The 126,041-nt window shown below is 44.9% G+C and overlaps 1 protein-coding gene across 4 annotated transcripts; it reads right to left on the reverse strand.

The window, feature by feature from the left end:
* Positions 1 to 205: 205 nt before the first annotated feature.
* rerea (arginine-glutamic acid dipeptide (RE) repeats a) lies at positions 206 to 90,985 on the reverse strand. 4 transcript variants are annotated; one of them, XM_083975545.1, is made up of 22 exons: positions 90,645 to 90,985; positions 73,165 to 73,675; positions 64,967 to 65,037; positions 39,892 to 39,997; positions 37,937 to 38,033; positions 35,774 to 35,878; positions 30,565 to 30,613; positions 29,696 to 29,820; positions 28,065 to 28,164; positions 27,177 to 27,275; positions 19,082 to 19,162; positions 8,829 to 8,991; positions 8,618 to 8,710; positions 7,866 to 8,065; positions 7,455 to 7,616; positions 7,246 to 7,359; positions 5,758 to 7,142; positions 4,879 to 5,101; positions 4,075 to 4,789; positions 2,813 to 2,983; positions 2,523 to 2,703; positions 206 to 2,427 (listed from the first exon to the last, which is right to left on the reverse strand). In XM_083975545.1, the coding sequence occupies exons 2-22, from the start codon at positions 73,529 to 73,531 to the stop codon at positions 2,394 to 2,396; spliced, it is 4,641 nt and encodes a 1,546-aa protein (XP_083831671.1). In that variant the 5' UTR covers positions 73,532 to 73,675; positions 90,645 to 90,985; the 3' UTR covers positions 206 to 2,393. The 4 variants fall into 4 exon arrangements, with proteins under 4 accessions (XP_083831671.1, XP_083831672.1, XP_083831673.1 ...); XM_083975546.1 differs by lacking the exons at positions 35,774 to 35,878; positions 37,937 to 38,033; positions 39,892 to 39,997; ... (1 more) ...; positions 73,165 to 73,675; positions 90,645 to 90,985 and adding an exon at positions 33,516 to 33,654; XM_083975547.1 differs by lacking the exons at positions 35,774 to 35,878; positions 37,937 to 38,033; positions 39,892 to 39,997; ... (1 more) ...; positions 73,165 to 73,675; positions 90,645 to 90,985 and adding an exon at positions 33,313 to 33,356.
* Between the last annotated feature and the right edge of the window lie 35,056 nt (positions 90,986 to 126,041).

A 126,041-nucleotide genomic window follows, 5' to 3' on the forward strand; every position in this document is an offset into this window, starting at 1 on the left:
TCGGTCTCTTTTCTTCAGCCAATGAGCAGTGAGTAATCAGAACCGTTTATCTTTAAAAAACTGGTTTATTGTGTCTCTTGGCTGCTGGGATGTAACAGTCTGCTCTACCAGGCACACAAACAACTGTGTTTACAAAGACATCAAATGACTCTGATGTATCGCAAGACACTAGAAAAGAAGAGGGGTCAGTGGATGTTGTGGTGTAACTTAGTCGTTTATTTTAATTCCACAAATTTTTCAAAAAAATTACAAAATACTCAAATGGAGAGAACACAGGACTCACAATTTTTCTTATTATTTCTACTTTTTGTTTACATTGTGTCATCCCATGGCGACTACTCATATATACAATAAGCTTCAAGATACCAGTATATATATAAATCTTAGCAGTCAGAATTTACATTCTGCTATTGCCGCTTTGAAACAAGAAGCTAAACCATTGACAACACTTAACATCAAAGGTTTTGGAGACACAAAAAGAGGGAGTAAAAGGCGAAGGGAATCATCAGGAAAACGAGGCAAAGGAGGAGGAGGATGATGATGGTGATGAGTACGTCGTCAGAAGAGAGACAGGAGTCAGTGGGAGATGGTCAGACAGAGTGACAGGTGGTTGGCAGGGTTTAAAAGACGTTTTTTGGAGTTTTTAATAATGTTTGAAACCATTGAGATGGAAACTATAGTGCTCAAAGAGAAGATATGATCACTTTTATATGCAAGTACAGTTTCTTCATTTGGTTAAAAAAAAGCCACAGTTTTCTAAATTCCATGACAATTAAACAGTCTTAGTGCATGGAACAAATGCACAACTTATGTCATAGATTAAAAACAAACAGACAAACAATCAAACAAACAAAAAACTTGGGCTCATGTGCACTGGTAAGACAAGTCAACACTACTCGTAACAGTCAGTGGCACACAAACACACCACTCCTGTGGCCCAGGAGGCCATGTGCATCCCTAAGGAACCAAGGCATATGAAACTTGTGAAGACAACATACACACACACATACGCGCGCACACACACACACACACCCACCCACATACACCCATCAACCCTCTACCTACAGGTGGTCACGTGTCGACAGGCCCCTTCTAGTGTCACAGTGAACATTATTTCAGCCTAGCTGGAGCTGGAGGACGATGAGCCCTGCAAAAGATGGATGATGGGACCGAGTGAAGAAAGGCGACACCACAACACAAACTAGCACCGACTCACACCCATTCACACATTGGAAACAATCCTAAAAGTCCTGTTCGGCTTCTGTTAAAGTGAACAATGGTAAAATTCAAGTCCCGATCATTTTAAAACCAAGAAATTTTGAATCTCTCAAGTTCAGCCAAATACGTTTCTGGTGTCCAAGCTTTTAAATTCATAATTAAAATCACTCTCTGTAAAAACCAAAAGTGATGAAGTGTTGACTTGACATTTTGTTGACTTGAATATCGATTTTTAAAAACAAAAAGGATAAAACCAAATCGAGTGGAACTCAAGGATCCTCTTTCAGTGCAAACTTTTGTTTTTTCTTTTGAAACTATGGCTTCAGTGTGCACTCTACAGAAGCCTCGGCGACGACCGCGTCACCTCTTCAAGTGTATCAAATCATTAACTCAACGCGTTGAGTTTTACACATTCTGACAACCTGCTGTGTGTCGAAGGTGTGTGGTGAATGGATGTAGTGGGCGTGACAGGTTTATGGTTTTACATAGTGTGTGTGTGGGACTATATCTAACACAGTGATGTCAGAGGAACGTCACAACTGAACCGCAACTCTCTCAGAAACTGCTCATATAATGCCATGGTGCTCCCCTCTGAAACAAGGGATAATGCTTCAAAACAAGTATATTGGAGGTTGAAACGACTTGGTTTGGAGTCCACACCTAGTAATAATAATAATTATAATAATAATTATATGTTTATATATACTATTTACAGACTCAAAAACGCCATGCTGTAGCTTTTCTTAAAATTATGAAAAACCTCCAACAATGTATTAAAATAAATGTTGAATTTAAGATAGCACTTGTTATTTTTCAATAAACGGCCTGACCGGTCTTGTCTTTTTTTTTTTTCCTTTTTTTTTGATAAGCACAGTGTCTTGTTCTAGCACCTACAAAAAAACGTCAGGGAAGCTTGTCATGCAGGAGTCTTGAGGACGTTGTCACTACTGGCTATATACCAAAGAAAGTCAATGTCTTGAAAAATAATAATTAAAAAAAAGTCCTTGACAAGAGCAAAAACCAAAATATCAGAAGACTTCTCAGACGATCCACTTGGTCTTTTCCGTTCTTCTAAAAACTGAATGTGTCCAGACGACCCCAAAGAGCCTCTGCAAGACCGCTCTGTAACAACTTCCTGTGTCCTGCACCTGCAAGCCGCTGCCTCCCTCAGCTGGTTACAGCTGCTTGTCACTCTCTTTCTTCAGCCGGCTGAAATACAAACAACATCAAGTATTAATATTTTTTGGGGAAAAAAAGGCAGATGCAGTTTCTGACTGGAGATGGTTAGCAGTGTGGTCTCTAACCTGTAGTAGTCCTCCTGGCCGGGCAGGGGTCCTCCGTGCATGTGATGGTGTCCGTGGAGCCACTGCTGCTCCATGGCCAGCCTCTGGAGCTCAGCTGACTGGGCATGCATGGCCTGCAGCTGGTGGGCCGCGGACATGGGCGGGGGCAGACCTCCTTGTAGTTCCCGTGGGTATGGAGTACCTGCAAGGAGACGCAAACAAAACATTTGATCAGGGACTCTGGTGCGGCTTGGACCGACGCTGAATTGGAAATTATTTTCAATCAGAGCCACTATTGGCCGAGAGCTCACCGAAGACTGGATGGCGCAGCATCTCGTGTTCGTGTGGCGGCTGTCCGAGGAGTGCGTTGGGGATGGCGCCAGGCGGGTAAGGGAAGCGGGCCAGGTGAGGTCCACCTGCAAGGGGGTCCACTAGGGGGTGGCCCCCCGAACCTGACGGACACACAAGACATTCACCACCACCTTCTGGGCGTTAGAGTCTGAGGTTCAAGGTACACTCATTTACAGACAGTGAATCACACAGTGCATGCTACAGACATCAGAGATACACAGCTCAATGTTGTTACTCCTCAAGAGTGCAGGGACCACTCCTCACTTTGTCATATCCACTATCCACTGTCAATATTAACATGATAATATGGAAGCTGGATTTCCATTAATTTAAAGCCCCTTGTGTTCACTCTTTACTGAGATGAGGAAGTATTATAACTGGATTTGTTTACACACATCTCTGCTCAAATTACAGTTCACTGATGAATGCCCTCTACTGTGTATTAGAAAGGACACTTCTCTAATAGAATTTTCATCAGCTCGAAGTCGTTATTATACATTTTTAACCAGCTCATAAATAATCAGCTGCTTGCTTTTCATTATCATCTTCCTTATTTTACTGTCCCATTTCTTTTAATTAAATTGAGCTGAAAAGACCTGACGCATTACAACTGAACTCTAACAAGGCTCTGTCCTCAACCATTTGCTGAAAATATATGAATTCACCACTGGTTAACAAACATTGGTTTGGGCATTTTTGTAATGATAATAAAAAAACTTTTGTTTCAACATGTAGAATTACATTATTCACAGTAACATCATTATGACAAGAAAATATCAAGATAGAAGCTAAAACATCCATACATCCATTTACATAATTCACTTGAAAAACTATATGTACAGAGAGGATCAATGTACAAACAAATGCTGAATATGTTTTTGAAAGTGTTAAGATAAAGTTTGGAGTTTGTTTATCTTAGCAATCAAATTACAGCAAGGCAAGTATTGTAAAATGTCCATTAAATGAGCATCCTCTAGTTATATATTTCCAGTATAACAAGCAGTTTGTTATACTGCAGATATAACTACTTTGGTCTCATAAAAATATATACAGTATGTATGTTTATAGAGGTTGCTTTGATGCCTCCATAGGTTGAGCAATAAAAACATGTAGTTTCTCCAAAAATATGGATAAACTGTTTTGAATGTGACCATATACATGTATTTAACTGTGGTTTGAACAGTGTAGTGGAGGTGTTTATTCAGGCAGGGCTTTCGCTCACCTTGGTGTAGGGGATCTTGCTGGTGGAGGTGTAGGTGCGAGTGGATATGCGAGTGCTGGTGGTGGTGCGGCGTAACGTTGAACATCTGTAGGCGGGCAATGGGGTCGTTGGCCACTGTGGCCATCCTCTCAGCATGGAGTCTCTCTGCAGCCAACCTCTCTGGGTAGCTCATTTCTGGCCGCAGCTGGGGCCCAGCGAGGGCCAGCCGCTCACGCTCTAATGGGTTTAGGCCGGGGTGGAAGGAGGCGAAAGGGTGAGGGCCGGCCATGGGGGGCAACGTGATGGCCCCATGCCGGGCAAAGTGCTCCATGGGGTTTGTGGAAGGGTGGAGTGTGTCCATCTCTGGAGGCTTAACCTCGAAACCTGGTTTCATCCTTTCTCTCAGCTCCCTCTCGCGAATCTCCCTCTCGCGCATCTCCCGCTCTCGCAGCTCGCGCTCCCGCATCGCCGGGTCTGCGTTGTATAAGCTGGGCATGTGGTAGGCCAGCAGCGGGTCCGCGGGGTTGAGGGACACGAAGAAGGGGTGGTTTCGGTTGGTGGGGGACATGACGTGAGGTCGGGCGTACTCGCTGAGGGTGCGCAGGGCGGGGGTGTCGGGGCCGATGTACGGAGGCACAGCTGCGATAGTGGTGGGGGGGCCGTCGTAGGGTCGCATGTGGGCGGGGCCAGCCATCTGAGGTTCACCCATCCTGCCTTCATGAGAACTGGAGGCTTTCTGTGAGGGGGAGAGGTCATGTTTAGTAACTGTTTCTTTCTTTCGTTTTTTAAAAATATAAAATATAACCCCGAAACCAAAACACTCACCGCAGCTCGCTCTGCTTCTTTCTCTCGTTCCCGCTCTCTTTCTCGTTCTTTTTCCCTCTCTCTTTCTCTCTCCTTCTCCTCCCTTGCTTTCTGTTCTGCTTCCCTCTTGGCCTTCTCCAGAGCTTCCTCTCGCTTCTTGGCCAGCTTAGAAGCCGCCAGCGGAGTGAAGTAGAAATCTGTCCTAGCGCACGAGTTGTAACCTCGGTCCAGGTGCTTGTAGAACCTGTGGTCGTGTCGGAGAGAGAGAGAGAGAAAAACTTTAACATATTTACCATTTACTCATATAATCTGAATAATGTTCCACTTTCATAAACAGTTGTTACAAACAGGCTAATGCCATTATCGTCATCTTTAATTCTGCGTGCTGAATGGCAGGATAATGTCCCATTAGATGAAAAGACAGCTTGTATTAGCTTACACTGGTCCATTATTCAAGAGGAAACAAACTCCCTTGGCATTCACTTTTGCTGCTACACTGAGTATGTATTAAAATCCTCATTGCTATTCATTGGCAGTCTGAGAGCCACTTAAGCACAAGGCAACTACAGATAGTCATATTCAGATGCTTCTGTTCACTCGCATCTCACTGTAATTAATCTCCCTGCTCTCCATCCTTGATAATTCCTCACCATCAGCCACTCAGAGCTCAGGGCTAATTGTGGCCTTGAACGCCTGTTTTGCTGAGGACATTTGATTTGTTGCTTACATCAAAGCCTTAAAACCTGAAGGCAGAGACTCTTTTGTTGTGGAGTGTGTTTGAGAGCTAATCAGCATCCCCAGACAAGACAGTAAGCAGCTCAACAGATTACAGATAAATAACAGCTTGCGCAGGTTTATGTTTTCTTTTATAAGGCGGTGTTCGGGTCCAAACAGACGTACCGTGCTGACTGGCTGGCGTGGCTGGGCGTGTTGACGACAGTGGGCTCCGGGGAGGGGCTTCTCTGTGGGGGCGGGGGGCTCTCTGGCTCTTCCATCTCGTCCAAAGGCTCCTCTTTGATGTGCACCGGCGGCAGCACCGGACCTGGGCCGGCACACGTGACTGAGGCAGGGAGAGGCATGGAGATGGAGGAGGATGGAGCGGAGGAAGATGGAGGCGGAAGGCCAGACAAAGAGTTTGATGACGATGAGGGAGGGCCGGTCGGAGGTAGAACTGTATTGAAAGGATGGGACGAGAACGGCGGCTGCGGTGGCACGTTGGGGTGCGAGGCTGCTGCGGAGGGCGGCAGCGGAGGGGCGGGGGGAGGCTGGTGGCTGGCTGAGGGCGGGAGGCTCTGGGACTGGGTGAGAACTGGAGGCTGGGCCGGGGGCGGCTGGAGCTGCTGCCCCTGAGGCATGAGCTGTAGAGGAGGTGGGTGCGCTGACGGAGGATGGTGGGTGGATAAAGAGCTGAGGGGCTTGAGGGCGGGAGGCGGAGGCAGGTTCGAAGGCATCTGAGGAAACGGAGGCGCCGACACGTGGGGTGGGTGTTTGTGGCTCTGTGGGTTGGGCATCTGCGGGATGGGTGTGGTTGGCGGTGGCTTGATGTGAGGCATGGACAATGGGGCGGGGGGCAGGGGCTGCTCTCTGGGAGGCTGGCCTCCACTCTGAGCGGATGACTGGGACTGAGAAGGAGGCGTGTGCGGCCGCGGCTGTGATTGGCCAGAAATTGGCGGGGGTGGAACCTGAGACTGACCTAGAGGGAAGCCCTGCGGGGGCATGGAGTGAGGGTGAGGCATGTGCGACGGGCCGGGCTGCAGTGGATGCGGCATGGGAGGCATGGGAGGCATGGGGCCGTGGTGGGAGCTGGGTAACGACTGAGGTGGGACTGGGGGGCCGGGGGGCGGAGCCTGAGTCAGAGGTGAATGCGGAGAAGGAAGCCTTTGAGGGTGGAGGGACGCTCCCGACTGGATGAGAGACATGGGGCTAGCCTGGGGCAGAGGCTGGGGAGGTAGAGAGGCGGTGGCCGCGGTCGGGGAGACCTGCGGGGGCAGCGAGGGGGCTGAGGTCGTAGGCGGAGGCGGTGCCGCGGAGGCTGCTGAGGTGCCCGGCTGACACTGGATGACTGGCGGGTGCTGGCTCTGTAGGAGCTGCTGCTGGGCAGAGGAGTCCGAGTCGCTCTCATTGTCCCGGGGGCTGGGGATGCTCGGGGACGAGCTCCGGTTGTCCTGGTCAATGTCCTTAGGATCGCTACTGAGCTCCTCGTTGATGCTGCGTCCATCGGAGCTCTCGCCCTCGCCCTCCCCTTCACCCTCGCACTCTGAGGGCGAGTCTGGCCGACTCAACTCCTGAAGGATAGAAGAGAGAGAAAGATGAGCGTCTTGACACCGTGCCTGTGCGTCTCACTTGAACCACGCGAGGGTAACTAAAACAAAAAGACGACAGACTCACTTGTGTCTTGGACTTTTTGGCACTGGCCCTCTCCGGCTCCTCTGTGTCTGAAGCTCCCTTCTCCCGTTGCCGTTTGGCACTCTTCATAGGTGAAGGAGCCTCCTCTTTAATCTTCTGTGGAGCCAGAGCAGCAGAGTCATTAGGTTACATTTCGCAGAGACAGGTGTAGAGAGAAACACAAAGGCTCAGTGAGTCTGTGCTGTGTTTACCTTGCTTGGCTTCTTCATGGAGTCTGTCTTGCTGTCAGTGCTGTCAGTACTTGCTGCACTAGGCGAGGTCCGTCCGCTGGAGCGCAAATCCTCGTTGGTAGGCGAGGCTCGGCCATCGGGACTGGCTGTCTGCTTCTTACGACCACTACGTAGCGTTGACATCTATTGACAATAAACAAGAGTCAACAGAAATCATGTGGGGCTCAGTAAGGAGGTCAACATACATCCAACATACTCGCACATATGAAACAATCCTCGCTGTTGCTATACTACTTATCCAGAGATGTAAGAGTTATTGCTTTGTAGTCTGGCTCTGCATTACACCTGGGGAGACTCTGCGGCTACGGTTCCTGCAGGTGAAAATGGAGAGATAGATGGCAAACAGGTGTGTGTGTGTGTGTGTGTACGCACCGAGCCTCGGTTCCGTCGGGTCCTCATGCTATGCTTCCCGCTGAGTCCATCCTCTTCCTCTTTGACAGGTTTGAACATAAATGGTGGCGGGTCCACAGGCTTCTCGATGGGGGGCAGCTCACCGTACTTCTTGAAGTGAATGCGGCAGTCTGTGCACAGCAAGATGTTCTCCCGGCCCCCGTGGTGCCAGTCCTTGGAGGCTGAGGAAAGCCATTTACAGTTGTGAAATAACACACTCCCGCAAGGTAGTGAGAAGAAACAACACACAGAAATGATCTCTCAAGTTCACCGATGATGCCCGGTATGGAGAATATCTTGAAGTAACTTTTTAGAACAACACCCGTTGAGATAACTTGCTCAAGCAGCAGCTGGATCGAGGGTAATCTACCTCTCCTGTATGTTAATTTTCTGTGATGTCCTAATAAGGTCTGTTTGGGTTAACATTGTAAAGCCAGAGTTATTAGCCACCCTTGTTGTGATGGCAGTAACCTAAGTGTGATCAGATGGGAGCCTGGCACTGGGAGCCAGCTGTGTGGGGAGAGGGGAGGGATAATGAGGTGGAGAGAGTGAACGAGCTGTGGGCTCATGTCTGATTTGATCAAATTAGTCTTGACATCTTCTGATGCCCATCTGTCACACGGCGCTACGTTATGCAGGCTCACACTGATCCCAATCAGGACAGGAATAACCAAGCAAGTCCGTACAACGACGGGCGAGGGGCGTCTACGAAAAAAAGGAACATGGTTGCTTACTGGTGGTGAAACAGTGGCGGCAGGCGTAGCCCTTCAGCTCCTGTTCGCTGTCTTCACTGTCAAAGTCATCTTCGCTGGCTGAGCTGAGGTCCACTGGAAAGGAGGCAAAGAAAAAAAACACGTCACATACGTCACTCTTACAAGCGGAGGATATCAGGTGTTGTCTCCCTCTTTCCCCTCTGCTGCCATTCAAGGGGTCAAATATACGTACAAAACTCGCTGGAGGGGGGACGTGAGGGAGTGTTGACAGGAGTTGAAGCGGTTCGTGTCTTGATGCGGCGGAAGACGGGCTGGCGGCGGTGTCTGCGGTGCGCTCGACAACTGGCCGCCTCGGGGGTCTTCTTCCAATAGTAGTAGAAGGTAATTAGCTCTCCCTGAAAGGAAACACGAAACGAATGCCGTTAGAAGGGGCAAAATACATCACAAGCGCACTCATTAGTAAGGAGGTGAAGGCATCGCTTGACTTTGAAGAGGTTACTGAACTCAAAGGATTTAAGGTCCGTTTGTCAGAGTTGTTGAAAAATTTGGAAAATTGTCAGTGCACAATACATCTGCAGTTAGGCTGAGGAAATATGTGGACTCTACACATTAGCAGTCGGCATGGTATTTCACAGTGAAAGGCCATGGAGTGGGGTCAGTCCATGTCAGGATTTGTAGCTGGCCGGGCATGTTTGTGCGGCCCTGTCTGTCCCAGGATTAGGCGAGGAGGCTCACTGAATGCAGGGATATTAGGATCAGTACATTGGTGGCTGCCTGGGTGGCAGGAGCTTGAATGGGAACAAAAGAACATGTCAGGCAGAGCTTTGGCACTACAAATAGGGAGTGAAATGGCTCCTCGCCCCTTCACTGGAAGAGTCAATTGAACTTTAATCAAACATTCGGAGGGGCGCGCTTGCCAGTGAGCGAGGCGGATAAATCCAGTGTACAAAAGGCCGCCAGGAAATCAATACCCAACTGAAACATTAACACATGCAATCATGGATCAGAGAGCACTTTGCTGAGGCAGCCCGTGCATATTAACTGCTGCTTTCCGGCCACACTCATAATACACAAGTCTTAAAAATTGGCGACAGGAGTCAGGGACAATTATGCAGTTTCCTGTGGGGGCTTTGCCTTTATTTTTTTTTTTCTTCTTCTTTTTTTTTTAACCCCCTCGCCATGAACTCTCACTTGTTAGCGGTTTCTCCAGCAGCTCTGCAGCAAAATTCATAAAGGTGTGTGGTGTGACTGTGGAGTGAGCAGTAAGTCACCTGTAATCTTTAAAACCCTGAGGGAACCCATCTACTGTCTGAGGTCTGTTAAACTGCTGTTCGACAAAGCTCCCAGGGTTTAATGGCTATTGATTGTTTTCCCTACTGCGCTTCAGCTGAGAAATTTGACACAAATTAGTCAGTGCATCTAAAAGGCATTAACAGCAGCAGCGGCTTAAAATCTTCTATCAAAAACGATGGCAGGAAGGGATTTGATTAAATGCTGGCTAGTTTTAAATGGCTATAAAAAGCTTCTCACTCAACTCCATTTCAACACTAGCAGAAAATAACACGGCACCATAGCCGACAATTTCAAAGTTTAATAGGCTGGTCTTTGTACAAACAAAGAGGTAGCTGCAGATTTAATTTCTCGTTTCTCATCTCATGAAACATAAACCTACTTGAGGCTCGCTGGCTCTTGCTGTTTGTTGTGAGAAAACAGGTCAGGGACTGTTTTTTTTTAATTTTATTATTATTATCGTGATGTTTTGTGAGTATCTGACATTAAGGAACAAGTTCAGTCCTTCTCAATCACTGCTTTGATTGGCAGAAAAGGCTTGACTCAGTGGGACCGGGCCACTTTAATAAGATCTCCCTTCATGTGGCTCTTAAGGGAAATTCATATCTACCATTGCCTGTAGGACTCCATCTTATCGGGCTAAGCAGTACTGGGAACATTTACTGAGGATGGCTGAGCTCAATGAAACCTTCTCAAATTTCAGGGTAAATTAAGGTGCTGTAATGGCAAAAGCCGCTGCTCCGGTGTTAAACCCTCCCAAGCCCCACAGCTCTGTAGACCTTCTGCAGATGAGCACATGTTGAGTGGAGGCAGAGAATCGACACACAGCTCACAGAGGCAAATCAGAAGGACGCTTTAAAATAAAGATGGACGCATTTACTTTTCTTTTTTTTTTTACTCATACAGCATTTACAGACCTTCAACTAACCCCCGAAAACATGTTCACAGCAAGAACAGAGCAACTAATGATTATTATATCAGCCCAAAAGCTCTCCATTATGTTGCCATGTGTTGGTGCATCTATTTTAGGCAGCAACACAACTTTCTAGTCATTTCCCATGTGCCTCCCTCTTCAGCCTGGCCGGCCAGTCGAGGAGGCAGGGCGCAGGTGCTAACTGAGGGAAGGCAGGCGTCCTGATGTGAAATCTAATTGAAATGTGCAGATCAAAAGTGTTGAGTGGTGCCGAGCGCTGGCTTTGCTCTGTGCCTAATGACTGTTCTCAGCAGTGCCTCTCTGCCTCCTCGCTGCAGGCTGACAACTACACGGCCTCAACAACAGCTTGGCAGACACGGGGAAAGGTCACCCTGCCTCTCCATCACTTACACTGTGTCAAGTACCATTACGTTATGCGGGGGCCAATGAAAACATTAACTTGGGCTTTTGAATGCGTATTAACAGGTGCACTGATGAGCTACAGCAGGATGCAAATGAAAAGAGGGAAACAAAGGCAGCAGCTCAACAAATTGTGAGTGAATTTGTGGACTTGGGAAGTTATTTCAAGTGAGAACACACACAAAAAAAATCCTTTAAAGCTCACACATCCAATTCTGAATGGGGTCACACTGACAAAGGAAAGAGTGATGTGAGACATCACAGGAAATGTGGAGAGGAGTTATTTATATATGATGTCTGAGAGTGAAGTGTGGTCGAAGATGAACATGGCATTCCTGTGGTTGAGAGAGGCTTTGAGCTGTAAATTAGTGTCACAGGGAGACTGACAGATTACCTCTCTGAACGTGCCCACGTGTCAAATTTGGTTCCTGTGAAGCCACATACGTCCAATCCCTCACACTGACTGTGTATTCTTCCCCATATGCCTACAGCAACACTTTTAACTCCCATTACCTCCTGTTTCTGCTCCTTCATTGCATGCTTAGCGGGTGGGTTTGTGTGCACACTGCACCTACTGAGGCTTCTGAGTAAAGATGCTATTTCCTCATAAAAATGAAGACCACAGTAAACCAGAAACAGTTTAATGAAGCTGCAGCCAACAAAACAGCTCACCTGTATCCGGTGAAAACTCACAGAAATGCTGGAGACAGAAGTCTAGATTGGCCCTGGCCTCTGCACCATAATTTTCCCCAGTCCACTAAATCACTGCAGAGCGGTACAGAGTGTGCTGCTGCTCCGCAGAACATGAGATAGTGACAACATAAGCTCAGTATTATAAGGCGTTTTAGACTGCTTCCATCTGCAGGAGCTTTCTGGCTGGTGGATTATCCGACAAGGAAAGGGCTTACCCTCCTATCACGACACTCAGGGCTTCCACTCCAGTTATTGCCACTTAAAATGGTCGTCTACATACAAATGTCTACATGTGAAATGGATGTAAAGCTGAAAGATTATATATACAGCAATGTTTTCCTTACGTCTGCAAGAGTTTCATCATGTAGCTTTTTTTTTAATATAGTTATTATAGCTTTTATAACAGCTGAAACACTGTTCAATATTCACTACTTTTTTATTAAGGGCCAATAACATAAAAGTGTTGTGGTTTACATACATATACATACAGTATATCTAGACTGATACATACATATTTTTTACATTCTCTATTATTTTACTCTTTATAAATACAGTATATATATATATACACTGATACTTCTGTGAGGGTAAGTGTGCTTAAAAACAGACGTCAACAGGTGACGGGGGAAAATGTTTCCTCACTCTGAATACAAGGATTACTACAAGTGTTATGATTCATTAAGATTATTTCTGATATGATCATATTCAGCTTGATACTCAGTCGCTGTGTTTTAAGCTCATCTCCCTGCCTGTAAAATAGATTGAGACTTAATAAGGTTAACCATGAAACCCCTGTAGACCACAGTATAATTGCGGGTGGGAGTGCAGAATCCTCTACTGGGCTCGGTGGTCCTGTGTGCGCAGGCAGGGCTGAGGGCGAGGGCTAAACTCATGTATTTACACCCTCATCCCCTCTCAGGCCCAGGCCTGAACAGATGGTTTCTGTTTTTCCTGGCAGATTTGTGACAGAGCCACAAAAGGCCCCTGCTTTGACATGAAGCCAAACGGTTAAGGCCGTTACTGGCAAGAGCAGGGGAAGGAGGAGAGAACAGGGGAGAGCTGAGGAGGGGGAGGGAGGGCTGAGTGTGGAGGAGAGCCGAGAGGGAGGAATAAAGAGCTAGTAGAGGATAACAATGGACAATCAACCTCGAATCCAACCACAACCCTTCCTTTAAAAAAAAAAAAAAAAAAAAAAAAACTCCCAACAAATAAAAATCTCAGCTAAAAATGTAAGGCAGTTCAGCTGCGGCCGGGGGAGCAGAGAGCGCAGGAAGCATGTGATTTCTGGGCTCTGGTGGCTGATAGTGAGTTGTGTAAACATCCATTAGTGCAGCATGAACCTGTGCTCCTCCTGCTTCCTCCACAGTCTGCAGCCGGAGGAGGGAGGATTGCTTCCTGATTCATTTCAGTGAGGTGAAGGGGAATGTATTTCTCTGAGCTAAATCAAACCAGGGTTTAATTATGTATGTGCTCGACCCCTGGACTTGGTATTCTTCATCGCCCATGACAGGCTGTACGGTGTATCGTTTCAGTGAGTGGTGCTTGACTTTTCTATCATCCTCATGCTGGCTGTAACTGTAGGAGGCAACACTGTAAAAGCTGATGTGGTTAAGCGGGCCAGAAGCGCACTTCTGATGCCTACAGGGACATGTTGTGGAGGGAGATGGTGCGTGTGCATTTACTTTATGTCTTTAAACATTATTCCAACTGAAGTATTTATAATCTTTAAAGAACACAGATGATATGAAAATACTATGTACTCATGATACTATGAAGCAAGTTAGCTTGATGCTAGGAGCTGGTTTTGGGTTTATGAACAATAAATGAACTAAAACTAAAATTTCACATTTAGAAAATGTTCCATTAAATAGATATTAAAACACATGCAACCTGGCAAGATACCAGGTGACAAAATAACATTTTGTAAAATTCGAGTAATTATTATTGAGACTAAAATAACAGTGGTATCCTCAGGATCTAAAAGTTTTTTTCCCTGTACAAATTTCTGAATTGGTTTAAAAAAAAAAAAAAACATCCTATTGCAGCAGCTCCGAGCTGCATGATTCATGTAGGGGATTCTGTGAAATTAAATAAATATATCATAGAAAAGAGGTCACATATCCGAGCTATCAGCCACATGTATGTAGTAGTTTCAAAAATAGACCTACAGCACAGTGATGCCTTTAAGCGCAGTGGCAGACGATGGAAAGTGAATAGTGAAAAGGACCTTGGCTGGTGGAGCAGAGTGAATGTGAAAAGCGGTTAAATAGACAGCCATTCCCTGCTGCGTGGAGCCTTTCTGCTGGAGAATGACTGAATAAGCTCTGCTTTCACAGGTCAGGGATGCACATGCTGAAGAATCAGCACTTGTGTTTTTCCTGCTGTAAGCGCTTTTGCCAATGAAAGCAGATTGGATGGCAACAGTGCCTTTCTGCTGGAGGGTCGATCCTGCCTGTTCTGCTGATAAACCAGTCCCCCCCCCCCCAAAAAAAAAAAACCCACAACATGAAGCCTACCAAAGAACTCAATTACACAGGGAGCTCTGGCTCTCTGGGTTCGGACTATTAGGCTGAAGGAAGACTTTGCCTACACTCTGCCTGAGCTAAATTGCCTGTGGTCTGCTAAAAGAACATCAATACGCGTTGGTTGAGTTTCCATCAGCCGACAGTGATTTCACTGACTAAACAAGTTATATCATTTACCAAACACGGAAGCTGCTCTGTCACACCACTGACATCTGTTGCCAACTGGACCAGGCCCCTGTAGCTGGTTTAATTAGTGTTTGAACCAAAGTATTTATAATTACACTCATCCCCAAGGTTCTGGCTGCTTAGCTAAGGACATGGCAATGAATTCAACTTGACGTTTGTACAGATTGTACCGGGGCAAACATCTGCTGTGAGGTTGTGTTGAGAACACTGTTCTCCTGTTGGCCATCCTGTAAATGACAGGGCCTGGGGGGCTGAGTGCTCTCTTTTCTCTCACAGAACAAGATGCTGCAAGAAGCGCTCAGCACATCACCTTCTGGTTGATCTGAGCGCCGACACAAACAAGGCATCGCTTGAAGAAAAAAAGGAAGAAAAAAAAAGAAGAAGAAGACAAATCAGGCATCCAGCTCAGGTCAGCCATACGTCCTGTAAATTATAACATGCTCTTCAGTTACTGACTTTACTGCCCTGCAACGTCACCCAACATGATCACTGGCTCACAGTAATATATTACAATGAATAAGAGGCTGTTAAATCGAGGCAAGAATGACTAAAAATTATAGCTATGTTTTCAAATCTTTGCTGCTGCTTGGCCTGTTGGAATCTGACTGTTTGCCATCTGACGACACTTGTTTGACTTGTGACGAACACAAAAACAAATACATCCTGTGGTTCACCTGTATTAGATTTTTCTAACACCTGCCTGTCTTTGCCATTTCTGTGCCAAAACAGACTAAGAACCAGCTGCACAGAAAAAAGAAAGAAAGAAAAGGTCCCAGATTTATTCTTGTTTCCTTGTCCTGCACGTTTACAAAGCTTAGAGCTGATGTTTTGCTGCACAAATATTAGTGAGTGCAATACTAAAATATAAATAGGCTTTTTTTTACTCACTTTTCTTTGCAATTTTTTCCCCATGATTTTCACAAGATATCACCAAAATAGAATTTCATGACTGTGTCACTGCTATTTTTCTGCTAAGACATGTATGATTTAATATTTAAAAGTGAGGTAAAGCATTGTGGCCACAAGAGAATAAAAACAGGATGCAGAAATGGAGCCTCATGAGAAAACTGAAATGATGAACACACACACAGACTCCAAGCTTTTGTACTGTGCTTGTATTGCTTTATAATGCTTTGGGTTATTAGATTATAGTTGCCCAGACTTGTATTGTGGAACATTTATGATCTATAAATACATAACACACTGATATGGGAGTATAAAGTAAATAAATTACTTGTATTTTCAAGCAATTTATAATTTCCCACATGAACTGTGCTGAATACAATTTTAGGCATCAGTTGATTTTGCAGTAATGTTTTTTATGCAGTGATGCATATTTTACTTTGTGCCTTCAGCACAGTGAGAATGAAACTGCTACCTAAACACTGTCCTCAGAAAAGATTAAATCCAGGTAAGTTTATATTCTTCTTATTTGCACATTACCAATAACATTTAATTTGGAAGAATACTACTGCCCCTTTCCCATAAATGTAATAGTTTGTGATCTGTCCCGTGTGAAAATAAGCCAAATGTTAAACATTTTAACGTGATCTAATTTTTAATTGTCAGTTTCTCTAATCAGCTGCATAGCAAACAGAGCTGAAGCTGATATACATCAGTTCAGCAAATACAGTCTGTTGATATCCCCTGAAACCACATTTTTAGGGAAGAAAAAAAAAGCTCTTTCCAAAAAAACATGAGGGGCAGTTATCTGTGATCTGCTATTTCAGCATATTTAGCAATTTAAACACTAGGAGCAGTGAGCTCAGGTCCTATGACGTCCTATCTGGGGCTAAAGGAAATGGTGGCAGCTGAAGCCAGTTGCAGACGGTCAGACGACACACCCACTTCCCCCTCTGGGCCTTTATGTGACTTTATATAAAGCATTCCTGAGTGCTAGTCAGGCCTGGTGTGTTTACACAGCGCTGGGTGCTTACCCTTGGCACTGGCTGTTCGAGCCGTGCTGGCGCTTCAGGGGCAGTTCAGCTAATAGGGGCTAGTAGGAGGAACGGAGAGGGGCAGACACACTGTGTACTGCACCTCTGGATATAAGCCCAAAGGCTTTATGCTCTGCACTCCGGCTCAACAACAGTGGTCGGGCCAGGACTTGGGGCAGGAACAGTGGCATTTCTGCAACATGCTTCCTTTTTTGATGGCTTGGCATGCAAGTGGAGACACGGAAATATGCGCCTGTGACTGGAAATAATGGGAAAATTTCAGTCGTTTTACCAGAGCTAAAACATCCTCGGATATTGTTGTGCTCGTGTTTCAGAAATAGAATTTGAGAATGAGCAGGTAGAAAATAAATTGAGCTTTCTTGGGGTATTGACAAGCTCTCACACAGTGTTTCAGCAAAAAAAACAAAAAAAAAAACAAGTTCCATCATAAGCAGAGTTTTTCCCCCTGGTGCGACAAACCAGGCTTTTCAGTGTCTATCCTGAGCTAAAGCCCCACCTTACCCCTTCTTCTCCGGTCGCTGCTACGCTCCCCTTGCTCTTCCAGTCATTTTCTCCTCTTTTCATATGTTTAAAGGGCAGTTTATTTTCCATTTGCAGGAGGAAAATTAATCTTTCTCTGCTCTGTGGTGGTGGCAGGCCGAGATCCTAGAGGAGGTCTATTACCTCTCCTGCCAAGTAGACTCCCCCTCCAGGTTGAATTGCATTAATACCTCCTTTATAGCCAATCAGCTGGACTAGTCATATATTTCAAAAACCAGTAAAAATAATTGGAGAAACCTCTGTGAAGAAACTGTATTCACACACTTTAATCTCTTATTCAAGAGGCTGAGATTGGTTTTGAGGAATAAAAATGTAGCACAAAGGAGGTGACACTAAAGAGTTCTGGGGTAAAAATATTACATGATATGTAGGGCTGTTTGAGAAACAGGGCTGACATATCCTCAGCTCACAGCAGACAAGGAAATGAAGCGGGGTGAGAAGTATGACAAACACCTTTGATTTTCCTTTGATGTCTGTGTCAGCACTGTATCGGCACACTTCCAGCAGGAGCAGCCTCACAGAAACAGCAAGCTCTGCACTGTTTTATGAATCAAAATGCATATCTAAGAATAAATTAATAGCTAAGTCAAAGGTGTGGGGGGACTTGAAAGCAACATGTACATGCACAACATGTTCCCTTTTATAGTCAAGGATGTCTCTTAACTGTCTTTCCTGTGCAGTTATATGAGACGAAGAAAACAATGCAAAATGCACGTGTTGGCAATATTTTGTTTTTGACATGGTGATCAAATGTAACCGGGTTGACTGACGTTAATCATTGCTAGACCTGGATCTGACCCATTTGTACCATGAAACGGGTCACACAGTTGTTGAATGATGATTAACGCATTGACGCATGCGCACAATCACGCTTGCACACACAGGAGGGAAACTCACACAAGAGGAACAGCACCCTCAGCTTCACTTTCTAAATAACATAATTACAGGAGTTCCTTAAAGCGTGACCGATATTAAATCACTTTGTGTTCTTCAATCATAAGCTTTGTCGGTCACCGACTAACCTCAAAACTACCAAATAACACGTAAAAGTGTGGGAAAACCAACAAAAATTACCAGAGACAATATAAAGACAAACTGAATTAACCACAGGTTAAAAATTCAAAGCTAAGGTTTGCAACTTGCTTCCACTTAAGAATTAAAAAACAACAAATTTTAAGTTATTATCATTATTATTATTGTCTAAATCTGCAATGCTGGCAAATTTTCTCAAACTCAAACTCTATATATGTGAACTAATTATGCTGTGATCTGTGGTCTCTGTGTATAATTCAACTGACATTTGACACCATCACATACTAAACATTATTCTGTTTTCAGTTCAAGCTTCAGTGTTTATTGTTAAAAGGCTCTCACTGTAACCTGCTCTCTAATCCATTTCAAGCCTTTAAGCTGCACTTTACAATTAAATACTCAAAGTTGTTGAAAATGTAAAAAAGAATAAATAAAAATAAAAATAAAAATAAAAATCAGTTCCTGCTATAACACAATAACTGGAGACAAAACAGGCTGCTCCTCAGACCTGAGACGTGCTATAAACACAGTGGCTCACATCACATCTACACAACTTGTTTACTACTGGTGAACAGAGGGTGCTAATTAATGTTCACTGTGCCACTTGTTAAGTTTCAGTGCCTGACTGCAAAGCACATTTAGCCTTTTCTCTACTCAGGTATAACACATGTTTTTTTTCCTCTGACAGCCTGAAGAGAGATCTGATAAAGCTGCAGCACAGTTGTTGGCAGGCTGCACTTACTCTTTATCAATAAGGCCTCTGGTTAAAAACCAACCAGTCTCAAAATATCGCACAAAAAAATATTGTGAAAATCTACTCGAATGCTCCATTATTTACAAGCAAACTGCATTCACCTCCTTTGACATGTTTCGCTACTACAAAACAAAAGACAAAAGTTCAACAGTACAGAGAAAAAATAAATCTTACTGTTTCTTTGTTGGGCAGCAGCTCCTTCCGGATCCTGAAGAAGTTTTTACCAAACTGTCTCAACCCTTTAATGAAGCGCTTCTGCAATTTTTCACAGAGGAAGAGAAAGAGGGAGAGAGAGAGGAAAAAAAGATCAGTTAGTATCTGTGAAGTCAGCTAAATTGCTACCGTTCAAAGTTACTGGCTAACACCACGACAAAAAACATTGTTTTCATTTCGCTAGTCTGTGGTTGGAGAGGTTTGGTGTGTGTCTAGAAACCGCTGTAGCTGTTTAAACTCCGGAGCAAACACAGCCATGTCAGGGCAAAACGAGAGAGGAAATGACAAGTAAGGTAGGGGAGACGCTGAGATTAAGTTTATCTTTTCATGTGGGGACAAAATACAGTTAGATGAATAAAATCTAAATAAAACAGATAAACAGCAAAACTGGGGATGAACACGCTTGTTATTCTCACATGTGAAAAGTTCAAAGTCAAAAGCTAAAGTCGAGAGTTAAAAGGCAGGAAAATGCCCTAACGTGCACCGTGGACAGTTTCTATTTCTGTCTGTATATTCTGGCAATTTTAAAAGCACGGACAACGTGTCAAAATGTAAAGCTGACACATAAACTCGTACAAAAAGGAAAGGAGAAGAGCAGCACGGTGAAACAAATTGCAACTTCATAACATCAGGTCAAATCTGAAATGAAAACTGAATCTGAACACACGACCTCAACAAGCACGAAAACAACAACGTAAAAGAATTAATAAATAACAAAAAGCTGTACAACCTAAATGTATTTCTTCTCCTTTAAGAGCCACAGGCTGAGAGGCATAAAAAAGCAGAGGCTGAAAACATTCATAACCAGCGAAGCAGACAACCAACAGATTTACTTTCTTGTTCCAGAGGCGAGCCCCGTTCCTCAGTGATCTCAGCCAACCGTTTCCACCAAGTAACTCCAGCAAAAAGCGGGGAAAAGTCCTCAGGGAGCAACAGCACAAATCTCTACGCCCAGCCACAGGTAAAGGAAAAATTAGAGGCAAATCCACAATGTCTCCGACGGTATATCGCTTTTTTTTTTATCCCGTTTCTTTTTTTTTTTACAAGCAAGAAATAGCTTGTCACTCTCTGCTCTTCCACTACAAAGGGGAAGGCTTTACATGTGATCTTTCTGCAAGAGAGCCTCTGGTTCGCAGCAGGCTGGAAAACCCGGAGTGGAGTCCTGTGCTTCATGTTAGTGTCGGGCACACGGCTCATTGCAGCCTGCACTCAATCCTCTCGCACACTGCTCAGGCAGGCTTCACTTCTCTACCCCCACACAGGAAAGACCCAAGCCGCTGCACATTATTAAAACCAAACCAAAGCTGCCTGTTCTCCTAAGAGGAAACAACAGTAGTCCTTTAAATTTCATTCAGAGCTTGGGCTGAGCACGCACACAGAGGCACAAACTCAACTAGCTGCCAGCCTGAGAGGGGAGGTAGCCTGATACAGATTGTGTGGAGAAAGGTCTTGGACATGGTGGACGGAGACAAGTGAGAATGAAAACCAGACATGGAGCCTTTTGCTGTGTGTCTCAGGACTTCATTTTCCACGCCATGTACAGTACATTATGTAACCACCGATTGTTTACATACCCAGCTTTGTTGGGGAACAAAGGCCAAATTTACAGGAGCAACACGGCCAGCTGCAAAACACAACTGTCTTTCAAGAGGAAAAAAATACAGACCAAAGAAGACAGGTCTCTGTCAGCAAGAGCAATGAATGACTATACTTATCTCAATTATGCAAACAAACTCAATTGTCCCAAGTTTCAGAATTCTCCGGCGTAATTGTAAGGAACAAAGTAGACAAGTATAAGTCAAGTTAAACCAGACTAAATAATCAAACACAAGAGACTTGATCAAAAGCTGCTTGTAAAAGAGCCGACAGCTGAAAAAAGACCCGTCCTCTCAGTGTCATGAGACAGCAGTTCATTTGCATTAATCAGGCTGAAGGTGTAGCGGTTGATTAACCAGTAGATGGAGCCGTCTCCAACACGGGCGCTCTCACGTATATGCGACACCCGTCTCCAGCCACCCAAGGGGTTAAGAGCAGATTACCATTTGGACTGTCAAACTTCCACGGAGCTGCGTATAACAGGTGGAACGTCACTGCAGAGGATTCAGAGGATCAGCGTTACAGAGCTCGTTTGACAGACGAGGACAAAACCCAGCAAACGTTCAAGTGAAATGTTAGCTTCAAAAATGCCTGTGTGGATGCACAAATATCTGATTTGAGCCAAGTCTGGAGAAAAAGCTGGAATACATTTCCAAGATGTGTTTAATGTCTCTTTAACAGCTGCTAAGTCAAAGTGCTGTATTTTTATTATTATTTTTTTATTACCTGTGCTGGTAGGCCTGCTGTAACATGAAATCAATTAGACCTGCCCACGCAGCCGGTGTGTCTGTCCTAATTATGTCACCTTCATTATGTTCTCCAACTGTACTATTTACTCAGTCTGTCCATCCGTCTCTACAGAGGAGCCGTGTGCATGCTCCCTCTCTTCTCCCCCCCCCTTCCTCCCCCCTTCTGTTTTCTTTCTCTCGCTGGCTCCCTCCTCCCTTCTCTACATGTCGGCTCCAGTTTAAGGCTCCATTTCAGCTGCCTAGGCTCACTGCTCTCCAGCCCAGCTAATAAATCATCCGCCAATCTGCTCCCTGAATCGCTATGCCCCTGCTCCGATTGCTCCAGCCCTCCGTTGCTAGGCAACACAGTGACGGAGGAGGGGCCGGGAGAGCCAGAAGCTCTACCAAATGGCCATCCACTGTGCAGAAACAACAGGCTTCTCTCTCCCGAGTTGAGAGCTGGCGCTTTTCACCCGCCCCAAGTTTCCCCTCGCAGCCCAACAGTGCACTATTGTGAGGCCGGAGAGGAGACGTATAAAAGGAGGAGGAGAATGAGAAAAAAAATGATTCAATAGGCCATTGTTGTGTGTGCGCACTTCCTGCTTGAGAGTTGATTGTTGGGAGTTGTAAAACTGGTTAAGATAATGAGGACATATGCACAAAGATGGTATCATGATGACAAACAGAGCGGAGGCTCATGCATGGAACATAATTCCTGCTAAATGTCATTCCATGACAACACTGACACAAGGCCGTCCAACAGCAAACAAAGCCACTTTCACTCAATATGGAGTCATTATACTTGACTCGTTGTTTAAAAGCTGACCTTTCTGAGCCTGCTGTGTATAAACCCAGAGGGCCCGGGACAACTGGCCCACTAGCCAAAACCAATGGGAGAAAACACTGCTGTCTGTTATAACAGCAGCTTGTAATGAGTCTAGCCACAGTGTGCAAAGAGAAAATCACAACATGCTCAAAAAAGAAAAGACGAGGAGACCACACTGACAGATGCTAGACTTGCCACATCCTCTCTGCACTGACACCTTAATATTAAAATAAATCTATGTTTAGATATACTGGAAATTAAGCAGGTGTTTATGCAAAGTTTCCCTCCATTACAAACCCTTTCAAAAAGTCAGAAAAGCTTTCTGTAGTTGTAACTTTACTGTGACGGAAAGGCCTGTTTTTATATTTGCCCAATAACAAACATGAAGATATAAATAATCAACCTGAAGACATGTTACTTTGGCAGGCAAAGTGACATCCTCTGCTTCCTTTGGCTTGTGTGGACACAAAAGGTGACAGGAAATTCCAGCACACACCCATCCTGCCTGCTATTTAGTTACACAACAACCCTAAAAAGCATCGCTGGCAAAGTCTAACGGTGATGAAATGCACTGTTGACAAGAAAACCTGAATGTAGCATACAAAGCTCCCTCTGCAGACGAGTCTCATCTAACTTTAAGTTCATCGACGACCTGCAGCAGAGGATGCATGGTGACTTTTTTTTCACCCCTCTTACGCCTGTGGTGTTTTTGCTTGGGCAGTGTGGCTCAGGATGGTAAAGCTTGTGTTCTACCACTGGGGGGCCACTACTCCCCCCAACCTACCGACTCGCTCCCCCCCTCCCATCACAGTGCTGTCGGCAGCCTGCTCCAGTCATCCATCAGCTGAAGACACAGCCGGAGATAAGCCGCAACCCAGTGCAGCTGGCTGAGGAATAGACCTCCCGCTCCACAGCAGCCATAGATCAGCCTCTCTGTCTCTTGACATGGCGACACACAGCACGACTGCTGCTGCTGCTGCCGCCTCTGATTGTTTATATGGCACCTCCTGTTGGCCACTGCATTATTAGCACCTCTTATTTACAGCACAGACAATTTCATTATATCAAGTTTGCAAGAGGAGGGATTTGTTGGATGACCTTCACCGACGCTGCAGGTGCAAAGGAATCAATCTCACAATGCAACACTTGCCTCACTTTGGGAAAAATAATGACACATCATGCATCTAAATCAACAACTTTTTGAATAAAAATAAATCCATCATCATCAATCTAACAACTACGTCAACATGTAACGTTACAACATGATATTCTGGTGATACCTGTTCACAATAACAGAGCACATCTCTCGTTTTCTTCTCATGCTGCTGTAAAAAGTCTTTTCAGTCTTTGCTATGCTGCATGATCCCATCATGAACATTACCAAACTGGATTTATCGCTTTAAGGATTCACAATCCCTGAGCCACAGCTTTATTTTATGGCGCTGAAACACCTGCAAACATTTTGATCAAAAACATCCATCTGTGGTTGCCCAGAAAGTGTCAGCAGTGGCCGGCTCCACCCTGAGGTTCAGTTACCAAACACGCTCATTCAGTTTCTGACCTGAAAAGCAGAAGTTCTTCCAACTGCCGATAATCACATCCTGTCAGCTAATTGTGGTTTCTACTTGATAATAAGTAGCCATTTTAATAGGAGAACTAGTCAGTGTTGCAACATTTATTGCCCTTTCGCAATGCAGCCTCGGTGGAAAAGCATTTAACAGCAACAACAAGAAACAAGCCGAGTGTTTTTCACTAAATGTTTTTGGTTCCTTGTTTTGAAAGAGTTTATTTTTGCCATCAAGACTATTGCACATTCAAAAGGCTGGGAGGAGAGCTCTGCGTGGGCAGTAAGCATTGATTTGGCCTTTGATAAAACACACACATAAAGGAGTGGTGTAGTGCGACTGCCTCGCTCAGTTAAAACTTAGAGAAAACAGAGGTCTGTTCCATGTTTCACTGTCTGAAACCGTTTCACACACCCATAATAATAGATCACTTTTTTTTTTCTTTTTTTCTTGGTGGTTACATCAACCACTCCTTAACTCTCAACAGCCCGCTGACTACACAACAGCTACATGTCGGTTTCACTGCACTGCAGAGGTTTCAGGAGAAATATTTACATTTTGAACATTTCATTTGTTTTTCTTTGGTTTTATCTATAGTCACTGCCTCACGAATGAATCAAACAGTTTGAGTGTCGCTTACATCAAGGTGAAGGATTTCGAATTTCTGAATGTTGTACTAATAATCTCACAGTGAAAGATTGTTTGGAGGTTGACTGTCACAAATCTGTCTGGAGTTCTCTGTGCCTGACAGGGGGCAATAAACATAAAACAACCCCCCCCCCCACTCCGTGGCGCTGTCAGTTCCTCCACAGCTATAATGAAACACAAATGATCATGGCAGTGGTCTTATCTTTCTGTGTGTGTGTGGAAGGTATTATAAATATTTCTCCAAAGTCTGGGAGTTGAGACGAGGTCTAGGATAATGTGCTATGTGGCTGCAGCTGCAGGCAGCGACAGGAGAGGTGTGGTGGGGTGGGGTGGGGGCAAGAGAAGTCAAAGGGGGGAGGGGAGGGTGACAAGTGACCCTGCAGACAGGCTGATTCTGTCATTTCAGTAGCCCCCGCTGTCACTTTTATTCACATCTCTAAAAGAATGGAGCGGTGGGTTGGAAGGAAAAAAAAGAGAAAAAAAAAGAGCAGGCAGGAATAATGAAGTGAGTCTGGAGGGGACGAGATGGAAGAGGCAGAGGCAGAGGGAGAGGGGTGATAAATAAATGAAGAGCAGCAGGGCTGGTTTCTGCGAGTGTGTCAAGGTTGGTGCTACATTTACACCTGTCCCTCAAGGCTGCAGGGCTGAAAAGGCACAACTGGTGATCAGATCACTTGGAGCCGTGTCCTTGGCTGGCCAGAGTGGAGACGCTGCTTCTCCAGGCTGCAGACACTGAGGGGCAGGTGGAGCACAGACGGCGGCTGGCTGGCTGTCTCACCCGCAGACACAGACACAGAACACACCCGGCGCTGAACATGTCTAACGCCGTGTACTGCTACTCCCCGACACCTCCTCCGGTTACATAACGCCGTTTGAACATGATGAAATAACTAAGTCATCATGATCTGGACACGGGTTACAAAACGAGATAAATTAGCTACAGAGCAGCAGCTGTTTCATTATAATCATTAATAAATGGTCACTTCCATATTAAAAATATTCTGCTGTCTAAAACTGAAGTGCACATCATATCACAACTTTTACGAAAGTGGTTACTGTGTTTTTGTTTCACACATATTAAATGTTTTGTTAAATGTACCAAATAAGTAATTTCACCTGATGAAACAGCCAGGCCAGTATATAATCCTCCTGTATTAGCTTAATACAAATGTATCAGTATTGGTGTTTGTGTCTGTAAAGAACAGTGTCTCCACTTTATTTCTGCTCTGTGCAGCAGCAAACACTGATAAGATGAGTTTTACACTGAAAAATGTCCTGATGTCATGATGTTACTTGATCACAATTCTTAAGAAAACAACTGTGACAACTGTTTACGTTATGTGCTTCTGTTAATAGACTCAGCTGATAACTTGCTGTGGATTTTTTTTTTTTTATCACTTCAACATATCAGTATTGCTATCGGACAGAAAAATCCACCATTGTTCTGGCTATATTTCATTTGAAGCCAATTTCAGCCCTACAGTAAGAAATGACAGCCTCTCTATTTTTCCTAAGCTCTGCTACTGAGCTCAATAATGCTTCAAGATCCCCTGAATATATTAGGATCTGTCACAGCTCAGATTCAAAAGTGATCGATTTATTATCTGAATCTTGCTACTTGCGAATTCTACTGTTGAGCCCCGTTTTCTTTGAGAAGTGGTCTGTGGTAGACCTGCTGTGGTGCATTGTGGTAATTAAACTTCCTATCAGTGTGCCTGTCCCCCCGCTCTGATCATCTTCGCCCAGCAGTTAAGTGTGGCGCCAGCAAGCACGCATAAATAAAGGCGAATGCATAACTAGTCCACAAAAGGATGGCTGACTTAATTTGTTGTGATTTGCTGTGGTCCTGCCGTGGGCTCTGGCTTTATTCAAATGTGCCCATCATGTTCAATTACAAGACAAATGTGCCAATTCACTTCCACTGGATTCAAAGCTCAAGGAGAAAAAAAGAAAAGAAAAAGAAAAACCTGCCCAGCTTCAGCATTAGAAAACAATATCAAAGTGGAAAAAAGGGATGATTCACCCAGGAGGAGGGAAAATAACCAAAGCGTCTGCAGTAGTGGAGCCTTGTGTTGTTCTAAGATCTATCGTCAGATGAGTCAGTAGTGTTATCTTTATAAGGGTGTGGGTACACAAACATGTAGTGCAGTGTGTCATAAAGCATCAAGGCCAAAGCCGGAGCTCTCAGTCGTTTTGACACGGTGTTATCCAGCACTTTCATTCCCCCTGCTACCCTCCCTGTTTGATCAGGGAGACAGGCTGCCATTTTCTGATTCTAGCCCTTCAACAGCTGTGGTGAAATTCACATCTAAATTCAAATGGAGGCTAACATTACCAGCCCTCAATCTTTTTCCCCTTTCCAGACCTCCACGCTAAAGATTTATTCTGTGAGTGATAAACAGGATGCAGCTGCTCCTGAGCCTTGGAGGAGCTGGAAACTGACGAGTTTTTTTACTTTGGTCTTGTGAGCCTGGGCCAAGAGCCCTGTTCTGTTTTAACTCTCTCTCAACAGCTCCCTCTAAAGACACAAAGCCAAATCTGACAGACAGCAGGTATCCACACAAAAAAATACCAAGAAAAGCCAACTACAGATTCCCCTGAAATTATTCATTATATATGGCTTTTAAATTATTATTTTCATGCACTACACATTTAATCACACATTTTCCAAATTAAAAGAATGTCTCTCTTACCACTTCATCATCAGACCAGCACTTCTCTATCAGTTTGGGTACTGGCTTCTTCACCAGGCGCTGGAGAGCCTTGCCTGCATCATAGCTGCTCTCATGAAGCTGTGGACCATCACAGAAAAGAACAAAAAAACATTAGCAAGCTATTAAGACTATCAAATGATGCATTTAGATATTTAAAGATGTATTTATCGACACACATCTTTTTAACAGAAACACACATGGGCTTTTGTGCCGACACGTTTTATTGATCTGATCTTTCATGTGTATGCAAATGGATCAGGTTTTTTTTTTTTTTTTTTTTACCAGGAATCTCAGACCAAGTCAGAACATGAGAGAAATGCCACAAAAAGATCCAAGAATCAGGTTGGAAATAAACAACACGGTGACAGAGGTGATGGCTGTGCAGCTTTAAGCCCTGTGTCACATTCAATTGGGTGAAACAGGCAGCGCTGGAGCTCTTCCTCTGAGAATAAACAAGCATTACTCATTGGAATTGCAAATAGCGAGGAAGGTCGAGAGACAATGACCTGCCCGCTATGTTAATTTTCCAGTTTATAGAGTCGGAATATAAATGCCCTGTTTATGATGATTCTAATCTCTTTCTTGTGCTTGATTCCTCTGCATTCATTGTCAGTTTGACGGACAAATCTCTCATTACGCCTGATGTATTGTGAGCTTCTGAGGATGGGCTTGCTACCGGGGGCTACTCGACCGGCTCAGTGGCCTTATCGTGGCCCCTCGCTGCACAACTGCATCTTAGCTAAGCTTAGAATAAAATACCTGAAATTCAAATAAGATCAAACTGAAAAATGTGCTGTTTTTTGTTTTGTTGTTTTGCTCTTGTCAACACCTGATTCATAATGATATACTTGACGCATGGCTACTCACAGTGTTAAGTGCGTTTAATGTAGTGTCATCTCGGGAGGCTGCTAGACAACCGTCTTCTGTCGAGCCTCCGTCACACATCCCTGCAAAGGCAGCCATGCTCCTGTGAACACAACACAGATGAGAACAACATTTAAAAGGCCACTGACAACTGGCAACAGAGCTGTTATTTCACTTTACTGACTTTAATGTCCTTTGTTAAATCATGTCTCACTGGCACAGCAGAGATAACAAAAAGCAGGCATTACCTGTGAAGTGGCTACTCACATAATGTCAAAACATTAAAAATGTTTTTAATTAAAATTCAATTCAACTGACTGGAACAAAATAGCACACCATTTAAACAATACTGAAGAGCACAGGTTTTGGTAAAATAGCTAGCTTGGTCATGAATGGAATAGAGATTAAACTGTAGTTCATTAACTGGTCATTAAAAAGAAAAACAAGCGGCAAGTAGATAATCAATTCATTATCTAAATAAAACTAGCATATTGTGGTACCAGGTCTGATTTATCTACTTCATCAGGTCTTATGCTGTAGTAAGATTAAACATTTGGGGGTACAGTGCAATGGTTGATGTTTTGGTTGATAATCAAACAATGAATCGCTTAAACTGAGAAAACTAAAAATAAAATATAAATAAAAACTAAATACTGAAGATAAGTGTGAGTATGGGACTGAGAACAGTGAACCAAAACACAGCATCACAACAAGAAAGATTTCAGGCAGAGGGTGATGTAGCTGCTGCTGAACCACATTAGTAGCCTTCTTCTCTTTGTTCTACGTCACCTCTCCTATTACGTATGGCACTAAATCTTATTTCTCATCACACTATCTACAGGAGACATATATTATTAGCCACTCTTATTACACTTCAAAGTTTGTTGTCATCAAAAAAACATGTTTGATGTTGCCCCTGTGCACTTGTTCCAACAAGAAGAACATTTTTTCCCAGAGCGGGGCTTTAACATTAAGCTTTCTGTATGTGTTATAATCCGTGTGTAAACAAATGTAGTACAGTGTAAATCTATGTAATACGGAAAAGCTAAATGAACTATGTTTAACAAATACGCCGGATAAAAACAGACCTCAGTAGAGTTTCTCTAACACTGTCTCTCATGGTGACAGATGGTGATTAATTACACTGCAGCCCCTAACTACAACATAGCACTGAAACCTGTTAACACATATCACTTTCACTGCAACAACATCTCAGCTAGCGCTGATGAATGATTTCATCTCCTGAAAGCACACCTGTTGAAGTGTTAGAGGAATAAGTGGCATTAAAATACTAAGCTACGGGAAATTAGAGAAGTTTAATTCGACTATTCTTGACGCTAAAAGGCTAATGGTGGCAAACTGAAGCTACTGCCATTGTGTAGATAATTTATCACAAATGTAAAAAACAAAATAGAAGTTTTACTCTCTGTGATGATGACGTGATGTGTTCCTCATTTATAAGTATTTAATTCACACAGCTACTCAGGGATTCGTCTACTGCTTCAGGGAAAAGTTAGCTACATATTTATTTATCAATGATCCTCCTTTAACCTAATCGTTAATAGATTTCTCCCACAGTTCAGCAGGCTTCACCCTGTGGGAACAAGTCTGCGTTTCTGCTTCTCGGCGCTCACCTTGCGGCTCTGAGGTACATGAGAAGGTCACAGTCATTGACCCCTGGCATCCAGACCAGCTCCTCATTCTCGGTCACTGCGTGGCCACCAGGAGAGGGGAAAGGCTGCAGCTCTGGGAGCTTGGCCTAATTAAGTCCAGGAAGAAAGAGAGGGACAGATGGTGTCACACTACAAATAGCACGCAAGCTTGAAGAAAATATCAACTTTCAGCCTCCTGTCATCAACCCCTCACTGCATGGCTGAGTGGTGGCAGCGGGGAATGAGGACAAGTTACAGTCACAATGATTCAATATCTTAACACAACACAGGACTACCCCACCCGGATGACTTTCTGTCCTTGCTGCAGGACTGACTGACAAGAGACGTTGCTGCAAACATAAGTTGCATCAGGTTTTACAGCAGGTTTGAGCCTGATATGTTGAGATAAAGGACATTTGATTCTATCAGTGGTTGCAAAATAAAGTGTCATAATCCATACTGTTGCTCAAGAAATTAAACGATATTTTTTCTTTAATTAAACAGAATTTTTTTCCTTTTTAAATATTGATACATTTTTACAGAGCACAGGAAATCAGCACTGCAATGAGAACCTAACAATCATGTGTTTAATGACTGTGGCATAGTAAAGCTGAACTGTAGGACATTAATATGCTACCACACCTCCTGTTCGGATTTGATCGTCGTAAATGACAAGTGACACCAGGAGTGAGACTAAATCTATCAAATTTCAGCTAATTGTGTGATAATGGGATCCACACAGAGGCTGTGTCTTGTTGCCAACATGGAAAGAAACTTGCATCAACACCCAACTCATCAACTCGTGTGTGTGTGTGTGTGTGTGTGTATGTGTGTGTGTCTCAGTGACTTACTTGATGACTGGGTCCCACTCGGATTTCCCCTTGTGTGCTGTTTAGTCGCCTGAGAGGAGACAAAGAGAGCAGATTGAAACCAAATATTTATCTGGCAGCATTTCAAAGCTGGCTGAAAGAAATCTGCCTGCATTGTGTCTATTGAATCAGCTAAACAGCTGCACAAACTAAAGAGTCACAACTGGGTATCATAACTGACTGAAGCGTCAAAGCAGAGGGGGAAAGAAAATGTCATAAACTAACAATTCACGACCAGGAGAAGATAATATATCCTCAGAGGGGGGTGAGTGTAGCACTTTCTATTATGGAAACTGTTAAGGTAAAGTAAAATGTTAGCAAAGTACATGGTGCTTTATTCGGAAAAGCAAATAAGGATTTCAGGAGAATATTCCTGAGACTGCTCTGGCACAGGGAGCTGAGCAGAGCACATTTGCAGGCCTGATATTGCGGATGCAGCAATAAAACAGAATCCCCTAAAAGGAAGGAGGGGGAGCGGGGGCGAGGGGGGCGGGAGGGGGTGTTGGTGGCTCTGGATATGCAGGGCTCGAGCCTCGGAAACGGCTGCTGGTACAAACGTTGGTAGCCATAGCAACTGCAATTTAATAATAGTGTTCCAAATCTCCAGCTGCAATGGATTAAAGAAAATGACAAGATGTTCCTTTTGAAAAGCCTTTCCCTCTGTTGCCTAGGTAACAGCGCCGATTTTCATACAGCCGAGCGCGGGGCGGCCCAGAATCTGTCAGCGTGATTTGCACCCAGAGAAGCTCGCACTCCATCATGCAGACCTGGTGGAAACCTAAGAGGCCGCAGCCCTGTGGTCTCTTTACAGACCTCCAACCACAAAAACCCTATGACGGATGCATTTTTGACCCCCACTCCCCTCTTTTCCTCTTTCTCAACAGACCTCCTCCACCTCTTGTCAGACAGGAGAGAGTGATTACTGGGGTGATCCATACTGTTATGAACTATGGCTGACAGGAGCACTGGCACTGACGGTATCAACACAGGCCAAAAAAACTGAATTTCAGCAGCGGTGAATGACCCCCGGCGCCTGCCAGGAGTCAGGACCGCCTGCTGCTCGAGAACATGTCGAAATACTTCATTTCGTTTTATTACAAACATTCGCAGCAGATAAGACAAACTAAACGTAAAGCAATCAGAACTTGGCAGAGTAGGAAAAAAAAAAAAAAAACTCAAAGCAATGACCGGAGTTGATAAAAATAAAATATGGAAGTTTCCTACATCATCAGCACTTTTTTTTTTCTTTAAGGCTTCGGAACAATTTCATAACACGCCAGTCCTTATTTAAGCCAGGGCTTGTGTGCTGTTGTATGAATAAGTTATTTCTAGTGAGTAGCATGAACACAAATATACCACTTCCTTGGATTTATTAGAGACGAATGGAGCTTGGAAGAAGGACATATTATCCTGCTTTTTATTAATCCACATATTGTCTCATAATCTTAGCTTATAAACTTTTTTATCTACAATAATGAATGGTTTGAACACATTCATGTGGATCTCAGAACCGAGAAAACCTGTGTATATTATGTACGAGTCTGGTCTGTGAGCAAGCTCTGAAATGCGTTCCTTATAATGTACAGTTGGCCAGGTCGACAGTGTGTTTGGCAGGAGGCTGTAAGGATGACAAATGAGGACCTGTGCACCAGAATAAGAACAATATGTTTGAAGCTAGCTGTGTTTATGCTGAGAGCAGACAGTCCACATCCAGACAAAAATCTGAGACAGGAGGAAAAATACAGAATTATTGTGGGATGGCAGGTATACTTGCACAGAGAGAGCTCACAGGAAAAATACTTTGCAGCATATTCTAAAATTACACTGTCAACAATACTGTCACACCCTGACATACACCTTGTAATTATCAATAAATTATTTTTTATTTCTTGTAGGTATCTGGAGAAATAGATGACTGACTAAAATAGCTTAGACATGCATACATCTTTAAAGAATTATTATCACTGTAACACTCAAAGTATTAGTCATAATGCTGTGTCTAGTATTATTGTTTCATTTTTTCCTCCAATAATCTGCTCAAAGCTGCAGCTTCACACAATAAACAATGTGAAACAAGCCCATTTGATACACACAACAAGTTCAAATCTAACAAAGCATTAGCAGCAATCTTGTCAAGTAATTACAGGCTTTACTTATTAAACCCAAAACAACAACGTGACAGGCTGGTCAACTTTGTGCTTGTGTCTGGTGTGTGTGCAATCAAGGATAACCCCGCCCCCTCCATCAATTTCAGCCAATCGGAGAGCGCGTCTGTGGCACACTGACATAATTGCAGCACAGCAAAAACAGACCCCAACTTCATGGTCTTTAAGAAACCATAACAAGCGGCGTGCGACTACAAGCTTTGTGTGCAAACACCCCCTGCGAGCGGCTCCATGCGCCATGTCACCCCGACTGTAAACAGGAGCTGCAAAATGGAGCCAGGGGGGGGGAAGCCTCTGCTGCTCCACACCGCCGACATGTAAGCATGCTGTGGCGGCGCATCTCAGCAGCATCACACGAGCAAACACCGCTGCTTTCACGGGGACTCTGATGGCAACATGTGAATAATAACGGAGTGATGCGACGGGGTTTTTTTTGCCTTTATGATAGCGCAAAACGCGTGACGGTATGCGATCTGCAGTGACAGTCTGTGTGTTCAACAGCGTCCGTCTACCGACACAATGTGCAGCCTCCTCGCCTTAGCGCTCGCTCCCCCTCCCACCTCACCGACACAAACAAACACAGAGGGAGCACATAATGCCAGTGATGCGGACAGCTTCTTTCTTTTCTTCTTCTTTTTTTTTTTTTTGCAGTTCTGGCCGGGCAGCGGAGGGGAAATGCGCGACTCATGGAAATAAGACGAGCCGACACACTCGCGCACAAACTAATAACGAGCACGAGAAAGCACGAGAATATGATAGCAGACCTACCTCCGGGGACTGAACAAATCGTCCATTTCTGACATCGAGCCCTAAGGTTGGGTGGTGACACTGTGTGTGTAATGCTCGTTGGAAATTAAACTCCCCCTCTCTCCCACCTATTTCTAGGTGCTCAAAATGGAGAACCACGCATTCGCTCCGGAGAGGTATTCACTGAGCTTGTGCTGTGACCTCAGCCTGCACGTACGGCGTCGCAAGCTCGGCTCGCTTCTCCGTAGACACTACTGAGCATGTGCTGCGACCTCACACAAGCGCACACACACACACAGACACACGGAGGCAGGCGGCGGACAGACATGTATGCATGCAGGATACGGAATTCATCTCTCCTCGTATGTCAGCGCCATAATAAACAAGAGTGAAATTGCAGACACCCCGCTCAGAATACCAAGCGATCAGAAGAGGGAGGGAGGGAGGGAGGGAGACTGAGACTGAACAGGGGCCCTGAAGGAGGGGGCTCCCAACTGGCAACCCTCAGCACCAATAACAAGTCCAGCTGTCACTGCTGCACGTGAGGCTCCCCAAACACCACAAGAGGGGTTTTAAACAATGCGGGTTCACCAGTTTTCATTAATGTTTCACTACATTAATTCAACAAGTCACCATGTGCAGCAGCAGCCATCCAACAAGCCCCACAAGTGCTTTAGAGATTCGGATATTTCTGTATATGTTCAGGCTATATCTGGGTAAATCAACTTATAGAAATACCAAATGACACATGGGTAAATTATAAGATATCAGTGACATGATTTTTCAAAATGTATGCCGCTATCTACCTTTGTATTTTTAACACAAAAACACAACAACAATTTTGTGTACTGTAATAATGCATTTACACAAAGAATGAGAGTTGCTCAGATCCATCACACTTATCTATTCAACCATTTTCCAATGCCGTCAGCTGACGAAGCTCAAACATAAAAAACGTCCATTTAAACCAACAAGTTTGTGCAAACCAGCAATTAAAGTGAGGGGAGAAGGGTTACGACTTGTGAACGAGGGTCACTTTATGTCTTTGAAAAATACACAGAAGAGTATCAAACTAAAATGCAAAATGCTTGGTGACACAGTTATGCTAAATTGAACTATTAATCCCAAATTACTGTTATTATTATTATCATCATCATTCACATAAGTACTACTACAAAAGCAATATTAATACTAGACAAAAAGAACCAGTAATCCGTGATGCCACTTGGCGTGATGAAACGCATCCAGTAATTATCATTATTAGGATGAGATATTACACAGCAGACGTTTGACTTGTCATTGCAGGAAAAGCATAGGTGTTACTAATGACATTAACGGTGGCACTGTTCCCAGTGAGCCTTGACAGTGAGCCAGCATCCGCAACACCAGGATCCTCAAACTGAAGCAGCTAAATTCACTAATCATTCATTTTATTCTTCACAGTTGTACTTTTCCCCACTGTGATGTGTCAAAATGTCTTCTGTGAAAAAGGGTCTTTCATGCTGATCAAGCAAACGACTTCAAATGCAACTGATGATCTCCTTGAAGATTTTTCCATTTCCATCTTCAATTTTAACGTAAAAGATCGGTAATTAAAAGTTGACATGCAATTTGACAAATATCAACAAAAGCACAAAACAATTAGAAAGCCATGGGGGTTTCCCTGGCTCATTCCCATAATTACACCACATTAGGACCATTCTTTGTGCACTGATAACATTGTCAGAAATAATGAGCAGACAGCGTCATTAGACGTCTCACTTTGTACCCAAAGCCAAAAAAGCAGAGTGCTCCTCGTGAGTAATGAAAAATTACTTCTGTAATAATCTACTGTGTTAAAAGAATATGTCCCATTCATTTTAATAACATTTTGTCACTGGGTTTGACATTGTGAAAAGCAAATATCACAACATTTTGTTGTTATTCTGAGTGTGTTTAGTGGTGCCATCAAACAAGATTTGGTCCAATTACGAGTGTATAATTTGGTCATTTCTGTGATACAACAGCAACATGTTGAATCATCATTATGATCCTCTCATCGTGTCAGTTGTTTTATGTCACTACACTGCCCTGGCTCTAAGTTTATAAGAGTCAGAGGAATAAAAAAGCACTTTCTCTTGTAAGCATCTTATTGATTTTTTTCCACAATTTCTGGACCAAAGTAGTGATAAATTGAGAACACACTGAAAATGATCATTAGACAGAATAATGTCAGAGTAGCTCAGAGGATTAAGAAATGTACTGTGTCAGTGAAAGTGACTGGAGAGACTGGTCCTCACCTGGTCTCTGGGTTATATCCGAGGATATAGAAGAAGGAGTCAATGCGGGCTTTGAACTCCCTGGCAGCAAAAATGTCAGAGAAATGGGAAATGTTGCATTTCCCCCTGTGAGAGAAAAGACAGGCTTTATTGGACAGAAGCAACTACATGATACAATAGCTTGATTTGGAGACTTTTTTTGTGTTGTTCATCTACCGGAGGTGACAAACACAGCAGCCGGTATCTAGTGCCTGTCAGTACCTGCTGACTTTGCTGTGAGATATCAGATTCTGGCTACTGAACTTGTGAACACCAGCTGAACATGTCAGCTCTGCCTCATCTGCTGCAGCTGAGGTATGAGAGACAGACGCAGCAGTGATCCGGACAGGAATTCAACCCGTTTGTGCCCCCCCCCAACCCCCTAGCGAGCAGAGAGGACTGAGGCTTCGACCACATCTTAATACCATTTCCTGTTTCCAGCACCCTGGTGTCTGGCTTTATCAAAATAACAGACATCACAGGCAGTATGGAGCTGGGCTGCCTCGCAGAGAAACAGCTCCTCCCTCTGAAAAGATTAACGGGTGCTAAGGAGGGCCGTCTTCAGAGAGCTGCGGCATTACAGCATCCCACTGGAATTCCCTCCCGTTTATCTAAAGCCTAGAGAGTAAGTCAAATCAAAGGGGGCTCTGTGTAGGAGAAGTTGCAGCTAATTTGCCCTGAAATCAGTGGTTTCTGTAAGAAATGGCTCTGACTGCCCGCCGCCGTGCTGCTCACACATGGTTTTGGTTAAAGAGAAAGGGAAGTGGGAGAAGAGGGAACGGTGGTCAGCCAAGGAATGGATGAGGAGACGGATGCAGAGTGTATGATTTCACAGCGAGAAAATAATCAACCCTGTGTGCTTTCTCCTGACATTATGCATAGAGAGTGTGTATGTGCCGCCAGCTTTCTTCTATTGGGGCTCATGTTCTAACAGGTGAGTGTATGGGGGAGTGGATACAGAGCCATTTCAGTGATTTAATGTGAGGCAGCGTGAGGCATGTGACTCATTCTTTGCTTTACATCTTTACACGTCTGGTCTATACTGACAGCCCCTGCTCAGAGCACTAAAGCAGAGTGCATTGCTTTTTGTCATATCATATTCATACAAATGTGACAATGTTGTACATATTAATAACTAATACAACTACTGTATTAGAGTCTACAGCCTTGAGAAGATTCAAGGTGTAATACACTGTGAGAGTCACTGTAATACCCGCCATAGTGGTTTTCTTTATCTGTAATTTACTTATAATATAAAGAAATTTACTGTCAGAACAATTTGAATATTGCTGTGATGCATTTTAAATTGGATCATGAAGGGCGTAGGCGCAGTGGTTAAAGCGGCCGCCCCATGTAGAGGCTACAGTCCTCAACGCAGGCGTCCCCGGTTCGAGTCCCGCATCGGGCAAACCTTTCCTGCAAGTCGTTCCCCCTCTCTCTGCCTCCCCCTTTCCTGTCTATCTGACTGTGCTATCGAATAAAGGCAAAAAAAAGCCAAAAAAATATACTTAAAAAAAAAAAAAAAAATTGGATCATGAAGAGCTGATGTAAACACAGGAATTATTACTACTCCTAATACTATTTTGACCCTGTTCAGAAATATACATCTGCACATGGTATTCTTCTTTCTCTTTTGTCTGGTTCACAGAAGCTGAATATTTCATAACAGTGGTATAACCAAGACAACACAAATGGTGTTAACCACTAGTTTGAGGATTTGTTATGATGCCATGTAAAGCCCTTTGAGACAAATAAATAAAATTGCCTTGCCTTGCCTTGCCTTTGAGTATAGCAATTGAGTAGGCTATATAACAACATAATTTGTTTAAAATCTAAATAATTGTCTTAAACAGTGTTTCTGTTAGTCTCATTTTCATCTAATCCTCATCTCAGAGAAAATTCTACTGTATTCATAAATTATTAAAACATATACAAATAATACATGTGGTTTACTGTGACTCACGTACAACTGGATAGCAAACACTTAAAATCAGAGTAATAAAACATGGTAATAGAAAATATACCTCACTGTTTTTATAGTGTTTCCACAATATGCAGCCCCTATCTTCTATCATAGCTAAGAATATGAAGCTGCCAGTGTGTGTATGTGTGTATTTAGACGTGTGTGTACTTGTGTTTGTTTACCTGAGAGCAGCAGCATGATAAGTGTCCACATAGTCAGAGATAAAGAGTTCTCGACTCCTGACCACTGGGTCTGTGATAACCAGCTCCCGGCCGGAGTCTGGAGGAAGGAAAACACAGGTTCAGTGAATATATATCTACATTATACTGTATATAAAATGTTAAAGACCACCACCTGACTCATTTATCTATGACAAGGAGGGAACGGAGATAAAGTAGCTTGGGCATTTGAACTCACTAATAAAATCATGAGCACAGTTGTGTGTACATCCAAAGTAACAAGTACCTCTGTGGAGGTCAATATTATGCCAAATGATTCAATAAAGCCAATAAAGTGTGGTTCCCTGAGGAGAGGACATAATGTTCAGCTCTCTAGTGAAATGACCCTTGCGGGGGTTAAGACGCATCAGCCGTACCAAGAATGAGCCGGGGCTCGTCGTTGACAAATGACCTGAGTCGTAGCGTGCTGTGGCCACTGTACTGCGGCCTTGTGACATCAATTCTAATAATCCTGAGTCCCAGCTGCGAGCACCGACTGCAGATAGCAGAGTGTCGAGTTGCACTGAAACAGCTCCTGGAGGGAACAGTGTACGTGGTGTTTGTCTGATAACCTCAATGACAAACCTGAATTAAAACCTTGCCTCTGACACAAGAGATACTGGTATTATTAAAAAAAAGGTACAACAAAAAAGTAAAACAGCACAACACCATGCTAAGTTGTAACCATGATTGCATTTTCATTTGTTCCCTGGTTACAAGGTTGTTTTTAGTTGGTATATATTTAGAGTTGACTGATTCTGTGTGGCAAACTGAGAAAAGCTCAACCAGTGGGGGCACGTCGGCTAACGAGAACTGCCAACTGCTAACAGGATGTGTCAACAGGTGAGTGTGTGTTGTTAGAATGTGTATACACACACACACTGCTGCTTTTACTCAAAACAGAGCTTGAATAGAAGCATTCTTAAGAGAAATACACCTGAAAGTCTGCAGCTTTAAAAATAGATAGAAAAATTAAAATGAAACTCAGAGTGTCTGCACATTTACAAACTGTTCATAGCAAGAACACTCAGTGCTTTTTCACCACGTCAGCCAAATGCAACAAAGACGTTCGAGTCAACACGTCTGGGACAATATTTCCTGTAAGACTCAAAGACGGTCTGTGAAAATATTAATGAAGGATAAGGACTGATGGGTCCAACGATTGCAAGTCAATCTTATTTTCCTCTGTCACATGTCCCTTTCTCGCCAACAGGAGATAACACTCAGTTGCTAAAACAGTGACGGTGCTTATGTTCCTGTAGATGTGTATGAGTGTGATGAGACCACTCGCACCGCTGGTGTTGAGTGTGTGGTCAAGGGCCACATGACACTGTAGGTTATTAACACTCGACAGTGCTGCCGTCGGGCCTGAAGGAGAACAGACAGGGCAATGGGATTGGCTCGGCTGCCTGGGACACTGTCTTCGGGTTCCTGGGTGAAATGCACTTTACAGCTAGTTCTCATATCCCTTAAAGGGATAGTTCACCCAAAATTCAAATTTCACTCATTATCTACTCACCCTCATGTCGACTAAGGGCTGGGAGAAGTTTCAGAGTCCTCCGTGCCCTCTCTGAGTTACAGGGGGGCTCGGCGCAGCACTGCATGTCCATATGGACATGCAGTGCTGCGCCGAGCCCCCCATAACTCAGAGTAAGTAAATAATGAGTGAAATTTGAATTTTGGGTGAACTATCCCTTTAAGAATGTGGAGAACAGATACATACAGGGGTGTGTGTGTGTGTGTGTGTGTGTGTGTGTGTGTGTGTGTGTGTGTGTGTGTGTGTGTATAAAGGAGATAAACTGAATGTGGTGTTTCAGAGTGAGTAAGTGTAAATTCACATTTGTGTGCTGACTGAGTGTGTGCACTGTATGTATGCACAAGTGTGGCTGTGTGCCTCAGTGCATACGAGGCCGTCTCACCGTTCTCATTGTTGCGATCCTGTACCAGGTGCTGGTAGACGGAGTCGGGCACCTCTGACTGGCGGTAGTACCATTTCACATTCATCAACAGATGGTCCCGTTTACTCTGCAACACAGAGACATACAGCAAATAAGCAGGAGATAAAAAAAAAGAAGAAGAAAAAAGATCCCACGCTAAGACGAGCAGACATCATTTTGTTTGATGATGACGTCACAAACTGGTCTCTTGGCAAACAGCGTCGTTTGTGCCTCACGCTGGTTGATGCCAAGAAAGCATGCAGAGACCAAGTCAATTAAAAAGGGATTGCAGAGCATTTAGAGCCTTAATAAAGTAAACAATGGGATGGTCATTGGTGAGGGGAGTAGGGAGAGAGGGGAACCATGTGGGGGATGGATAAGTGTTCAGTTTGTGCCATCTATGAATCAATCCTCTGCCGTGGTTTGTCTAATACTCAAGGATGAGCCCTCACTATTGCACAGGCACAGTATCTTTAACATACTTGTACTTTGTACTCCTGAAGTGCTGCCACCTACTGGCCTTGCAATTAAGTGCAAGTCAGCAAAGGGCTGAAACTCCAAAAATAACCAGCAAGTGGCAGCACTGAGGTGAGGAGCGAGCTTCTCTGGGACCAGTCAATGAAAAAACATAGTGAAGGGAAAAAAGAGGAGGGGGGGTGGGAAGAAAATGGTAGAAACTGAGGCCAGTGCTGAGGTGAGGGATGAAAAGGGCAAAATACAGTTTTCATTTCATGTTATAAAATATTTATTGTGCCTTCACATAAGCCCAACTGACCGTCACAGTGGTTTGAAAAGAACATTAGAGAGACTGCTGGGGCTGGGTGCTGGACTGCGACACAATCCTATTGGCCCCAGCCATCTTTATTAGGGACTTGGCTGCACTGCACTGCACTGAACTAACCGAGTGAGACACCTGCACCACCACTGACACCACCCACGGAGAACAGGAGAGATGAGCATATGGAAAAATAGAAGACAGGGGAAAGTCTCCGGTAATCTAAGACAGACAGTTTTAACATTTGCTCTTTCCAGGCTCTTAACTGTATCTGTGTGTGTGTGTGTGTGTGTGTGTGTGTGTGCGTGCAGGAACATGAGGTCAGGGTAAAGATATTTAAAGCCTTTACAGTACATTGTTCTGTTATGTCACTGGGGAGGAGACTGAGCACACGCAGCCAAGCAAATCATCACCTCCCCTAAACCCTCAAGCCCACCTCTGGTTTTCCAATTCTCTCCATTCCTTCCTTCCTTCCTCCCTCCCTCTTCTCCTCCACCTCCACTCATTCCAACCCCTCCACTCCACTACCTCTCTCTCTCTACCATTTTCTCTCCCTCGTTCCTCCCTCTCTCTCCAACCTTGAGCAGGGAGGAGGAATGGGTGAGCGAGTGAGCCTGGACGTGTTAAACAGCAGCTGGCACGCAGTCAGTCAGCTTCATTTACTGCTCTGAATGATTGTGCCAGTGCGCATGCAACATCACACAACCGCACACACTTTGCTTGTGATTCAATGGAGAGCCATACTCAAGGATTGAGACACAGAACCCCCCTACACACACACACACACACACATATCCTCACCCTTTCCCCCCCACCAAAGCACATACATACAACGTGTATGAAGAAATGTGTGCAATGACGTCATGTCCCTCCCCCTTTCCAGCAGTTAGCCCACCCATCCCAACCTCTTGTCTATCCAGTGTACAGACACTGTCGCCTTCCTAGATTAACAGGCTGCCTGCCACAGCGGTGTGAGTCGTTATCCGGTGTTATTCATAATTAATACTTTAAGGAGACTGTAAATGCTGCTCGTGTGCTACCTGCACATTTCACTTTCTGCCTGTAAAACCACAGAATCAAAGGGATTTCAGAGAGCTGCAACGTAGAGCCTGATGCAAAGAGAAAAGCACAGGCAGGCAAAAAGATGCGCACACACACATACACACACACAGGTTTAACACCATATTCATGAGCCTGCATTATTTTAAACCAACCAAACGAACCAAAGCAGAGAGCGAATGTTACTTCAGCTATCATCAGTATCCTTGTCACTACAGAGTAGCTGCCGCTCTCCAGAGCAGATTGCTGTTTAGAAGCTCACAGCGGCGTTAAGCCCTCTCAGGCAAAAGAGGGAGGGAGATGGAGAGAAAGACTGAGAGTGTAACATATGGAGCACGTAGTGGGAGTGAAGCATAGCTTTCAATTATCACAATTCTATAAACATGCAGGGTTGGAAAAATGAGTAGATAACGCAAGGAGAAAATGAAGGGGGATGATCGACAGCTCAGGCTCGCCACACGAACTACTAGTGGCATTGTCTGGGCTTTTGCTAAGCCTGCTATAGAAAATGACAGAGAGAGAACATATGAGAGGGAACCACAATGCTGAATTGATTAGAGACATTCCACGCTGCCTGTAGAGAGCTGAGCCCCGCACAATGTCAGCCATCTTTGTCTGTCCTGCCAGAGGCTAAACATGGCCCTGCCCTCCCTCCTCCTGGGCCCTAAACCCTGGGAATGCTGCTCACTGCGGAGAGGCCAAAAGACTTACTAACCCACTACTGAGAGAAAGAAATGAAACAAGGGGGGGAAAAATAAAAAAGAGAAAGTGCAAGGAAGCAGAGCAAAGGAGATACGAAGAGGTGGGGTGGGGTGGGGTGGGGGTGAGGAGAGAGAAGGCGGTTGGATTAAGGTAGGAGGAGCAAGACCTTCTCATTTCCTCTGACTTAAAATTACAACTATCCTCCTCCTGCTTTACTGAAACCCCCAGGGTACAAGGCTGCCCCCTTTATCCACTGAGGAGATATAAATCTGAGAGTCATGCTTTGGGGCTGAACACAATGGTAACTCCCCTCCCTCCAGTGGCTCAGCCTGGCCTGTGGCATTCTTGGGCACACGCATCACAAAGGGGTCTGATTATATGAGGGCCAGCACTTAACACGCCGTAAGTTGGAAAATATTACAAGCTTTTTACACTGTATTTCCCTTTACAATGACTCCAAAATGTATCCGTGTTAATAAAAAAGTAAATGAACGCTTTTCTAAAAAAGCAGCCAAGACAAACTGAGCATTGTGTGAGTCGGTTAATTCTCCCCTTTGACTGGCTAAATGTGGCTGGCCCCTTGGATCCATAATGGCTGTGCAGTTTTCTTTGTGTGGCTGCATGTGTGCAGTCAACTCTGGAGCCGGGGCCTCTGTGTATGACCACACCACGACAAAGACCAGGGGGGAAGAGGGAAATACAGAGGGCAGACTATCCTTTTTTATGAGGAAAGGCTTTAAATGTGAAAAGAAACCAGCTCTTATTTAACGGAGGAAATCTGTAGAGGTATACACTTGAAAAGATTAAAAAGACTGAGTGTGGGGATTAAATCTGTGTTTCCAAGTAAGAGAGTGTGAAATCAACAAAGTGCCTTCCAATGCAAAACCAGTGCTAACACGCTCAACTATTCCTGTAAGTCTTTGGATATTTTGCAAACAGCGCACAGTGGCGGCGGTGGCGGCGAGCCCCTGCTTTCTCTTCACAATATGGTCACTTTGCCTCGCAGCCAAACCGAGCTGCGACAAAAACTAAGAGAACGTTGTTACAACCTGTAACCCTCAAAGCTAATGCCCTCTTCCTCCTCCTCCTCCTGCTCGCACTGTAACACTAGAGCTCTGCTTTAAACAAAACCAGACCCTCCCGCTCCCACACGACAGGCCCCCAGTGCACCTCGTTAACAGGAAACCTCTGTTTATTTTCTCTGCTTTTCAAACACTCTCTTCTTCCTCTGCTAACCCTGTTAGTGACGCCCCCCCCCCCCTCCTCCTCTCCTCTCCTCCCCTCGCTGGTGACATCAGCAACCAGGATCTATGACTTCCTTCAGAAGGTGGCAGCCAGAAGGAGGGAAGGAAAGACAGATTCCCCCAAACACACAGACAAAGGGAGATGACGGGAGGGAGGGAGGAAAGAGGGGGAGGTCAAACAGAGCAGCAGCGAGCAGCTCAGTGTTATAGCCAGGAATGTCAAGCAGTTCAGCTAGCCTAGCCGGCTGCTGAGCTAACAGCTTAGTTAGCCGACGCCCCGGGGGCAAGGGGAGGCTCAGGTACGGTAGATCAGGTCTGGTGGCTGTGTGACATTGACAAGCGGAGGCTCAAAACGCTACGGCGGGTGGATTGTGGGAGTGTTCACCTTGCCTGCCGCCAGGGGAGAGTAAGCACAACCCAAAGAACAAAAGGCTGATTGTGGCATTTGGAGGCAGAGATGAGATCTGGGAGGACTAATCTGCTGCTCCGACATGATAAGATTAGAGAGGGGAGGCAGGCAGGAAGAGCTGGCTGGGAAGATCACTCATACACTCGCATAAACACACACAAACACACACACGCACAAAGATGATGGATCTGATTGGAAGGGTTTTCCACTCGGCTTTCTCTCTTCCTCATTTTCCTCCTTTCTCTCACTTTATTTTCTCCTGCTCTCTCTCTGAGACAGAGAGATCTGCCAGCACACCAGCACTCAATAAGCACTTCCATCTGGACGACAGAACACACATACACACACACACACAAACTGTATGTGTGTGAACATACACTGGTGAGGTACAAGAGATCTGCTGTGCTCACGCAATCTTCGACATCTCAGTGACTGACAAAGGAGGTTGTTAAAAAGAAATGCCAGCATGCTGTGTGAGCAAACACACATACAAGAGAATGCTCCCTCTCTCGCTCACATACTCACACACAGACACACACACACACACGCACACACACACACAAATAACAGGCTTTCAGGATAAGCACCACTATTCTTCTCCCAACCCTGCAGTAGAGCAGGGCAGGCTGGGACTCTGTGTCAGAGGTAAGAGAAAGCACCTCTAAATCAGGCTGTCAGAGCCAGCAGCAGCAGCAGGATCCCTCTCTGCAATCCTCCTCTCCTTATGGGCTTCACAGTTAGCACTTGGCTACTTGGTGGAAGAAAAGGACACCCCCCCCCCCCCCCCCCAATCAAGCCTCCTTCTCTTTGGGCACATACACTAATAACGCTAAGCAAATTCCGATTAACAATGTGTGTGTGTGAGGAGGATTCGTGCACAGTCTGCTTCCCCGCCTGGCAACAAGAACAAATGGGGAGAGTGTGGGAGGCAGAGGGGAGGAGGAGGAGGAGGAGGAGGGGGGAAGGAGGGAGGTGAGGTGAGTCCCAGCTGTGGTGGCGGTGCTGGCAGGACCTTTGCACCGTGCCTACACAGGGGTGTCTCTCTCTTTGGCTTGACCTGTTTGGATATTAAATCGGCGCCCTCTGCTTTGAACACACTGGGCCCATCTGTCAGCCCAGCTCCATATTGGATTGGATGAGCATTAGCTGTTTGAAAGTGGGCAGATTTGCTCTTGTTGCTCTTTGTGTGTGTGCATATGTGTGTGTGTGTGTGTGTGTGTGCGCCTTTGAACATGAGCGCCCATGCCTGCCTTAAATTTAAAAACCCTCCCTTTCAAGAAATCAAACAGACACACATAAATCACTTCATGACAGATGTGTGTCACTGTACAATTTTGCCGGCGTACACCAACCAACACATCTAACCAACTCCTGTCATCCAGGCAAAAAGAGTGATGGCAGCTGAGATGTAGAGAAGAAAGAGAAAGAGAGCGCTTGTTGAGTCACATGGAGCTCACAGATGATATTAATTAAGACTTGAGAGCTGAGGGCCACGACTGGTGGATCATACTGCCAACCACAGGCATACTTTATATACACTAAAGAGTCACAAGCATCACACATGACCACCACATCTGAGGTCTGGTGCATCCGACACTTTGCTTCACTCCATTGCTGATAACAAAAGGCGGCTAATTGCACCAGTCTTTGTTTCTTCTCTCTTTTTCCTATTTCAGCTGAGGCCCAGTGTGGAGAGAAGGTTAAATTAATGGTGGAAATTATAAAGAGAAACGCATGATGTTGACCACATTGCCCTCCTCCTTCTAGACGGAGAGAATGGAGAACACCAGCCTCGGCTGCGCGCCCCATAAAATAGCCAGGCTGTGTCCAACTTAAATATTTGTCTTTGCCTCTAACACACTTCTGCTGCGCGGCGGTTTAAGCAAAGAAATTTAAGACACGTTAAGTGACAGTGCAGAGAGCAGCGGCGAGAAGGTGAAAGAAACAGGATACAAGGAATGAGGAATAATGACAATAATTTGCTGCAAAACAAAGACATGGGAGCACCGGGGACTTGACAACTTGTGTTCGGTGATTTAGGCTACACACAAACACACAGTCACTTCATTCTTCTTCTTTTTTTTTTTTGTATTGAGAACACAGTGAGAAATCCTCGCAGCACTAGCAGGGTATAGACTCGAATGCAGATCCAAGTGAGACTTCAAACGCAGGCTGTGTGAGGACAGATGGAGGCGGTTAGGAGAGCTCATATCTGGGTGTTCAGATCATAATACTGACTTTATTTTCCAAGATCTCCCTCTCAGCCAGACATACAGTTATAGCCTGCCAGAAAACATTGTCATTTCTGCCTTCAGCCTTTCATTTAGCCACTTCAAAGCCGCCTCGCTTTGATACCTGGCTTCCTGTGTGTGTGTGTGTGCGTGTGTGTCAGTGTGTTTGCCAGGGTGTGTGTGTGTGTGTGTTTGCGTATAGCCCTGGATGTTCTCTTGAGAGCAGAGACTTTGCCTGGTCTCAAGGTAATACCCATGAGTCGGGATTCAGAGTTAGACACAGAGAAAAGAGACACTGAAACACACACACACACACACACACAGGAATGCTGACGTTTTTGGACGACACAGGATTCCTTTGTTTTGTGCGAAGTGTTTAAACGGTCTGATGTTTTGTTTGGAAGCCTGTTTGCCTGTGATCCATTATGTTAGCCTTGCCTTGTTAGCATAGCCTGGTGAGCTAATAAGACATCTTACTAAAACTGACTGGACGACTGCTGAGGAGGAAGAGAGGGGGACTGCTCACAGAGAGGGGCGTACGGAAAGGATATGAATATCAAGCTCTGTGTGTGTATGTGTGTGTGTGTGTGTGGACTTGTCATATTGGATGTCTGCCAAGCCAGCTAATCCGGACTCTGTGTGTGTGTGTGTGTGTGTGTGTGTGTGTGTGTGTGTGTGCGTGTGTGTGTGCGTGTGCGTGTGTGTGCGTGTGTGTGCGTGTGTGTGCGTGTGTGTGTACAACTGCCAGTGGCAGCCTCCTGAGCAGGGTATGGCAAAGAAGGAGCTGTGGGCTGATTGAGCGCTGTAATGGAAGACAGGAAATGAGAAGGCCTGCTTAAGCCAATGCTAATCGATCTCCCGCCTGGTTATGATTCACACACATACACATGGACGTTTAGCTTTCGGGCGATAGTGTAGGTTAATACGGTAGTAATAAAAATGAAAAGCAAATAAGATTTGGCCAAGGGTAGGATATATACTATATGTGTGAAGGGTGGTGTGGTGGAGTAGAACTCCTCGACAGCTCTCAGGGGAGTCAGAGAGGTGTGTGTTCGGATGTGTGCCACTTCAAAGACTGATGGGGTGTGTGTGCCTTGAGAGGGATGATGGAGAGCTGGTAAAAAAAAAAAGGAATAGTGTGTGAATTCTTTGGAGGTCTTCTCTATGTAAGAGGCGCTGTCAGGCCATCAGAGGACTGTCAATGGGGAGTGTGTGTGTGAAAGAGAAAGCAAGAGGCTTCTTGTGTGTGTGTGTGTGTGTGTGTGTGTGTGTGTGTGTGCGCTGGCCTATATGGTCAGCGCACATTGATGCACAGATAATAGAAATATGTAAAATCCCCTGCAATACACACGTCACACGCCACACGCCCAAGCTCATTTCTGCACACACATACAAATTTGCAACGGTTTCTGTGAAGGAACACAAACACACACTGAGGAGGAAAAGGAGTGCCAACGCACAGCCGGAGAGGGAGGCAAATAAGCAGAGAATAAGAGCACCAGCATGCAAAAACAGATCTTAATGCTGCTCATAAAACTGGACAGGCAGCCTTGAAGTGCCCACATCACACCAAGCTCAAACCAGTTTTGATTGTATTGTTTTATCTGGCTACTACTTCTGAAGATATCCATCTCCCTGTCTCTCTCTCTCTCTCTCTCTCTCTCTCTCGCTCTCTCACCCCTTTATCTCTGCGTCTGAAGGTGACCTTGCCTGTCTTTCAGTCTCTGGTGATGACACTGGCCCTATCAGTAATACATCATGTAAGCTGTGTATCAGCCAGATGCCACACTAGCTGAGCAGTGGGTGGTCTGTCAGGCATGCTTGCTTTGTACAATATGCAAATAATCACATGCAAATTACCTACCCATGTGAGGTACAATATATCAGTGTGGATGCAAATGCAGTAAGATATCAGATGAGTTATGGGTGTTAACAAAAGATTTAGAGATGTTACAGCCAGGCCTTTCACCAAATACAGTTACAGCTCACAAAATCAAAAGGCTATTCTGCAGCAACTGTAGTCTGAATGTTGTGAAAGAATGTGATTATAACACATGTGCACGCACACACACACACACACACACACACACACAGGCCAGAAGCTCTGGGCCGCCTCCTGCTGAGCTGCAACAAGAGATGTATTGTAGACAACACAGCTGCAATAACAAGGCTGGCCCAGTGCTAGAAGGAGCTGTACTGTATGACTCTCAGTCTAGACCGGCAATGACTGCCGCCATATTGTAACACTATTACTGATAGACTTCTTGGTGACTGTCAACAAACCACATTACAGTCTATTTTGCGACATGTTTATTTCTGCTAGAAAATTAAATCACAGCTGAAAAACATGTCTGCTTTGCTTAATGCAATAATTACAAAGAAGGAAATAAATTTCAAAGTCCAAAGGCAATTTTGAAAACATGGGAAAGGTTGAATTGAACTGTGTGATAGTATGATTGACAGACATGTTATACATTCCACCTACGCTCTTTTATCACCACTTAAGATTTCCCATCGTACAGCAAGAAAAAGTAAATGGATGTTTTGCCTTTTGTTTTATCTTGAACTACAGCACATATGAATGTTCAATAAGTTAATAAGACAAAAATGGAAATTAAGATAACAAACAAGAATAATAGCAAAACCACTGGTTTAATTAGATATGACTGATTAGTGTTTTAAAACGAATAAATAGCTTGTGAAAGTGTGAGATTAAAGAGGTGGGAAAGTATAAATTATTGAAGGTGGGAAGAATGAAAGTCCTTGCACACACTGTGCTGCACTGACAAAGGAGACACGCTGTGAATACAACTGCTGCTGTCAAGAGAAAAAATACACCTCGAGACACTTTTGCATAGACTTAACGCATTTTGTGAGACTTAAAGCACCTGCAAGGTCTATAATCTGACATGATGTATTTTATTTAGCATGTGACTAAGTCAGTGCACAGGAGAAAGAAAAATGGAAATGTAAAACTGATTCAATTCGTTTCTTTTTCAGATTTTTTTCCCCCACAACATAATGATAGCAATGTACAAAGAGAACATTCATCTGACGCCGTATAGGATCAATAGGTGATAATTTTGAAATATATAATGTCCTGATTAAAAAAAACAAATCTTAATCCGTACTAATTAAAAGTACATCTCCTTCCAATGCCTCCACTTCCCACACTGTCTGTGGCTAAAAAAATACACTAATACACTCACTAATGCAGAGCATGAAAAAAACACATTTGAGTGTTGATGAGAAAGGTGTCAAACATATTGGTTATCATTCTTACACGCACACACGTGCACACACACAAACAGGGCGCCCACCGAGAGAGAGCGCGAGACAAAGAGGTTGAACAACACACCAACATCTCTACTCTCTGCAACCCAGGCACATCAAAGCCTTCTCCGCCCATTTATCCGTGTGTGTGGCTGTAAATCAAAAGGCATACTTTGAACACGCACAGACACACACATACACAGACACACACAGGCTCAGACTGCATTTGCTTTGTGCAGCAGCGTCCAGGGCTGGGTAAGGGAGGCAAAGGATTTTGCTGTAGACGGGGGAATTACTCGCCTCGGCTCACTGTCAGGGAGGAGAGGGGGATGACTGTTTACCCGCAATGAGTGAGAGAAGGAGAGGAAGAAAAAAAAGAGAGAAGGAACAAAAAGACAGAGGTCAGCGCTGTCTGAGGCTTCTTTCTTTTCTCTAAATCACCTATCGCCTCACTTTCACCCCTCACTTGCTCCTGCCACAATCATTGAAAGGTGACTCGCACATACACACATCTACCTGTGTGTCTTTAAAAACGGCTTCAAGGTGTGTTAGATAAGAGGCCGGGTCAATGTAATTAGTTGTAACAACATGTTCAGGGCAAAAGATACTATACACAGGAACAGAAGAGAGAAATGAACGCAGCAACACTCGACGAGAGGAAAACCAAAGAATGCGCCCTCACACACACATACATAGAAGATCTGTGCATCCCAGTGTGACCATATGGTTTGGCGGGGACTTCCTACCCACCACAGAGGAAGTGTCCGTTTACAGTGTACAGTTCAGTTGTCCGCCATCACATCCTGTCTCTCCGGCTCTAAACAGCCATGTGAAGCCTACTCGGGCTCAGAGCAGTCACGGCTTTGAAGTTAAATCAAGCAGAAAGGAGACACAGTTCACCATACCATGCAATCAGCATCAGCATGAGATCTGGTAGGGTGCACGCAACCTCAAACGACAAAACGCTGGCAGCATAAAGAGAGAGCCTGGTGTGGTATATAGCCTGTGTGTGTGCAGCTCGTCGGCTTGCAGCGCGTTCTGTTGGCAGATTCTCTCCTCTTTTTTTCCCCTCCTCTCTCTCTCTCTGTTGTGGTGTGATTGACATCCACCTGTCCTTGGGTGGAGGGTGATTAGGTGTTCTTACAGCTTCCTCTTTGTAACGGAGTGCATGCTTGTAATAGATTGTGTGTGTAGAGTGATATGATAGGCTGATGATGGGATGATCCAGCAGACATTGACTAACAGTCTGTGGAACACAACAGGGTGGGGTTATTGATGACTCTCTTAAACAGTGGATATCATTGCCATGACAGCCCCATACATTATCACCGTGCGGCCACACCTTCCATCGCCGGGGCCTGGACCAATGGGAGGGCAGCTGCCAAGCAAACAACCATCTCCACACACACACACACACACACACACAAACAAACAAAAACACACTCCTCTCACCGGCAGTGCTGGAATGGCTGAAGGAGAGAGGGGAATGCTTAATGTGCCACTTCATCTGGTGATTGACACAAAGCCTCTTGTTTACCGGCGCCACTGAGATTTGCATCTTTTTACCATTGCCCCTCCCTTTTCTCCTTCCCTCTTATTGCTGTTCCTCTCCTCTGCGCCCCCCACTTCACTCCCACAATCCCCCCTGTTTGTGGCGGCGCTGCATGGAGTGGGTATTACCCCACCCTGCTGCTATGATATTGATCAGCCCCCCTCCTCCCTCCCTCTCTTCCTTTCTCTCTCCTCTCTTCATAGCCCGCTGCATTGATTCCACCTCTCCCTCTGAGCCCGCCAGCTAGGAGTGATTACACAGGCTGCTCACACACACTGATGCAAACACACACACACACACACACACACAGACATTAGAACCATTGGTAGGGATGTGGGGATGTGTAGCCTTGCTTTTACTTTAAAGGCTATAAAGCTCGGCGGCTGCTGCACCAGCCTAGAGAAAACACTGCTTCTTTCTTTTAAGCCAACCAATGATTTGAAGCTTAGCGTGACATATTACCATAATAAATATCGCTGTTATAGCATGTTAGCATAGCATATCAGCAGACTGGCACACAGCTGGATGCGCTCTGGTGGTTTCCGTCAGGGAGGGGGGTGGGGGTTGCTAAAGATGGCTGCGGTGGGGCTTGACAGGTGGGCCTGAGACACCTTGTGATTCTGTGCAGAAGCTTCACACAGAGCCGACGCACGCTCCTTATAAGGGCCTGCAGTGCTGCACTCGCCATCTAAAGACTTGCAGCTAGCCTCCTGGAGCCAAAGCAGTTCAATGAAACCAGCTGAGAGTGGGACTCGGAGCTACATAGACAGAATACTTGCTGTTTCACTTCCAAACTTGACATGTCCTAAAACTACACACAGTTGATTTTGGCTCTTGTTACAGTGGCCTTAATGGATTTCCACACCAAAAAGCTGAGCTTGGCTAAAGTAAAACAGCAAGCCACAGGAGCTGTTGGCTCATCAGTAGACGCTTGCACTCTAATTAGTTAAATACCAACCCTCTCCTGGTTACGAGACAGCATCTCTGCTAACAATAGGTGGTGGAGTGTGAAAGGTTTTGGATGGGGAGTCCTAGCTGATGAGCTAACAAGGGCACTGTGGGCCAATGCCACATGAACAGCCACTTATCTCTGCGTAACCTCTTTCTGGCAGCAGCAACAATCCAGCAGAGAGTCTAAAGCAACAGGCCAGAGATCCCACATATTATACACACCCTCACCGCCATTTGGCATTTAAATGGCATTTTGGTGTGGCAGCAAACTGTTTGCACCTAATTATGGCTGGTTGCTGCTGTGTCCTGGATTTAAAAAAAAACCCATGTCTAGCAGCCATTCACACTACAGCATGGTTGTGGAATCTACTCTTAAGAATAACCAACATCTCTGCTGTCTAACTTAATACTGCAGCAGAGAGGAGCTCTATTGCATGTAAAATGTTAACAAGTCCACGCAGTCTAAACAAAGACAAAGACAAGGGTGGAGAGCAAGGACAGTGTGAGTGTGATCAATGGTAGTAATCAATATTCTCCCTCTGTATCTATCATTGTTCGAGTTTGTACTTGTATTGCACTACAATATAACCTCTTAGACAGGTTTAAAGTGACTTTATTTTCAGTTGTGTTATCCAGCCAACAAAAAGTCTTAAATCAACTTACACGTAACATCCAATTAGCACCTTTTAAAAAAGCCAAAGCAGCGCTGTGACAAATAAATAACATTACGTTTCATTTTCACGCAGAGGAGGCTCTTCTAAAATCCCCTCCAATGACCCAGCGAGGCGTCTTTACAGATGAGGTTTGGGGCCAAAAAGTACTCCGAGAAGACAGCCAGCCATCTGTTAACAGCGAGCTCAATCAGTCCCCTACAGGTTCTGTCACTAGTCTACAGCTAGAGGTGTGTAAGCACAAGTTCCTCCGTGGTGCAAAAAACGCTGAAGAGATGAGGTGTGTGTTTTGCATGAGAGAGTGTGTATCTCGGCTCTGCAGGGCGGAGAGGACGAGAGGTCACCGTCTTTGCAAGGAGCCTAGACTCCTAGACAGACAGGGGTCTCAATCACCTCCAACACCCCTCCACCCTGCACTTGCTGAAGGAGAGAGCCCCCCCCCCCCCCCCCCCTCACACTTATCCGCCAACTCCATTACCCACTCCGACAGGTCCGCACATTAAATCATTCCATTTCACCTGGGAAGGAGGGTGAAGGTGGGAGGCAGGGAGGTGGTAGGAGGACGGGAGAGAGATTATTTATTTATTTATTCTTTTTTACTCTGTCCTCTCTCTTCCTAGCGTGCGAACCAATTCGGACGAGCCCTGCACGTGCTGGGCTACCGTCAGTAATGGGCCAAAATCAGCCCCCTCCTCCTCCCCCTCATCCCACGATGCCTTGAGGCACAAGATTCATCACAAGGACCAGACAGCAGAGGGGAGCAAGAAAAGGAGAAGTCGAAGAGAAATAGTGTGGAAGAAGGTGGGGAATGCTATAAGATATGAAAAAAAAGTGGAAATGATGAGAGCCCATAAAGAGTTATTCACCCTCGAATGGGGAGGGCAGAGTCATGATCTATAAATGGGCTTTTAAGCTCAATAGCCCAAGGTTAGCTTGTAGTGATGCTGCAGTCAAAGTCCATATATCTGACTGCATTAGTCCTACAATAAACACGGACAATCCCATCAGGACTGAAATAAAGTATTTAAAATGCTCTAGTTATTTCAATTAGCTCCAAAAGGAAGTAAGAGAAGGAATTAAACAACATGTCAGATAAAGCCCCCAGCACAGATTGCCATGCAGGACAGCGGCTTCCCTTTTTTATAACTGCACCAGGGCAGAGGAGACACCACTGGATAAAAAGACGAGGGGATTTGACAACTGTACAAAAAAAACGAGAGACTTTGGGGAGGTCTGTATTTTCTTAATCATTTCATTAAGATAGTGCTTAGGCTAATTAACAGTAGGCTTAATAACGCAGACTTTCCTGCCTCTGCCCCATACACAAGTGTTAACTGTCTGCTGGAACAAAGACGCCTCTGTTCACAAACACAACACTGCCAAACTGTTAAGTACATTCCTATAAAGAGAAGAACAAAGAGCATTTGAGCGTGGCGGGAGCAGAAATGAATACAGCTACTGAGGGGATAGCACAGCTCGGCCCTTTGATGCCAGGAAATGTCTTTACCATCGTGGATAGTGTTTATATTTCTTCGCAGCATACTGTTTCAGATCGAGGCAACAATAAAAATCAACTGGTAGTAGCATGAAATCTCAGTGGAGATGATGCTTGGGAGAGAATGGAGCAGAGAAGGAGGGAGGTGGGGGCTGAGGTATGTGCTGCAAAACAGCAGACAAGTAAGAAGGAGAGCAGAGAATTTAGAGGTTTGAACTGGATGCTTTCTGGAAAGCACAACAGAGGATTTAGGGTCTCACGACGCAGGATAATAACGACTCCGATGCTTTGTGTGTGGATGCAAGTCACAAAAAAAAAAAGGAAAGCACAAACACCTATGTGCAGAATAAATGAAGTGTGTGCACAAGTGTGGTGAAGCGTCTCCAAGCCCTCGCAGCTGTGGTTCCCTGAGCCCATGTGATCCATTGGCGGTGACAGACAGGCAAACACAATTTAGACTCACCCATCAAAGCACATGCAACACCAGTCACAGCCACTGCGGGCGGAAATGTGACGCACCGAATGGAAAACACACAATCCTCCTTCTGTGTCCAAAGAAAGACCTGTTTAAATTTGTCATTAGCTATAATCCAGGAAAACACATTTGTTGAGCTCCGCCGCTATTTTCGAGCGTCATATGTTTGCATTTTTAACTGCACGCACGACAAAAAAGACAATCATCTTTTTGTGTTGGAGAATATGAGCGTGTGCTCAGTCAATCTGTGTGGATATTGGTACATTTTATGGTTCAGAGGACTTTACAAAATCTACTAAAAATTCTCATTTGAGTGCAGAAGCTTGAGTTGTGAGCCCTTCAAGGCTTTTATTCGTTGGTTATGGAGCAGATCCAGTATCTAAATCTTGATGACATGACCGATAAGGCTCTTGGTTCTTTGGTTTCTAGGTTTAGAAAAGGGGCTTTTCTTGTTCACATACACTGACTGCGCTGCATTGCTGAAGAGAAATGGCACATGAGCGCTCTTAACCAGTGATACCCCCCCTCCCTTTCACGATCAAAGCACGAACATATGTGAGCCAGTTGTTTTGCATTACATCAACAAGTATTCAGAGATGGAGGATAGATAAAGTTAGCAGTGAGTCAAGCTGTAACATATGTACAGAATGTCAGAGGGTCTGTATGAGATTGCAGAGCTGCTGCAGGGGAGCTGCTTGAGATGGCAGCCTGTGGCGATGTTGCTGTTGTTTTAAGGGCTGTGTGAGGCGGCGGGGCTGCGAGGTACAAAATGTAGACATTCCTGAGACCTCACAGCAATCCCTGAAATTTCCTCCTCCCGTGTCTGCTCCTCTCTCTGACCGATGTCCTTGCCCTTCTTCCCTCTCTCCTTCCTCCTCTTTGCTCTCTCCAGCAGCAACAGTTAATTTGCACCATGTGTTCTTTAATGGACAAAGGAGAGAGGGGGGGGGGGGGGGGGGGGGGAATAGGGCCCTAGTGGAAGCGTGTGAACCCGATACCACTGTAAATCTGCACTTCCACAGCGTTACCCTCTCACCCCCTCCTCCTCATTTTTTTTTTTATTGGCACGTCACACATTGGACAAGCTGGAAATTACACTGAGCTGAGCTGAGAAGCTGTGGTAAAGCACGCCAGATACCCACTTAAGCTGAGAAAGAGAGAGGGGCGGGGGGGTTGGAAAAGGGAGGAAAATAGGGACCGGGAGGGAAAAGTGGAAATGTACAGTGGGAAAGGGGTGAGGAGGTGGGGTAAAATTAGCCGTCCATTTTCAGAACAGAGGCCAATCCAATTAAAGCTTGACCAAGCCACGCAAAAGTGTTTAGTGCGTGGTTACTTCACTCAGCGCTGGGTGGCCGGGTAGAGGCCAGAGAGACTTCGCTCTAAAAACAGTACGCCGGGGCGTCGAATGGCACAGCAGGTTAAGCAGGCGCCCCATATGTAGAGGCTATCGTCGGCCCCGGTTCGAATCCCGCAATCGGGCGGCCCTTTACTGCATGTCATTCCCCCTCTCTCTACTGTGCTATTCAATAAAGGCATTACAAGCCCAAAATTGTAATAAAACAAAACAAAACAAAAACAGTACGACTTAGAGCTGCTGTTGGATATATACACAAAAAGTCAATACTACGGTGTCTACTGTTGAACCCATCTACTCCAGTGATAGTGAGACACTGTGAACATTAACTCACTTCAAAGGACCCTGCACCCCCTAATTTAGTGTGCAGCCCTGTACAGAGCAGTCGACTGTTTTCATTTCAGCAGGAAGTCCTCGGTCAGGTAATTAAACAGGCCCTGTCATTATTTTCGTACAACACCGCCTAGGCTGGGAGTCCTGTAGGTTTTTTAACAGTGTCAAATCTACCTGCCTTTCTTGTCGTTTTTGCTACATTTGTTTCCCCACTTGCTCATCAAAGCCGGTGCCAAAGAAGATAGCACTGTCTGTTTGCTCTTCTGCTTTAAAGATAAAATGTAGTGCTCCATGCCGGAGCGCAGCGAATTTGCTTCAGATGTTAGTGAAGACATCAGAGGAGACATTTTCACTTGTGATGTGCCAGGAAAAAAAAAAAGAAAAAGTGTCTGAAGCACCACTGAATATTTCAACAACTCAGCAACAAGGGGCAGAATTAGCACTTGGATATATATTCAAGGCTCAAAATGTCATCTGTCACTGAAAAAATGACATGACAAATTTGCACACATTTGTGTGTGAGGGACGCGGCCGAGCCGGTAAAAGTAAACTCAACTAATGAAACTTTGAGGGGGGGAGGAGTGGGCAAAAGGGCCTCTCTGCTGAATAATTTAGCAGTGGTGGGTCAAAGAGGCAGCTATTGATTGAGCTTTTAAAGAGACTTATGAAAATGCTACGACTGCTTGCCTGGCCCTTCAGCCTGACCAACCCCCACTGTCCGGGGGCTGCACCCTCTCCATCTAAAAAACAAAACAAAACACACACACAAAACCCCATTTTGATTTTAGCCTGTCTCTCCTTCCCTCCCCTCCTGTCTTCTATCGTAGAGGAAGAGATAATCCTATTGGCTGAACAACTAGTTTCCATAGCAGCATTTAGCTAATGCACAAGGAGGGCAGTGAGAGTGAGAGGAAAAAGTGTTATCTTTCCACAAAGATGAAAAGGAGGGAAATGTGAGGGAGCGTAGAAGTGAGGAGCCAAGAAGAGGGTTGGCTTGGCTTTATACCTGCGAGGAGAACTGAATACAGCCTCCTCCACTTGCTGGGTCTGAACTGTGTTGTTATCTCAACCTTGCCATTTGTATTGCTTTATTTATTCAACGCTGTGCTCGTGTGGACGATCAATCTAGCCCGCCTCCCTAAAGAGAGACACAGCTCTGAGGCTGTCTGAGAGACGCACGCCTGTCTCCATCTGATTTGAGAAATGCACCAAGCTTGCAAACTGACACCGGAGTAAGACAAGCACTTGTCAGTCTTGCAGATTAAGAGCATGCTTGCATAGTAACAGCAGCTGCTGCAGCTAGTGACCCCAACACCTCGGTTAAATGACCTAATGTTATTACAAAGCATGCCATTAATGGCTTCACCTCAATGAAATTTCAAGTGTGTAGAGACAGAGGAGGAGGGAGGGGACTGGGAGGGGACGGCAGGATTGGTGGGGTGAATACCTCATAGAGGAGCATTAATCAAAACGGTCATAATGGGGAAAGTCACCTGATACTGCCAAAGCAGCAGTAAAAAATCCTTTGCTCACAGGGTTTAGTCACAGCCAACTGTGAGGAAAGGAAAGGGAGGGGGCTATTTGTCAAATAAAGGCACGTAATCTGAGCTGAATTAATTTGTTCAAATCAAAAAAAATGTTCCACTTCATGTGTTAACCTGCTCCATCCTACCACATTTAAGACGTATAATGTCAGCAGCCATTTCTGGGCCGTTTTCCTTTTGAAGGTAAGTGACAATGAACGGCCATTCACTGTTTAGTGGCTGTTGTGCCGTGCTTCTATTGCTTTAAGGCAGCAACTCAATGGGGAACATTACAGGCAGAATGCTTCAATCAAACAGCTTGCAGCAGGCTCGGCCGGCCGGCCGTGTCTATAGACGCCTAGATGCCCTTGTCAAAGCTGTTTCCTCACAGAGAGCACAGAGACAAGCAGACACTTAAGACAGCCCCGCACACAATTGTGAAAGGCTGCTCCTCCACATGTTCACGCCTGTGAAATGTACCAGCGCGTTTACAGCAGCTGAGTGGACCTTGGAATGAAAGGAAGAGCTGAGCAGCATGCACACACATACACACGCACAAAATTGCCCCTAATGACTGTAGCGCCCCTCTCTCAAGAGATGGCAGCGGCTGCTGCTCCACTCGATAAATATTAACAAGAAGAGCGACTGATGGCAGTGCTCACTGATCCATAATTGCATTTCAAAATGTTCGATGGGGGTGGGGTGGAGGGTGGTCGCAAAGGGAGAAACGGGAAGATAAAAAGAGGGAACTCAGCCTTCTAGGCAGTGACAAGAGACAAGTGATGCCTGTCTAGTCAAGCTCCTACCACCACCTCGGTGGTGAGACACCACAGCCAAGACTGTGTGTGGAGAAAGAAACGTGCAGGTTGTTCATTAAAGTCTGGCGTTCTCGCTTTCATTGACTCGCTGCTGCATGCATCACAGGGCACTTTGACACCGAAGCTTTACATAAATGGAGAAATCTGGGAAAGGATCAGAGAGATGGAAGGGAACTCCGTGTACCGATGCCAAATTGTACATTAAGTGATATTTTTGCATGGCTCTGAGTATGCGCAGCCAAGCTAGCCGCAAGCTGATTAGCCAGTGGATCTCATTGTTAAGCTAATTCTCTGCACTTTGGATTCCATTAGGGCTATACTCAGGATCCACAGAAAACCTAATAACTGCTCATGTTAAGCATGCTTATTTATGCACATATATTTGCATCTTTATCAAACATTTTTAATTATGGGCTTTGAATAGGTGGCATTTTCCAAGGCTGTATGATAAGCACCACCTAAAACCATCAGGAAACAGTTGCGGGAGATACAATTAACATTTGGTGTGTATGTGATGTGAGTGTGTATGGGAGGTGTACATGCATTGTTTACATGACAACTGGGAAAGCTATTCTGTGATATCCACCCAACACAAACAGGCATTTGAATACACATGTAACCATACATGGACAGTGCATATGTCCTGATTACACACAAAGAGCAAGGGACACTCATAAATAATTAATGTTTAGATTTCCAGTCTGTTATCACATCAGACGATCATGTTTTGTATTTAAAACACTTCAATTCTGCAAAACAAGTGCCAAAATAACTCAGTGCAGGAAAACCTCATTCGGCATAAAAATGTATCTATTTTGTGCATCATTAAAATATAACAGCAAATTTATGATCTTTGTTTTCTGCTGCGTTCAAAGAAAACAATTGTATCACACTGCAACATTAAGTGAAAAATGTAGAACATTGTCAAATTATCATTTTGTAAAGGAGTTCACTTGTCTCAAGGAAAGGAGTTAAAGGACTCAAATAGTCTTGACATGTAGGTACATGTACAGTAAGAATCTGGAGAATCACAAATGCTTTTAGATTTAGATTTAACAGATTTTTCTTGACAGATAAAAGCAGAGCTGAAACTAATTAAAAAAGATAATCTAATAACATTTCTGTTTCCTTTGACATTTTCCAGTTAAGTGGGTAAATACAGATTAAGAATGGAGTGATATGAAAAAACAGTTTGCTGAGTACATGAGAAATATGAGTAAACAAGGTGCCCCTGATGTATTTTTTGTTTCTTAACAACTGTTAAACCAATTCACTAGGCGTGTCCTTAATGATTAGACATCCAGGGGTCATGTGAACCCACATCCACAAATCTTGCATGTTAGATGCAAGGCCAAATGCTAATCAATAGGAGGTGAGGTTTACAGGCAGGTCGTTTTACTTTCCAAGCATTTGTTTTAACATATGTCATCAATTACACTGACACACATCAATTACGTCCAACATCACGCACACATGTGCATTGTGCATGTGTGGATGTGCTATTTGACAAGAGTTGGAAGCCTGAACAAACACTCCATCAGAGTGTGTTTCCACTGGACACGTGTGAATGCACAACGTATCACAGATTTGCTTGCACACATTTCAGAGTGCAAACAGAGCAAGCTCAACCTTGAGATGGCTATAACCTTACACTGTGTTACTGAACTGATGCTTGGCTGAGGGGCACGGAAAGAAGGAAAAAAAAAACGGCGAATGGAGTTCACGCAGCACACTGGTTGTATGACAAAGGAAATTCATGGTTCTTTTAAGATCAACATTTGAGCTGGACTCCTGGCAAGATAATTGCATTGTACATGGCATCTAATTAAATGTCCATAAGCAGGAATATCCAGGACTGTGTGTGTATAATGCGTGTGTGTAAGACTAACGGCGAGAGCGAAACTGCGTGTGGGTGTGTTTTGGTGTACTGGGCTCCTCAATCGCTTGTTCCCGGAGGGAGAAAACGCTGCAATCACTCCATTAGTGAAAGAGGGAGGGAGACAGAGATGCTGGGAGAAAGCAGAGAGAGCGAGAGAGTGGGGTATGGTGAAGGGAGGGAGGGAGGGAGGGAGGACGAAACACAGCTGACTTGGCCAATAACAGCAAATGAGGTTAGATACGAGCAAAGAGGGAGGTGGGGGGTGGGGTGGGGTGGTCAATGAGCGTCGAGGACATGGACACAATGACCAGAACATGGGATGGGAGGAGGGAGGGAGGTGAGTGACAGCAGATAAAGAGGACTGGGGATGAGGGAGGAATGAAGTGTAGAAACAGACAGATGAGAGAGTGAGAGGGAGAGAAATGGAGACAGAGGAGACAATCAGGGGAAGAAAAGCAGGATGGATCGGTGAAGCCGGGGTCAATGGGCAGATATGGCTGCAGACTGTTGAGTGCTCCGTCGCTGTCAGCTGCCTTATTGTCTTAGGTTATACACACACACACACACACACACACACACACACACACACACACACACACACACACACACACACACACACACACCACAAAAAAAGGCAACTCGCATCACCATTGTGTGTGTGTGTGTGCACACATTAATATGTATGTACACAAATTTAAGTTACATGACCTGAATAGAAACGTGGCAGACGTACACATGTACACACACGAGTCCGCTGCAGGATCACTGTGTTACTCTCATCAAATATAGATTGTAAACACATTACAGGGTCGCGCCACCGGCTGTAAACTAAAACTAACCCTTGTGGGAAAACATACTGGAGGATTGCTGGCCTTTAACTGACCTAGCCAATCACATCCGAGGGGGAAAAAAAGACAGACTGTACACCTCATCATCGCACACCTCCATACTTATGCATTTGTAGTGACAGATGCAACATTAGCGCCCTCAGTGTATTTAATCAGATATTTCATATTCAACTATATTTTCCTATTAGCGCCCCATTGTTTTCCTACTCTAAGCTTTTATCTTGTATTGTGAATCTTGTAAATCATTTAAGTCGACTTGGTTTTCAGATAATGTATGTTGATTTCTATTATTACATTATTTTAATAATTCAATCACGGGCACATAATAGAACTGCTGCAGGGATAAAGAGTCCACATTTTGACGTCTTCCTTCCACTGCTGATTTTGTTAACAGTTAAAATGGCCTCCTACTGGTCACCCCTGTATCCAGGCAGACATTTTAGGTGGAAGGGAGGAGACTGAAATCTATACGGCTGGATCAATATGTCAGAGAGGTTAGTGTGGGTACTACAACTGCCACTGTTGAGTAAACAAACTAGGGAAAATGATTGTCCTCCAATTCCAGCATGACCCCAATAATGCCACGGGGATGGATTTTCTTTGCATGTTGTTGCTGAGTGACTGTGTGTTCACAATGCGACAGACACGCAGCGGCACCGGACTTCCAATCATCCCAATGTAAACATAAAACATACAGTGAGAAGAAGATATAGCTACAGACAGAGAGGTAGGGGCTTCGCACCTTGATCTTCCTTCATACAGGAGAGATTGATGGCGGCATACAGGATTTCTACACACCACTAATTAGATTCACAGGTCATTAGATAAAGTACAGAGTGAGACCGTTAGAGCCTGAAGACTGAGGGAGGAAAGACAAGAGAGATGAGGGGTGGGGGGTGCAAGAGGGGCAATACTACTGATGAGGTTGTTTGGTTCAGGACCAATGAAATTCTCTCCCCCTCTGCTGCGCCTCCAAAGCTCTGCTCCCCTCACACAGAGGGGGGGCTGATCGATAATTTGCAAGAAGAAGCAGGGGCCGGAGACAGACGCAGGGAGGAGGGATGAGAGGAGAGGAAATAAAGCGAATGAGTTGATGTCTAATGCATGGTTCACTTACATGGATCTCTAGTTGCTCGCTACCTTCTCCTTTTCAATACATTGTATAGCAAGAGAAGGAAATGCGATTACGCCGACCATTATGTTCGACAAAAGAGCAGAATGAGTGGATGAACTTATTTTTTTCTCCCTCTCCTCCCAGTGGCACAAGTCTGTGTCCCAGTTTTGAGCGCAGGATGACGGAGTAGATTCGAGGTTGGCCGGCGAGATGATGGTTTATACCAACATGTGCAATTACAACCTAATTCAGCTATCATCCTAAAAGAGGATTTTGTGCTGGTCTAGTAAATAGAGATTACGAGTTTTTCAAATGCAGCCCACACAATGCCAATCTTTTGTGATGTGTAGCCCTGGTGACAAAGTGAGCTCATTGAAAAACACTGTACTTGTTTAGAGAGCCAGCGGGGCTTGTTGTTTTAACATAGGACGACAAGGGTACAGTCTGCTCAAACACATACAGGCATGCAGATGGCTGTTCATTAATTACAGATGGATGGGGGGAGGGAGTAACAGAGATCGGGAGACACGGAGAGAAAAAGAGAAAAGAGACACAGAGAGAGAGAGAGGCCAGCTAATGGAGCCAGTATATTTTCTTTCTCTCTCACTCTCTCTCTCCCCTGGACAATTACCTCTGTCTGCCCCAGACCTCTTCTGACGCTCTTAATCAAGGTGCAGGTGCGTGTGTTTTTAACGTGCGTGTGTGTGTATGTATGCGCATGTGTGAGCTCAGGGAGGGGTTCCTGCCGTCCTCAGCACTCTCTAGTAGCAATCCGATTAAAGCCCTGCTGCTGTGGGGCCAGGCTGTCCTCCCCTCTGTAAGGCTCACCTTAAAACCCCTTCTTCACACAACAACTGCCCTTCACACACACACACACACACACACACACACACACACACACACACACACACAAGCACGTGAAACACAAGTTCCGACATCCTTGACTCGAATGCGCACACACACACACATCTCATACATGCATGCACTATTCCACCTTTTCCAAAAGTGGTGTGCATGCCGGCCCCTCTGAGCTGACCTCCCCATCATCACCCTGGCTGTTGGCAGCCATTACTTTGGCCCCCCGGGGCCCGACTGCCCCTCACTGAGCCCTCTGCACTCTGCTTAGACAACCAATCTGTTGAAAGACGAGCAACGTTCACTCCAGCAGGCTTAGATGCTGCTTCATTTAGCATCATAAACACAGCCATTACATATTCCACTAGTCTTTTTACCCATTAAACGGCGGCCACATTACCGCAGACCTGCACCTCGATGCGTTCCGCCCTCCATTTGCGGCAGGTGGAGACCGTACAAAAGACCAATTAAAAACAATCACTGTCAGTTGCATAATCAATTTCACACTTCACAATTTGGTGAACTCTGACTGGTGAATTTCCTCAGCCAATAGAAACACGATGACCTGGGATAAATCACACATGCAGCTAACCATTAGTATAACTGGGTGAGAAAACACAGCAGCACTCCCACAGGAAAAAAGATATTCTACATGGTTTGCAGGTGGCTCTGATTCATTCCCAATTTCTAAAACCATGCTGCGTGTCATCAGTAGACTGGAGTGTAGCAAACTCAGCACAAATCTTAAACCATAATGTTATTTCTTTATCAATCAGCATGAACAAAGACAAATGTGTTGGGTGGTCTCTCCTTTAGTAAACACAGAAACTGCAGTGTGGGGAAATCAGTCTTGTGCCTACGATACATTTTAGGTGTCGTAAACAAACACCACTCTCAAGTAACTGACCGAGCCTGATGAATCAGCCATCCTTGGTAGCAAATTAAAAACTAATTTCTTTCTTTATTCAGCAAAAGAGGCAATTTGGCCACATTATGTTGTAAAAAAGAAAAGAAAAGAAAAAGAAAATCAATTGAAAACTGGTGAAGGTCTCCTTCATTAAATCAATTAAGTGCATCGACAAACATCTTTATTTCCATTACAAGCATTATTACACTGCCAGTGGATTACAAAGGTGGTTAATATTCAAGCCTGGTTCTCTGAGGGATTTTTTTTTTTTCCCCCCCAACATACCCCTTTAAATAACAAACCTCGGGATATAAACTGATTTCATATTGTATTTCAATATGATTTGTATTCGTCTCTCATCGTAATTCCACAGTGTCACAAAAAATCTGCGACTCCTGCACCTGCATTTCCAAATTATGCTGCACATGCCTTTGTAACCCACAAGTCTCCTGTAATCTCCTCTCCCTTGAGAAACAGCGGTTTGTACTCTCATCATGGGATGTGGGGGTGGGGGTGGGGGTGGTGGTGATCAACCTCGGCCAGTGTGAGGACATAAAACAGGTCAGACGTGAAGAGAAGATTTACTCACCAGCTTGAAATCCTGAATGCTACAAATGAAGTAGGGAGTGTTTGGCCGCCGACTCTCAATGTACACACAATCTGCAAGTGAGAAAAGACATAAAAAATTGAGTTTGAAAGATGATGTTCACATTTCCCAAAGCTTTCATGTTTTTCCTGCAAGCAGACTCGGTAATATATTATTTTGTGTGCTGATACCTCTGCTGAAAAGACATTTTTTCTCCTTGAGTCAAATTCAATTGGAATGCGAGTAATAGGATTAAGGACTTTTGGAACACTACAAGGTTGCCTTTCCAAAGCAAACATTACGCCTAAGGGGAATTATGTTATTGTTCCACTCCTTTTATACACCAGTGAGCAATACTAGCTTGAACCCTAACCCACCCGCCCTGCAGTCATCACTGTAACCCATTTCTGTAAAATGACAAACCTCTGTCACCGGCCCTATAAAAGTCCAGCTAACTGCAGTGGGTTAACTTCAAAACGAAAACAAACAAGTGAAGATAAATCCACCGGGCGTCCTCTCATTTGCATTTTAAAAAGTTGCCAAATTACATAACCCTCTCAAGTATTGAAAGCAAGCCTCTCTCTTTAGTGTGTGTGAGGAGGTGGCCCTGGCCGGCTGTGCTGTTAAATTGAATGTGACTGGTGGTATGGCCAGGTCGTGAACCCTCATCCCCTTAACAAAAACATTCACGCTGCCGAGGACAAAAAACACACAACCACTTCAGTCAAGAAGAGGAGGAGGAGGAGGAGGAGGAGGAGGTGTGGGATGTGGCTAATGGTTACTGCTGAGCCAGGTAGAGCGCTTCCCACAAACAGCCAAGGGTTAGAATTATTAGAGAAAAAGAGATCTGAATTCACAAAAGTCAAATTAGCATAATAGCCTCCCATTCACCTTGGCTTTTAGCAGAAACACAAAACCATGAGTATAAGATCAGACTGAGCAAAAAAATTGATTTGTTTTGGTTTTGTAACAGCAACCAGTAGTACACGTACAAGTACACGCTTACTTAGGCAAAACAATCCAAATCAAAGGATTGCACACACGGAAAACTGACCTTCTATTCAGATGGCAGCAATACAGCGAGCTATATGAAACCTCCCAGGGCTGGTTTTGCCTTTTATATTATACAGTCTATGGTTTTGCCTACTGTTTGGTGCAGCAGAGCATTCAGCTCTTGCTAACCTTCACACATACACAAAAGCAGTGACTATGGGAAGCTGCTCTGCTCCTCCACCACAGTACTGCTGGTGCTCATGTCACCCAAACCCCCGTGCTGAGCTGCTCAGTGCAGAAGGACTGAGCCACACTTTCCCGAACAAAAGACGTTCAGCTAGCTTTTTTTTTTCTCTCTCTCTCTTCTCTCAATGACTGACAGTGGCATCATCTGTTATTTATTTGTTTGTGTCAACAGAGTTATCGATCTGGCTGTGGTTTATCTTACCGCTTGCAGAGGAAAAGAGGGGTGGCAAAGATATTAAATAGCTCTGACACCCAAGATACCATTTGTAGAGGGGCTGGTGTGTACGAGTGCTCCTGTGACATCATGGGCTTTGTTTTTTGAGAGGCTGTGTGTGTGTGTGTGTGTGTGTGTGTGTGTGTGTGTGTGTGTGTGTGTGTGTGTGTGTGTGTGTGTGTGTGTGTGTGTGTGTGTGTGTGTGTGTGTGTGTGTGTGTGTGGGGGGGGGGGGGTTTATCACCCTTGCTGGCTCTGAGTGACGCATTATATCTCTCACTACTGCCCTCTTCTCCCCCCCCTCTCCCCTCTCTCTCCCTTTCTCCCTCCTCTACACCATCCCTGGAAGTCATTTACAAGATAACATGAATGAAAATATCCATCAGTGCTATTGTGTGATCTGTGAGCGACATAGTGTGTGTATGTGTTGAGAGACAGACAGAGAGAGAGAGGCGAGTAGAGGCGGAGGAGGGAGCGGGAGGGAGGGAGGAAGGGAGTGGGGGGAGGGCAGAGAACAAAAGAGACTAATCTGAATGAGATGACATGTTTCGGAGGAGTCAAATCGGGGGAATTAGGGTTTAGTGTCCCTTCACCTCGTCGGCACATTCATTTAGAGAGGCCAGATCTCTGTGTCTACACCCCAGAGTACATCAACAGGCATAAAGAACAGACGGGGGAAGAGTGAAAAAGATAGGTGGTGGGAAAAAAGAGAGACAGAGATCTAGTTTAATCATTCACAGACAGCAAGTGAGTCTATTCTTCGAACGTCAAAAGCACATTTTAAATTCATCCTGGGCACTAAAAGTCTACTACCTCAAGGGCATTTCTCTGAAAGCAACTATGACACGAATCTCAGCGAATGTGAAAGTTAAAAAAAAAATCAAGTTAACGCTTCAGACTCTGCCCTTTGAACAAAAAGGAGGCAGCCGAGCTCAGGGAGGTTGGGTGGGAGTGTGTGTGTGTGTGTAAGTGTGGGGGGGGGGGGGGGGGGGGGGGGGGGGGGGCGCTTGTTGAAGCAGGGCCACACAGTTCCTCCAGGGTCTGCCTGGCTTGTTAAACATTCCTGCCATTTTGTGCATTTGGAAGTGGGTCTCCTCGCTCAAGTGGAGAAGTGGAAAGGGGAGGGACTAGGGGTTTAGCCATGGTGGGGATCTGTGTGGGGGGATGGGCATGTTCTTTTTTTTTTTTTTTTTAGGGTTGAAGTGTGTGTTAGCTGGATGGATGTAGCCTTCGGTGTGGCAGGGGCCTTTGTAGATGAGTGCTCTCAGTCCCTTAGCGACCACAAGTTTAACTTCTACTCGCCTCCACCCTGCAATCCACCGCCGACCGCCACGCCACCCAGACGGATAGAGAGCGAGAGAGAGAGAAAGTTCAATACTTCGACACGGGGGGAGATAATCATGAAGCTGCCTGGCGCAGTCCCTCAGACCTGAGCACTTCACTGAAACCCGATCCTGACGGCCATTGTTTCTCCAATTACACTGTCACGGCCGAGTTCAAGCAGCGGAATATTCATCGCTGTAACCTCGCGACGCACGCACACACACACACACATGCATGCGCGGCAATTTCCTCAGCTGCAGCTCGCTGTTCAGCAAAGCTATTCTCTTACGACTGCCAAGCATGTCTAATCTAAAACACACCTAGCCTCAGCAAAAGAGCATGTCCTACACTCTCTGTATCAAGCAAATAAGATGCTGTTTAATTTGCTGCAGCGTTCCAGCAGAAGAGAAGAGGAGGAGGAGGGAGAGGGGGGGAAATGTTCTTAGGTAATACCAGCTTGGCTTTCTTTTACAAGCCAGCAACAATGGAAAAGTCACATTGTGAACACAGCTATATATGCCAGTGTTTTGTAAACAGTGTTAGGGGGCGTGCTATGGAATGAGCTCAGCTAAACACAGCGAGAATATGAGCATATTTAAGGATACAAGGCAGCCAGGCTTATTAAAACCAAGAGGAGTGTTTGTTTAAGCCGTGCTCACAGGTGGTGAGCGTTAGCCATGAGGCAGGACGCACCTGCATTGTTAAAAGTGGTGCTCGGCTTAAACTGGCAGAACACACAGAGCAGAGTGGTGCTCGGCTTTTTCGGAGACCTACCCCCCTCGAGTGTCCTGATCCTAAAATTAAATAGCACAAAGAATGCAATAATGGAACCACAGGGGTGTGAGGGGGACTAGAGGGCCAAGAAAGACAGAGAGGCTAGGGGAGAGGAGGGGGGGGGAGAGAGAAAGGGAAACTAGTGTTATTACTGATCCACCATCTACCACAGCGGCTCTGCGAGGGAGACCTGCTGATGACCAAGGCCGCCTTGTGCCACTTCCTGCTGGGTCGTTCCCAGTGGGGCGGCCTAACACACAGTCAAGGCCCGGAGGCAACACGGACACTTGATTCTTCACCAACTTTCTCTCCCTCTCTCCTCGTCCAACACCCAGCCCAACAAATCTCCCTTCTTCTTCTTCTTCTTCTTCTTCTTCTTCTCACTGGAAAAGCAAGAGGGAAATACCTGGCAAGTGATACCATCAGCTCTCCACAATAGGGCAGGCCTACAGCTGACTGAGCTCCTAGGGGAGAACAGAGGCTCTTTGACAACAGCAGCCCCCCCTCCTTCTCCCTCCTTCTCCCTTTCCCTCTCGGCTAGCCCACGCTTTCTCATTTAGCAGTCGGCAGGTGGTTGGATTTCACTAAAAAGCCCTTCTCCCAGAGTCTCTAGCGTGGGGAGAGACGGGAGAGCAGAGAGGGCTTTTTAAAAATAGATCTGTTCAGTTAGCGACAGGCTACAGATTCACAGTGCTGTGTTTCAATAAGAGATGACTCCAAGGGCTTGTCCCTCATGTTAGCCTGACTGGAAACAGCAAACCAATCGACAGCTATAGCCTTTGTAGCAGAGGGGATGTGCTATGCTAATCGAGCTCTAGCCTACGGTTCTTGGCTCTGGAATAACCGATCCAACACTCACTGAACCACATTATTCTGGCTCCTCCAGAGGATCCACACTGGAAAACAGAATTCAGATGTGATGCATTCCTGTGAAGTACAATTTACTTTGCTGCTATGACTTCAATATTCATCTGTAAGAAAAGGCACTTAAGTAACACAAAAAAAAAATCATTGGCAGTGCAAATCTAAATAGAAGATGGAATTTTTTGGTACATTTCACTTTAAAAGGTAATGAATAAAGTTCAACTCCTTTTTAACTTTGGCGTATGAGCTGAGCTGCAAAGGAGCAGTAAGTCACCTAGTCGGCTAAGCCTCTACATTTGCTGTCCTGGTAGGGAAGCCTTAGTGAAATTATATTTTACGCTTGTTCAGAATTCAATTGTATTGTTAAATTTATACAACCGCACTATTAAACTTTTATAACTGGGCTAAAAAGAAACTGTGTTATGAACTCTATCTGTTCTATACCCAATAACTTGTATAATAATAATAAATGTGCAGCAAAAAAAGGAAAACAGTATAAGGATGACAAGACTGCCATTATCAGTTTTGTCTATTTATTTATCTATCAAACAACACAGTCAGCCCTGACTTTAAAGAAAGGTGGGGGAGGGAGAGCCAGGTTATTCAGCTCGACATGTGCTTATGTGTGTGTGTGTGTGTCTGAAATGCACTGCCTGTGCACAACACATACACACACCCTCCCAAGGGTTCTGTGGTGACTGCAGCAAGAAGCACCAGCTGTCCACATCAGCAACTCCCAAACACTCATTCACAAGGTGTTTTCCTCTTTGTGTTATACACACCGACTGCACACACACACACTACAAAATCTAACAATCCTAACAATTAACTATCAAATGAATGCAGGTCTTGTCTTTATCGCTCTGATACACAGTGGGTTAGCTGTGGAAGCCATGTTGTGTGACATACACAGAGGTAGGAGGGCAGGAGTTGGGGGGGTGGGGTTGTGGGGGACGCGGGCAGGTGGTTTCCATTAGCTCTCTCCATTTTAAACAGAGGAGCGAGCCAGTCAGTTAGGAAGGAAGGAGACATGCTATGGCAGCCAGCCACCTGCAGCGCAGAGTCCTGCTGCAGAGCAGAGGAGGGATGGATGGTGCCATTTGTGTGTGTTAGACGGAGCTCGGGTGTGTTGCAGCAGTGTGCTCGTCATAGATAGGGACCGTGTCTGTAACTGTTAAAAGCGTGCCTTGTATAACGGTGTTAGTGAGTGCATGAATATGCGTTACATTACACTTGTGAGTGTGCACAAACGCTGGTTTATCAGCATACTGTGTATGTGTGTGTACTGACGAGCTGTTTTGTGTGTCTCTGTGCTTCTAGGGTGTCTCCTATTGACCCCCCATGGCAGTGTGTATAATCTCCAGAGAGAGGATCTATAATCTGGGGGTGGGGGGGTGTAGAGAACAGGCTCTGGAGGTGTCTTGCTGGGCCTGGGGAAGTGGTGAGAGCTCAGCCACAGGGCACAGATCGATTTGGCATGTCTGCTTGCACAGCATTGGACTGTTCACTCCAGCAGCCGACCATACAAACGGCCCAGGACACAGTCCCCTGGCCACCACCACCACCGCCGCCGCCTCCTCCACCACAGACACACTCCTCCATCCTTTTAAAGAGCAGCAGAGCTAGAGCTAGCTGAAGGCTCGCCTATGGGCCAACTGCACTTCTCCCTCCACCTTTCCCCATCAAATCGATGTGCATTAAGCCGCCTGAACCCATCTTCAAGGGATATAAAGGCTAAGCAGAGATTGGTGGGTGGCTGGATTTTGAGAGGGAGCAGACACAGTTCCAGTAGTAACTCTCCTGTTATTTCTTATTGTCATTTCTTTGGCTTCCTGCATTAGTTTCTGTTACATCTTCTCCCTCCACATGTCTGGAGCCGTGTAAATCCCGCTCAGAGGGTGGTCAGTTTTACATATTGTATGTCACTAGACGGCTATAAAGGGATTTAACATTTAGTAAAGCATAATCCATTGTGGGCTTTGTGCCTGCCTAAACTGCACACATCAAATCTGATTGCAAGATGGTGGCTACCAACGAGCAAGCAGGAGGAGGAACACACACACACACACCACTTGAACAATAAGCTGAAGAGACAGCAGGAGGTCAGTTGCCGAGGTGGAGGATCTTCCATTTTGACAATAGGAGGTAAATTACAAACTAGTGTAGCAGTGCTGGGGCTCCCACTAGCCAATCCCGGCTCATCCCTTATCTAAACCAATCTAACAGCCCCCGTCTACATGTTGGGAGCAGGCTATGACACTCAGGTCAATCTAGAGCTGTCAAACTAATTAGAGGAGGAGACAGGAGACATAAATATCCCCCCTATCAAGTCTGCAACGTTCGCTTGGGTGTGGAAATATAAATATTTGGCGGGGCTAATCCACTGAGACAGTCGACTTTGTTTATATGCCTTTTGAATGTTTCATTGATGTGACTGACTGCTTCCGTTTCTTAACCCACCTCTCTCTCCCTCTCTGCTCCCCCCTTTCTGCATGGTTAACTGTGAGACAAAGCGCCGGTGCTCTCTCTATTAAACATGAAATGCAGAGCAAAAAAAGAAAAAAAGAAAAAAGCTTCAATGGAGTCCATTGCAGAGCATTTAGACGGACAGAAATAGAGCGAGCAACAACAAGGCTTTGGTTCAGTGTGACTGCTTGCTCGAGGACCTCCACTGATACCAGCGCAGAGATAATTTAGCCAACCAGATTACGCAGCTAGACGGAAAAGTGGAGGGTGGGGAGGTCTGGCTGTTTCACTGCACCTACTTCAAGTCGTCCATTTAGTAGCCGAGGAGAAGAAAAAAAAAGGGAGGGCTGAGTGGTTGTGTGGCTGTGTGTATGGGTAGGTAGTTGGAAAAGAAGAAACCTGACACACTGACTGTAATTTTCTACATCTTCCCATTAAATAGCCAAGCAATGCACCCCCTCCCCCTCCCCGCATCCCCCTCTCCCTCCCCACCTGACCTTTCGCTAGCTGCTATATAAATGAAAAGACATGGCGGCAATGATTTAGTTGCAAGGCGGAGAGCACTGAGCAGCGAGAGAAAGAGAGAGAGAGAGAGAGACAGCAGACTACACACACACACACACCAGCTAGCCTGGCTTCCTACTGACAGTGAGTGTTGACACCCTCCCCACCCCCCCTCTCTCTAATACAGCCAATTTATAAACAGTAGGTGAAAGACAGGCCATGTTTACAGCTGCAGAAAAGGTTGGTTTTCTTTTTAGCCTCATTCATCCAGTGCAATAAAGACACTGCACCGCAGCTCAAACACCTCTCCGGGAAACCAAAGTACCTTTTGGCCCCTGAGGAGATAGCATACTTTCGGTGAGTCAAATGGTGTTGGGATGAAATCATTATCGTGGCTGTCGTCACTATCACATCATCTAGTGAAGCACCACTTTGCTTTATTGACTCGGCCTAAGACAAAGCACAGAGTGGGTCAACTTGGAATTGATTGTATGATGCATTGGCCTCTAGCCTGAGGGAATACTGATGTTAGAGAGTTGTTACTTTGGAGAATGTGCAATCCCTCAGCAGCTTATTGCAATAGAGATGACCGTTTCTATAAGAGCCCGGAAATCAATCATTAATCTATTACAAATGTGTCCTCAAAGTCCTGAAATCTAAAGCCTATTGAGAGCAAAGTGGAATGGAATAAATGAGTGGATGTGATGTTTCTAAGTTGAGGCTAATGATCGTCATCATGTGGAGACTGACTTGTGTTCGCTGCAGATGAGTGTGGCTCACCTGCTGACACAATTAGATCAGCCACGACTAGGACTTACCTCCAGGTCTGTAAACAACATCGTCCTCTGTGATGAAGGATGTTATTTCTCCGTTCTCTGTCCGCTCGTAACGCGACTTCTTCTTGGGCGTCTTCTTCTTGCCCTTCTTGCCGGCCTCCTCGGCCGTGCCGCTGCCTCCACCTGTGCTACCGTTGTCGTTGTCCTCGTCTTCGCTGTGCTCGCTCTCTGCATAGTTCTTGGCCCCGCCCTCCAGCGTGCAGCTGCGTCGGGGCCTGGAGCTCTCGCTCTCCCGGTCGCCCCGGTCCCCGTCCTGCCGGCGGGACTTACCGGCCTCTCTCTTGTCCCGGTCCCTGTCTCTGTCCCTGTCCCGCTCTTTCTCCCTCTCCTTCTCTTTGTCGGCCGTCATGATCCGCCACGTGCCTTCCTCAGTCCTCTCACGGCTGGGCCTCCGTGAAAGGTAGACTGTGAGCCTGGGCTTCAGTCTTCTGAATTTACCAGTCAAATCCAGGGAAAATTTGGCCACACCAACAACCCCAGTGTTTCAGAAAAGCTGTAAATAAAAAGGAGAAAGATAATCAGCACAAACGAGCGTCAATAAAAATTTTCCCTCCCTGTTCAGAGACAAGACATTTTATAAAAAGAAATGTGTGCAGGAGCAGATCTTTTGTGGGTGAGACATACAAGATTAGTTCATAGAGATCAGGCAGCTGTGCTGACTCTCAACATCACAGCAATTGTTGGCACTCCCCTCCACACAACCATGTATACTCTGGAGAGCAGCGAGCAGCTTTATCAAAGAACAGAACCTTCTAGCTTGCTGCTCAAACATTTCCATTCTTTCAGAGAGGCAGTAAAACAGAGTTATTAAAGGCTAAAAGAAGAGGAAAAACAGAGTAAACAAAGTATAAAGCAAACTGCTGCATGTGGGGTGTTTGTAACACAATAAGCTAAAAAGGAAAGTGTAACCGTGTGAGCGTCAGAAGGTAGCACCGCACTGAGGATGAGGCTTGCAGCCGACAGAATTCCTCAGAGATAATGTGTCAAGGGATTTTTTCAGCACAAGACGCTGCTTGTCGTTTACAATGCCACGGGAGAGAGACGCAGCAAAAAAAGCTCAATGACGGAGTTAACTGGCTAGCTTCTCTGCAGACCATCTGCAATGACACCAGGCTCAATTTTACTCATCTGTGCATGTGTGGTTGTGTGCGCGTGAGTGTGTGAGTGTGTGTGTGTACACTCTGGCTTACTGGACTGCACCCAACCCCAGCCCTCTGCCCTGGCTGACAGTCACCACTGTGTTAATGTGAAGTGACAGCTCTGGAGGGAAGAACACAGCCATGCACTGGCTAAGGAAAGAAGAGGGGTGGTGGTGGTGGTGGTGGTGGGGGGGCTGAGCCAGTCATTTGCCATGCCCAGTCCACTGCCATTTTCAGCTATCTTAGTTCACTCAAAAGAGCTCAGCTACCACTTTCTCATGCCGTAATGAAATCCTCCATAAACAGTGAAGTGGGCAAAGCACTACACTGCCCCTACACACTGCATCTACAAAGGCTTCTCATTTACTGCCAGTGTTTGCACCCTCCACCCACACTGCAACAAATTAAGTAGAAATAGTTATTTCAGCCCCCAGAGGGATCAAACTAGGCAATCAGCGCCCGCGTTACCATGGCCGTGATAGCAGGGGTGGGAGAGGGAGAGTCAATAAGGCGAGAGGGATAGAGATGGAGCCAGGTACAGCAGAACCAGCAGCAGCAGCAGCAGCGAGGGGAAAATTATACAGCATGTCTGCAAGTGCACTTACTGAGAGTTAGAAAAAGTGTGAGGTGAGGAATAGACAGATAGAGGAAGGTGTAAGAAAGGCTTTTGGCAGGCGCACACACACACACACACGCACGCACACACGCACACACGCATACAATGGAGCACACGTTTGACAACGGCGCTCCTCGGCAGCGGGTGCTGTCATCTCGTGAGCAGACACCAACTGACAGGGCAGCTGCTCTTGTCGTCGGCTTCAACACAAACACCGGGCCTGATTAAACCGCAGCCTCGTCACAGCCTCATTAATCACCTAATGATGAGTTACCACGGCGACCACTGGGCTGCCAACATATACACACACACACACGAGAACACATTTTCTGCACAAGGGGAGTTCTAGCGCGCATGTGTGCACTAGGACACACACACACGCCCTACCCTGCGCCGATACACACCTCCGCTAGTGTGCCAAAATACATACACCCTCCCCCCTTTGCTTCTATCCATATCCAGCAGCATGACTTGGAGGTGTGAGGAACATGAAAACATTGATGAAGGTACCATTTGATAGCGCCCCTCTAATCCTGGGGGCTGCCAGAATCTGTGTATGAGCTAAGCACCTCTTCTCTCCTCTAATCAGTAACATAAGCCTCTTCCACAGAAACCAATGAGGACTCTGAACTGTTGCAAATGGAGGGGCTGGCCCCGTTCTCCTTTCCTGTTGTGGGCAGCTACGAGCCTCTATAAGTATCTTTACAATCTAGGTGCTATTACTTTGCATCTGGATACACTTTACATAACTGCCTCAATCCAAATTTTGTATCTCCAATTACCCCCGCTGACGTAAACACTGCATTCATTAACCCACAAAGCAACAAAAATTCTTACAATACACACACACGATGCCTTGCCCATGTTTAATTCTGTTAAACCTTTTACTGGTCAATTAACAATATGTTCAAGTGTCTTTGGCTAATGCGTAGCCGTTGCTTGATAGGGATAAAAGAGCCATTTGAAGGTGAACAAATTGAGTGAGTCAGTGTGTGAAGCGAGGTAGTAACACTGTGGCAATGAAAAGTCATAATGTATTGATGGCTGAGAGAGAGAGAGAGAGAGAGAGAGAAAGTGTAGAGACTGGAAGAGAGAAAGCGAGGGAGAAGGCTCTCCACCCACAAGCCGGGGAAACAAAGTGCTTAGTAGAAAGCGGCGCTGGCTGCCTGGCCGATGAATAACGCTGTGAGGGGGCAGGTGAGGCTTGGAACTATTACACATCAATCACTGGGCCAGGAACCTTTGAAAGATACCAGCTGTCTTAATGGAAAACAGAAGGAGGGGGCAGTGGCTGGAGAAGGGGTTGAGGGGGTCCCAGCCAACAGCACCTAATCCACCATTTACATTACTGCGATGGAGTCAAGGGCTAGCAGCCAGCGGGGCCCCGCTCAAATACATTTCTCTTTTCCGTGCCTGTTTAAATGAGACCTCTGGCCTGAAAAACCACACAGTTTGTGGCTCGATTAACACATCATCCCCCACAATGGCCACACAGCAGGTTTCTGTTACTAAACAGTGTTTTTTTCCCTCTCTCTCTCTCTCTCCCTCTCGCTCTCCTTCCATCGAGCAGCCTTTTAAAAAGCCATGTTTTATTCATTCCAATCACTCCCACATTTACCCAAATCCACGCTCATCTCTGTAGTTTTAATCAAAACCTGTCTGAGGATAAACATCCAAATTATCACGCTCTGCTTGAGTACCTATACACCGTGATAAAGCTGTAGGATTTCTTTTTTTTTAATTTTTTTTTTACATCAAGCCAAATTTTAGTAATTGATTATCTTGGATTATGAATTTATGCCAAAACTGGACATTTATTCAGACGTCATTTCATAGAACAAATAACAGAGAAACTAGAAATTTCTACATTTAAATGCAAAACAGAATCTAACGACAATATAACCAGCACAGTGATCCACTCAGTTTTAGGGAGAGACTGAAAAGTCATTCATGGCATATTCAATTGTAGAATTATGAAGTAGCAAAATGTGATTGGCAAGGATTTAGGGCCGGCTTTGCAGAGGGATTGAATGAAATACTCGCATGAATACAGATTAGAAGAGAACAATGTTAGCATGAATATACACAGGGTTATTAACAATAAGGGCAACTCAAATTGATCTGAATAAACCAGCAAGATCCTCAGCACTGCATGGATCCCTAGCTGCGGTGATGTTGAGCTGCAGCAGGTTTTCGTCAGCTCCAATCCATTACTCGGTGCGATCTAATCTAAGCTGCCATTCAAGCCCCATAGAAACAACAGCACAATGAACGGCTCAGCTGGAGGCAGGGGGGCAGGCCACTTCATAAGGGATTCTCTGTGGTCTCTGCACCCTGCCTGCTTTGTCTTACCTGGTACAATCATGGCTTACTTTATACTCGGAGGCCCCTCTGTTTTAGTTCACATTGGCAGGGCAAAGACACTTGTCTGCTCCACTTGTTTTTCAATTCACTGATGAGTAACCACATCTTTTTTCCCTCTGCTAAAGCTGTGCTCACAAAGGCTCTATTTTTAGCTGGCATCCGGGGTTAGTTTAGTAGGTAGCAGCCATGCTCGAGAAAAGATAGCTTGGGGCTTTCCAACATCAACATTTAAACCTGCCTAGAGACTCCCATGGTAAGAAAGCAAAAGCACAACACACTACAAGAGATTCTCATGTACAATGGCACTACGGGTAACAATAAACTGTCACCGTCTGAAAAAGATAAACCAAAATAAATCTACATCTCCCCGGGCTAAAACTGCATCTAATGCTTTCTTTTTGTAATCCAAACCAATACCCAGCAAGTCAATAATATTTTCTGTCCAACAGTCCACAGGTACTTCCAGCCACAGACATAGGGATCAGACTGTGTGCTCCACAGGGTCTAAGCCTCTACTCCATCTCTAAAAGAAGGCTAAATCCCCCTCTAGTCCCTGTTTGTGTGCTTTCCGCGAGAGCTCCAAATGGCCCTGAGGGGGCCGCTCCACAACCCAAGATGTCCATTATCTACAGGGGCTGTGAGAAGGACTTCATTTCGCTGCCTAATACCAGCTACTTCAAGACACAGTAACTCTCTCAGTCTGCCACGTTTGTCTGGCTGGAGCAGAGCTGAAGGCCATTTCGGCAGCTCTGACTGCTTCGCGAGGCATCATGTTTTGACACGACTCCCCGGGGGGAAACGCCGGGGTTTGTCCATTGTCACCCTTCCCCGTTCCACTAAATGAGGTGCTCTTGAGAAATGTAATTGTGAGCCTGCTCACGGTTACAGTGGAGAACCTCTCCCAACCTCATGTGTCTTTGATAAGAGAAGCAGGAGAATGTGAGGTATGCGGTGGCAAACAGCGCTATCGTGGATGTGGCTCTTAATTGAGTTTCCCTCTGCATCTGTGGGCCACTCTGTATTTTTTATTTTTTTATTTTTGTTGCAGTGTGAATAAAGTGCTCGATTCAAAAAGGATTTCTAGTGTCTTTCACCTCCAGAGAGGTAGTGACAACTCAATTTTTTGGTGAATTATGCTGTTGTAATGGAAATTTACCCAGAGGTAAAGCGAGGGTCAGGGGAGGTACAAATACGCACCAGGGACACATTCAAAGCTGACTTATACTAAAAAATATGTGGATCATATGCATCTTCAAACATTTATCTACATAAAGTGGCGGAGCTCTGGGGGGGTTACATGACATTTCGCAATCAGATGTATATAGTGAAAGGGATTTCTGGAAAAGAAAAATGCGATTTTGTCTTGTGATAAAAATGAAAGGACTCTTGAGATTTTAATATTTGAGCACTCAATCATGTACCACTTCCACAGATATTCTGCAATCAAACATCCCCACTTCCTCCCAGATCTGCCTATCATCTTAACAATCCTATCCGTCAGTTCGACTCCAACTGGTAGTCTAAATGAGTGCGAGAGAGAAGGAAATGTATTCATGCGGCTGCCCTACATCCTCCAGCTACTCTAATCACTATGCCACACGGAGTGACGTGCCAACACAGAGGGAAAAACTAACATAAATAGATTAGAGTGATAGATAAGACAGCTCTGAGGTTTCAGGCTGACAGCGCAGGCCAACGGGGGCACTGAAGGATGTCTTCAAGAACAGCTCCCAAAAAACAAAGCCATTAGGTCAGTACACAAAACCACCTTTCCATCTAAATTATTTAGCTACGTGGTGGCAAACCCTGCTCAGTCCTTGAGCAGATGGTTGGGGCGGGCGGAGGGGTGGGGTGGGAGGCAATCCCTCCATTCAACGTCTTATAATGATCCAAGCCAAAAAATAAACCCACCTCCACCTCTAGATACCACAGGATGGCATTAACTCTAATTAGGAATGGCTATTATATCATATGCAAATGCCTCTCCTTTAACCACTAACCGACAGCCAACCAACCATCCTGACTAACTGCCATTTATAAACACAGAAAAAAAAAAAAAAAAGGATTTGTCTTCTAAACACAACATCCCCGTTTGTTCCTTATCCTCTATGCTAATTTCAGCATTCTTGCAACCAGAGCCATAACTCACGAGTCAATATGCAAGCACTGCAAATAGACACTGTCAGCGAACGTTCGCCAGTTGGAGACGTGTTTGTTCAAGGAAACGGACAGCTTTAGAAAGCAGGCGACGGGGGAGGTGATTATGGGAGTGGAATATTCAGTCTTGTCATCCACCATCTCGGCCGTGCAGGCCAGTGATCCTCGGCCGAGGGGAAAGCACCCTCTGTGGCGCGCATGAGAAGAATAATATGAATCATGAGTCTGTGTGAGGCCTGCATGCAGCTAGCCACGCTCCTTAAACTACGGCCACAGACGGGCCGTGTTGTAAATATTGCCCCATTCTGGATGCATTTCCTCTCCCTCATCAAAAAGAAAAGAGAAAAAAAAAACCTAGAGGAGGGGGGGGGGGGGGGGTGGCCGGGAGTGATGAAAACGCTGCTACAACAAGCAGGATCTGAACTGAGAACTCCCATATCCTCTGAGGACAGCTCATAAAACATGCAGTGGCTGGGACTGGGCCACTGGGCCTACAGCGATGGCATTTTAGTGCACCCTGCCACAAATACACAGGCCACACACACACAGGTAGGCTGAAAAAACACACACAATTAATTTTAAAGAGTCTGAAAGAGTCAGACCTGGATGGTTTACTACCACGGCCACAAGTGAATGCTTAAGTCTTCACCCCTAAAAATACACATGAGCTAGAAAAAGGACGGCGAGCATTTAGCAGCAGGAGCCTAGAACAATGGGCTTTTGGGAAAAATACGAGAAGAGAGGTTGGATATTACACAGTGTACAGTAGTGATCCTCAGATTAACTCTGCCTGTTCATGTGTGAAATGGAGACTTGATCCCTAACTGATAGTGTGTGTTATGCCTCCAGCAAACACAAGCTGCATATTTCTCATCTTTCCAAATACCTAACAACTGCAATATATTGGATTACACATTGCATCCTTCACTGTGCAATAACAATGGCACATTAATGCTGCCAAAACAACACTGCTCAGACACACTCTCTGCCCGCTGTTGTCTTCTTTAAAACCAAAAGGTGAAGTGCAGCTGGCTGCGCCGCCGCGTTGCTGTGAATAAGCCTCAGATATTCTTGGAATGTTAATGTTAGGCTTTGACCATGGCAGTCGCACCGACTCCTGCTCTCATCACCGAGCCATTAATGACAATGGAAACGCTGCTCATTCAAGTGACACGCTCTCTTATAACACAGACTACACTACCTGTGCCATTTGTTTTCTTAAGATCTAACAAAGCAACAGAGGAAGAAAAAAATAAATATATATAGCGCTTTAGTAACTATTTAAAGTGCACTCAATTATCCTAGCGTTATGAGACACATTTCTTAACTAATCCCATGCTTTCGTTGTGTTTAAGCACACCATATGCTGTGCTCATGCATAGGAAATCAGCCTCTAGTGCTTCTGCCATTGCAGTCTCCGTGGAAATCTAGGAGGGCAGGTTTGTGGCACTACGGGCTTGTTAAAATAGCTTCCCACTGCATCGGCAAGCTTATAAAAAGTCACTGGGAGCATATTGACTACAGTGCTGCATTCATCTACGTGTATACACACGTGTCAATCTAAAATGTGTAGGCCATTGACACACACGCGTACACGCACACACATACATATATAAACAAAAAACGCCGCCGCTGCCGCTGCTGAGCAACTGTATTTGCAGTTCAGGTCAGACTATGTGCTCAGCCAATAAATGGCTGGAGTGTAATGTGCCTTGACCTTCTATCTTTCTTTCAGCAGCTCCTTACATATATTGCTGTCTCTCCTCATATATCACTCGGGCAAATGGCGCCCTTCACCCTGCTCCCTCCTGTCCCCTCCTTAAAAGGCTGAGGGGACATCTATGCCTGCTGTACTCAATTGACAGCCTTGGCAGCTTCTTCAGCAAGCAGAAGGGGAGGGGAGGAGGGGAGGGGGGAGGCAGACAAGGCTTGTTGGGGGGGGAATGCTGCAATGAATAATTATGTTTCATAACATGCCCCATCCCCCCCCTCACCCCCTCCTTTATTAGCATCAAACAATAATTAATGGGGAACAAGGGGCACTGAAGAGTCTGCTTTTCGCTTTCCAGAACAAGTGGGTCAATATGCCCTTCAACCCTTTCTCTCTGCTCGACGTCAAAGCAGGAGACACCTCATCGCTCTAAAAACATGCTCTTAGCTTATTTATGATGCCAGTTGCTCTGCTGGAGAAAAGGCAGCATTCCTGCTTCACTCAGCAAAAAAAACTGGCCGGATCACTTTACACAGCAGTTCGTACTACTTCCATCTCCACACCTCTTCTCAGCAGGCTAACCCAACAATTCAATAATGAATATGAAATGCCTCCTAATTGATGTCTATGGGAGTTGGAGCGGCTGAAAATACAGAGCTATCGGACATGGGCTTGACTTGATTAAGTTTTTGTTTCACGTCAAAAAAAAAAAAAAAAAAAAAATCTCTGATCAGCAGTAGCAAAGCCAGTCCTGATCGAATTAGCTTTGCACTAAGAGCTCCATTGATCTTGGCACTCATCTGTGCAGATGAGGGCCGGAAAGGCAGCTGGTAATCCAATAGCAGGAATGGGAAGTGCTTCAAGGACTCTGCTGTGTTTACCCACCTATCTCCTACACAGAGAGGCAAGATGTTAGCGCATGCCACTCACTGGACTGATTGGAAGCCACAGGGCCTTGGGAGCTCCAGTGAAATGAATAAGAGCCGCAGTGTGACCAAAAGCAAGGTACTTGAAAGCTGAAAGTAATTGCTTTCACCGCTGCTATCGTGTAATGAGTAAACAGGATAAATCAGGCAAAGCCCAGATCAGTGTTTAAATGAGGTGGCAGTAACTTTCAAGTCCTAATACTGGCTTCACTTCATAAATGTAGCTAAAAAAAGAAAAAACGGAAAAGGCTAGGCTGATATCAATTTAACGGTTCTATTCACCCAAGTGTGAAAGTGTGAGGTTAGGGGAAGTCAATGTCGGGGAATCTGTCTCAACACTGTGATAACTTCATTGCAGCATGCATTGATGCTAGCCTTTGAGATCAATTTTGCATGAAATGAATGACATTGAACAAGAACCCAGAGGACAGGGAGCATGTGGAATGAAACAGAGCAAAGCTTAGGGTAGTAAAGGGTAAAACATACAGCTGTTTTGCTTGTGGAAATAGTTCAAGTGAAGTGCGCCTGAACACTGCTGCCATGCATTAACTATAGTGCTGCTGCCACAGCGGCGCTCTTTCTCTCACTCACACACACACACACACACACACACACACACACACACACACACACACACACACACACACACACACACACACACACACACACACACACACACACACACACACACACACACACACACACAGTAATCCATCAAGGATTCATGAGTGAATGCTCAATAACAGACTGAGTGCATTTTTCTCCTTCATATCACTGCAGCAAGAAAAGAGTGAGAACTCTTCAGCAGCCCACAGACACACCACAAACACACACTGCTCTCATACCACACTAATAACCTTGGGCTGCCTACCAATGCCATGACTTTATGGAACAGTATGGGCTCTAAATAGAAGCTCCATTTCTCACCAGCAGTCTGTAACGGCTCTATTTCAGCCACCCTGTAATTAAATATTTATGTTAGCAGAGTGGTGGATCATACCAAGGTGATAACCATTTAAAATCCCAATCTGGGGCTTTTTCTGCACCCCCCGCCTCTACCCCTGCTGCCTCAATCCACCACTGCCACAACAAAGACCGGTTTTTAAAAGGATTATCTACAAGTGTCCCTTTAATCAGTGCATGGAAGAACTGTAGAAATCCCTCAACAACCGTCCCAGAGGAATACCTTTCTCTGAAGCCCTATCAGGCGGAGGATCTCCTTCACCGACAGCAGACTGAGTGAGTGGGAGTGAGTGTGTTTGAGGATGAAAAGATGTGCTGCTACCTCGCTATGATGTCCTCTCCAACAATCTCAGAACAAAGGCCTCCATTTTGAAGTGGAGTTATGATGGCACGGGGCTCTTAAGGTCCTCTGCTGCCGTGTGTCCTATTGCTTTCTGTCCTCTTTGTTAGCCCTGCTGTTTGTTATGCTAGCGAGATAAGTCACTGTTGTGGGTGGCTGGGTGTGCTACAGCAACCGGTGTACTGCTTGAGTGCCAAAGCCGACAGTCTGTGGGAGGGATTGTGGGCATTATAGATCACTAGGAGACAGATGTCCAGTCTTGCCCCGACGCTGACTCAAACCCTAACCCCCGAAAACCGTGTGTTTTCAAACTGGACTGCTTCCTGGTGGGACTTAAGTTGATCTTTATCAGACCAATAGAGGCAGCTCACTTTATCATAGCGAGCTTCCTCTTTTTTACTGGCGCAGGACTGAGCAGCTTTGTTTCTTCAGGAAACATAAGAGGTGGAAATCTACTCTGCTACAGCGTGATAAACATTACAAGATGTCTTGTGCAGACAAACCAGCAACCTGATTCAAAGTGTGTAAAAAAAAAAATGACACCAGACGTGAGCAAGCAAAGAAATGTGAGGTTTGGATTAATGCATAAACATTAAATGAATGCTGCAAATGCCTCTGGAGAGCAGATGACTGGCAGGGCACTGGCAAGACACGGCATCATTGTCTGTGCTGTGAAAGCTTTGTGAACCTCCGCTGCACAAATAAGTGTCATGCACCAATAAGCAGAATCAAACCCTTTGAGCATCTGTTGTCTTTAACTCTCCCCTCTCTTTGTTTTACGGCGCGCCGTCACAGTTAATGATTTCCTCAAGATCTCTAATTTCCACATATGATTTACATGTTTGAAATGCTTAGTTGAGCAGACGCAGGTTTGTGAAGCAAACCGTTACCGCCGAGCTGAATCCAAAGAGCGGTTTTTTTGGGCAAAGCTTCAGAAATTGCATTTCAAAAAGCTAGGTTGATCAAGAGGAAACAGACAAGGTATCAACATATTGCCTTTCAGTTTCTTCTTGTTTACATATCTGGATTGTGCAGTCATCCCTTCCAGTGAGAACCACCGCCAGCAAAAACAATTACTCCCCCCCCTCCCCACCCCCAACCCGAGCGCAAGCTTCTCACCGACTGCCTCGACTCAGCTTGACAATCAAACCCATTAGATCTTTCTGTGAATTAACGCTAGTTAACTTAAAGCACTGACACACATCAAGAATAGTCATTAGCCTGTCTTTTTAGCATAAAAAACAGGAATGATTTGCCGGTTCAGAGAGATCATCTCCCTACATGCAGCCTGGGGCAGCCCTTACCGTCTACCTCATTATTTTTTGGAGGAACAAGGCCACTGATGAATCCTGTTGGATTAAATGTAAGGTGCTCTCGTTATGACCTGGCTTACACACACAGCAGCAGCAGCAGCAGACTGCTTTAAGCTGCTCTCCTCACAGACAAAAGAAAATGGAGTAACCCGCCAACACTGTAAATATACGGATGAATCTCACTCAACTGAGCTGTAAAATCAAAGTGGAGTTGTTGGAGTACATCACTCCCACGCAGCTGCACATTCTGCAGTGAGAAAAGCTGTCAAATGTTGGCTTTTGGTGGATACTCGCTGAGCTGACAAGTGCCAATGATACACCGTGAGTGATAAAGACATTCATTCCTGCTTAGACAGAGGTTTTCCAGATGTGATAGTCCGCAATGCTCCACTGCTTCATTTTCTGGAGAGAAAAGGAGAGAGGCTGTTGCTGTGTTTTCCCACTTACGTTGCCACGGTGACAAATGAAAAGCAGAATCGCCCGCACAACTAATCAAATGAGTGAGTGACAACAAGTCAATATTTTCTCATTGTGTTGACAGCAATATATCTGCACAGTAACGGGCTCTGCTTCAAGGCTTAGGAAACGCTAGACTCAGAGCATTATACGGATAATGTGTCAATAATCTGGCTCGGTGCAGCTGTTAAGAGCAGTGCCAATAAAGACTCTGTATCAAAAGACAACCTTCACAAAGTATGGGCTAAATTACCAGCCCAACAGACATCGTCTAGACACTGTACTTCAAACAAACATACTCTGTCGTGTAATGACTACAAGGCAACACTGTAATTGGACATTGATCTGTCGAGGTCTGGGGATAAACCACTCATCGTAAGAGCAGCCATGAAGGGAACAATATGTAAACACACCAACCTCGCTGACTGAGATATTAGAGAAAATAGTAAAAGTGAGATCTAACAGATACGGAGTAGGGTGCTCAGGAAAGTCTCATTCAAACCATTTTCCTTCAATTCCCCAAGCTCACTCGTCATTTTTAAAAAAGATATCTTGTTAAAAAAAAATCCATACAATTAGCTTGCTTCTGATTACATCCTTGACCAAAAAAAAGAAATACAACAACCCTCCCTACACAGAAAATAAGCAGCAGCAGCAGCAGCAGCAGACATCATTTCTACAAGCCTGGTTAAACACAAGCAAGATCAATGGGTAAATTTATCAGCAAATATCACCATTCGCTGCCTGGCAAGTAATCATTAAGGAATGGCACTGATGCATTATTCATTTGCTAATGTATAATTCAGACTTAACAGCAGATTCTATGCATAAATAAGGACGTGATACATTTAAACACATTAAATGTTTACTTGCTAAAATAGGCTACGAATGCGCCACATGAATGCTTTGTGCTGCTGCTGTCACTTGCTACCGTTTCTGAGGATTCAGGGACATGAGGTAGATATTGGAATATAGACTGACACCCCACTCATCATATATCACACACACTTAATGAACACAGCCACTGATATCCAATGCGCAGTGGGGGTGGTTGAGTGTTTAGGTGCAGTAAATTGCTAAAAAAAAAAAATCCCACAGAGCATCTCATGTCTTCTTTGTTGTGCTAAGTGAATTATTTGTCAAAGCCAGACATTAAAGCTTAACGGTAGCGCAGTTATATATTCTAGCAGATGACAATTTATGTACTGTCACTGCCACTTCTATCCTCCCCGGACATCTGCACCTGTGTTTGAACATCGAGCCGAGATCTGCGAGGACGTTCTTGTTGAAGTGTCAGAGCTGGTGTCAGAGGGACAGTCAACAGGGAGGACGATGGGGGGGGGGGGGCACTGAGGACACACAGGCTCCATCTGACGGTGTTCGGAGCAAGCGGCCCTGTGGGGAATCGCCATTCCACTTTATGACCATGCACTGAATTAACGAGGCCAGATGTCCCCCCACTTAACATGTGTGAAAGTGCCCTCCGATGGGCTCAGCTGCTTTAAGGATGTACAGACATAGAGAGTGTGGGGGGGGGGGGTAAACAGGAGATAGGACCTATTTTCAATTATACCAATTTCTCACTTGTCGTCGGCTCCAGAGGTTTGCGTTAATTAAAGATATCGGCCTCTTCCTCTGTGCACACAACAAATCAGAAGGAATTTTCTGCGAACAATCAAAGCACCTCTCCAGTCCTTCATCTCTGTTTCAGTAGTCACCCACCAGAGGGTACTGCCTCCTTAGCAGCGCTACGATTGTTTCATGTGTACCATGTCAATCTGTGGTTAATGCATTCTAAATGAGTCACTGGTACGCCACTATCTGCAAGGACGATAGGTCAAGCGATGCCCCGGCTCGCTCCTCGTTTCCATTTAGAAATGAAACGGCTCCAAAGAAACCAACAAGATCTGAGGAGATTCATCATCGCTGCACAAAACCATGAGTCTGCTCTTGTGTTGGGGGGGGTGGAAATGATACCAACAATGGTATAGAAGCCATGACTCCTCATTGATTTTCCGCCCGGCTTTATGACACGGCAGCTCTCGCATTTCTGTATTGTTGGGGTCAAAAGTGGGAGGGCAACAGCAACAGCAACAGCAAGCAATACCTTTTAAGCAGCTGCGATATATGCAGTGCAGTCAAGCCACATTCACATCATGGCTTCAAAAAAAAAACTACCAGAGTGGTAATCTACATCCATTTACCTGATCACCATCTTACAGTTTGTTTTAATGGGTCAAGCGTCACATCTGTTTTCATTCATGTAGCTTATTATCACAACACCCGGGTCGCCTCGATGAGCCGTTTGGGCTAATAGTCAAATGGAAATGATATCAAGACCCCAGCAGACATACTCATTAGAAAGAAAATGAGCAGCCCGCTAACACAGCATCAGTTACAACTCATCCCTCTGATTCTCTATCCATTACATCATACTGTTAAGAAACAACACAGAGACAGTTTTTTTTTCTATCACCAACAACAACACAGAGACATTGTTTTTTTTTTCCTTCTTCTCCCAGCCAGGAATTGCCATCATCCTGACACAGGGAGGGGGAGAAAAAAAGGTGGTTGGGGGGGGGGGGGGGACACAGCATGGTGCAATCCCGGTGAGGGCCATCATGCGAGCAGATTAAATAACGTTTTTCCAATGCCCTGTCAAACATTCAGCCGCCTCTGAGCAGCTAGACAACCGTTACAGCTTCACTCTATGAGGCATCACTCTCCCTCTCTGTACGGTCAGAAACAGCCCCTTTGATCCGGATATCGCCCCTCAGATTCCTCAGAGGTGACACTCATACATGCGCCAGTATGTGAGCTGAATGTTTACTAGCTCTCTCTGTACCTAGTCAGCGGTGAGACTCCTGTTTTGTGACTCACACCGCTACCATGCTATGCTTCCCCCCCCTTGGTTTACACGAATCAACAACAGACTGCGGACTCAGACCCAGATCAAGTTGCACATCAGATTTAATTTCCCCACAAACACTGGTATGAGCACTCCAAATAGAGATGATGTGAAACGATACCAGCAGCGAGTATGGCCGTGTGTACATAATTAAGATTTAGGCAGCTATATTCTGATCTGATAGCAGCCTTACTGTGAAACACGCAGTGCGCTCTTCCCATACAAATCCCACGCTGCAGACAAACTCAAGCTCTTGCGTGCAACTCCATTAAAGAGAGGGCTGACCACCACTTCCTTTTTCATTCAGTCCACAAGTAGTGAGACTAAATTGATATCCTAACCCTCCAGGGAAGTAAGGAGGATGGGCATTTAAAATAAATGTGCTCAGAAATACAAGTTATGCAAGTTTTCCCACATGACAAGTGTCGACTGAGATTGTGACCGCATGTTAGCCGTATGAAGCTGCCAAACCGTGAGGATTTCTGTCTCACTACCGGTTATCGTTTCTCCATTTAACCCAAGCCCAGTTCAGTGACCACGAAATAGAAAAAAAAACATTCAGTAGGCTTTAACAAAAAGACACCTCCAAGAGAGTGACACAGTGAGAGAATATCACCAACATATGACCTCTAACCCCACTCTGGGTTGCCATATTTCTATAACAGCGGTGGCAAAAATAAAAAAAATTGTATGACATTGCCTGGAAATCAACAGTAAAAGGTAAGGCGAGGCTGATCATCTGTAAGATCTTTACACTCCATCTGTTAATGTTACTGAAATCAAAATCAGCCACACTTAAGAAGAGCAGAGAGCGCTGACTGACAGTTTGGCATTGTTCAGAGTGACAGGAGCATCATGAAAGACGACCATTGTTCAATCTTTAACCCTGATTGCACCTCGTGACTTATACAATATCACATATTCACATTCCTGTGGTTATTTAAAACCGACTGAGCCTTAAAACCGTTCTAACTGGTTTTAATGTGGAGTAGATGTCCTTTCTGTTTCAACAATCATCCATTATCTTCAGAGCTTGTGTCATACATTAGGGCTATGCGGTGTCGTCCCACTCAAGTGGATTAATCACATCTGAATCATTAAGCTAGAGGTCACTTCTCAACTAGCAAGGGGACAAAAAAAACTGCCAAAGGAAGCTGCATGGGCATGGTGGAGATTACCTCCTCACAATTAGTGATGCAACATCTGAGTCCATGTAATAGCTCAGTGAAACACTCAGCAGTAGGGGAGGGATTTTCAGACAGGGACTGTTTTTTATATTTATAAAGCACAGACTGAAAGCAGTCCATAGTTTGAAGCTTGTTTCAGGGCTGAAGCTTTCTTTGTGTGTCTGTGCCTGTGGATTCCACTTCTGACTGGAGTCACATGAAGACTTACTATGGCCAATGTTACAGTGATTTAAGTAAACAAGCCCTCCTCCCTCTTTTACTATAACTGGAAAACATTGGATAAGCTGCCTTTCAGACAAATAACTGTAGTCTGCTTTCAGATCCTAAGCTGCCCTCTCCAAAACACACACACACACACACACACCACAGCAGCACCCCCCTGCTCTTTTCAACTACAGGCAAATACCCCCACCCCCCACTCTCTCACCCACCCCACCGTGAGGGCTGCATGTGCTTGGGCCAGAGTTCACAGCCTCTGGGGTGCAGAGGGTGTGTGTGTGTGTGTGTGTGTGTGTGTGTGTGTGTGTGAGGGGGGGGTGTCAAGTTAATTCGGTGGTCCTTCAACAGTTTACAACCGGTTCACACACAATCTCCATGTACTTCTTTCAAACAACCCCAAAAAAAAAACACAATACCACAAAGATACTTTCCATTATTACAGTCCAATAATCAATTTATGACATGAGCAAAGGCTGTAAATCCAACAGTCAACCCTTTGAGTGAAACAGGGGGAAATCCCAGCCGTCAAATTTATGTGTCACTGACTCAAGATTTATGTCAACATTTTCTCCCTGTCAAAAGGCAACTTTTCTTCTTTCCTCGAAACTGACTGACTCCTCCAATACACACGAGCAAGTAGTTTAACAGCTCTGGTGTGTGCAGTGTGTAGTGTGTGTGTGTGAGTGTTTCCTGGGCAGCAACGTTGCCATTTAAGCTCTTCTCTCTCTTTGTTTACTTCTTTGTTATTACTCTCACTCTAAAACCATTAGCTGCTGAACCCCTGCTACAGACCTGGCCAGGTCATGGAGGTTGCTTAAGGGTCTGTTACACAGTTACACAGAGAGATAGAGGCAGAGACAAGTTTTACAACAACAATGCAGCCAACTTTCGACACTTAGGAAACACACACACTCACACGCACACACATTTGACTTGAGGTCACACGCGTTTCCTCCTCCGGATATAAACAAAAATCGAGCCACTTTAAAGCTTAAATCTAAGTGCTACTCTGCATTAGTCATCACTATTGCTTAAAATCCGCTTCTTTATCACCCACACGTTGTTGCTCTCTCTCCCCCCCCGTGTCTGCGCCCTCCTCCACCAACCACAACCATCCTGCAATCTTTTTTTTTTTTTTTTTTTTTTTGGATTCAACTACTCACCCGCCAGTCTGGTGATTTCTTGGAGTCCCGGAGCCTGCCTGCAAACAAGTTGTGAAAACGAGCGAGCCTTGCCCGAGATGACCCACCGAACTTCCGAAAAAGAAAGAAAAGAAAAGCAAAGAAAAGGCAAAGCGGAGCCGGGCCAAAATCCAAGTCCCGGGACAAAGCGAAGGCGAAGAACACGGACACTTTTTTTTTTCTCACCCCCTCGTTTCTTCTCGGGGAGGGGGGGCGAGCACAGCACTTGCTTCAACAAAAGACGGTTTCACTTTACTGACAGACTCTTCACGTCCGAAACCGCCGAGGAAAAGGCACCTCCACCACCACCACCGCCGCCTCCACCTCCACCAGCAGCAGCAGCAGCAGCAGCAGCAACACTACTACTACAACAGCGTTAGCTAACCCGGCTCCCCCCCCCCACCCCTACCCCAACCCCACCACCACCACCCCCCAACTCTTCCCTCCTCCAAACTGCTCCTAGTCCCTTTGGCCGTGTTGTTGTTGCTGTCGATGATACTGTCCACATGAAAAGTAGTAGGCTATATAACACTGTAGCGCTGTAATAGTTATTTCGAGGGGGTAAGGAAACCAGTGAGTTCGCCGTTTACAGGCTCCGCTTCCCTTTTCCACACACACACGCTCACACTCACACACGCTCACACTCATACACGCTCTCCCCCCTCTTCTCTTCCTCTCTGTGTCTTTCCTTTGCACTCACACACTCTCCACGCTCTCCCTATCGCTCCCTCCGTCTCTGTAAACCCCCTCCTTCTCCTCCTCCTCCACCTCCTCCTCCTCCTCCTCTTCAGCTGTTCAACAGACGCATCCACATGGCTGACCTAGTCTTTCTTTATCCAGACACTAGTGAAGGAGAATTACCCCGACCACACTCAAAAAAAGAGGAAAAAAAATCCGAGCGAAACAAAAACATGGACTGGATTCAAATAATCATCAGGGACAAAAGGGTGGCGGTGGTGGTTTTGTTGCGGGGGGGGGGGGGGGGGGAACGCCAATGGGGCTGATGATTGATGGCGGCTCCGTAGGGACACACTGCATGCACCGTGTGTGTGTGTGTGTGTGTGTGTGTGTGTGTGTGTGTGTGTATTTATGTATGTGTGTGCGTGCGTTTGCGTGCAACTACTACAACCAGGAAGCGAGGTGCACGGCAGCCAAAGTGGCCCGACCGACCATCATCAGCCGATCAATGTGGTAGCGCTTATGGGAATGTGACTGAAACACAGCGGCAAAGACAATGAGAGCAGCGAAAAGCTGCTGATAGTGCCTTGTACAATAATGGCTCAATTGTCTTTTTTTTTTTCTTTTTTTTTATCGACACATTTTAATGGTTAAACAGACGAATAAACAAAATGATGTTCTTGATGCGCAGGTTGCTGATTTATATCTGACAACATTAGTGTATATGCATCTGCTGGGGGAAATACACAAGAGGGAGGCGACTGAATGCTGCTCAGGCTTGTGGAGCTCATTTGCATTTTTGGATAATGAATTAATTAGTCACCCCACCCATTAAAAAGGCAGAAACAAGCAGGGTTGATAATGTGAATAGTCCATTAGCTGTATTTGGGTGGCTGGTTTTAAATGGTTAGCCTGTACATCACATCAAATGTGATCCTTGTTATTTTCCAAGGTCTCAGTACTCATTTTGTGGTAGGTTATACACAACGCAGTTTGTTTTCACTATTAAGGAAAAAAATATCAGTCTCCCTTACACATGTGAGAGGAGCAGAACAAAGATGGACGGTAAGTTATAAATTAATAGGATGATTTTCATTTCAGTGAGCGAGTGGCTTGACACATTTTCATTGTCTTAAACATGATATTGGATCACTGTCAAAATCCAATTAACTACAGCAAATAGTCTGTGCATTGGGCTCTTTTTGCACTACAGCCAAACACGGGCAGCAGGAGAGACGGGCAGTAAGGAAATTGAGTTGAGGGTAATGTGCAGGGGGTCCTTCATTGTGCTCCGAACCATGTTTGTCGTCTTCGTCTCTGAAGCGGAGGGGGTTGGGGTTTGAGCTGTGCAACAAAGTGCTGGTAAAAACCTTTTCCAGTTCCTGAGGCAACTGTCCTGGGAAGTTGTACACCCCCCCCGTCCCCTCCCTCTCTACACAAGTAACCCAACACCACAGCAGCCACTGCTCCTCCCTTATCACTGTATGTATACATTTCACAAGGTCAATATTTATGATATTTACACAGACACACACGTAGTCTGCCTCCTTTCCTCAGCGACGCAAACATTCAAAGCATCCGAGACTGATAAGAGGGGGGGGGGTACATGTCTCTCTATGCTGAATCAAAGCTTAAAAGAAATACAAAGGCTCCAAAAAATGATTCTATCATGTGTTCAGAGAAGACAACCAGTCAGATGCCAGCCTCTCTCAGTAGGTCTGTCAGGCTTAAGTTGGCCCAAGAAAGCAAGGGAAGGTTGAGTGCAGTGAATCCTGTCTGAAGGCGGTGCAGTGCAAAGCTGGATTGGCTGGCGGGGCAGGCTCCCCTCTCTGGCAGATGAGATCCCATTATCAGGGAGACGGGAACTCCACCTCCAGGATTTCACAGCTCCTCTGTTTATCACATGGCTCTGTCAAGTTGGGCACCATTAACCGATAATGAAAGGAGACAACCGGTGCAGTTACAAGCAAAGCACTCCACATTCTACAGGCCTAAGCATGTATCTGGGAAGCTGACTGTGTCTATTCAATTCTGTTCAGCATTCAAACGGCCCATCACAATACCTTTTCCCTGAGCACCCCCCCCCCTCCTTTCCCTCCCCCCCCCTCCGCAGCTACAGTGCCTTCGATCCCGACAGAACAAAAACCGGTTACTTGGTGCGTCTTTCTGAATTCAGAGGAAATGAAATCTAACAGAGCTGTGCGCTGCTCAAAAGAGAAAAATGACACTTTTTCTATGACACTTTTTTCCTAAAGATTATTAAAGGCGAACAATTCCTTGTAAGAGCAGCTAAAAAATGGAGAGAGAAAAAAAGCGCCACAATAAAAGCAACACAAAATATCACTCTGGAATATGTGTGTTTTCTCTTCATTCACATAAAAAATCATTAGTACAAGTGTTACTAAACAAAAAAGACTGCAAGAGTGCCACTGAATCAAAGGCTAACCCAGCCCCTCCCTCCACTCTCTCCCCTGCCTGACTACTCCATTTATGGTTTATAGGATTCTGTAGCCACTTACGCTCATTAAAAATGAATACTGAACAAAAGCTGTGGCTGACACACACTGTTTGCTTTAGCCTGATTTCTCCATGCCAGAGAAAAACAAGCCACTCAGAGGCAGCAAACACAGAGAGCAAGAGAGAGGGAGAGAAAGTGCTCGGCAATACAAATAAGTCAGCCAGTAGCTGAAACAACAGAAAAAAGTGACATGGATGACTGAGCCAAGCCTGTGAGAGACTTGGCAAGCCTCAGAGGCCCTGGCCTCTTAAGCACTCATATCTAGTAACTTCATTTAATACATTCACCAGGGATGAGCAGACAAGTTGAAGGAAAAAGGGATAGAGAGAAGAAAACAGACTTGTAAACCAAGGGGAGGGTTAGGTTGTGGTGGTGGTGGTGGGGGTGCACTTCAGAGGCTCAATTTTAACACACGACTAAATCTCTGCAGTGTAACAAGCTAACTTCCCCGCTGCCAAAACATAATACAGTGAGGAAGAACAGATGTGCTAGATTGAACCTTGAGACCATTTTACCATTCTCAGGCAGGTATTATCTACAGGAGCCGTTCTTCACGTATTAGAAACTTGAACAGAGCTATTCCAGATGGGGCTTTAAAGCAGTGACTCTCTCTTCGCCACACGTACTATATCCATAAAGAACAAAGACTCTGTGTGACTGCTGCTTGAAGTTACTGTTCCTCATTCTGACGGCAAGTGCTGATAGCCCCCCCCCCATTCTCTGCTGGCAGGCTAGCAAAAAAAAAAAGCTGACTTCAAATCATTCATTGCCCCTTTTAGCCTTCATGGATTCTTAAGAGAGCACTTTACAAGTTGGGGAATCCAAAGGGAAAATAGGGTCTTACATGACTAATTAAAACACAGACTTTGCCTGGAGGGGGTTGAGAGAAGGGGAAGCAATAAAACAATCCTCTCCAATCTCCCAACAAAGTAACTCAAGGAAATTACTCAGCTAAATATGGTTAAACCACACGCTTGTGGATATGAGGATTCAAGGTTTTCAAGGACTACCGCTTTGGCAAAGAAGAAAATTGCTGTATTGAGTAAAGACTTCATTAATAAAGAAAAAAAAGGACCTTTACACAATAAACATTACACTTGTCTCTATACAACAAACCCTATCAAGGTGACAAAAGACTAACTGAAAATAAAGATGCCCTCTGGAGACGATCCAAACAGACAGATAGTAATTAAGCTGCTACCTAGTATGCCTTTATTCAAGATCATTAACACAGTTGTAAAAATGTGTGGGGAGCCAAAGAATGGTATTTCACTTAAGGCAATCAGTGCAAGGTCTAGCCTCGCATAGCTATCTTGTTTACATAGCTATTCACAGTCACATTTGGCAGCCTTGCAACACTCTGAAAACCAAGACACTTGTAGGCTACATATGTCTAATCTCCTTGCCAAGCTACACAAGCTACTCAAGAGAATGAAACTTCTTTACAACAGCCATTTGGTAAAACTATTGCACACACACATATACATACATATATAAAAATGAATGTAGGTAAATCTTACTCCAGATGGAGGTAGCTGCTACCTGGCAAGCAAACCACTCTAATGTTAGTGAGAAGAAGAAAAAGAAGAAACACAGCAAACCTGCTTGCTCAGTTGTAAACCTTGATGTATATGAACCAAAACGCAAAGCAACAACCAGCATCTCTACCAGTCTGGTATTTCCAAAGAGGCCAAGACATCAGATTGTGACATGCTTGAGAACCAGAAAGTAATCAGCCAAATCTGTGTGTGTGACCACAGAGTCACATACACGGAAAAGTGCAAACAGACACAAAGAAATGCACACGTTGTAATACCTTAGATGATATTTCACTAAAGCTCTGACTTTCCACAGACATTCTTCAGGCTCTCACATGGACTGTCTGTGTCTGTCTGATTCTCCAGGCAAAAACAGGGCCTCATTCATCTGAATAAAAGAGTAGTTCAGCCTGCCATGGCTGCACTGAGAACAGGCTCTGAGGAATGAGACTGTATTTCCAAGGAGGGCCACGGAGAGACAGAGTGCAGGCTGTGGTGCAAAAGAGGAAGTTTACATTACAGGCAAATCCTTTTGTGAACAAAGACACAGCAAGATAAACAAACAGTGCATGTGTCTGGTGCTGAGCTCTGGATCCAGTTAAGGAAAAAAAGAAGAAAATCCTATTCAAGTGAAGTGAAACTTGTGTTTAAAAGTGATCAGCAGTCCTGAAGAGCAAATTGTGTTCCATGATTGTGAGAGCAAAAGAAAAAAAGAAAGACAGTGGCGGTTGGGGTGTGTGATTCCTGTGTGGTTACTGTCTCCGAGCTAATCTGTTCAGATAGCCAGGGACTGCTCCATTTCACACAGAGCACATGGCTGTCTCACCTCCATACACTGCCACCCTATGGACAGTGAGCATAGGTGCAGCTTTGTGCTGTTGCTGTGCTAAAAAAAATGAGAGAGGGTATAGGGGGGTGGTGGGTGGGGGGTGGAAACTGAGGCTCATCACATGTAAAACAAATAAATTTACTCCACACACGGAAATTCATGACATGCGTATTAAGATGCTCAATATGGCGCAATGGCTCACAAAGCTGTAACAGTTTTTTTTTTCTTTTCTCTCCGGTACCAATGCTTATTCAGAAATCAATTATTCTCCTGTGGTCACGCATGGCCGCTCTCAGTGTGTAAGCTAATGATTCAGCCATCTAGTTTACAGATAGATAGCGATAACTAGAAAAAGCACATCCATTGTAGGTCAGAGGAACAAGATTCTCAAATCGTTCAAGCTAATTTTTCACATCTCGGATTTTTCCACCCCACTCTTCTCACATTCCTTTTTTTTTTTTTTTTTTTTAAATCATTTGGCATGAATAATAGCAGAGAGAAGTGATCTCAAAGGCAAATGTACGGTCAGTATGTCAGCACTGGGTGTGGTGAGAAAAGGATGTGTTATTCAAAGAGACAGCACACAGAAGGGTGTTGAGGCTGTGTTGTGAGATTAGACTGTTTTTTTTTTTTTTTTTTGTGGGAGCGAATGGGTAAAAAAAAAAAAAAAAAAAAAATCGGTCTGTGTGCAGTCAGAGCAGACAGTTTGGAGATCACTGCTGAGGTCAAGAGGAGCCACTTAGCTGTGCTTTGGCCTCCCAACCCCTGCAGCGTTCAGAATCAACCGTTCCACTGTGGGAGTAGATAAAAAGCTTGGCAGCAGTCTTGCAACTGGAGACAGATACATTTACTAATGCATGCAGGCTTTATTTATGGATTTTAAAGGTACAAAATGGAAATTAATGGAATAGGCAAGAAGGTGGGAAGCTTGCTCATTAGCCAGGATATATATTTGGTTAGCCTCACTGGTGCAGCCCCCCAAAGGCATTAACCTTCTTTTTTATACAAACAAATATAGCAATAAATAAAAACCAAACCTATGTCAACTAGAGCAAACTCACAAGGTCCTCCAACTATAATTTAACATGCGGGTAAAGGACAGTGTGCGGGCACGTAATGGTGCCTTTTTTCTGCACTACACATTATTACAAGAGCAACGAGACAAGAAGAATAGCTGTCCCTTTGATGTCTCTGCTGAGGAGATAATGTGCTGAAATCTGAGAATAATATGTTAAGTGTCATTTATGATTACATGGCAAGCCTGCTCCTCTTTGTCTTTATTGTTTGGACTTATAAATCAACTGAGCATGGAACTGTGTTTCTCATTATGCTGTTGTGGACACACAGAGAATTACTACTCAGAAGTGGTGAACTGGAAATTCTGCAAATTGCTTGTTTGGATGCACATATTCTGCATAATGCATGAAGCATCTAACATATAATAGATGTGTAAGTGTGTGTGTGTGCGTGTGTATGCGTGTGTTTGTGTGCAGGGCAGAAAGTGAGCGTGCGTGTAAGAGATAGCGACCGAGTGGGAGAGACTGAGGGAATGAGAGATAGAGTAACACAGTGGTGATATTCGATATTGAGCAGAGTGGAAACCAACCTAACATGCAGCATACTAACTGTTTTCATAATAGGAGCAGGAGGGAATAGACAGAGGAGGCTTGATGCAGCGTTGCCTCCTTAAGTCAGCTCATGGAAGAGGGATGGGATGGGTGGAGGGAAAGATGGATGGGTTGAGCGAGGGAAAGGAAAGACGGAGCAAGGCAGGGAGTGCAATCGGTAGCTCTCTCTATTCCTGCGCACGTCAGCAGCAGGAGGGCAGGGATGCGCGGAGGCCAAAGCAAGCCAATTACCAAACTCATTAAGTAACCTGCTAGTCGGCTTTGAACTGCAGCCCCCCTCTATATCGTGACTGGATTCTCCGGCTGCTGTTGTGGACATTTCTCTCACCTCTTTTTTTTTTTTTAATGGCTGGAGAGGGGAGTGGAAATGGCAAGACAGTAATCACATTTTCATACGCGCACAAAGTGCAACATAGAATTGCAAAAACTGCAGTGCAAAAAAAGAAAGAAAGGTTGTGTAGTATAAGGTTTGAATCTGTAACATCACCATGAGACAAGTATTGCACTGGCTGAAACAGAGAGAGAAAATGTCCTGCACATAAAATAGGAAAATAATGCATCCAGACACAAACACAAGAGTGGGTTAGCATGAGTTAGCAGTTAAGGGACGAATGAGCACCGACAGGCTTGAGCTCCTCTCTCCAGCAGAACAGAAAGTATCAGGAGTGATGGCTGAGAAGGGGAGGGAGGAGTATAGAGGCTAGGAAAGACGAAGCGCAAGCACAAGGGGTGAAGATGATGATGATGGAGAGGAATCGTCCAGGGAGCAAAATGGGCAGGTAGAGAACATGATCACAGTCCACTGGGTGGGAGCAGGAATAGAAACATTTTTTAGGAGGCAGGGGTGGGGTGGGGGGGGCAGAGGGGTTAGGGCAGAGGGGAAAATGCTGCGTTAGTCAGCACTCCAGTTGTGGTGAAACATTGTTGACTAACCTTGACTGCATTCACCTCCTAGTTCCCTGCCACACTGCTTCTCAACAAGTATTGACACAACGACAGTCTGCAAGAGAAAAAACCGAAGGGAAAAAAACAGACACACAGAGGAGAAGGGAAAAAACCATGAATGATGTGTAAATGGAACAAATGAGGTGATAACAGCTTGACAGTAGAGGTGTATGCATGGGTGAAGACGGCTGCCATATTTGGCATCATGTGGAACACATGGTGAATGCAGCCACTGAAAGACACGAGGGTGAACAAAAAAATAATACTATTCACAGTGCAGTTAACATTTTCAATGAGGAGATTGAGAACATTTATTCTAAGCCAGTATTCATTTCCCTCTCCTCAATAAACCCTGGAATAAACTCTGGATACACATAGATCTAGGCACTCATACCTGCTACACACTGTAAAACACACACACAAAGAAGCACACTCACACTCAGTCCCCCACCCCCGAACCTCCCCCATTATCCCATGAGCCCTCTCTTCTCTGCCTCGCTCGACAAGAGCTTGGAAATAAAAACATCACAGCTCTGCCTCGCAGCACCTGTTCAATAACATTGACATTTCACATTCAGCATCCGCACACTGAGAGATTCCCTGCATTTACTCTCTTTAACACCCAGAAACGCAGCGCACGCACACACACACACACACACACTCACTACAATCTGCTACATTTCAATGTAAGCATTTCAGTGCTGCACAGATTGGGAGTGTGTATGTGTGTTTGTGCACGTCTACTGCGCAGTCGTTAATTGTTCTCTCCATATCTTTATTTTGACAAATTGTTATCCTTGCACAGTTGTCTCATTCTCTTCATCAACCCTGTACATTGTAGTCAATTATCAGCAATCTATTGTTTATCTTGTTATATTACTCAAAACAATTAAAGTGCTTCAGCAGTTTGATCATTTTATCCGCTATATAAAGCTTTTTAAAACCGAGGAAATAACGAGGAAAATCTCTCCAGGTGGGTAAAATAATACACAGCATAGCTTTAGCTTATGTGTCTGCGGTATGTCATTATGTGTAGCTCTGATTATGATGAGAAAAATCAAGGACACCTCGCAGGTAAGACGAGATGAACAACTGATGTGCAAGGCATTGTGGGATGAGATTTGTTTGTATTGTTTCCCCTTGAAAAAAGGAGGGTGTGGCTGATGTCTTAACCAAATATCTATTAGCAGCCAAGCTTGTACAAGGCAAAGCACCAAAAGCAACATCCCAGGATATTTACCAGATGTACAAAATTATACTGTTTGTTATTATTCATTCCCGGCTTCTGATGCAGCACACCTACTGAATTCAGCCTGCATTGTAAAGTGAAATGGTCTGGTTGGCTTTGAATCAGAAAATAACACCAGGTGCGCCGTGAATAAAATCAAAGTATTTCTATCTGTGCAATCTCAGCACTGTTTGACGGCACAGCGAGCGAGGTATACTGTTCTCTGGCACTCGGAGGGAAGAAGTGGCACAAATAAACACAACAACCATCCAGATAATCACAAAATCTTTATCCTGACTGCATGATCAAAGAAGATTTCGAGGTTGTGGATGTTTGGTTTAAACATTTGTCTTTGATTTTTGTTCTAGATGCACCGTGTAGCTATAACGCGTGTTTTCACACAATAGATGCCACCTGGAAGACGAGATGAAATGTGCGGCGGGCCACCTAGTGCCAGGGCTCAATGGTGTCGCCAGGTGCAGCCTAACCTGGGTGGCTGAGCAGGGACATCTGTTTGACAGCATTAGAGCCATCAGAGCCCCGACATAACCACAGATTAAATGGCAGTAATGCTGAGGATTAGATCCATGTATGAATAGCTCACATTGATTTTGCAATCCCCCTCAGTAACTCTGAGATTACCACGGTGACAGACAATGTGGCCATCAAGCACACACACACATAGAGGGACTCATCTGTCTCCCAGTTTTTTTTTATTTTTTAAACCCTCTAAAATCAGTCTGTGACTAACCTATCTGCGTTTTAATCTGCTCATATCTCGGCATAGAGTCTGTATCCAAATAGCACTAGTAGCTGAACATTGTTCCTTCAACTGCCCACTCAGACTCTCCTAACAGTCTCAATATAGCAACTAAAACAAGTTCAACAGGCCTAGAAATGTCCTTTCCTATATCTTGGTATGTGTGCAAGATCACATTCGCTCACTTAGACTTGAGGGGTATTATATGCGTGCGCCACGGGCTGATGTGGACGATGACAAACTGGCCTTTCCCTCTTTAGCTGCCCCCCTTAATATCTGAATATGCACTCGTGTGCTAATGTCCACTGTGCCGCAATGAGACCCGACAATCCCCAAATCCTGTGCTGAAACCCCAATCCCCTCAGACCACCAGTGCCCTGCAGAAATCTGATAACATCAAACACAAGCGTTTTTTGCTTTCATGACTTTAGTCCGTCTCTCCCACTCTGTGAATGTCTCTGGCTGTCCGCTATCTTAACACAGGGCTCATACTTAACCACTTCAAAACACCCCCACACGAAGAAACTAAAGATAGCCTGTTCTGCAATTTCACAATTTCCACACTCAAGAGGCGGGTGTCAAGTGTGTTAGGATTTGAGCAGAGATCCAGGAGGGGCATCCAGAGAGGAGACAACATACTGCTGCAAGAGGTCCAGTCCAACATAAATGAATGTACTTGGACTTCTGTATGAAAATAAATGTGTAAATCATCTGCAAAGATCGTGAACCACACAGTACACAGAGAGCTTGGCGACCATGTTTGGAAATCACGCAGCAGCCTGACTCTCTCAGCCAAAATGGTTGCGCATCGGTCATCATCTCTGACCATAGCCACCTATCAAGGCAAACAAGCGCGATTACCTGGTGATTAGTGGGAATTGTGAAGCAGCTCCTTTAACCTTTGACAAACAGACTATGGAGGCTGCAGTGGCCAGCCAAGTGGAACGCTCTCTCCTGACTAGCTCTGAGAAAGACGTGAGTGAGAGAGAAAGAGAGACGGAGAAACTCAGTGTGACAGTGGAGCAGCTCCTATTAGGTAAGCACATTGAGCCGTCAGGCCGGCACATTCATCAACACGCAGAATGTCAGTCAGCAGCACCAGCAGGCTCGTCCGCCCCTCCACCGCGCTACTGTTACTGTGGGGAGGTGGGGAGGAGAGGAGAGAGGGGGCGGGAGGGGAGGGGAGAGTGATAGGGAGGCATTTGCAAAGCAGATTTGGACCATTCTCCACAGCATTTGGCAGTGCAAATATTTCTATGCATGGTTTGGGTGGTTTTAACTGGCATTTCCCCTGCCCTAATAGATCGGCCACGGGCTGCTAATGATATCATTATCATACATGCACCGTAATTGTCTGGACCCGGGGTGTGCCAAGATCAATGGACAGCAAAATTTGGATCAATTGATTAGTCTGCTGCTGTTAAGCTGCTAAAACATATTTTGCACACAGTCAATGTGTTGTTGGATGGGCTGTGAGTGAATTGGGTCCTTGCCTGTTTTTCAGAGTGCAGCATCCAGACATGGGGTTAGGCAAGTGGAATTGTGCCATATGAGAAGTGAGCCGAATTGGCAGGGCTGACGAGCTTCCTCTGCTCATCTTAATGTCAACCACTACCATTACAAACAAAGCTCCAAATTAGGGTTTAAATTACTATTTAACATTCCTAACATGGTCAAAACAAATGAGCACTTGGATAATATTTCAAACGTGCCTTTGTTATTGTGAATAGACAATTACCCACCGTCTGAAGGTGGTTTCAATTTTAGAAAACCATGTAACTAGCAATAAGCCTGCAAATATCCAACCCCATCCAATCCAATAAGAACGCTTTCTAACTTACAGCCTGTGCAAAGGCACATTGGTTTTGTTCATGATTTAAAGACACAATGTGAAAGACTGAAATGCATCACCATAGTAAATTGACTCCAGTAGGTTTGCTCTTGTATTAGGATTATTGGACACAGTATGATTCTTACATTTAAATTGGCAGTCTGAAGATCAGACTACAGTCGTGTAAAAAAGGTATAATATCTTCAACGTAACTATGGTGCAGATAGTACAGGGCAAAATAAATGGGAAGACACAGTTCTGTTGTTACAGTAGTCCGTATCAGAAAATTTTAAGTACACTAGTGCTTCCAAAATGTTTTTTCCCCCCCATCATCAGCATGGGCTTCGATTTGACTTGACTTAATGCCATCTGATTTATATGTTCACAGAAAAATCAACATTTACATTACTACCAGTATTTGTATGAATGTCTCAAGAGGATTTTTCAAATGAGGGGTGGATAAAAATTACTAAATATCTAACTGTTGGAGGTTTGTGAGGCTTAATATTTAATTTACAGCATCAACAATTAGTTGATTAACAAAAAATACATTGAATGGACTTTTATCATTGATTAAAAATAAATTAACTATAGTAATTAACTGAAAAAACACTGGCACAATTGCTAAGTGGTTCAGGTTTTCTAATTTCGCTGTTATGCTATGCTGCTAGTAAACTGAATAGCCTATATTTAGTTTGATTGATACATTTGTAAAAAAAAAACCCAATGGGCTCCATGAACATTTCAATTCATCTCATTTCATTATCTTTTTTTTGCAACCACAGAATTCAATGATAAATCAATAAGATAATCACTTGACCTGAGGTGCAGCCCTGAGTGAATTTTGACTAGAGGTGTTAATTAAACTCCATTGTTGTTGCTGTTAGTGGACAAACTAATGAAAACAGTTGATGATATCATATCAGTCAATACAGCCAAACAAAAAAAATACAGACACAAGACAGCAAAAGAGCTGCATCAACACGTCTCTCATGAAAATGTATCTTCCTACATTACAAAGGTTCCACTTATTGCAAGGCTATTGCCCTCGATTGCATTTATTCACAAATATTCATTTATCGTGTCAACCTCCTGAATAGTGTTCATGCTTGAATCATAAGCTCTCTTTTTTTTTTTTCTGCCACCGACTTGGTCTCAATCCTGACTGTAATTTGAGAGCAGCCTGATTGTGTTAGGAGGTAGCTGATTGCTCTGATGAGCAGAGAGCTGCTGAAGAGAAAAAAGTGGGCCATCTACGCTGAACAAATAATGACACCAATAACAGCCAGGGTGATATAAGGTTGTCAAAGAGACTGTGTCGCTTTTAAACGACAGGCCCTGCTGCTGCTGCTGCTATGCTCGCTCTGCAAAACGCAAACTCGCCAGAAACAATCGCATCTGAATTCATCTGTGGCAACAACCTTGAGCCATGCAAACAGCGACACTTTTTGCAATGCAGCGGCACAATTTAATCACGTTTTAGTGAACCCTTTTCTACCCACAGGCTTTACCCCTGTTTGTGGCTTCGCCCTATCATCATCCTTTAGGCAGCATGATGCAACTTATTCCAGTATACAAAGGCTAATGCAGCTAAATCACACCTAGTGGACTTGAATACTTGACACTAAGCTTCCCGGCATACTAGCTAGCTTGAGTGGGCGAGAAATGAACCTTGTTATGTGTCCTGACACTGGGCCCTGCTCCCCGGCAAATAAAAACATGCCTCTCACTTACTGGCTGCCTGCGCCCACAGCCCCATACATCAGCATTATAAAGGAGCTCGGCAGCCTCAAGGTCAGCTCAATTTCCTCCTGCCGTTATGAAGTATCAGAATCACAGCGAGAGGGGGCACCCACACACATGTAAAGAAATGATTTAGGAAGCAAAGAAGAGGAGGGAGTGAAAAAAAGAGGGGGGGGGGGGGGGGTTGGAGTATGAAGTGTGTAATACAATGGGGAACTGTGACAAACCACTAGGAGAGAGCTGGCCTCTTCTACAGAAAAGATGTGAGGGTGTGGGCATTTTGTGAGAAAACCTATACCGAACATTAAGTGCACTTGCTCATTCCACGCACTAAAGGGAATACAGTGGTCTGCAGTGTAAGTAATTGGACCGAACAGTTTTTTGTTTAACAAGCCGATTCCACTTGTGTAATTGCTCAAGTGTAGTCTGTGAAACTACAAAGCAATTAGGCCTACTGAATTATTGTTTCAGAAAAATGTGAATACAATGTTTACCATTTACTGTAATTAAATTCTAAGCTGTTACATGGGCATAACAGCGACCTAATGCAAACCTAATGCCTTTGTTCCTTTTGAGATCTGCGCCCATTCATCACATGCCCAAGCAATTTGATAAATTACACAGGAGCATGAAAGCTGATCATGTGCGTGGCAGAAGAGTGTGCGGTGCATGTGTGTGTTTTGCCTCTGACTGAGTCGGCAGTCATCCTTGGCTGCCTCGCTGGCTGAGGTTTGACATCTTCAGCTAAGAGCCTGGGGAAATAACAGCAAATTCACTTAATGGCACCACCTCATCTATTCCTCATACAGGGAGAGGAGAGGGGAGAGTTCCTTGAGGTGTTACAAAATGGCTGTGTGCTCTCGGCTGTGCTGCCGTCCATGGGGGGGGTGCAGGTGTGTGGATAAACACTGAGTGCATTGAGATCCATCACTGGCCTTGGTCGGCCACCAGCTGTAATTTGCAGTCAACTCTGACCCTTTGTGAAAAGCCAGCCTGCCTGTGCTGCTGCTTTTTGTGGCGACAGCGCAATCTAGTTTGGTGTGTGTGTGTGTGGGGTCGCATATAGGTGTGTGTGTGTGATATAATCTGTACATGCAAAGACAAATACAAACAGAGCTAGATGTAGTGGCGATGTGCATGCATGTTTGTGCAGGTGTTAAGTAAGCACAAGTGTGTATGTCTGTGTGTCTGCAGGGAGTGTTACAGAGCCAGAGGTATAATGGCCCCACTCCATCTTTGTGTGAGGTATTGCAGAACAATCCAGAGCGCAGCACGGCAGCTGGAGGGGGGGGGGGACTGGGCCTGCTTGCATGTTGGATAACATCTCAGGGTAACGGCAGGTATGCTATCAGCGCAGCCCCCACCCACCCCCCCAAATCCCCTTAAAGCTATTTCCAGAGCCTCTGACCCCAGCGTGACTGGTTAGATGACGTCTCTGTGCCAGCGACACAGGAAGAGCGAGACCCAGAACCACGCTGCTGCTTCCTCTCGGCGGCAAAACATTTCATTCCAGCAGCCTTGAAGAGCTCAGCTATTGTTCAGATGATTAACTAAAAACGACTCAATGGCCAATGTTTACGAGCGCTACGATTCCTCCGTAATTCACCCAAATTCAGACAATATTATGAATACTGAATGTAAAAATACTTTCCAATTACACAAAACCTTTAGTATGGTCATGGTCAGAGAATGCATAATCACATCAGACACATTTTCCAATTGCCTTTTCAACAGCGTTTCAGATATGTGTACACCTTAATGGAATGCTTTGAAAAGTATTTTGCAATGATCTGGCATCCTGATAAAACACGCTCTACCGTCTATGTAGTTTTCATGTAGCTGCAAAGATGTATGGTACAAAGCGCAGTGGAATCTGTACAAAGGTTATAATGGGACACAGAGAGATGTGTGGTGCAAGACTGAATACTGGAAGGAATCTCATCCTGCAACATAATGTGGAGTAGGCGGCTAAAGATATTAATTGGGCTATAGCATATGGAAGTAGTAACCCACATGTACAGACACATATATAGAGGAATGTCAGATGTGAGATTGCTGCAGTCCATGTAAATGCAGTTGATAACACAAGTCACATCTAGCCTTCATCAAAACTGACATGTTATTGGAGGAAGAGTCGGGCCATGATGAATAAATAAGACAAAGAGAAACCAACAGACTCTTCAAGTCCTGAAATGATGATGAAACTTTTTCTGAATATGAAGACAGAGGATATTATGAGTCACAGTGCAAAAAAAAAAAAAAAAAAAAAAAATCAATCGCTCTGGTACCACTCAGGCCACACTATGCTCTTTGAATACATTTCTAGCAGCAGTGTCTGTTAATAGACTGGCTGATAACAGCTGCATAATATCTATCAGTGAGAGCTGTGGTGCTGGAGCGGGGAGACGGATGCCTTCTGTGCACTTTCCTCTTACATAAAGCTCCATCCTCTCTCCCATCTGAGTGAATGGCTTCCCACTACTCGGCTCCCCGTGGCGAGCTTGTCAGGCCCCCTCTCTCTCCGTCTCTTCTCTCCACACCTGCACCTGACATTGCGAGTGTTTCTGTCACCCACCTCTTCTCTCACCCCCCCCGGGAAAAAAATGTTCAGCCCCGCCCTGCTAGCTCCCAGCAGCCCCTGGGGCATGGGACAATTAAAAATGAGGCAGGAGCTCAGTCGAGCTGTCATGCTGAGTCTCAGATGGGACCTTGCCTGTATCGCTGCAAAAGGTAGGAGGGGATGAGAGAGCAGTAGGGGGGGTTGTAGGGGGGGGGCTTTAGGGCTGGAGCCCAAAGAAAATAATATACTATGTCTGTTGTACTTGAGATCAACATTCGCTCTAGTGAAAGGTGATGGCAGCATATCAACACCCTGAAAGCATTGCAGTCTGGCTGGAGCGATATATTTGGCCTTAGAGTATTCAGACATTGCCTGACTGCACGCGCACACACATACACACACTTTCACTGATATATTCTGGTGTCAGCCAATTACAAGCCTGCCCTGACTGCCCTTGACTACACTCCCTAACCTCCCTCCACAATCCATGTCAAAACCCTATGCACTGATTTTTTTTGCCCCCCTTGCTCCCTTTTTTTTGCGTCTTCTTCTTCCTTTACTCAGAGTCTCTGTCTTTAGGGTATGAAATATTTAGCAGCCCCATCTAACTACACCTTCAGGCACCGAGTCAGAGCCGTCTCCCTCCCCAGGTAAGAAGCAATGAGAGGGAGGGAGGGAGAGAGAGAGAGAGACAGAGACAGAGGAGGAAGGGCTGGTATAATATCTCATCAACATTATTAAATCATTTCTCCCCTTGGCAGTCCCTGGGTGGTCTCGGGTTGTGTTATTTCTCAGTCAGGGTTCAGTGGCCTCAGCTCCTGGGGTTGAGTTTTGGCCGCTCTGCGAGGCGAGTGCTGTGCTAAGCGGGTGTCAGGGGAGTTTCCCCTCAATTAAGCAAAGGTAAAGTAATGCCTCTCACCGTGGCAGCGCCATGAATACATTAGTCTACAGGCTAGAGCGTCAAGATGCACCAAGACAGACAGACAGCTGGTCGCCTCGAACGCAGCGGAGGCGGGTTAAACAAACTAGCGACAGGATTGCATTGCATTTAAAGAAGAAAAAAAGAAAAAAAGGCTTGTTGTTCCACATTTGACACCATGCAGATGAAACGGCCTACAGGACGTGATCTGAAAACCTTAATTCATATGGATGAATACATCCATACAATCAATTCTAATATAAGAGTAAGCAGTGTAATATCATTTTGTTTTAGAGTTACTGGGAGTTAGGCTAATGAGTTTGTATTAGCTGTCTGAGTGGATGACACTGGAGGACACAGAATCCTTGTTGTGTTAATTAAAGCTCAATGAAATGATGCCGATGAAAAATTAGCATGACCCACAGCCTCACTTAGCCTGGGACACTGCCAGGAAAATGGGTCTCTCTGTTCAAGTCGCTTTCAAGACGAGGCTCGGAGCGAAACACACTTTTTTTCAGAAAATTGGAATAAATGAAAATGAAAATAAATCATTTTAACCAATTATCTGATTAAGTAAAAGTGGCAAACATCTGAGCAATCAATTACCTCCACGATGAGAACAAATCACAGATGACACTATTTTCATATGACAACTGTATCATTTATATGTTTGGTGCTTGCTGATGTGAAACACTAAAATCAAAAGCAACACCAGCAATAATTTCAATCTTTCTTTTTTTTTTTTTCTCGGTTCAAGAATTAAAGTGCTTTCTTGACATTTTGAGCAAGTACACCACGATCACCCTACCGAAGCCAGATGAAAAAAAGAGAAGAGTTTATATAAATATGTCAACGGCAGCAATAATGCCTTCTTTTGTCAGTCTTTATGTGTGAGCATTACAGTGTGCTGGACAGGCGCTTTGAAAAGGGCTGATTGATGGCTTCACTGTAGACTGTCTGTCCACCTCTCTCCCTGATGAGACATGTCAATGTAAAGACACATGAATGCAGCAGCCTGTCCTCCATTTTCTCCTCCTCTCCTCCTCCTCCCTTGTCAGAGGCAGGGAGAATGACGCAGTAAATACAGATGCTGTGTGCACCGTAATTCTGGGGCCCGCTGCCTTTTATCTGCCATGACAGCTTCTGCTGCTGTCGAAAATCAAACGCCCGGGCGCGAGGAAAAAGCTAGTATTCCCTTTAATAAACTGCCAGGCAGAGCAGAGTGAGGGTAGAAAGGAGGCAGTCAGCTCTGCTTTGCACTGGCCAGGCTTCGCTAAGCAGCAGCTGAGGGGAAGAGAAGAGACAGAAATGGGGAGAGCGCTCCTTCAGGCATTAGTTGGTATTATGCTGCTCAGGCATCCAGCATCATAGCACTTACTGAGAGCCGTCTGAGCCAATCGGTCAGCGGGGAGTGCTGGGCACTCGGCAGAGATATGCACACCGACATGAGGACTGGAGTATGAGATGGTGGGCAGCCCCGTCAGCACCTGCTCCCAGGCTCATCCACAGCCCCTCTGAGCTGCCAGGGTCAATTAATTACATCCCTCCCTTAACGCTCTCCATTAGGATAAACAGAAATAAATGAAGAGTAGCCTGACAACAAGGAGGGCTCGGATATGCCCCCAAGCAACGGGACTGACCAGCTCCTCTCCCCCGTTTCCCAAATTTGATGATTTGCAAATAAACAGAAAAAAAACATGTTTTTTACAAACACCTTTTAAAATATTACTTTGAATTGTGTGATAGAAAGACCAGATATATATAAAAAAAATTATGAATTGGAAAAAATGATAAATGAATCAATAATGAAAATATGTTTCAGTCATAGCCTTGTTTGGAAAACCAAATAGGACAGAGGGATCCCATCTCCCCCAAATTCTCCCACTGACTTATTCTGTCTGTGTGTGTGTGTGTGTGTGTGTGTGTGTGTGTGTGTGTGTGTGTGTGTGTGTGTGTGTGTGTGTGTGTGTGTGTGTGTGTGTGTGTGTGTGTGTGTGTGTGTGTGTTGGACAGGAGGATGAGGAGGTCTGCTGCTTTGGAAATAGACAGCTTTTTGTTCTGACCCCACAGCTGTCACTTGCATAAGAGAGCCAGTCACTGGCAGCACACATAAGCATTTTACCACACACACACACACACACAAACAGAGACAGGGAGACACACACACACACCCCTTGACATTGCAGCAGGGTTGGGCTTTAGGTGCCAAGACCCCCGAGGATGCTGTTGTGATGCACAACTGCATTAGACGAGGAAGCGGGAGGCTAAACCACTAAATACCTGGTCAGTGTTTAGAGTCCTGCTCGGCCACGGCGCCCCTAACACCATTAACATCCTTCCTTTAAATCCAATTATGAGCCATGTGTGTCCACATCAATCAGCCATTTTCATTTGAGCCTGTGGTCTTCTTTATCGCCATTACTGCTGCAGTAATTGAGGCGGCGCTATGGAGAGGCTGCGCAGTTTACCTCCATCTGGGAGGTCAAGAGGAATGCAATTGGTTGACAATGATTATGCTCTGGCTGATTAGGCTATGGGCTACCGCTGAATATTTAGCACTGATTAGACTAAGCCCTGTAGAGAGCCATGTGGCTCACTAACAAAAGGGACAAGCCACAGGGCAGGGAGAAAAGGCTAGCAATCAGCACAGCCTTGTTGAAACGGGACATCTCCTGCTTTTAGAAGCCATGTGTTTAGCAACAATGTTCTTGTGATGATATTATTGAGCAGTTTTAGTGAAGACAAACAACAGCTGTGAATAAATATAATTAGATTAAACCAACCCTCACGGTAAAATATATAAATGAACCCTCCGATAAAACAAATCAACACAGGAAGGAAATTAATCAAAGTGTGGAGACATTTATCACCACGAGGAAACTGTACTGCTACATTTTACAACAATTTCGAGGGGTATATTTCTGTCCATATGACAGAAAACAATCGCTACAACTCCTGGGAAGATAGCCCAAAAAAAGACAGAGACGTATTAATAAATGATACACAAAATGGCTCCTCTACCCCCTTGTGGAAATGCCAGCACTTTTCCCTCATCAGTTATTGTGATATTTACACAGGAACTGAAGTGCCCTTCTGATTGAAACTGGGCTGAGGGTGAATGAGGAAAACACAGAAAAAGATGTCGAAAGAGGGAAAGACAAGCGTGGTGAAAGTGAGAGCAGAGGGAAGGGAGAAATGGCAGCAGGGAGAGCTGGGAGAGGAGGGCGAGAGCAAGGAAAAACAGATGGAAGAAAGGCAGGGAGACGTGCACTTCTTTGCAGAAGCTTTAACAGTCTTGATCCTCAATAAAGAGGTGAAACTGATTAGGTTTATATCACACGGCCGCCTGTAACAGGGTGCCTGTCGCTGAGAGCACAAATCACAGTCAAGTCAGGTTTTCCCTTTTTCCATTTGAAAGAGCCAGTTCTCTCCTCACTTGTCTCTCACTCTCTCCTTTATTCAACGCCACACAGCCTCCTAGAGCGCCAGCTTGTCAGGGTGACAGATGCAGACACGACCACTGACCTAAATCACTCTTTTCCAGCACATTAACCCCCGTGCCCCTACACCTTTAACGCAAAACACAAAACACCAACATAGGGAAACAGTCCAACACGATCCTCACGACACACTGCCCAATTAGAAAGACCCACAAACCCCACCCAACCATATTATCACCCCCCCCCACCCGCCTCTCTGAGTGAAGCCTGTTCCTGAAATGCCTAAAGAGGAGAAGGAGATTCAAAAAATTACAACATTTGGATAAATAAATCCCCTTTTGCTTTTACTGGAGGGACTTCTTCTGTCCACCACAGTGGTAAAAAAAAAAACTAAAACAAACACAAGATGTGAAGAGGTGGGCAAAAAAATAACATTTTTGTCCACCAACAGCAAATGGGAAGGATCAATAATACTTTAATTACTGTAGTCCATGTTTATGAAATGCAATAATCATTCATTAAAGATGCCGACAGTGGCGAGCAGGCGGCCGGCCGGGCGTCAGGACTGCGTGCGAAGGTTAGGAGACGGGAGGGGAGGGGAGGGCTGGCGTAAATGATTCATGGTTTGATATCTCTCCTGTATAATGGGTTCCTCCGGGGAGTTGCTGGGGCTCCACTGCAGCGACTGACTGCCCGCCTGCCTGCCTGCCTGGCTGGATGGCTGCCTGGCTCACTCCGACTCTGCCCAGGCTGCTTCTGCCACCGCTGCCTGCTGCCCGAGATTAAAAAACAGAACAAAAAAAAAAAAACACCCTTGCCTACCATGAAAAGCAGCTCAGTGAAAACACAGAGCGGCGGGGATGTGCACATACACACATGAAAGGAAGCGACGTGATTCAATATCGTCTGACAAAGTATCTCGGCGCCTGCAGAGGGAGAGTGAAGGATGGAAGACAAGAAAAATATCAAAACCCTTCTTGGGAGAACACACACTGCCCGAAGAGATAGTAGGGGTACTTGTAACATCCAGTGGGAATATGGTAGCATTCCTACCACCCCCACCCCCCCACTGCCTAGTCGTCCTTCACCAGCCTATCATCCCCCAACCCCCCCCCCCCCCCACCTTGTACCTTCTCCTCACCCATGGAAAGAGAGAGGAAAAAAATTAAGAGATTAAGGTTGTAACGTGTTGGGCTAATCATAACATAGACAGTTTAGTGCCATCTCGCATAATTAAATGCTTTGCACTAACCACCTAATGCATACTAATTTGGAACAATCCACTCCTGGAGTTGGCAGACCATGAAGCTCCCTGCAAAGGAGGTGCTCGTTTCTCTCCCTCTCTCCATGTGTGCGTATTATGTGTGTGTGTGTGTGTGAGTGAGAAACGTACACACACACACATAAGCATTGATTTGCACAGGAGTAAGGTGCTAAAGGTCAGGCCGTGGACTTGAAAGAAAAGGTCAAGCATTATTACAACATGACTAAATAAACAGGCTGCGCACAGCCTCCAGTCAAGCCGGCGTGGACGTCGGGGCGGGCGTCTCTACCTACGCGCCGCAGCTACTACCTGTCTGTCTGTCTGGCTGGTTGGGATTCGGCTTCATCCCTTGTCTTTATCCACATATCCCTGCAGCTCTCAGACAGCTGACATGAGGACTGTCATATCCTGCCTAGATTCTTATCCCCCGCTGGCTTTATTGCTCTCTTCCTCCTGAGTCACAAAGCGCGCACACACATTCACATTCACACACTCACATATGCACACAAAGCAACAGAGAGAGAGAGAGGGAAGCAGGGCTGCTGGAGCGTGCTTTAAAGCACATTAATATTAATTGCACTAGCTGGAGTGATAACACAGACAAGATGCCCCTGTGAGGGAGCTGGGTGCAGGCAGCCCCTGCTTTTTGTTAGCAGCATCGAATTGAATCGCTTGTTTTATATTAGAAGGGGTCTACCCTTGCCGGCGAGGGGAATTTGTGTTTGTGAGTAGTTACTGTGTGTAGGTGTTTGTGTGTGTGTGTGTGTGTGTGTGTGTGTGTGTGTGTGTGTGTGTGTGTGTGTGTGTGTGTGTGTGTGTGTGTGTGTGTGTGTGTGTGTGTGTGTGTGTGTGTGTGTGTGTGTGTGTGTGTGTGTGTGTGTGTGGGCGTGCGCCCAGTGATAAAAAACTAGGCAAGATGAATTATTAGGCTGGTGGCTACATCAACAGCAGTAGAAATGTGCTCCAAATAACAGAGTGCTTAAGCGATCCTGCTTTTATCTCTCCTACTACTCCTGGCTTGGCTACCTTTTATGTCTCTCCACACTGAACTCAATATTCTGTGAGCAACGAGCTTTGCTAAAGATGTAAATAATCTGCTGTCCTAGGCAGTGAACTTGCCTTTTCAGTACAGTGGAGTAAAAATACAAATGGAGTTGAAGCCTGGGTGCCTGAGCCCATCTCCACCTCTAAGCTCTCTATCCCCCCCCCCCCCCCCCCCCATAGGAAAAGCAGGTGGCTGTAGGCATCAACAGATGACAGCTATATCTCGACGGTCCTCCATTTTTACCCCCACGCTCTCTTTTTTCTTCTTTTGTCAACTGCTATTGAGAAGTCCGACGCTGTCTGTCATTAGCTGCCGCTTCACAGTCGTGGGTTTTTGCGGTACAGTTTTGCGCTCCTTTTTTCCTATTTCCCCCAAGACTCATCAATGCCCCATTACCAAGTCAAATCAGGTGGTGCTGCAGAGATTTGCCGAGAACCAGGGTTGCGAGCAGACACACACACACACACTCTCTCTCTCTTCTCTCTCACACACACTAGAGGTTTCTTTCGAGCAGCCTGGGAGGTTTTCCACCAGCAGCTCCACAGGATCACGAACAGGGCGAGGAGGTGAACAGAGGAGAAATCACTGCTGGCTAAATGCTGGTGAGTGGTTTATGGCTCAGAGGGGCAGAGAGGGAGACAGAGATGTGGTAATGCATCTCTCTGACACTCCTTTAAGCGGCTGACCAGATTGTAATCTCCAGGGCCCACTAGTCACACATTATTGTTCCTCATTTCACGTGTCACAAACAATTAAAAACACGGCTGTCGTGGAGCTCCCTTATTCGCCATTTTCTTTACAATAAATGTACACATATCTTTTTAAAAAATCCCACTGACCTCCATTCTCTCTCCCATATACATCCTAAGATTAATACCCACAGAGAATCACACATATTTATCAGTTTTATCATCTTGATTTCTCAGCAACAGCAAGGTGGACAAGCCCTGTGTAATGTAAGCAGCTATGTTAAGAAGGTAGAGTGATGGAGAAAGAGGAGAAAAATGAGGAGGAGGAGGTGGGGGGGAGATGAAGACGACGTGTCCTTTTAGTTTTCTCTGCTTGTTGTCATCCTCTTCACAGCAGCAGCTGCTCAGGCAAGACAAAAAAAAACTCTGGGGAAGAGTCAAGCAGAGGGAAAGAGGAGAAAAAAAAGAAATACAGAAGCATTGTGCTTTGTTTCACGTAGAGATTTACACAAGCCTGTCGTTGATTAGAGGAAAAGGCTGAGTGCTAAATACAGAGGGAAACAGGGAAGAAGACAGGGAGGACTGCTGGCTCCCTGAGGAGGGGTCTCTGAGGGCTGCCAGAGGTGCTGGTGAATCTCCTCCTTGTGATAGAGCTGTCGCACCGAGGAGTGAAATTTAAACTCCTGCTGTCAGGGGGATTTTTTTTTTTCTTCTTGGCTTTCAATACACTGCGCGCATGTTGTCTCTGCGCTTGTGTAGCAGCATCTGAGTGCTTGTGTGCATGAGTGTGATGTGAAGCCAGACTACCACCTTCCTCTGCTGCTTACTACATGTGGTGTTTGCAGCGAGCGCCTGGCTTTGTGCCGAGCTGATCTTTTTTTTTTTTTTTTGCTTTGTGCCGGAAATAAAAAAGAAAAGCCTGAAAGTCTGACAAGCGTCCTCCACGCGGCTCAATCACAATCACAGAATCTGCACAAACAAAAAAACAAAAAAAACGTCCTCCAACCTTGATGAGGGGATTCGTGCGATGGGCGCCGTGCAATCTCGACAGCCAATCGTGTTGTTTTGGGAGATTAAGCGATTCAACATGGAAGGCTGGCTCGCTGGACCCGTCCTGTTGGAATAATCCAAAAAAATGTGACAAGCGACCCATCGAGTCGTCATGAGTAGCACCCCACTAATTTATAACTGAGGAGGAGGCGAAGAAAGGGGCTTTTGTGGAGGGGGGTCTAGACTGGAATAAGCTCATCTATGCAGAGAACCAGGCCTCAGCAATGCCATGCCAAATAGCATTTTCTTCATATGAGAAGGCGGTGAAACGGGGGAGAAGGGGAGGAGGAGGATTTGGCCTCCTAGTGCGCTGCTATGCCCCGGCTCAGCTAAGTGACAGTGAATCCAACAGTGAGTCGATTTGCTGCTTTTGAGTGCCCGGAAACTTGTCTGGCAGAGTGCTCGCAAGGGAGAAAGATAGATGGGAGAATGTGGGGACTGAGCCTCACCTCTCGCTGTCTTCTATTTGTCTGTTCATCCCTGGAGGCTTTTGGGCTGCTTAGTACAACAAAAGGGGGGCGGGTGCGGGAAGGGGAGAGGGAGGGGGGGTACAGGGAAGAGCTCTGCAGCCATCCACAGACAAAGCAAAAAGCAGAAAGGACAAGTTTACAGGTAAATAGTAAGGAGCAGCTGGCTGGGAGCAGAGGCAAGCTCAGGTTTAAAAAAGAAAAAAGAAAAAAATCAATCATCTGACTCCTCCACAACAACAAAGATGTGGCTATAGCATTGTATGCACCTCACAGAGCATATCTTATTTTATATATGAGCAACTTTGCAGGCCTATACCAGCTTCATATAGCACCAAAACAGTAACACATAACACTGTATTACTGGATGTCATGTTCAAAGGCTTGCACACACACATGCACACATGCACGCACGCACGCACACACACAAACACAAACACAAACAAGTGTGCAAAGCAAGATTTAACCTGACTTTCAACTCTGCAAATGATCACACAATGCTGTTTGAATATGGGCAACTGATGACAGGAGTAATTTGCCACATCACTGATTTGAAAAGGAGCGCTTGAAGATGACAAAGAAAGACAACTTTATTGTCATCTTTAAGAGGATCTATGAAATCAATGGGAGGAGATCAATGCTGTCTCTCCCCCTCTCTCTCTCTCTCACACACAGCACTTTACATAGGCAGCAATAACCATCACAGAGGCTATCATCTAGCTCACCGATTTCCTGTGCAGGACTCCCAGACACCTCAAGGCAACAAAGCTTCCCTCACTCCATCAGTGCAACGGTCACATCCACAACTTCACACACAAGGAAGGAAGGAGGAGGTAGAGAAGGAAAGAAGCTGAAGGAGGGAGAAAATACCTCAGGCAAGCAAGAGCCAGATAGAGAGGGCTGGAAGGGAGAGCGAGAGAGAGGGAAAGAGAAAGAGAAAGAGAGTGAGAGAGGTTGCAGGCGGCTATAGCAGAGTGTCTTCATTAGAGTATAGCAGCTAGTTCTGGAGCCGACTAGCCAAGCACTGTAGTAAGAGCTGCCCATCCTCTCAGTTAATTAGGATTTCTGCTGCCTCATTTTGGGGCGAGGGACAGGATGTTGGAGACTTGATTGCCTTTTATTTCCCAGTCTAGCGGCTCGGCTGCCTCTGCTGCTTTATTAACAGGAGATCGTGCAGATTTACAGCTCCGCGGCAAACATCAGTTTCAATAATTACAAGAAAACTGTTAGCGGGGACACAATGAAACACACACGCACACGTTGGTTTTTTTTTTCCTCTCTCTCCTCTCTCCATCGTCACAACTCCTCCCCTCCTTCGCAGGATCTAATTTCCATAGATGTGCCCTTTTCATGATTGTATATTATGAAGACGTTAAAACACACATTGATTTGCCTCAGTCACACTTAGCACTTCAAACACTTTACGGCTAATCCTTGGCCTGAAGGGCGACGCAAAATGCTGTGAATGTCACATTTACATCAACAAACCTCTGAATCTGTGTTGTCACATAACAAAAACAGATGAAAGATGATTTACAGCTGGCTAAATGTGGCACCGGTCAGAATACTTCCCTGAAAAATCATCAAATGAATTAATAGGATAAAACATCGTTGGAGATGTGTGGGATTACAAGAATAAATCCTCTTATTAGCTATATCTTTACACCCTGGCATCGTGCCTCGAAGTAGATTTTAATGGCTGACAAGGTGCGTGTGTGTGAGACTGAAATGAACGCGATATGGTCTCAGGCCACAGCCACAACTGGGAGAAGAAAATAATAGAAATCATACTTTAAAAAGGCGACCGACATCAGATTCAGAACAGAGAAGCACAGATTTCATTTGAATGAAATCAATAATTGTGTTGACTTGCAGTGTATTGCCTTCCTGTCTTCTCATCTCGCTTGCTAATGTTTCTTTCATGAGCCAGCCCACTGCTGGTGACATTATAGCTACAGCACTTCCACAAGTCCCCAATGGATCGGTGAAAATGGTTGGCGTAAAACACAATTAGTACGGTCCATATGGCTGCTAGTGGAGGAGGAGCGGGAGAGAGGTCCCATGTGGTCTTTATAGAGGCCCGTGCTTTTGTTACCTTTAAGATCAAACTGTTGTCATAATAATGGGGCCGTTTCAATTCCTGCCGCTTGGTTTTTTTTGTTGTAAAGCAGCACTACTTCAACAGATCCTCACATTGTGGAATGACTCTTGGCAAATAAATTGACCAACCTTGGCTGATAGTCTAATCAATAGCTCCTTCATCATGATTAATGGCTCATATTGGACAATGGGGAAATTTAATATGAGGGGAGCGTTACCTCCTCATTTCAGCGCTCAGCCCTATCGATTGGTTATAACCTCCCTTTTTGACCAATGGAATGTGCTGATAAGAGAGCAATGTGTTCGACCTATGTAAAGTGAGCACAGAGAAAATGATTTACTGTGCTTTAGGCGTGTCTCATTCGCTGATAGCTCTGTATGCCCGGCCTGACAAGCATTTTCTTGCCTGAGAAACGCAGACACCTTTTACTGAGTAGAAGCGAACAACAACAGCTTGAGGCAACAGATTTATTACAAATTGATCTATTAGATAGCACTGCTGTGCTTCGCTGTTTTCTCTCTTTCTCTCTCTCTCTCTCTCCCCCTCTCTCTTTCTGACAGCCTTCCCCTGATGGTAGCTACAGTGTATCAGAGTGGAAGTGCTACAGTGGCAAATCTAAACCCAATCCTCAGAACTCATTTTCTCTGTGCTGGCTGCTGGAACAGCGGCACAGAGACAAGATGTCCATCCTTAAACCGAGTCGATCCAGCTCTAAGTCCCTGCGCCTAAACTTGGGTCTCGGCGAGCTCAATAGGTGTGCCTGACCCACAAGGGCGAGCAAGGACGCTGTTTTACTGGAGGCACTTCTTGAAAAGGAGTAGAAAAGAGCCCCAATGTCGCCCGGGTCATTTCCTCACCAGCTGCATGAACCCTATGAGCTCAGCGACGACTCGCGTGCCGACTCTCGCTGAAACTTCAGTCACACGTCTGTGCTCTGCAAACAAACTGTGTCTCATGTGCAGAGTCACAGCATCAATGCAATAGCCCGTATTCGTCACAGAGGTCACGGAGCACACAACCAGTAGATTGTAATGAGATGGATGAATAATTTGTCTCATCCACAGTGTTAAAAATCAATGTCCTGCATACTCGCTATTGTGCAGAGAAAAAAAAAACAGACATCATAACAAGCTGTTACAGCCACTTTCATTAAAGGCAGGTTTGTGTGGATAATGGACAGCTGTTATTGACACGTCTCTCTATAAAACAATCAATTAAATCAACTGCATCATTTAGACTTGCTAATCAAGGTGGCTGTCTGATAATTATTATAACACAGCGACTTTTTTACCTCCATCATTACATCAGCAAACAGTGGATCTTTGCACTCCAACACTATGGCGTCAGCTTGAAGGAGGTCTATTATTAGCCGAGCTAATGAGTGAAAACTCAGTCACCATTGCTGTGTATAATGGGTCCAATACATTTGACGAAAAAAACCTGAACGGTCACAAGCTTGGAGCAGAATATGACATGTTCCCTTTACACTTAAAGGTTCAGCGCACAGAGCAGAGGAGGGCTGGCAGGTTGTGTAGCCCTTTTTAACAATATATTTGTGCGGCTGAAAAACATTGCTGTCAATGGCAACAATGAGTGCTGACAGAAAACTGCACAGACTCCATTGTGCTCCTTTCCTTTAATCACCTCCATCTTTCATCTGTGCTCCACAAGAAAAAGAGCACTGAGACAAAAGGGGCTATTGGCTTCTGGATGGCGTAAATTTGTGTATCGCTGTTTAAAAAAGAAAAAAAAAAGGGCACCATCTAAAGACGCTGAGATTTTCTCGGGAGAGTGTATATGTCTATATAAACATCTTCAGGCAGGCAGCTGCAGGGGGTGCACACAGTAAAACACTGGCATGCATTGTTTGTGTTTCTGCACCACTAGCGCCATGCCGTGTCATTACATGAGGCAATCTCTTACCTAATCAGCACTGACACACACAGCGGCAAAGCACTCCTCCTCATCTCTCTCCCCCCTTTCTCTCCCTCTCCTCGGGGGCCAGCCAGCTGATCCTACACCATTTCATTTTCCTCTTTTACTGAGATGGCAAATGGCTGACTGTTATTTTTGAACACTCAATTCATGCTTTTTGGCACTGTAATTGACTAAGTGCTATTATTAGCCTATCAGGCCCAAATAATGAAGAAAAAAAATAGGCTACCATATGCATGCTCAGGTGTTATTTTAAGCTATCATTAAACTAACAGATACTGGGAACAGAAAATGTCAAATAAAGATATATCAGCCGCAGACTCTATCATGAGAGCCTCTTAGGGCGTTCATTGTCCTATGTTTGCTGTTGCTTCACAAGTCTTACAAATCCTAGCAAAGCTTCCATTTCCAGTTTCCACACTCCATTGTCCAATTTTTCGTGTACATAAATCACAGAGGACAAAATGTGGCGAGTTGCAACACTTTGCAGTCTCATGGCCCCAAACCCACATAGAAAAGTGAACAAGGCAAATATGGAAAATATGGAGAGAACTTTTGTTCTTTTTCCTTTTTTTGCTGTACCTGCTGAAGGCCTGCATGCAGAGAGGGCTGGCAACAACACAAAACGCAGCGTGTCTAATGAGTTAAGATGTGAAACCATGCCGAGCCAGGCCTATAAGGCAGGACGGCATATGTAGGATGAAGTGAGACCGACTTCGCCATGACTGAACTCACACACAGGGAGCAGATTTGATCACATCTAGTACATCAAATACCACCAGCAATATGCAGCAAGACAGCTCACAATTGTTAACACGGATAGCGTTTGCTGATACTATCTCCTTGGCACAATTGTGGAGCTGCAGAGCTAGGCCCGAATCAAACAAAGATGAGATATGATGCAGCATGCTTGGATCTCCTCTTATGAGAGGTGAAGGGAAGCTGTCAAAGAACACAAAACACATCCAGCATCTTGCCTCCTCTGAGTTGCTGGGATAAGCCAGGAAAAGGGAAAAGGTGGTTGTGGTGGTGGGGGGCTGCCTCATTTCTGCCAGTGTGCCCTGTGCGTGTCAGTCCAATATCTTAAAACAACACATGCAAGGCTTTGCTACAGCCAATTACCCAGCTCTTGGCACAGGAACTGAAAAACATCTTCGGAGAACAATAAAGAGAGCTTGGCTCACTGTGCGTGCTGTCAGTAAGTGCTGACAGATTGTTATTTTTAATGAATATACAGCACTTGAATGGCCCATCAAGAGGTCTTTGAGTGAACATTGCTCCTTTGTTCAGAGCATTAATTTTCTATGTAACAGCCAGATATCTCGCAATGAAATTGATATCTAGCACTGTAAAGGAAAAAGGCTAAACCCCTCATTGTCCACTGTCTCCTCTTTGCAGCAACCATACAAGATATAACATTAATACAGGGCAACACTCTCTTTGGATGTCTCTGTGTCACCTAATGCCTAAAGGTGCTTGATTTCACATAATCTCCCTGGGTTGGTTCTGGAAAACAGACTTGTCACTGCTTAGCTACCTCTCCTGCCAACATTATTTCATACTGTGTATAAAGTCCCTGAGCAAAACAGTCTTGTACAAAACAACACATCAGCCTAATCACCTTTCTTTGAAATACAATAGCCCTGCTGAAAGTAAAATGTCTTCTTCTTTTTTTAAATATAGGCAGGCCTTGACAGTAAAGCACCACCTCGTACATTTTGGCAAAAACAAACGCCACAATGTCTTCTTGGTGTGTATAATATGAAGTCGCTCTGAGAGTAGAGGCATTATGATGTGGAAATCATCTTTCATGACGATTCATGATGAAATAAAAACGTAGTGACAGCATGTAGGTGAAAAACAGCAAGATGCCATTCAAGCACAGCGTGTAAACATTGAATTCCTGAGAATGTGTATTGACAAATCATCTAACAAAGAGGTGTCAGAGCACGGTAAAAAGGGAATTTCCTTAAGACTGTGTAGCTTTCCATCTGCGATCGAATATTACTCACAGAGAGCTGCCACTGCTCACACCCACATTAGTCATTACAGGAAAATAGCAGGGTTATTACATTTCTCTTATCATTACACTGCTGCTGCTGCTACTACAGCCACTGAGCTTGATTGACATTCAATGGCCATGGGTGTGTCATTGGATATGTAATTCTAAGTAATTTCACCCGCAGCCGGTCTCGAGATTTAAAGTGAAACACTATAAAACATCCTTACTTTCCTCTGAACTTACCAGTCACTGTGAATTGAGGACATTACACACTTACACAACAAAAAGTCAAATAAAAGATCCTCAGAATAACATGAAAGAAACAAACACCACAAATGTTCTGTTTCAAGTTACTTTAAATTATCCTCTTTTGCTGAAAATAAAGAATTCTCCTTCAACAAAAACCATAGACCAAACAATGAGGTGCTTTTCAGTCAGAGTTGTGCTAAAGTAGTAATCAACGTATAGCCTATAATGGAAGACCTCTGTAAACGAACCTAGCAAGTTTACTGTCTAAGTGGCAGTCTAAGAAAATCTAAATCACAACCACTAAGCTACTGGCAGACGTAGGAGACACTAAAACACCTGATGTGCCATATGCAACATGTATGGAGCTAAAAAGTTTCACCAGTGTGCTTTTGTCAGAGGTGCAACTGACTGACACAGGATATGTCCAATGAGACCAATATGACAAAAACAATGCAGTAATTTGAGTATGAGTGTGAGTGTTTTCTTACCTAACCCTCTGTTACTAAATCCTAGTCATATACATGTGTATTTGAACTTTGTTTTTCAGTTCTGCGACCTCTCTCTCTTCAGTGTCATGCCATTATCAGGAGACCTGGACAGGCGACAATGATAAAAAGGAAGAGGTCACAAAACCTGTCAGTTTTTTTTACACAGAAATGTAAGATGTAGTGGCGCTGCTGAGAGTGTCCATGTTTTACACCACAACACTGTCAAGATTGCACATAATTGAGTAAACATGTCCTTATACCCAAGTCCAATGTTATGGCACTTTGACAAGTAAGAAAATACAGCCTTTGTTATTACCATTAAATTAAATTATTTCAGCAGACAAAGCAAATGTTTTCCACTCTATTTGATCACTGAACATAGTGTACATTCATTAGTTATGATTGAGTTTCACAGATGTGCAGGACTGTGTAAATGTGTAAAGCACAAGAAAATGAAAAAGTCAGAAGTGAGTCATGTGCCTTTAGTAAAAAAAAAAAAAAAATAAAATGGCTTGTAATAGCTCTCCCTTTTAAGTTAGATATTGAAAGGTGCACTGACAATGGTTGGAAACGTAATTTTAAAAAACTGAATGAGCAGGGCAAAGCAAGTCTGTTTGTATGCCATTTCAGAAACTTACAATTCATGGTAACTTTGACTAAGCTCATTCAAAAATACCACTTCCCTGTTTAAAAGCAAAAAGCACAAAGCACAGAAAATACAGCTACAATTGTTCCAAGCAGAGTCACCACTACACTACTACTCAGTTGCTTTCAACTCTTCAGCCTGCCAGAGGTTAAAAGTGTTAATGCCAAAGCTGCTGGTTCTATTTGTTGACAAATTTCTCCCATGAGGATTTTTACAAGACTTGCATCTTTGTTTCCAAAAGTAAACGCGGGCTGTGCCGTTCACCGGTTTCAGCTTTGTGTGGTGAAAAACCAGCACAGACCACAGTCGTTTCGTTTATACTCTCAAAGTGTAAAAAACTAGATAACAATAATTGACCACAACAAGTCAAGCACACAAAGACAGCAAGTTAGCTCCGCCAGCTAACGTTTCCATGAGCTAATGACAATAGCTGAATGGGCTCAGACTACTCCCTGCAACAGAGACTACTACGCTGTGCAGTTCAAAATGGGAAACCGCTTGCCTTGTGGTATTGTGAGGACATGTGCACGTCAAAACACATAAACGTTTAATAACACTACAAACATGTTGTGTACAGTGTCTGTTCCCTGTGCTAACCGGTGTCAACGACTGTTTGTATCCAGACATTACACAGCTCCCTGCTGATTCCCAATCAGTGCTAGTCACTGACGCTAGCCTGCTAACGGTAGTTCATGGTAACCAGCAACAGCAAAGGGGCGAACAAGTCCATCAGCTAACGAGCTAGCTGATGCTAATAGGCAAATTAGCCAAATGGCTAGCGAGCAAGCGAGCAAAGAAGTGTACGTTAACACAGTCCAGCGTTTACAAACTAAACCCCCCCCCACTCATATATTTGCCATTTCTTTCTCGTTTTTCTTACTGAGCATCAAAGGCAAAGAAGACTGAAGGTTGGTTGAAGCTCACAGCACTTACCTTAGAGAGCTTGATCTACAACATCTGTGATTTGTTTGATGAGAGACTGCAACAACAAACAATAGCAGCAGCAGCAGCAGCAGCAGCAGCAGCAGTAGGGGCAGTAGGGGCAATTAGCCAACGTTAGTTAGCCAAGTCGCCACTACAGAGAGTAGCACAGCAGCTGCAATGCCACCTGTATATCTTTCTTTCTTTCTTTTTTTTCTTATGCAGCTATAACGGAGCGGAGCACGTTTGATATAATGCTGTCATAAAATGCATAAATGATGGACTTGAGAATAAAAGAGGGAGTAATCGCTGCCGGGATGCTCAGACTAGTGTGTGTGAGAGGCACTCAGCATGACAGCATCCTTCTTCATCTTGGGGTGAGAACAGTTGGGGGGTTCTCAAAGTTCAACCGGTAAAATATCGTCACCCACTGGTCAAAGCTGGGAACATCCACCGAGACAGTCCTGGTAGTATCAGCTCTGTGGCAACACTTGGGTCTATCTTCATCCTTAAAAACCTGTGACACTGCTGCCAGACTATATTTGGATTATTATGTGGACTATATATGGACTGTCAGTGACGCCAGAAAAATATAGGCTAAATAGATAAGAAGCTGCTGAATGAGACATACAAATAGATACATATAAATATAAAAATAGGCTATAGATAAATTAATAAGTGTGTGTGTGTGTGTGTGTGTGTGTGTGTGTGTGTGTGTGTGTGTGTGTGTGTGTGTGTGTGTGTGTGTGTGTGTGTGTGTGTGTGTGTGTGAGAGAGAGAGAGAGAGAGAGAGAGAGAGAGAGAGAGAGAGAGAGAGAGAGAGAGAGAGAGAGAGAAATATTCATTATTAATTCATTAATAACATAACGTAAGATAAAAATAAAATGACATAATGATAACAAACAGAATAAAACAGAACTTTAACCCGACACTGACGCAAAACGAAACACACCAGAATTGAATTGAAGGATAGGCTACATGAAGTCTAACTATATGAACGAATAAGAGAATTACAAAATATGACTGGATAGAATAGATTAATTTTACAAGAAAGGAGCTGCAGTATAATGGTTCAAGCTTTTTCTTAAATGACGCATGCGCATCCTACAAGCCTTTTTATGTCATCAAAGGTGGGTGGTCGCACCTTTTCTCTGAGCGCTGCTGATTGGGTTTAGGGACATAGGTGCAAAAAAAAAAAAAAGACTATCTTGTACATTTTTATGTGAGTTTTTTTTTGTTCACAGTTTAGTAATGATTTTTTTTGTCAAGTATCAAGAGTAAGTAGGTAGTAGTAAGTAAGTAGCCTAATGTATGGCTCTAACTCTACTTTGACCTTCATATTCTTTTGAATAGACTGGAGGATATTTTCTGTTGTAGTGAGTGAGTTCTTACCTACAGTATGGATCTTCCACTGACTAAACCAAGTTGTAATCAATGACAACGGCCCCTCCAACATAGTAAAAGACACAATGTAAGATAGGCTACACTACACTATACAATTAAACTAAGATGTTTTGGGGTTTGTTGGAGCTACTGTGGCCTATTGATGTTTGGCTTCAATTCAAGTCATTTTATGGGCTTATATTTGTATCGTTATATATGCAGTAAATTTTTACGAGTTATGTAAAAAATGTCCTGTGAATAGAGAAAAACCTTCAGTGATACAGATGCGTTTTTTCCCCCTCTTGTCTGCAAGTGACATGTTACACAAGGTTAGTACACGGATATGACCACTAGATGGCGCAGGTCTCAAAGAAAAGAAATTCAGCATTGCGGTCTTAGAGAAAGACCGTGAGAGCTATTATAATCCACACTGGTGTCAATTTACAAGTTACCCAGATTTTCTCTCAGAGAGGCTTAACTTTTATGTGAAACCATGCAATTCACTTAAGTGTGAGAAGGGTT

This window comes from Trachurus trachurus (assembly GCF_905171665.1).
Source record: "Trachurus trachurus genome assembly, chromosome: 7".
Classification (NCBI taxonomy): domain Eukaryota; kingdom Metazoa; phylum Chordata; class Actinopteri; order Carangiformes; family Carangidae; genus Trachurus; species Trachurus trachurus.

Bases quoted from the DNA above. Each gene is read 5' to 3' on its own strand.
- rerea (XM_083975545.1), bottom strand. From the start codon at position 73,531: ATGACGGCCGACAAAGAGAAGGAGAGGGAGAAAGAGCGGGACAGGGAC. The intron at 8,066-8,617 runs GTAAGCAACCAT...GGCTTTCCTCAG, and splicing joins CCGCCACTGTTTCACCACCA to CCTCCAAGGACTGGCACCAC. The intron at 2,428-2,522 runs GTTAGAGACCAC...TTTGTATTTCAG, and splicing joins GGCCAGGAGGACTACTACAG to CCGGCTGAAGAAAGAGAGTG.